The sequence below is a fragment of the Enhydra lutris genome, unplaced genomic scaffold (genome assembly GCF_002288905.1).
Source record: "Enhydra lutris kenyoni isolate GAN:26980312 unplaced genomic scaffold, ASM228890v2 scaffoldscaffold70, whole genome shotgun sequence".
In the NCBI taxonomy this organism is placed as follows: Eukaryota; Metazoa; Chordata; class Mammalia; order Carnivora; family Mustelidae; genus Enhydra; species Enhydra lutris.
Window position 1 is genome coordinate 5,899,621 of NW_019154154.1, and position 144,179 is coordinate 6,043,799.

Sequence of the window (144,179 nt, forward strand, 5' to 3'; positions counted from 1 at the left end):
GCGATCAGATTCTCAGTACAGTATTTACACACTGTGGGCACAAACACTGACTGATTTTCTCTCATTCATGAAGCTGTTTATTGGAGGCCAGATCAGATGGGAACAGTGTTTTCACTTGGCATTCTTTTTTTTTTTTTTTTCATCATCGGCCGAGGGATAGGATTGTCAGTGATGAGCTGACTCCTTCTACCAGTGCATCCTGGTAGGGTGTGTGCTAGTTAGTACTTAAGGTTGTTTTTTTTGTTGTTGCTATTTTTTAAGATTTTATTTATCTGACACAGAGAGAGAGAGAGATCACAAGTAGGCAGAGCATCTGGCAAAGGGAGAGGGAGAAGCAGGCTCCCCGCTGAGCAAAGAGCCTGATGTGGGACTCCATCCCAGTACCCTGAGATCATGACCTGAGGTGAAAGAAGGTTTTGCTCCTTCCTTTGTGTTTGCTGTTCCTGTTCACCACCCTGGCAGTGGCCCTTAGTTTCAGTCTCTTGTTGGTTGGTTCTGTCAAGGCTGGTCATGAGCTGGTTAGCACCCACTCCTCAGAAGCTTGCACCCAGCTTTTCTGAGTCCCTTCTCCAAGCTTCCAGATCCAAATTACCTCCATCTCTTCCGTTTCTTCCCTAGGGGTGGTGTTAGTTTTGTTTGGTTTTCATTTCTGTGTTACCATGGTTTTCCTTGTTCACCTTTTCAGTCCCACTGAGCCTGTTTAACTAATTCCTTATGTTACATTCTCTCTGGTAAGATATTTGGTGTGGGTTTTGCTTTTGTCCCCAAGATCCTGGCTGATCTAGGATAGAAGATTTGCTGATTGCAGTGTTAGGAAGAGAAGGGGTGTAAGAACAAAAGATAGGACAGCTGGCTGACGACTGGGATTTGATTGGCCTGACCGAGAAGCCACAGTCCAGTGCTCCTCTGACTTAGGTGCCTGACTAGTGCCTCTGAATCAGAACTCAGACTCAGAAACTTCTGCTCTGCCATTTACTAGCTGTTTCTTCAATAGTTCATTTAATCCCTTTAAATCTGAATTTCTTCATCTGTAAACAATGGGATAATAGAATCAGTGGCTTGTGGTCAGGACAGAATGAGAAGATGCTTAGGAAGTGCTTAGGGCCGTGGCTGGCACGTGAATAAACTCTCAATTAAGGGCTTCCCATTTCGATGCTGCCGCTGCTTGTGTGGTCACCCTGGGGAGTGCCTCCTGACGTCAGTGACTGCAGTTACTCAAGTCCTTTTGTTTTGAAAGGCATCCAGAGGAGCATTTCATAACCCATATTTTCAGTGTTGAAGCATAAGTGACCATCCCTTGTCCTTTTACCTGCAGGTAACTTACTGACTATGAAAAAGAGTGACTCACCTTTTTGAAGTTCAGTTTAAGGAGAAAGCTTCCTTTGATGGCTTGAGTTTAGAATGGTTAGTTGCTTTGCAGGGGAGTTGCAGCTCCCTTAGTAAAAAAAGCAGCTAGTGACTGTGTCCCAGGGCTGTGTCCCACAGATTAGATGTTGGAATGTACTATGGCCTTGAAGACATGATGCAGCAATGCTGAAGATGTCCTGATACCATTCTGATAAAAAGAGGATACTTCCAAGGCACTTAGGTGGCTCAGTCTGTTAAGCGTCTGGTTTTAGCTCAGGTCATGATCTCAGTGTCCTGGGATCAAGCCCCACATCTGGCTTTTTGCTCAGTGTGGGAAGTCTGTCCTTCTGCCTCTGACTCTCGCCCTGCTCATGCCTTCTCTCTCTCTCAAAAAAATAAATAAAATCTTAAAACAATACAAAAAACTTCCATAACCCCCTCACTCAGCGAAAAATCCCTCCATGGAGTTAATGTGGGACATCCCATTTGAATGATGGGTATGAATTTGTTCTATAACATTTGGATGCATAAATGTTGTATTTCCTCATTGTTGAAAGCTCAAATTGATCTAAACTTCTACTTGCCAAAGTGCATAGATGTCCAACACCAATTATTTTATTGGAGTGGAGATCTTCCTAAGGTATTATGTGAGTTCTGGATGCCTTACACAATCTGACATTTTGTGAAAATGTCCTTGTTCTTATTTGTATTGGTTGTCACTGACTCATTATAGTAATGATCCATTTTATCTTTTAAAAACAATGTATTTATTTTAGAGAGCATGGGGGGAGGGGCAGAGGGAGCCAGAAACTCAAGTAGACTCTACAATGAGCGTGGAGCCCAAGTTGGGGTTCAGTCCCATGACCCTGAGATCATGACCTGAGCCAAAACTAAGAGTCAGACTATGACTTGTGACTGCACCACCCAGGCACCCCAACATGATCCATTTTAAGTTTTTTTTTTTTTTTTTTTTTTTACAGAGAGGGATCACAAGTAGGCAGAGAGGCAGGCAGAGAGAGAGAGGGAAGCAGGCTCCCCACGGAGCAGAGAGCCCGATGCGGGGCTCGGTCCCAGGACCCTGAGATCATGACCTGAGCCGAAGGCAGAGGCTCAACCCACTGAGCCACCCAGGCGCCCCGCATTTTAAGTTTTAATTTTTAATTAAAAAAGAATTTTTTATTAACATATGATGTATTATTAGCCCCAGGGGTACAGGTCTGTGAATCGCCAGGTTTACACTTCACAGTATTCACCATAGCACATATTTTCCCCAATGTCCATAACCCAACCACCCTCTCCCTACCCCCCTCCCCCCGGCAACCCTCAGTTTGTTTTGTGAGATTAAGAGTCTCTTATGGTTTGTCTCCCTCCTGATCCCATCTTGTTTCATTTAAGGTGAGTTAGACATAGCCATCATTCATCAAGGTGCTGAGTAACAGTTTGGTTAGCCTTTCTAGGTACCACATAGTCTCATTTGGAAGATGTCTTTGGGCATACTGTTTGCCTTCTCATTCAAAGGAAGACTAACCAGGGCGCCTGGGTGGCTCAGTGGGTTGAGCCTCTGCCTTCAGCTCAGGTCATGGTCTCAGGGTCCTGGGATCAAGTCCCGCATCGGGCTCTGTGCTCGGCAGGGAGCCTGCTTCCTCCTCTCTCTCTCTCTGCCTGCCTCTCTGCCTGCTTGTGATCTCTCTCTGTCAAATAAATAAATAAAAATCTTAAAAAAAAAAAAAAGGAAGACTAACCTTCCTCTCTTCCCTTGACACCTGCTGCCCCTTTCAAGCCCAAAGTAAGACCCTAGAAGTCAGATCACAGAGACATAGCTATATTCTTATAATGGAACAAAATAACTGCTCATGATTTTGCTTCTTACAGCTATGAATAGAATTCAAATTATTAACTCAATAAAAATTGTGCCACAGTACTATATGCCAGAAACCATGCTCAAAAGACTTTTGCATTCACTGCCTTTAAACCTTGATAATTCTGCTTGGCACTGACCTTGTTCAAAAAATGATGAAACTGAGACTCCAAGAATGTAACTGTTATACCCAAGAACATCCCACTGGGGACGCCTGGGTGGCTCAGTTGGTTAAGCAGCTGCCTTCGGCTCAGGTCATGATCCCAGCATCCTGGGATCGAGTCCCACATTTGGCTCCTTGCTCATCAGGGAGCCTGCTTCTCCCTCTGCCTCTGCCTGCCATTCTGTCTGCCTGTGCTTGCTCTCTCTCCCTCTCTCTCTGACAAATAAATAAATAAAATCTTTAAAAAAAAAAAAAATCCCACTGGTGAATGTAGGGATCACATTAAAGGGTTGTTTTAAATATCTCAGACTTTAGTACATATTTCTTTATAGGAAACCTGAAAAAAAAAAAGATAGGTGATTTGCTGATTGACTCAGAATGAGTGAGAAAAGGTGTTTGGCTAGCCATTTGAAGGAGAGCTGTGTACATTGGAATTGAATTGATACTTTTGGAGTACTCAGCGTTAAGTGTTTTTGCATTTTGCCTTTAAGGAGTAAAATAAGGTGCATGTAAATATAGATGAGCTTGTGACTGTAGCTGAATGACGAGCCTGACATGAAGGTGGTCTCCTGCAGGAAGCATGCTTTTGTTAACATTAATGTCTCAATGGCATGCTTTTGATTTCTGGGCCAGACCATGTCTGTATGGTTACATTTTGGTATGTTGGCATTTGTACATTGTTGGCCTGGAGCTGTTAAATAAGAGAATGACTGGTTATGAGGATGTAAGTAACCACCTTGTGGTTTAGTGACCTTTTCTGTCTTTCCCCTTGGTACACAAACTGCAGTTTATTCTTTTAGAGCACCTGGCAGAGAGAAACATGGGCTCATAAGTAGGAAATGAATGTACATTTTTAAATGGAAGAAGAATTCATCTTACAAAAAAAAATTTCCACCATTGTGTGCCTTAAATAACGAGCTTCTTTAAAAGCATTTAGATTTATCCATACAACACATATTAACTGAAAGCTTACTATGTGTCAGGCACAGTTCTAAGTGCTTGGGTCCTGTTGTGGGACAAATTAAGATTCCTAAACTTGGGGATGTTACAGTGTTCTGAGGGAAATTAGGCCGTTGGTATTATGTAAAATGTGTGCATATATATATACACACACACACACAAAGAAGAAGTAAGATAAGTGTTGTGGATAAAGGAGAATTCGAAGGAGAATTCGATGAGGGACATTGGAAGTCAGGGGGAGGGACATTGAGTTATTAAATATAGTGGTCAGATTTACTTGAACTTAGGATAATGGATATTGCTGAAAGTTTGAATACAATTCAATGAAGAGTTTGTGTGATAGGTTTAATGCTAGGCCTAATTATTTGACCTGTAATTTCTGTAAAGTGAAAACCGATGATGGCAAAACAAATTGTTTCAAGTAAAGCTATGCCAGTCTTGTTTTTCTTCTGTCTATGACAATCCATGGAAATTAATGGGCATGGTTTCTCCACAGATATATTAGATGTAGAAATAAACATTAGTTTTTATAATATATTGTGATTTAGGCAGCTTCTGATTTAATACATTTAATTAATTTGAAAGATTTAGAATAAATTTACCAATATGCTGGCTGTAATGCTGTACATAGCACACCTAGAAATTAATTGTTCTTCCTAAATTAATGGTTGTTTCTTTATTTTTATTATTTCTCAAGTAGATTTCCTAGGGGCAGTTTTTCAAGAGACTAACACATACTTCCTTTTTAATGGTGAGTGGGAAAAATCTATTACATTCATATCTGGGCAAATGTAGGTAAGCAGCTGTGGGATTAAGTTTGCAAATTTAATTTGAATTCAATTTCTCAACTTTTCTCTCACCTGCATTGCCAAAAGGGACCCATTTTCAACAACCTTTGAAAAATCTCACAGTCAGTATTCAACTAGTGTTAGAATTGATTCATCAAATATATTTTTTGGAGCATTTCATCCTTTTCACAAAAGTTCTTATTTTTTGCATTAGAAAATTTTATGCAATTTTTGGGCAGTCATCAATCCATACAAATCAAATTAAAGTTCCATTCTAGCACTACCATTTTAAAGGATTTGGTTTCACACAACTGTTAATTTTTTAAGTTTCTTCTTCTTTATTTTTAATGGAAGTAGGAAGTATTTGTATTGACCACAAAAAAACTCTCTAAGAGAGTCCAAAAATGCTTTTGAAAATTGCTTTCTAGTTCTTCATTATTGTGTAAAGTTTGACTATTTGTGTGGGAAGAAGAGAAGAGAGCACTGAAATCAGAACTCTGCTCCTTACTTTGGTCCAAAAAGAACTCAAGCTGCCCTCAGCCCCAGCATATCCAATCTACCACACACTCCTACATAAGAAATCCTATTTGGAACATACACGTGTGTGTTCACACCCACTCGGCGCTCCCGCTCTAAGGGGTGTGAAAAGGGAAAAGGAACTGATGTCCACTGAGGAACTGCCTGGAGGCAGATGCTGTGCTCGCCCCAGTGTCGACAATGATCACAGTGACACAGTGATCTTTGCATACCGTCTTGTGACATGGCCACGTGTAATCCACTTTGAATCCTTTGAGGTGGGCGGCTGATATTATCCCCATCTTACAGGTGAGGAAAGAGAGGTATGGGGAGCCCAAGTCTGCCCAAAGAGAGGAGTTTTAACTAGTTTGGCTGGGTTTCCAATTGCACTTTCTCCCTGCAAGTGAAGGGAGATAGATGTGAATGCAGGTGTGGAAATGTTTCTTGCTCCTTCCTGTGTCCAGGAAATGCTCCCTGTGACTTAGAAAAAACATGCTGTTATTATCCTGTCATGACTCATTTACTGTCTCCTTTCTCTCACGTGGCACTTGGCATTCTCAGATAGTACAATATACATTTATTTGTTGAGGGACTTTTTTAATGGTGTCTGTACATATGTTTAATTTACTGCTAGTCGTCAGCCCCTAGAACAATACCTGGCCTATAGAAGGCGTTAAATAAATATTTCCCTGATGGACCTATGAATCCCCTCGACTCTTTCTATTTCAGACTGCTTAAGCCTGTGCTCTGCGTTGATGGCGATTTTAAGAATGAAAGGCTGACCCCCTGCCTGTCTGGGCTTGATTTCTTCACCATTGACCACCAACTTCACAGAAATAGACCCGTGGCTATGAAGCCTTATCAGGTTTACAACATGGTTTTTTAACTCTGAACTCCTTTTGACCACCACGAAATTCAGCTGGGATACCCTTGTGTATTGAAGACTGTTCTTACAGTCCCTGAAATGCTGAGGAAAGCCAGGTTGAAAAGTCCTCAGTTTGTCTATAAAACTAATCAGAAGACTCAGATGTATTCAGTTCTCCTCTCTGTGAAAATCAGTCATCTTGAGAATCAGAGAAAAGCAAACTGGCAAATTTATTTCAATAAAGACTGAATGTAGAGATCCAATGCAAACTATCTGATAGTGCCACAAAAAACCTTCAAAAGAATGCCACAGCATCAAAACCAGGTCTCTCTTTCTCTTCCTAGGAAATCTTGAACCTAATAGTAAGTTTGCTTTGAGAAAAGAAGAGAAAACATTAAAGGCATTTGTGTCCAAGGCTAGCTGGTATGCTTCTTGGGGCCCTTCTGGGTTAGAGTAGTGTAGTTCAGGGACCTAAGCTCGAGCGAGGTGTCTGCTTTGTCTTATTTTCTGCTGCTGAGATGATCTCCAAACTCTTGCCTTAAAACTTTGATCAGACGATACAAACCATTGATCTGTCAGCTGTGTCTGGCACCAGGCCTATTTTGTCTGACCTGGATGTGTTTTACATTTGTTGCCAACATTTCAAAATTGGGAATTTCACATTAAACTTCTATTTCCACGTCTCTTAAAATATCAGAAGACTCCATGCTGTTATGGCAGAACATTGGGCTAAAGTTGAACAGTGGGTGCCCCTTTGATAGGGCCTGGACTCCCCAGTTTTTCCCAATCCTGTCCACCCTCTAGGTACACCCACGCTTGCTTCCTCCCCTTAATTATTTGTCTGGTTCTGACATGGTTTAGGCAACGATTCAAGATGGGCTTTGAAAAACTAAAGTCTTGGTGGCTCCCTTGTGCCTTTGCTCTTTCCTGAAAGAGCTGTGAATCTGTGCAAATCCTGAGTTTCACTGGGGTGACCAAACTGGCCACAGCCCTTGGGAAAGGCTCAGAGAGGGGATCTAGGGACTGGCTTGTTTGTCTGTTTCTACTAAAATGGGAATATTTGGTTCATTGTCTGTGAGATCAAAGAAGATAGATTGTAGCCTTCTCCTCCTCTTTGAGCTTTTTCCCATCAGGAGGAGGCTCAGTGGAAACTCTCAGTAGACCTTCATCATGCTGTGCTAATAACTAGAGCCAGCAGCGGCTATCATGTCTCTGTGGCAGGCTAAGCACATCGACAGTCCTCTTTCTGCCCTCCCACTCCTTTTGATTTTCAACAGTCTTCTTTTGCAGTCCATTTTAGTTGGCTTTTATGTGACCCAGTGGATAGAAACCTTAATGTCAGCGCCATTAAATCAGTGCCTACAAAAAAAATCTGGAAATGCTAAACCCTGGCAGGAAGTATGTTCCAATTAGTACTGATAAAAGTACAGTGAGCTGAAAACAACAGTGACTTCAGCAAAGTAGGAAAGAGGGAGTGCAGCTCTTCCGGCTCACTTGGAAAATGCAAGGGAGCCCAAGAATTCATCTCCTTTGTTAATTTGCAACTATTTCTATAAGATACTTTTCCTTGTTTTTTTAATGTTTGGGTTTTTTTTTTTGTTTTTTTGTTTTGTTTTGTTTGGTTTTGGTTTTGGTTGTTGGGTTTTGTGTGTGGAGGGGGGCTTTGTGGGCTTTTTTTGTTTTTTGTTTTTTGTTTTTTAATTTAGTTCACCCGCTGAAATGGACTGTGAACGTTATGTTGCTAGAATGGAGCTTTTGGATTCTTGGGCTCTTATATTTGTGTGGCTGTGTGTGCATACCCTCGGCATGCAAGAGGGATTGGATTGTAATTGCTGTCTTCTAGCTGTATTTCTTTGAGATGCCATCAGGTTTGCATTCTAGGTCCACTGTACTGTCAGAGGAATTGTGGGCCTGTGTTAGGAAAACTCATACCAACTTCCATGAGCTTCAAGGAGATATAATTTGATGGGTTATGTTTAGACCAGATCTGAGCCTCATGTGGGTATAATAGCCTTGGAAAACTTCCATGTACTGGAAATGTATTGTTGTTAAGTGTGAAAAAAGCCATTAACTTTAAAATGCTGTTCTCCATTTTACCCAGCTAATGTCTGCTTATTCTTGAAGACTTTATTCAAGAAGCCTTTAGAGCTCCCGCCCCCTTCCTCATCTGAACTTGGGTGTGCCTTCTCTTTCCTCCCAGAACGTCATCTGTAATGCTCTAATGTGTTATCTTATGATCAATGCTCTGTGTCTACCATATTCCAGGCAGTGTCTCCTTTAAAGAGTGTCTGTTTTGTTCACTTTTTTGCCCTCAGTGCTTAGCACATAATAGGAGCTCAGTATATGATGAATGAATAAATGAGTGAAAGGATAATTAGATGAATGGGTAGATGAATAAATTCATTTTTTAATGATTGCTGAGTTAGTATCATTTCTGCATTTTATATATGACTGGACTAAAACACATCTTCTAATATATCTTTGCTTGTCACTTTGCTGTCATTTTAGGGATTTGCATATCCTGATTTTAGGTTCTAATATATGGTATGTTTTACGTCAACATAAACATGGACCATTTTGTTTCAAATTGCTAACTGAAGGGGTATGTGAAAAATAGGCAATGTGGGGTGCCTGGGAGGCTCAGTCAGTTAAACGTTTGCCTTCAGCTCAGGTCATGATCCCAGGGTCCTGGGATTGAACCCTGTATCTGGCTCCCTGCTCTGCTTGTGTCTCTCCCTCTGCTGTTCTCCCTGTTTGTACTCTCTCTCTTTCTCTCAAATCAATAAATTTTAAAAAAATCTAAAAAAAGAAAAATATGCAATGTGGAAAGAAGGGACTTGGCCCTAAAGGAAGTGAGGGTAAAATGGAAACATTTCCTAAAATATTGACAGCTTTGGCTACAACAGTATTGAGGAATCTTGGCAGAAGTTTTTACCTCTAGGCCACTTCTCCTGAAAGGAGAAAGATGCATATTTGCCAACTTCTTCACTGATCAGCAGTGTTTGCATAGGAGGTAACAAAGGCACCTCACTCCGTCTTTGAATCCCTGGGTTTCATCCACTTCATGGACAGCTTTTCTACTGCATTTTTTAAAATTTAAATTTGAATACCTTTGGAGGCGGCTTGACTCCTGGGGAACCAGACATTTGTGGTAGCTGTCCAAATCCTAACGATGCTTGCTCCTTCCCCTCACTCTCTGTGTGTTAGGTTTATTCTCACCACCTCTGCCGTGGAGGTTTAAGGATTGCCCAGGGTTGCAGAGTTCAAGCCTCTTGCCTTTCCCTTCGCTATGACCCCATCATTCTGTAGGCACCTTGCTGATTGCCATCTCTACCAAACAACAATGAATATATATTTTTAAAAACATAATTTGAAATGAGAGCTTTTGAGTGAAAACAAAAACAAAAACAAAAACAACTTCTGAAATCAAAGACCTTTTCTGTAAGGCATACATTTCTTGAACTGAAACTTTACAGAAAGCATGTTGCTGTAGTTGATAGCCTCATGCATCGGAGCTTTGTTTTCTGTGTTACTCTAAAAGCCAGGCAGGCAGCTTAAATGTAAGCCTTGAATGTGCTCAATGCAGGAGCCCTGGCTCTGGGGGCAGTACCTCTAAAAATAGTCCAGAAGGTAAAAAACCATGTTAGAAGTTTGCCTTGGCTTTTAGCACATAGAGGACACAAAGAGAGTACGGTAGTATAAATCTTCCTTTAAGCTTGTGCTATCAATGTGGAGTTTTAACTCAATTACACTGACATTACTAGATAAAATATGGACTCTAAACATACAATAATAGGAGGTAGAATTATTTCTGTTTAATAAACAATATGTTATAGTGTATATGGAGAAAACAACTGCTAAAGCTCATGGAAAAACCCTGTGATCTGCCATGACATATGTCAGATTATGGGTTTGGAAGGAATAGTAAGATTTCATTCATTCATTCATCTGTTATTCATAAAACATGTGATTCTTCCTCTGACTATTCAGTAATCCTTAATTATCCTAGCCAGATTAGGAATGCTGAAGGTTATGATTTCCAGAGAAGTTGTTTCTATTTTGTCTTTAATAACTCATCCAAAAAACCAAAAACCAAAATACCCCCACAAACCATGTGGTACCATGTCCTGACACTACAGAAAAATGGAGTGCATGCTTATTACCTTCTTTTGTTTGAAAGCCCTTCTTTATTTATTTGGAAAACCCATCACAGAAATCTTCCTCAGTGTTGCTTCTGAAAGCTGAGTTAAAAAAATTTTTTTTTAGCCTTACAGGTTCATGTTTTTTCACTACACCCTACCTCTGATATACATGTTTAATGAAAACTCGGGCAGACTATAAAATTTTCTTTTGTAAGAAAGAAAATTACCCTAGCCAATATCTACTGAACTCTACTCTACTTTCACTCTGACGAGCTCTCTAGATTACTCATTTTGAAAACCAATCCTCTGAACTAAATTTCTGATATCACCTCTGTGATATGTCACTTTGATAGATATGTTATCAAGACCATGTTGGGAAATGACTTTAAAGATCCATCTAGTCTAAGGGTTGTTTTTTGTTGTTGTTGTTGTTTTTTAAGATTTTATTTATTTATTTGACAGAGATCACAAGTAGGCAGAGAGGCAGACAGAGAGAGAGGAGGAAGCAGGCTCCCCGCTGAGCAGAGAGCCCGATGTGGGGCTCGATCCCAGGACCCTGAGATCATGACCTGAGCTGAAGGCAGAGGCTTAACCCACTGAGCCACCTAGGCGCCCCTAAGGGTTGTTGTTTTTTAACCTGGTATCTATTGGTGACTATCAGAGGAAACATGAAATCTTGGAAATTGTGAGCTAAAGGGTTTGTGTGTCTGTCTGGCAGAGGGTCTGTAACTTTTAGCAGATTCTCTCAAAGTTTGGTGACTCCTAAGAAGTTAAGAATAAAGAATATATCCCTTTGTTCTCTATTTTTAACTTGAGGGCTTTTACAGCTTGCCTGGGATCCATGTTAACTGCTTTTGGGGTTTTAATGTCATAGTGTGGCACACCTCACAGTGTACCACATGGCCAAAGCAAATTCTTACCTGTGATAGCTTAGCAGGGGAGCCTGCTATAGTCTTTTCACATGGCACTTGCAGTAGAATTACCTTGGACATCTTGAGCAAATCCACAGAAACGTATGTGAAATGTCCAGAATACATTTGGATATCATTTTAATAAATTTTATACATTTGAAAGTCCATTAGAATGGCAGGACAGAGATAGGAAGTGTAGGAAAAGGATGAGTATTCTGCCATGAGGACACAGGTCTTTAGATTTAAAAGGGGGAGAGGTTTATCTTAAGTGCCAAAGAAATATGTAATCCAATCAAAGTACATAGCCGCCTGAGTGACAGTTATAGACTCTAATCTGGTTTGAAATTTAGTACTGATGTGACTAAAATCCTAGGACCCTGGTATGTGACCACTGACTTTGGTTTGAAGAACCTCATAAATAAGGCTCAGGATGTGCCATCACTTTTCCCAACCTGAGTCTAGAGTCTACTGGTCGAGATCAATAGCAGTGTTTATTAACTAGAAAAGTAGTATTCATTCCTTCTAACCAGACACAGTTTTAGTTTAAATATAGAAACATTTTTAAAAGGGGGGCCTGTGTGGCTCACTCATGTGAGCATCGACACTTGCCTTTGGCTCAAGTCATGATCTCTGGGTCCTGAGTTTGAGCACTATGACTGGCTCCCTGGTCAGTGGGGAATCTGCTTACCTCCCTCTCTGCCTCACTCTCTCTCTCTCAAATAAATAAACCTTTTTTTTTTTTTTTTTGAAAAAGAAAAATATTTAAAAGAATCATAACATGTTTTCTTGTTAAGAAGAAACCTGTGTTTATTTGGTACTAAAGTTTTTGTAATATGTTAAGAAAATTTCATACGGTAGAGTAACAAATCAGTCTTACAATTCTAATTTAAAATGCATAATTGAGTAATTGATTTAGACTTGTGCTTTTAGGTTGAAATATTACTAAATTGATCTACAGTGTTGGAATATTTAAAACAACTTGATTTGCTATATTTATAAATTTAATTTATTTGATTTAAGAGATTTATTTAATTACTCAGGAAGGTTTTAAGTCAGACAATTGAAGTACTTAAAGGAAATCAAATATATTAAATTTATAAATGAATTTTAAAATGTTTGAAGAGCTTCAAATAACTGTTTATAAATGGAGCTAAATATTCCTCTAAGTCCCTTTAGAAGCAGTTGCTAAAATTTACTAGATTATAAATAGAATTAAATTTGTAAGCTGAAATGAGAAGCTTAAGGAAAAACTAGGCTTTTAAATTTGTAACTTGAGTAAATCAAATATTTATGTTTAAAACCAAAGTACCATCAGACTAATCTTTTCTGAGCGCAAAGGTCACCCTCAAGGACTCTAGAAACCTCATGTTTAATGCACACTTTTTGTTTTAAACATAGGATTGTTCTTCACTTCCACAGAGTAGTATGCATTCCTTTTTTTTCCTAGAATCATGCTGCACTCTAGATAGCTTTCCTTTCTCTTTTTTCTTTTTTAGAAATAATTCTCTATTTTAATCAGCTATGAAACAGATCCTCCCAGTGCAATTTTATCTTCCAGGTTTTTTCTAGAAGTTTTACTCCCCTTTAAGGAAGTTACATGCAGATTTATGAAAGTCACCTTAATTCCCTGTTAATACAGGAGATGGTCACAGATTACTAGACAATAGTAAGCTCTTCTCTGGTATTGCTCAATCTGGCATTGTACTTGCTTTTTTTTTTTTTTTTTTTTTTTTTTAAGATTTTATTTATTCATAAGAGAGAGAGAGGGAGGCAGAGGGAGAAGCAGGCTCCCCACGGAGCAGGAAGCCTGATGCAGGACTCGATTCTAGGTCCCCGGTATCATGACCTGAGCAGCTGCTTATCTGACTCAGCCACCCAGGTGCCCTGTGATGTTTTCTTTTTACCTTTTGACTTGTTTCCATTTCTGGTTGATAGATTTTTGCTAGCAAAAATCAGTGCCAGTGTGGTATTTGGGGAACAATAAAGAGTGGTGGGGATTGTGGCAATCTAAATAATGCATACTATGTGGCTGTTCGTTGCTAGGTGACTATTCCTGAGAATACTAACTTCTGATAAATTTTTGCAGGAGGTCAGAATTTTAAGGTGAAATCTGTCACATGAAAAAATATTGGCAACCAGTTTTTTAAAAAAAATTTGGGAAGTGGGGCAACATCTATATCTGAGACTGAATTAGCCTGCAGGTCACTTGTTTTAGAACTTTGATCTCTAAGAACGTGCTAGAAACAGGGTTATGATCTGGATGCAGTTGTCCCTTTGTCAGTCTCTGCCTGGAAAAGATGTAGACCAGTGGCATTCTAATGTCCCTGGGGTCAACTCATACCAAAACATTGGTAAATAGTGTTGTTTTTACTGAAGATTTTGAAGAACAGGGAGAGAAGAAACTTACTGTTTGTACACATACTTCCCCCACATTAAAAAATGGAGAGAATTCACTTTTCTCACGTTGTGGCTGGAACCAGCAACGCAGGCCAGTATCTGCGTGTTAGACGCTCATAGCCAATGTTTTCTGGTTCCCTGTTGTCCACCTCAAGGTGCTGGCACTCACCTCCTTTTTGACGTTTTTTTCCCTGCTGCAGCAGCTGCTACTGCTGCCCTTTCGCTAGCCCTTTGCCATATCGCTGCACCCTGGGCCTGACTTCCAGTGTCGGCACCTGCTCCTCATCCCCTCGACACCCCTCTGGATGCTAGAGCCTGCTCCAGAGCCCCACTGCCGTACACAGCAGGCCCTGAAGATTGGGCAACTGAGACCTTTCTTCTTTTCTCCTCCTCACCCCACACCTCATGCAGCAGCCCGTGATGGGAGCGGCGTGTGAAAACATAGGCTCCTCCTTCCTCAGGTGGGGTGTGAGGCTTCCCACATTCCTCCGTGGGGTTACACTCCTTTGCCTCTCCTGGTGACCTGTTGATAATAACCCCTCTCTTGCTGTTCTTCCCATCCCCCTGTCAGCATTTTTACTGGTATATCCCTGGATCGCCTCCCACTTACATGCTGATAGCCACCTCTGCATCTACTTCTGAGGGGCAACCTTAAACTATAAAATATCCCCAGACCAAATGCCATTCCAATAAAACCAACAAAACCATGGAATTTAGTTAGCCCTTAACAATCTGAAGGGAAAGCACGCGTTTTCCACACTGAATCCAGGAATCGGGCAGCACTAGCCTGGCCTCACTAATGGTACCTGGGTGTGAGAAATGGATGTTCTTCTCTCTGGAAATTTTGATTAAGCAGTTTGAATTTTAATAAATCATGCTGACCCCTAACTGTTTTCTGACCAAATCAATTCCTAGGAGCCCTATCCCAGCTTAAGGTAGAAGATGCGGATGGTGTGGGCGAGGAGAGGGTTCACTCTGTAGGCCCCTCCACGGATGTCTTCATGCGGCTTCAAGATGTGGCTGCACTTAATGGTGTTCCGCTTGCTCACTTCTGTTCGGAGGCCCAGTAGACTCTTGGGCCTAATGGGTGTTTACGAAGTGGTTCATTATTACTCCAAAGAAGGTTTTCTATTTGCCCTGAAATCACCTTACTGGTGACTCAACTGCCCCCAGGAAGTTTGCTTCAGGAAAGACATTTAAAATTTTTAACCACTGACCAGGGAGTGGCTTACTCACCCAAAGGATGCAATCTATTCATGCTGACATAGGCTGTCTAATACAAACATTATAAAGTATTCATAAGCCTCCCCTTTGCCTCAAAATAGAACCCACTTCTCCATTTGGATAAGGTATTAGAGCGCTAAATGCCTCCACAGTGAATCTGCTCACTTCTGGGTTCTAATTGTCTCTCTCTTCCTTGGAGGGTGACTCTGGGACGCTCTGCTTTTCTTAGCCATCTGTCCTTTTGCATTTGCTCTCGCCTCATCTCCCTTGTCTCACTTTTCCCTCCAGCCTTGTTTACAGTTCTTTTTCTGGAGGGGTGGTTGCGGAGTTGACTTCCCAGGGAAAAAAAATTAAATATTCATGAGAAAGATAGTGTGGGCTTATGGGATCTGGAAGAAGGCAAAACTGAATATATAGTAAATGAAAAAATTTAAACATGTTAATTTTAATACTTTCACAAGCACTGGCATGTCTGTAGCCCCTTACAAGATGTAGTCGTCTTAAAGCTGGATAGCCTGTGTTATAGCTATTTTAGTCATGCATATTTTTTTCCCCTCTGTCATTAAATTAGAATATGATTACCTCCCACAGCCAAAATAGCTCCCGAGGGTACTAAGTAATATAATTTATTTCATAAATAGGATCAAAACACCTTTATTAGATGGTAGTGACTAGGGAAAAAACAGCATTTTATTAACATTTTAGTATTGACTCTGTTTTATTACATTTAATCAGAATGGGATTTTGAAAGCGACCCAGAGATGTACTCTAAAGTTTTATCCATGCTTCAGCTACCTTGCTTGAAAGATGCTTCGTTTTGTTTTTTCTTTTAACTGTGGAACCCAGACTGTGAGAGGATTCTTCTGAAAACACAAGGGCTACATGTTTAGTTTGTCTGAGATCTGGGCTCCTAGTGCTTCTTTTCTCTTGGTAGGTTCAAATGAACAGGACCACAAAGAGCCAAATGTGCAGAGCCCAGGGTGGAGGACCCATGAGGATACGGACTTTCTTCCTGCCTCCCTGCTTTGCTTTACTTTCCATTTTCAATAAGTATTTATTTAACACCTGAGGATACAGCACTCAGCAAAACAAAATCCCTTCCCTTGTGGGTCGGGAGGGTAAGGGGAGATAGACAATGGAAGGAAATATGGGGGTTATGACAGGGCCGAGCCCCGCCCTCACCAGGCACAGACTTTCTGGAGGTCCGTTTTGAGCACAGGCTGTGTTGTGTTCACCTGCCATCTTAACCTCTGTGGTGTCAGGCGGTCACATTTGGACATTCTGTAATGGTTTTCCCTGGAGACGATAAAAATAGGATGTCAACTCGTTTCTAGTTGAGGCATAAAAGGAATTACTGTGAAATTTAGAAGAGACATTAAAGGTCATTTAAAGAAAAAAAAAAAGCTGGCTCTGCCACTTATTGGCAGGGTGAGCATGGTCAAGTGAGCTGACTTCTGCAGCTCTGTCTGTTCTGTAAAATGATGATAATAGCACCTGCCTCCTGAGGTTGTCATAAGGATTAAATGAGTTAATATTTGTCCTGTACCTGGAAGAGTTTGCCTGGCTGGCAGTAGGTGATGTACAAATGTTAGTTGTTTGGTCTGCTTTCCCGCCTGAGGCTTGGACCTTTTGTCTCTGTTGGGTTGGTTGGGCAGTTTCTGCTTAAACTGCACTGATGAAACCCTGAACCTTCCGGAGGGCCCTTTTGAACCTTGACTTTTGTTTTGCCTGTTAACCGCCCTCCTCCGTGTGAAGCCAGAGTCTCTCTTACATGGTTTCTGTCCCGTAGTCTTTCCCCGTGGGGATTGATTCAGTTATTCTGGTCCCCTTTCCACGTGATGCTCTCCTGATATTTGAAAAGAGTATGCACCTTTTGAGAGGATTTTTCACCAAGCTGAGTATCTCAGGCCCTATAATTTTCTCTCTAGAGACACGGTTTCCTAGTTCTAGTCCCATCCCCGGAGTACCGGAAGTATACATGCCAGCCGTCTTTCTGTCCGTGCAGCTATCCCAGGTGCTCTCCTCTATCTTCTCTTGTCTGTTATATGATCTCTTAGAGGATGGGAGCCCAGGTGCGCATAAATAACCTGCTGGATACTAGCAGTTCGGTACATGGGTAGTGAGATAGAGGAGATACTGCACTCGAACTGAAATTCTAGTGGTGGGGACAGACTATAGTCAGTTAAAGGAATGAGACCTTTCCCGATAAGGCGGGACGGGGAAAGCCTCTTTGAGGAGGTGATGCTGAGTTGAGATCTCAAGGATGAGAAGAAACCAACTATGTATCTGGGAAGGAGTGTGCCAAGTAGAGGGAAGAGCCTGTGCAAATATCCTGAGGTGGGGAGCGGCTTAGCCTTGTGATAAAGCAACAGACAGAAAGCCCATGTTGCTGGAGCGGAGGGAATGGGGGGAAGGAGAGAGTACAGTAAGGTGAGGGTCTAGGGCTCTGCTCATCAGAGGGTATCCTGGTAATAATAGCTCTCCTCTCTTACATCAGGAAAGTTTCAAAGATCCTCAGGGTTGGAAGGGACATTTCCCAAGCACCCAGTCTTTTTTCGCAACAGTTCTGGTACTCAACCTTCACGCAAGCCATGCTTAGGTTCTTGCAGTGCCATCTGAGGGAAATGTTTAAAAAACATAGCAGGTGCCCAAATGTAACTGTTGCAAAAAACAAAATCTTTTTAATGGCACCAGACTTCTAGTGCCTTGTTCTCTCACATTGCTGTTCCTATATACATACTATTTTCTCCACCTGGAATTCCTTCTTCCAAGTTGTGGGCTCCTGTGCACATTCTAGAAAACCCAACTTGAAGGCACCAGTACTTCTCAGAGGCCTTCCCCACCCTTTAAATGACCCTGTCCTACAAGAGTGAGAAGAACTCTCTGCTCCTTCAGTACCCAGTCACATTTTTAGATTAGCCATGTATCACTCTTGAAACTGGGCATTTACTTCCTCATCTCCCTCCATTAGTCTTGAGCCTCTTGTAAGAAGAAGCTTCAGTTTGTGCAACTAGCCCTAAAGATCAGTAGGGTGCTTGAAACTTAGTTGCCCGACAAGCACTTGCTGCATGATTCTTTAAAACATCCCCTTCAGGATTTGCCTAAGATGCTAGGTGTCAGTGGGAGCACAGTTTTCATTTTGGGCAATAGAATTCTTTGTTGTGTGGGGACATCTCTTGCCTTGCTCTCCTGCCCCTTCACTAAGTGACTCAGTGAATTTTCAGTTACTCCCTAGGGAACAGTAGTGGCCTCCAGTTGAGAACCACTGCTGGCCCATTAACTTATTCATTCGTGAGTTATTACTGTGTGCCAAGCCCTGTGATCAGTCCACGTGTTCAGGTATCCCTGGAGCGGGAATTCATCCCTTCTCCTTCCATCCGTCTTGAGTTGTCTCTGTAGGACAGTTCTTCCTCATCATATCAAAATGTGCCTCTGTAACATCTAAACACTGATTCTGGTATTATTGTCTAGTGCAATACAGAAAATATCCAATCTTTTTCTTTTGTGATAGCCTTTCAGCTGTTTGAAGACATTTTTATTACCCTCTGTGCACCTACAATTTCTCCGCTCTCTAAGAGGAGCATTACTGATTTTTTTTGACCATTCCCTATGACATGAGTTTGAGCGATCTCACTCTTTGTTACGGGGTAGGAGTGTGTCAGTGCACATTTACTTTGTCCCATTATAATATTTTTACTCTGCTTTCATGTTTGGCCTTTTCCTCATTGTTTACAACTCAAGCAGTGGTAGAACTACAAGGTTTTTGTGTAGGGTGTATTTTTAAACACATTAGGTCACATAGATGTAGCCATAGTAGTCTTTGTGCAGTGATTGCCTCTTTCTAGGCTTCTAATAAGTGGCAAAATGTTTAACGCCTACTGTGTCTGGAATGCTATGTTGAGCAACACAGAGAACAAAGAGAAATGTGAAACATTCCTGTTGTCAAAGAGCTAATGAACTCAGAGCACTTGACAAATAGAGAAAGTTGAAACCAGTGGTATGCCAGTAAATGTTGAACAGTTGTCTCAGTGGGCTGGGAGCGGAGAGAGAGCTCTGATTGGCGTTTGCTGATTCCTGTGGTGTAAATTCTCCCACCGTGACTGATTGCGTGCTACCCACACGATGTCACTGCATGTGGAGTTGGAAGGAGATGTGTGGTAATCCTCCATTTTATAGTACTTCCTCCCCACATACATCACAGACCTAAGTAACCTCAGGAACACAGATGATGGTAAAATGTGTTATAACCAGTTGGGAAGTGTTGTGCTTTGAGTGTAGTACCTTTGTTTTTAATACAACTTACTTAATTATACTTTTATGAAATTGAATTTTCAAAAATGGCTGTGTTTAACAACCCCCTCTCAGAATCCCTGAAAATTTAACACTTGGTTCTTACAAGCTGAAATGAACTGGCTTTAGCCCAGTACTGGGAATTCAGTTTATGACATAGTATGGTGCGCTATCAGACACATGTGCAAAATAAATGGTTTGGAAATTCAGATAAGAAAATAATCCATGCATTATATATTGAAGTAATCCAGGAAGATTTTCTTGGAGGAGGAGGTGGGGCTTGAAGAAGGCACAGGATTTGGGTCAAGGAGGAGAAGGGAGAGAACCATAATGGCTTTGTGGTGTAGATGAATATTAATGACGTCTTAGTGACAGTAATATAACAAACAGTAGTTCTTGAGGCCTACTCTGTTCCAGGCCTTGAACTAAGGACTGAAGTGTATAGCTCAATGTAATTGTCTTAGAAAACCAAGAAGCAGAGCGTACGGTAGTCCCCTTTTAAAATGAGGGAAGTGAGACTTAGCTCCAGAAATATGGCTAAAGTCACGCAGCTGGTAGCACTTATTTTGCTTCCTGTGCACATCTTGCCTGAGATTGATTTCAGACATGTTTAGTAGAGGGGACCATGCCTGTGAGCTTCCTCCGGCTTGTCAACTTGTCTGGAGACGCCAACGTTCATAGTTATGGAAGCCCACTTAGTGGTTTCAGGTCCTCTTTACACTTAAACTTTCCCATGCATCTTTCCCTGATGGACAGACCACCAAATGATGCTTTCTCGCAGATGGCACTGGTCTTTTGCGGGGGACATAGGGGACACATGGCGGAAGATAGAACATCCAGGTGACATTGGCTTCCTGAAAAGTGAAATTGGTCACGGAACTGCAAGTGCAGAGACAGGCCTAACCACAAGCCCATCTGGACTTGGGGATTCACATGATCCTTATTGCTCCATTTCTCCTCTGTGATGGCTCCATTTTAGGTAGGTCTCCCCTCAGCAGGGCCAGATGCCTGTCCATGGTTTGCACTTACATTCTCACCACTCAGGTAGAAATATAAAGGCAACTCTTGATTCACAGGCTGAAGAAGAGTTTTAGCCATTCCTCAGAGGGAGATGAAGATGCTATTAGCAGCAGTTGTAATGCATTTTGTGAAGAAGAGAAAGAAATACGGGATAGAGGAAGAAACAGTCATAGAGGAAAATATGACACAATGAACATAGAAATCAGAAACTGTATGGTAAAGACTAATGAACATGGATCATCCAAATCCCTTAATTACAACATACAGAGAATACACATTTATATCCAGTATATGGGACACATACAACAGTCACAGAACACAGAACCAGTAGAAGTAGGCAGACTCTGCCCAGGAGAGTCCTATATATTCAACGTTTTTGGAGCATCTACTTGCTACGGTGCCTGCTCATATCATAATTCTCTGTTTTTTTTTGGTCTTTATGTTTAGCTAGAGAACAATAACCTGCATATGTTTGAAGTGTAGGAGTTAGATTAGGCATAACATACACGCCTGTGAAACCATCACCACATCTAGAAAACGAAACATTTCCATCACCTCCAGAAGTTTTCTAGTGCGCATATGTCATGGTGCTTAGTGCCCGTGGTGCCCTTTATTCCCTTGCCAGGAGACCTCTCTGATTTGCTTTTTGTCATTAGAGATTACTGATTTGCATTTTCTAGAATTTTGTGTTAATTGGAGCATATAGTATATGCTCTTTTTTGTGTAACTTCTTTCACACAGTATTTTGAACTCCTTTTAAACTCCTTGTGCACAAAAGGTGTTATTTCTTTGTGGAATCCACATTGACACAGCATGTGGAATCTGTCATTATATTTAGTCAAATAGCATCTTCCTCCATTTATTATATCCACAAACTCTCTCTAAAGAAAATAGTTGGTATTTTACCCTTTCAAAATTTTTTGACTCTTGAAGCCATTGCTTAAAGCCAGTATAGGTTTAAGACAATGTAATTTTAGCAAACTGTAGCTAACCCTACTTTCTTTATGTAACTTGAACTTTGCGTAAAAAAATTTATTAAGAAGTATATCTTTAGAAATAGTTATCTCTTTTTGGTCTTTTGACTAAGATCAAGTGTAGTAGTAGGCAAGGCAGAATCTTCCTGAGTGTCTTCTCTCTGGAAAATTCTGGCCTCACAGCTAGAGATAAAGTGACATAGGGAGAGAAAATTTGCATTACTGTCGAATAGTATAATTATCTTTCCTTCTGGAATTGCTTATATCCACACATCAGCAATATTGAGCATTGTCATGAGGTTGGGTTTTTTTGGAAATAACTTCTTGATTACTGTGCGTCCCATAGTTCTGATGCTGTATTTTACTACTTCTAATCTTAATTGAATGCTTATGATTAAGTCAGTATTTTCTGGTGCACATGCCTGCACACAAAGCTTTAATTTGAAGGAGGAAATCGGATTATTTATCTTTGTTTTCTGGTTTCCAGCTTTCTGGCCTCAAGTCAAAGGCCTGCCCTTGAATGGAGTTCCTGGGTTTCTGAGGAAATTATCACTCAGTATTCTACCAGCAATGTCTCTGTTAACCTCAAAAATCAGTGGTAGTTTTGTTGTGACCAAGGTGTGGAGTGGAAGAGAAAGAGAAAGGAAGAGTGAAGTAAGTATTTTTCAAAAGACTTCAGGGTGATACTAGCACATTTCAAAGAACTCTAAGTTATAATAATCATTTACTATGTAGATTAAGTATTTGAGCTAAGTCATTTACTGGCATCCCGTGATTTAATGAGGATAAGCCGTGTCATCCCCACATTTACAGATGTGAGAATGGAGGTTCAAAGAATTAAATAATTTACCAAAGGTCATTGTGTAGGTCTAAGCAGAGCCTGGGTTTGAACCTGGGCCTTTGGGCCTTTGTGTCTGGAACACATTTTAATCACTACATTGTACTGACTTAACTAGGACCAAACCCTTATTGGCATAGCAGAAAATATGGAAGAAGCACGATTTGTATAGCCTTGGAAAGTTTTGCCGTTCTTGTCTCTAAAAAGCTTGTTTTATGCTGTACGGTGGATGATAATTTAACAATAAAACTGTGCCATGCCTGGGTGCTACACTGGACCCAGACACAGACTGGCTACACTGAAACATTCCTTGCAAGAAACTTCAACCCCCAGCAAGACTGGGCCTAAGCCGGGGCACCTGGGTGGCTCAGTGGGTTGGGCCTCCGCCTTTGGCTGGGTCATGATCTCAGGGTTCTGGGATCGAGCCCTGCATTGGTCTCCCTGCTCAGTGGGGAGCCTGCTCCCCATCCCCCGACTCTCTGCCTTCTTGTGATCCTCTGTCTGTCAAATAAATAAATAAAATCTTAAAAAAAAAAAAGATTGGGCATAAGCTTTAACAAATCCCATCGCTGCCTTTTCTTTTTAAGCTCCTGATGCCTTGATGCAACGCCCCTAGGATCTAAGTTTTAGAAATGGCCTTAAATGTCACAACATGGAGATCTTGTGTTGGTGATATGTGTCTACTTGACTTTGTGACTGCGGGTGCCAAGATAATTATCAGACATTACTCGGGGTGTATCTGTGAGGGTATTTCTGAATGATATTAATGTTTCAGAAGATAGACTGCTAACCTTTGGGCAGGAACTATATACCAACCCTGCAAATGTTGGGACTTGTCAGTCTCCGTAATAGTGTGAACCAGTTCTTTATAATAAATCCTTATATTACAGACACATGCACATACACTTACATGTTCTCTGTCTCTCATGCTGTACTGATTCTGTTTCTCTAGAGAACCCTGATAAAGACCCCTAATGAGATGCCTTCTGCATACCTCTGTGCCAAGTGATTGTTCAAGCCTGTATGTAATCACCAAGTGTTTTCTATTCTCCTGGGTCAGAGGGAGTCAGAGTATAACCTTTTCTTTCAGCACCAACAGTCTTGCTGGGTGTTTAGGGTTCCACTCTCCACCCTTTAATCCCTGGAGCTTACAACATCCAGGACCTCATAAGTTAGTAGTGGGAGAGAGTTTTCTCTTGGGCTGAGCAAAGTGGGGTCTGAGTGAGCTCTTCTCTGACTGGGCTGCACTGTGCCCACGAGTGGTGCTGTTGGGGTTCCTGAAGCGGGCAGCACATGGCACCCTGAGACACAGCGTGTTCACGTTGTTCCAGGGCAACTGGGACCATCTGCAAAGGCAGACTTGGTTCTTGCCTGCAGGTAAGGGATGCACAACTGTCCACAGATGTCTGTGTCTGTCATGAGCTTTTGCCTCAGAAGAGGGCTTTGTTGTCTAGTGTGGTGGGTGATATTTGTTTGTTTGTGTTTTACCCCCTCTCTTTCCCTGAAGATTCTGGGCTTTTGGAATGCAAATGTAAGAAAGGGCTCCATTTTTCTCTGTGTTCCTCCCTTCCCTGACCTGAGGCAGTGAGCAAAGGCATCTTGGCTAGGAAGGAAACATAGAAGAAAGGGTTAAAAGGAAAAAGGAAACTCTTGGGGATTGGGGAAGGGTGTCAATTAACATTTCAAAAATAGTATCTGTTAGGTGTGTTTCCAGGGACTGAGAAGTAACAAACTCCCTTCCCTCTTTTCAACCCCAGAGAGACCCACTCAGTTTTTGGACGGTGGTATTAGCATGAAGTTAGCTTTTCCAGCTCCTTTCTTCACTCATTTTTCAACTCTTTATACCTCTAAGACATCCGTTTGCATCTGCCTCATGTCCTGCTGGCTGGCTTTAAATGCACTTCATGCCGTTTTTAAGGTTTGTGACTGAGCCTGGGCACCCACCACCTGTGGTCAGACCAGAGCACTTGCATAGTTGCAGGTCTCTGTATTAATGATAAAAAATCCCCAGTCCCTAGAGTCTGAATAGCTGCAGGCTATCTTCCAGCAGCTTCACTGCCTCCCAGGAATCTCTCCTGGGCTGCCTGGGAGGGGTAAGTCGCATCCAGTAACACTGTCCACTTCAGGTAAGGTCTTGCAGAAGTCAAGAAGCTTAATTTTGTGCTGGGTCAGAGTTACTTCCTATAATGTCTTTCATTTCCATTCAGAAAGAATTTACACCATCCATAAAATCTCCCTGCCCCACTATTTTAGGGGGATACCTGCAAACTCTAGGCTCTGCTGGTTATTGTAAGTTCCTGTCAGAGGGTTCCATCCTCACTGGGGGAGAAAGGCAGTCAGTGTGAAGGCCTTTCTGAGCTGTGTCCCCTTGCCCTCGGCTCTCCAGCCTCCTGGAAACCCCATCCATTCATGGCTCTGTGGAGCCCATGACCGCCCTGTAATAATGGCTTCACCTGGCTACAGAGAGGTTTGCTGTGCACCGGCAGTGGAACCGTAGACCTGGCTTTGCCAGAGAGTGGAGAACATAAAGCTAGTTTCCCATATTTTCCTCACCCTTTATACCTTAGTTCTTTATCCCATATTTTTTTAGTTTTTTTCCCATATTTTCCTCACCCTTTATCCTAGGGTTCTCACATAAAAAAATCTGATTTTTCTGGAAGCATATAGACCCGGCAGATTATCTCTGTTAGTGTGAAAGAAGAGTAGGCCTCCTGTCTGCTTTGGAAGAATAATAGCTGACAAGAGATTGAACATGCAAAGGGACAGTGGCCAGACCACATATAACGATGGAATCGTGACCCACAGCCTCCTAGGCAGTTGGCTCTCTAAAGTCAGGACTTGGTCAGTGACTGCCAGATCTCCTGTTTTTGCCCCCACTTTCAATTCAAGATCGCCCAGAGACAGTCAAATGTGCTTCTCAAACGAATCAGTAAATATCTTCTTCTGGTTAGTTCGCCTCCAGCCTCCCCATGCCAGCAACCTCCAGCCAAATCTACCTGAAGCCTTCTCTTTTTCTCCTTCTAAACCTCTCTCACTCCCTGCCTATCTTTGCATCTCTGCTAAATGTAAGGGATGAAGTCTATCAACTCCTTGCTATAGCAAGCTTCTTTTTGTTCTAATCCACATGGTCTTTATGTTCATTGTCCTCATAACAACCCTACAAATAAAATATTGCTGCTGTCTCCATTGTCCTGATGAGACATAGATAGAGTTAAGTTATCTGCACAAGGTCACACCGCTGCGAAGTGATGGGCTGGGATTTGAATCTAGGTCTATTTCCCAAGCTTCTGTGTTGAAGCTTGTACCTTGTGCCGTCTCACTGGGATCCCTCACTTAGGAGCTGTGCATCGATATCTGCTTTAGGATCAGTAGGAGTTGACATCTGGTAGGAGATCATGTGGATTTTTTTATATATGTCTGCTTTGGTCCACAGGCCAGAGATAGCTAGCTGATCACCAGCCTGGTTCTCCGTCCCTGATGTAGACTTAGAAAGTGCCATTCACCGGGATTTACATTTATTTCCCAAGGCTCTTGTGTCTAACTTGAGATCATGTGGCTCTTTCTGGTTAATGGAATGTGAGCCTAAATCATGTGTGCAATTTTGGAAGAAGTTTGTAAGTGTCTGATCGATAATGCCCAGAAATTCATAAGTATCTGATAGATCATGCCCAGAAGTTCATAAGTGTCTGATCGGTCATGCCCAGTACTCTCTCACTGTTAGTTCTTGGAAATTCTGGGGCCATGTTACATGTTGCAGATGCAGGCACCAGAAGTTGGAAGGAAACAGAATCCTTGAGTTTGTAACTTATAGGAGTGCCACCGAGGAGGGCTGCCAGATCGGGGTATCCCCACTGGACTTGGCATAAATGAGAAATAAATGTTCGTTATGTGAAGTCATTGAGGTTTTGGTGTTCTTTCACCAGTTGGCCTACCCTGACTAATACACTTTTATTTAAATATACTTTTGGTGGAGGGTGGGGTTAGTTCATTTTCTACTAGCAATTAGATTTCACCTGGATAACTAAAATGTACATGGTGACATTTTAAAAAAAGTATTTGTAGACCTTTTAGCTTGTAGAGCTAGAAATGCAGGCACAGTAGACTGTTGTACGAGGAGCTGACACTGAATGCAACTGATTGCAGCCACACCGGGAGCAGGACAGACAAGGTAAATAAATTATGAATTCCGGGGGAAAGGAGCTTGCAATAGCTGCTGTTTCATTTCCCTCTTAACCCCCTGTGACTATAAACACGCTTATAGATATATTTTATTAATCATTGTTTTGATGTCTTTGGATTTTGCAAGTGACTATTGTAGCTAAGGGATTTCTGGACACCCCTCTAGCTAATCAGATTAGGGACATGAGTGCTGTGGTGACAAACCAGGGTATGCAGGGAAAGATGAATGGAAAAGCTCTCCCTTACTGGCACTTGTAACTAGCCGTTTGTCTACAATAACAGCTTTAGACCTCTTTCCAACTGTGCTGTCCTCACTTCCGTCTACGGGTGATCGACTTGAGTCTGAAAATGACCTGAGAGAAACTTAATAACTGGATATCTTTGAAGGGACATCATCGGAATAAAACACTTCAAAATTCACTCCATGCTGTTTGAAGATAAAGTATTGTTAGTACTGAGAGGGTTTACTGAAAGAACCGTAGCTACCAGAACCCTAAAGCACCTGTCCATTTTATAAAGAAGGCAAGGTTAGGCATGTATATCTTTAATGGTGCCAAGTCTCAAGAAGACAAGAAAGGCTTTACGTGAGCTCTAGACTTACCCATGTGAAGTGTGTGTGTTCATGAAAACTCATGGTTTATTTCTGTCCTCTTTTCACTGGGCATTAGTAACTACATTCTCAAACTTTGATTCTTTTTCAAGGACATTCTACCCTGAAATCTGACCCAATCCTGAATCACCCCTGCTCCCAGGGAACCTGGTGAGATCATTTTTCATTCTGATAGTCCTTCCTAGATTAAAATCTTACAATATTACCTTTTGCTATGGAAATCTCCCTTTTAGTTTTCTAGGCTTTTTTGCTCTGTCTTCTTTTACCACTTGTCTGTTTTGTTCACTCTTGTATCTCTAGTGCATCACACCCTGCCTGGCAGACAGAGTCTATTCAGTATTTGTGGAATATATACAAGTATGAGCAAGGTGACTGGAGATGACAGGAATGGGGGAAGTCTTAACATTAAACATAAGATGGGAATTGGGATAAAATGTGAAGGTTGGGGAAGTTGTAAATATGTGAAAAGGAGGAAGAATATTCCAGGTGGGGAAGGGAGCAACCATGGGCTAAATCTAGGAGTCAGGAAGGAGTTCAGTATGTTTTTAGAACAGTGAGTAGACAGTTGGGGAGACAGTGTGGTGAAATGGAAGGTGTGTTTCATGACTAAGTACTGCTTTCAAATGCCAAGCATGAATGTAAGTATGGAAAAGTCTTCATTCGAAGTTTCAGGACAGCCTCGTTTTAACTCAGAAGTTGTAAAATGTCTTTTATGGACTGGTTTTACAGGTTAAAGCCACACGCTTTAGTTTCTCTTAGCCTGTACAGTGCTTCTGCATTAAACTTTCTTTAATGCCACACACCTAAAACCAGAAAGTGAGACCGTTTGTTGGGTTCATGTTCCCAAGGGAAAGAGTAGACATTTGTTTGTCACTCAGCCTTTATCCTTTCCCAGCCCCAGGATGGAAGTTTTCCTGGGATGGATATGGTGACATCAGACCCAGTGTTGGTGTTTCCTTGTGGAACAGAGGTTTAGCTGGTTGGGTTCCCATGTATCTAGTGCTGGGGAGAGCTGGACAAGCTGAGCTGGATCTGGGATCCAGTCCAGTGGGTGTAAAGCCAGCTGTAGCAACTCTAATCTGTTTGGGGACTCACATGCTTTATGGTCCCATCTGCCTCCTGCCCACAAACTCCTGGTTGTCAGAGAAAAACAATCTCATCATTGGTCACTCTCCCATAAAGCTCTTACATCTAAAGCAAGGGTCTTCCTCTTCTGACTCATCTCCTTCTTGTATAGAAGCAGAGGGGTTAGGTGGTCTAACTACTTTCATCTCAGCTCTCTTGGCTCATTTAGGGAGACTAATCAGTCGGAACACTGAATCCCACCTGTTTTCCAGCAGCAATAATAACCGTCATTACTAATATGTATTTAATCATTACTAAGTGCTTAGAACCACACTAAACATGTTGTCTATGTTATTTAACTTTTTCTCCAAGAACCCAAGTATTTCTCCAATCCCCATTTTACAGATCAGGACATTATGGCCAAAGAATTTAGGGACCATCCCCAACATTATATAGCTAGAGAGTGACAACATTATCTATAGAATCCTAATGTATTTTGATCAAAAATATAGTCATTAGCTAATGTTGGCGTTGGCCTCCATTTTTAAAGGGAACACTTCTCATATTTAGGCTCAAATCTTCACAGTTTTCTGCCTGACCTCCAGATTAGATAATCACAAACCACACTTTAGGTGAGATCTTTGCAGGAATCATTCAGGTAGAACTAGGAACACTACCAGAACACAGTGATCTCAGTACCCACTCACCCATGGGCCTGGGCTTTGATCCCATTGTACCATTCACTAGCTGTTTTCTCATCTGTAAAAACTGGGATAATACTTGGTTCTCAAAGGGTATGAGTCTTCATTAGGGTACTGTGTGTAAACTACTTAGTAATGCACCTGGCCCATGTAGGAGCTCTGTAGATGCTAGTAAGAATTCCTTCCAGAAGGTACGCAGTGTGAACTGATAATGGTAGAGCCATTTTCCTAGTTCCAGGATGTGCCCTGCCTCACCTTCTTTTCTTTCAGAGAGTGTGTGTAGGAGGGCCCGGCGTTCTAGATGATGAAAGAGTGAAGAAGAGTGGACAGGTGCTTCTAACCTGTAGAGAAGACTGTAGAACTGATGAATTAAATGTATTGTCATATATTGGTGCAAGGAAATTAAAAATACAGTATATTTGGAAACCAAGATTAGAAGAAGTATACAGTGCTGAAAGGAGTCCTGTTTGAATCCTGATATTCTCTGGCAGTGGTCTTAAACTTTTAGGGTCATGGACCAATTGATAATTGTCGGAAACCAGGGAGCATCTGCCATCCAAATGCCCCCCCCCCATAGAATTATGCATATAGTTTTGGGTTTCACAGAAACATCCTCTAAAACTGGGAGTTTGCTCTCAGATGAAAAGCATCTGTCCTCTTTCAAAGGCCTAGGGGACCCTGACGATGCTTTTCCAACAGGAGCTTTCTTCAGTGATGATGACAAAATTGGAGGTTGAAGGTTGAAGAGGAATCTTGCTGATAGAACGGAGGAAAGGACACCACAGTGTAGAGGAATTCGTGGAGGAACTTAAAAAGGAGTGAAAGTGAGCAGCTTGCAGGAGGCCCTCTGGGGAGGAGCAGACAGGCTGGATTTAGATGAAGGGTTTTTTGACACCATGCTGAGGTGTTTTTGTTTTATCCTTGTTTGGCTTCCTCAGAGCATCCCAGGCCTGGGATGGGGTGCGTGGGGGGTGGGGGGTCTCCATGTTCAACTGGGGCAGCTACATTTTCTGATTTATAGAGAAGATACAGTTGGGATTAAGGTTTTATAACTTGAAATGTTGGGGAAAAAAATCTGTTATAGGCAATAGAGACCAAAGGGAAAAAAATTTTTTTTTTTTTTTTTTTAAGATTTAATTTATTTATTTGATCACAAGTAGGCAGAGAGGCAGGCGGAAAGAGAGGAGGAAGCAGGCTTCGGGCTAAGCAGAGAGCCCGATGTGGGGCTTGATCTCAGGACCTGGGATCATGACCTGAGCCGAAGGCAGAGGATTTAACCCACTGAGCAGCCACCCAGGCACCCCAAGACCAAAGAAAATTTTAAAGCAGGGAATGAATGTGAGCCAGTCTGTGTTTGGAAAGACAGTGCTGGCCATCAGGGCTCAAGGAGGACAACCAGTCAGGAGGATGGGACAAGTCTCACCTCTGGGTCTGTTCTGTCCAGTAGAGCTTTGTGCGGCAATGGGAATGTTTTCTGTTGTTGCCATCTGATAAGAAGACAGTAGCCACACGTGCCTGTTGCACACTTGAAATGGGGCTAGGGTGATGGAGGAACTGGATTTGTCCTTTTACTCCATTTTGAGTCATTTAAATTTAGATAGCTGTATGTGGCTAATGGCTACCACATTGGACAAATAAGTCTAAATCAGTGCTGTCCAGTCTCCTGAGAGGAATGTGACCCTGTCCACACCTTGAATTTAGTGCAGTGAGATCTATGTCAGACTTCAGACCTGTGGAGCCAAAAGATAGCAAATTTATGGCATTTTAAGCCACTGTTTGACAGTTTGTCATGGCAGCGAGTTCAAATGGTATTATTAAAGGGATTTTTGAACAAATATTATTTAAGACTAAGAGTCACCACCTAAAAAAGTCATGTTCCTTGTTTTGTTTTGTTTTGTTTTCATTTTGAAAGCTTATTCTTGTTCTGATATCTAATCTATGGTTATTACACAAAATTTGGAGAAAACACAGGACATTATAAAAAGGAAGAAAACAGGTGTCCATGTCTCACTTTCCAGTGGCAGATACTAACACAATTTAGATATATTCCCTCCTGGTTTTTCAGGCATATTTTAATGGTGGAGATAATAACAAGCTCAGAGTTATTAAATGATTAGTGTGCGCCAGGCCCTGTACTATATGCTTTATTAATACCAACTCATTTAATCCTCATTACAATCTATAAGATAAGTAGTCTTCCCATTGCACAGATGAAGCAACTGAGGCAAGAAGATACATTGCTTGTATATCTATTCTAGGACATGGCAGGGGAGTCAGTCTGTCTCAGGCACGAAGTTTCTCAGCATGGCTCAATCCTGTACTATACTGCTTACATTCTGAATGTATTATTTTTAAGCTTAATTTTTTCACTTTTCTCTTTAAAATAAAGATTTTCTCATGTTATTAATGACTCCTCAGTGCAAATGTGGGGAACACAAGTATCACCCTTTTGGAGCCACATTGATGCCAGAACAATTGTAAGGAGCTCCTTTATCATTAAAAAGAAGCGTGTTGGAATAGAAGTGCTTTTCCTTGAGGGTGAAATTAGCATGATGCTATATTATGAAAAGAGGCAAGAGGTGAGGGCAAGTGCCAGATAAATTTGTGAAGACATTTACTTGGAACCTGAGATTTTCCTTTAAAATAATGCGATATATTTAAATTTTCTTTTAAAATAATGTGATACATTATTGCATCTTCAGCAGCGCCCCTCTTCCCACATGCCTGTTTTTCATGTAATATAATGGAATGACTGAATGTTGTCAGTACATTGAGGCTTATCCTGAAAGCTTGTAAATGAGAGAAAGAAAATGTCCCTCAGTGTGTACAACTGCAAGGTTAGTATAAAATTGATCAGAGCAGAGATACGTGAAGCTAGCTTTAAAAAGCCATATAGGGCCCAGGCCTATAAGATGTTAACCAAAAAAGAAAGACGGAAGATGGAATGGTCTTAGTCCTGAAAGAACTAAGAAAGGAGTGCCTCTAGCAGCCACTGGGCGGAGTCCAAGGTGGTTCTGTGCTTGATCGGGGAGCTTAGCTAATGAACGCTGAGGAGGCTGCCCCCTTGGGAAGAGAGATGCTTCAGGTTAGTTTCTGTGAAACAGTTAACATCAGCTACGTCTCTTGGGGGTTTGGGGGGGCCGGGTGGGAGGTGGTTTGGGGTCTTTTTGCATATTCAAAAAAAATTTTTTTGACTGTGTTAGTCACCATACAGTACCTCATTAGTTTTTGATGTAGTGTTCCATGATTCATTGTTTGCATATGACACCCAGTGCTATAAAATTTGGCTTCTCATATAAGTCTGCCTGTAGGTAGAGGCTTCTGTGGTCGTGCCTCACAAGTGTTCTCGCCCTGCCATGATTCCATTTATCTTTGTCAATTAAAAAACGTAGGTGTTGCAGTTCTAGAAATGTTTCCTGAGTTTGTTTGATTAATTCAGTTATGCCCCTTAGCTATGGATCCATTCTGGGCAAGCTGACAACAATCAGATCTTTGAAAGAGCCCATGAAGCTAATGGTCAGTTCCTGAACCAGAGACAGACCAGGGAGCACGACTCTCCCACTTGCTTCACCTCCTTTGACATGATCATTGGCCAAGCAATGCCAGTGTGTATTTTTAAAAATACAATAGGAAAAATAAAGTTGTGATCTCAGTAATTACTACCACAGGATGGTAAGGTCAAATAAGAACAGTTTAATTAGAGAAAAACGTAGGTGCTGCTTCTGCTAATAATGACAAATAACATTAATTGGGACTTAAAAATATATCAAGCATTGCATTATGCACTTTAAACGAATCCCTTCATTTAATCCTGGCAACTGAGTGAGGAAGGCACATTATGATGTACAATTTACCATTGAGGAAATTGAGGGCTCTGGAGGTCAGATGCCTCACCCAGCCATCTGGTGAACTTAGAGCCAGGATGGTGGTCCAAACAGTACGAGTCTTTGGCCACACTCTTAAACGTAATGCTACGTGAAGGAGCTGAGCAGAGGCTCAGGGGAGATGCTAAGGAGGACCTGCGTTTCAGCTTCAGGAGTCCACGCCTCTGGTTCACAGTTACACTTGCTTCTTTTTGATCCAAGCATATCGTTACCTTTTCATACTGACCAGTCAGGGTTTGGCTCCACTCTTGGCTCACCACTGAAACAGGAGAGGAGAGAATCTAAGAAAACTAGATACGCATTGGAAGGGGCTGGGGCACAGTGATGAGGAAGAGGTCAAAGATGATAAATGTGTATGGAAAAGATTGTCAGATAAAAAGAATTAAGCTGTGAACGTTGACAGAAGAAAAGAGGGAAGGCCGGTTTGATGTCCAGTCATCATCTTTTTGAGGGAGGAAGAAAAGAGTGGATCAGATACCAGTTACTAGAAGAATCTTTGTTTCTGTCTGGAGAGGAGGTGAGGGGTAAGGGAAGCATACTCAGCTGGACATCAGTCTCCGTGTTCCCTGGTTTGTAACTGGAAGTCCTTGCTATTGCCTTTGAGCTCTGGAACTGTTTTATTGCTTTTATAAACTACTAGCTATCTTCTTTTAGGGAGAAATAACAGATGGTTGTGCTGCAACTGAGCTTTTTATCTGAATCTTCAAAACCTTTTTGTGCACAATTTATGAGGTTCAGTTCTTTGCAAATTCAGTGCTTTCTTGTAGCTTTTCCTTTTGAGATGAGCCACAAGAGCCTCATTTTCACTGGGCATTGCCTATTAGTGGCAAAACTCCTTTCTTATTTAATCAGCTTCTCCAAAGGAATAAGGCTGAGTCCAGATACGTTCTATTTATGAGGGTGAAGAGATTTTGGCGGTCTGACTAAAAATAACACACGGAATCTGCCACCTGGGTCTCCCTTCCATATTCATCTTGTATTTTTATGCATGTTGCTCATAGAGTTCAAACGAATAGGTCAGCCCCTGTGAGCATGGAAGAAATTTGACTGGGTCAAGTGTTTGTGGCTGGGCACCAGCCCTGCTGCCATGCTGGTCTCTGGTTGCATGTTTGTTTGGTGAGGCTGGTCTAACCCTGAATTCTGACCCTCTTGGACTCAAGGTACAGAGGATTCTTGCACTCAGTCTCTACTGAGTGGGGTGGGGGGGGCAAGGTAAGCTAGAACGGCCTATGGAAAAAACCTTAGGGAATGAAAGATTTTTTTCATAATTACTAAAAATCTGCAAGATAGTTGGATACACACTAGACTCAGAAAACAAACAACCAAACCAAACCCAGAATTAAGCATAGTCATAGTTCATTTTGTTCTACGGGCTTATTTCCCAAATCACTTGGAATTAATACTGTTCTGATTTATTATTCAAATCCCCGAGTCCACCAGAGGTACACTGAGCCAGCTTCGGTGCAACTTTGCACACTGCTGAGACTTCAGCACGCCAGCGTGGTGGAGGGGTCAGGAGCACAGGCTCTGGAGTCCGAGTCTGCCCCTAAATCCAGAGTCTGCTACTCACGAGCCACATGAATTTTGGCTAATGATTAAGATTCTTTAGGCCCTTCAGTTTCCCTCTACTGCAAAAGAGAAATTACAACTATTTTTCAGGGTGCTTATGAAGTTGAAATCATATACATACGCATATATATACCCACCTCTATGCATGTATATTGCATAATATACACTATATGTATGTATGTGTAAAGTGCTGGCGTATAGAACATGTACAGTAAGTGACATCTGTATTGGTCTTCAGTTGCAGACCTTGCCCCTCTGTTGTCTTTGGGAAGGAAGAAATACTAGTCTTGGTGTTACTTGCTGTTTGCTTTAATTATATTGGCTTAAGGGAGAAGGCTAAATCTTTGGTTTAAATCCACCCCCCCGCGGGCACCTCTCTTTTTCCACCCCCCCCCCCCCCCCCCCCCCCCGCGAAATTCTGTATACCGTATTTCTTTTCTGGAGATTCATGAAGGCTCTGAAAAGTCCTGCAATAAAGAAACCTATTAAGAATTTTATATGCTGAATATTCACAAAACTTACTTGATTGCTAAATCCATTTTTTCCAGTTAAACCTATTAATATCCTGTGGATTTACTATTCTGCAAACACACTTCAGGAGATTCTGATCAGGTAGGTAACCACAGTCTTGAATGTCGAAATGTGTATTTAAATCCTTGTTCTGCACTTCCTGGCTCTATGCCTCTGGCAAAGCACTGAACTTGGCTATGTCCCACTATTCGTTAAGACTTAGATACTATCAAGCCCAGGACCATCAGATAACTGGGTAAAAAACAAATGCTCATAATGGCTGCCATGCAGAGCAGGACTGGAACCAGGCAACAGGAAAAGCCAATTACTTATCCTGTCTTCATTTAAAATGAAGTTCTTTACTTGCCTCACACTATTCTTGGCCCTACTTATAATGCCCTGGCCATATAATAATAATATGTATACTATACTTTATTTGATGTGTCTCCACAAGTAGACTGAAAGGTCCTGGTGGGTCAGGACCTTCCACAGTAATCCTTACGTGTGCGGTACTCAGCCCACTACTGGCACAAAGTTAGTGCTTTCCAATAAATGCATCTTGGACTGGAATGTGCTTCCTCTAGAGATCCGCTTCTTTACTGCCTTCATGTTTCTGCTTACATATCATAAAGAGGGAGCCCTTTCCTATAAAATGGCGTCACCCTTACCACCACCACTCAATATTTATCCCTGTGTTGGGTAGTTTTTCTTCCTGGCACTTAGCATGATCTGACGTCTTTACTGTGCATCTCTCTTGACTTACACCTTGGTTGAGCGGAGTTGTGGTCTCTTGTTTCATTGCTGCATTTCCAGGGCCCAGCATGGTGCCAGGTACATAATATTGGCTAAATAAATAAATTATTTGATGAATAAATGTATTATTTTTTCTTTGTTGCCACTTTGGGCAAATGGCAAAAATGCAGCATACCATATCCACCAATATGATTAAGTAAGAAGGTGTATGTGTTGGCACTTAATACTCTGCTTTACTCATTGGTGGTGCTGCATAGATGTTTGTTAAAGAAATCTGAATCTCGCTGAATATGAAATGGAAAAAATGGTAACTCATGTGAGGGTTTTCTGGGTCTAATGCTAACTTCTGTGCCAGAGTTTTCTGATACCAAGAATCGAATGCTAGATGGTGTGGGGTCATTTACTGAGTGGTGCTTTCACAGGCAAAATATTAATGAAGCAACAGCCTTACTTTTTTTTTTTTTTAAACAGACTGTATATTCAATCAGAGACTGAGATAATTTTTTTTTTTTAATATTCTGGTTCTACATATTATAGGAGAATCAAGGGAACACCTAGGGTATTAGAGTCCCAGTGTCTGGGTTTGAATTCTGACCCTGACCTTTACTGATGGGGGGGTAATTTCAGACAAGTCACTTACTCTCTTTTTGAGCTTTTGCTTCTTTGTAGAAGATTATTGTAGATAGATGTATCTCAGATCTGATAAAAGAATCTCTTGTGCTCATTTTATAAAATAGTAAAAGGTGTTCTTTTTACTGCTGTTACTACCACCGTTGTTGCTGCCAATACCTCCACTAATACCAAGTAACATCTCCCGGGAATTTCTAAGCCAAGCTGTAAGGAAAAAAAGGCTATCACTATCTATTTCTCATAAACTTTTAGCAGATTTCAAAGTCCAAAGGGAATCGGGGACCTGGACAAATTGCATGAAATGATTATATGCAGTGATAGAACCCAGAAGTTTCTATCACCATCAGTAAGCTGTGTGTTGGGTTGTGTAACTCTGATCTCCACATCCCCTTAGACTTCTCTTTCCACCTCCAGGAGGTTCCACCACAGGCTGACAAATCATTAGGACAGTGTCCCTTAGCGAACAAGAACTTGTACATGAAGAAATGGAGATGATGCACATCATTGGTGTGTTAATAGGCCATTGTGGTTTCCTGTCAGTGTGTTTCTCAGAAGGTAAGCAACAGTTTACATCAGTCAGTCTCAGTCTCTTGAGCTGAGACTATGGCAAGAAAGAGTATTGTAGAGGTGTGACCTTAGTGCTCCTTGGGCAGGGGAGTCCATCAGATGTTGGGACCCTGGCCACAAGTCCAAGGAGTTGCTCCTAAAGGTGAATTGGGAATGTTTTAGGTTATTTAAATATTATACTGCAAGAAAGGTGTGTTTATGCTGTGTTATTCTGAGGCCTGGAAAAGAGCTAGTGGCTTCCCTTGGGTGTCCTTCGTTACCCAACTCCCTTTCTTTTACTATTTCTTCATTTCTTTTTGGAGATATTATAGCAAATTGTGTGTGTGTGTGTGTGTGTGTGTGTGTGTGTGTTCTCAATAGCACTGGAAAGAAAAGATAGCCCTCCTTAAAATAGAATTACTGGGAACATATCTCCTTAAAAGAAGCTGAGATAACAGATTTCATTAAAACTGTGCTTTAATGGAATTGAAGGGAACTCTATCATTAAGATGTGTTTGCAGAAGGTAAGTAGAAAGTGATTTTAATTATTCAATGTTTCTAAATATATCCACCTATTCCTCCCCAACCAAGTAATGCACATCTGTAGTTCCAGGAGAAACTAAATAGTATCATTGAAGGGTGACTGGAGATAGCCAAACTGACCACGATGGAGCAGAACCTCTTCCTAATTTACCAATGCAGAAACAAACAGAATTTTCTACATATTTAGTGGAATTATAATTGCTTCTCAGCCTTTTGGCTAAGATCAAGTATAGTGGAATTATATTTTGAAATATAACTATGCTTCATACTCCTGCTGAATTTGCCTTGTTTCCTTTCAGGCTGTAGTGAAGTTTTTTTGTTTTTGTTTTTAAAGATTTTATATATTTATTTGACACAGAGAGGTCACAAATAGGCAAATAGGCAGAGAGAGAGGGGGAAGCAGGCCCCCCACAGAGCAAGGAGCCCGATGCAGGGCTCGATCCTAGGACCCTGAAATCATGACCTGAGCCAAAGGCAGAGGCTTAACCCACTGAGCCACCCAGACGCCCCTTAAGCAGTAGTGAAGTTCTTGTGTTCCGTCTTGTAGGGTCGGTTTGCTACAATATGCAGAACGATAGAATAACAGTGTTCCAGTTTGGGGTTTCGTATTTGAATTTTCAATCTTGAGTCACAGGTATACCACCAAACAGTCTTGGGACTTTGCATTTTGGGTATCCTGCTTTCCAGGAAATCACGCCCAGGAGGTAGGAGATCTTACAGAGAAGCCAGGGCCAGCATGGTTTGGGGCAACAGGTTAGAAGAGCTGTAGGAAGTGCCTTGGTGGTTCTGGGCAGGCTCAGAGTGTTCCTGCTCCATCACAGTATGGATGGAGTGCAGGGCAGCAGAACGTTTGCCTTCGTGGCCTGCAGTGGGTGCAGGTGGGGGGTCCAAGAGCTTGGAGCTGGAGAAGCTTCACAGCTGGAACAAGAAAGATGATGGTAGACATCAAGTAGGAATATACATATCTTAGCAGATGGATGGCTGTAGCATCATCTTGGGAATTAGATCTCCTTAAAAAAAAAAAAAATGCCCTCAGGGCATCTCAGAGTCTCAGTTGGTTAAGCGTCTGGCTCTTGATTTCAGCTTAGGTCTTGATCTCAATGTCATGAATTCAAGCCCTGCATTGGGCTCCATGCTGGGTGTGGAGCCTACTTAAAAAAATAAACTAATTAAAAAGAATAAAAATTTAAAAAGATCTTCATCACATGAATGTGTGAGAATTGTAACATTATTTCGGAAATAATGGAAGATGATTAGGTAAGTTAATATGGTAGAACCTTGAGTGCTTAGCATGAGATTTTGACTTGATACATATAGCAAATAGGAATGATTAAAGCTTTTCTGGAAGGGAATGGGCAAGGCAAAAACACTATGTTGGAAGAATGCAGAAAACTGAGGTGGAACAAAGACATTTAGATATTTAAGGGTAAGGTCTGGGTCTTTACTCATTTTTTTTTTTTTTAAGATTTTATTTATTCATTTGTTCAGAGCACAAGCAAGGGGAGGGAGGGCCAGGCAGGGGGAGAGGGAGAAGCAGGTCCCCTGCAGAGCAGGGAGCCTGACTCAGGGGACTTGATCCCAGGACTCTGGGATCACGACCTAAACCCCTAGTGCTTCCAGGTACAAAGTCTGAAACACAGTGCTCAATAAATGTTTGTTGGATGAGAAAAAGAGAATAGCTCTCTTTTCTAATGGAAATCCAAGTGGATTCTGGCAGTTTAGGGTAGATATGAGGAAGGTGTTTGGTTTTTCGTTTTTGGCGGGATATCATTACCCCTTGAAATAGAAACTGCAGAACAATGTGCAGCATCTTGAGAGGTCTCTGTGGTTTAGGCTTGTTCTAGCCTCAGTGTCAGAGCTAACTTTGCCCACCTTTCAGCACTTACGTGTATCTGACTTAGCTCTGCTGTGTAGGTGAAGAGTGCTAAAAACCCACCACTAGCCATGGAAAGGCAGGGAGGAAACTGAATGCCTGTTGCTAAGGGAAAAGAGCCTGTCTACTTCTGCTGTGTAATTCCAGCAACATGACGCCATGGAAAAGGCACATCTATAAAGACTATAACCAAAAAAAATCAAGGTTTGTGGGGAGGAAGGAGGGTTAAATATTTGGGGCACAGGATTTTGAGGGCACTCAAATTATCTGTATAACACCGCGGTGGTGCTCTGTGATGATCCCTATTTGTCAAAACCCATAGAACTGTACAGCACAGAGTGAACTCCAGTGTACGCTGTAGACTTCATTTAATAATATGTCAATTGGCTCATCAGCTATAACAAATGTATTACATTAATGTAAAATATTAATAATAGGGAAAGCTGGGAGGGAGCAGAGGAGGTATAGGAGAATTCTCTGTACTTTCTGGTCAATTTTTCCATAAACCTAAGACTGCTCAAAAAAAATGGTCAGTTAGTTTTTTAAAACCCTGTACATCATCAAGACCTAGAGAAATGAGGATTCTTTTAATTTGGGGGAGCATTTTTTACTTTACTAAAATGTCAGAACTGGTATACCTCTCTTTCTTTCCTGGTTGGAAAGGACTGGGAGGAATTGGGCAAAGAACCATTATTCTCCTCTATCAGACAAAAATAAAAGTGAATTGTAGCAACCAGTTCCTTTCTGCATACTCCAAACTGAAAGATGCAGGAGAAAAAAAGATCCTTCTTTGACTTTTCTCCCTGGCAATTGATGGCTTATGTTCTTGGCAGTTAAAAGCAGCAGACATGTGAGCAGGCATATGGAAATCAAAGGGCAGAATGTGGTTGAGTCCAGTCCTCATTCAACATGTTACAAAAAGCAGGGTCCAGTATTCAAAAGGCAATGGCAGATCCCTTCCCCATAACGTTGACTGTACCTCCTACTCCAGCATTTCCCCGGGGTTTGTCTCAGGTTACCCTCATTTCTGGGCACATGTTGGCTCTCTTGGTGTCACCCTAGCCTGTATTAGGATGCCAAATGGTATTTCCAGTTTGTATTTAATTCTTATCCAGCTATTAAAGCAGACCTAGCCTTCTGTTGAATTTTGTTAACTTTGTTGGAAATTGAGCAGATGGATTTGAATTCCTAATTTTCTTCAAAAATGTGCCAAGCACTTGTTCCTTTGTTCCTTATTTTCCCCTTGACCAATTCCTTGTGGCTTTGCATTTTTCCTCTTTAAAGATGTCCCGCTGATTAGTCTTGTCTCTCTGTGTTTGAGGCATTTCACTGGTAGCTAAGTTCTCTACAATCCACTTCCCTTCTGTCTTGATATGTTAGCCACCTAGTTTCATATACCTAGTGTATATTTCCACTGAAATATTACCACTGAAGCCACTGAAAAATCATACTAAAATGCTAAAATAGAATTCTTGATTCTTGTGATTGCTTAAGAAAAGGAAAGAAAAAAACATTCGTTTACTGTTTTTTCATTGAGTACTGTGAACCAGTTAATTTACAAATTGTTCTTTAAGATAAATGATCTTTGTTTAATCTCCGTGAATGCCCCCCACCCACCCCTTCCTCAAGGCTTATAGTCCCCTTTTGCAGAATAGGGTAGTTGTGACTACAGAAATGGATTTGCCCAAGATCAGATGGCTGGTAAGCAGTCGAGTCAGAAGGCAAATTCAGATTTATTTTACTCTACTGTCTGTCTTTCTTTTCATTAAAAGAGCATTGCCTTTGTAGTCTGAAAGATTAAGATTTGAGTTTTTCTTTTGGGGAGTGGGGACATGCAGGACAGTTACATAAGTGACTTAAAGCCTGGTTTCTTTGTCTGTAAAATGGGAATGGGATGAACTTATTTTCAGTATTCCTCTGAGAATTCAAAGAGATAATGAAAGCAAGTTCCTTGCACCGAGCCGGTGTGCAGTAATTTGCAGAGTGTCAATTTTTTTTATATTAAAGCTATTATTTTTTATCGATGGTATCATTCACCTTGGGACAGAAAAGTAAACCGTGCAAAGTTGAGACCTATAAATTATGTGTGACTAGACCTGTGCCCTTGACCACACCATAGGAGCCCAATGACTGAAGCCAGCTCTTAACGTGTTGTCCTTTGCTGACGTCTGCAATCCCATTCCGCGGTCCAGAAAGTTATTTGTAGACGTGACTGTTTTGCTCCCTTTACTTAAAGGCTATGTTTTTCTGGTGTGCAGCTACCTATGCAATTGAATGCCAGACTTTCTTCCGTCAGCGCACCTGTCTGAAACCTTCCTGCTAGACTGAGGTGATCTATTTTCCATCCTTGGTGAGACTCTTTCTGAATGAAAGGTCGGACGTCCGCATCTGTAGCTCCTGCTCTCCTTCGCGGCTGCCTGTGCAAATAACAGCACTCCATTGCTTTGTTTTGCCATCTTCCTCCTGCCTCTCTTGCTGCTACTCAGATTTTAAAGCCTTACCTTGGCCGGGTGCTTAACTGGTCTTTGCCACAGGTTTTAGAACTTGACGTGCAGATCCCAGATTATCAAAATGGAACACAGAGAAATAATAATGAACAACACAAGCAATCATTGACCTTGCACTGTATAACAAATGGTATATATGTTATTTTAAATTAAATGTATCTTGAAAGTTTTTTGTTGCTCTAGTGTAGGGTTGCATTTCTTTCTGTTTTAAAACATCCATTTCAATGTTGGAAATTCTGCCTTGTTTCCAGGAAACAGAATCCGAGTTGGTGTAGAACAATTTACTAATACTAATATGGGTAGGGGGAGTGGGCTTATCGTTTTCTATATCTTGGTTCTTTGTTGCTGTCAATATACATGGAACCCATATCTGAATGTCTGCTCTGCATGAAACTTACATGGCATCAGGCACAAGTTAGCCAAACAGAAAAGGTCCAGGAGTGCAGGTGGGTGTGGAGTTTAGAGGGTGAAGAAGGAAAAACACAAGGATGCTGTACTTCAGCCCAGTGGGAAGCCAGCTTCAAGTTCTAATACAACCAGGAAGCTTTAGTTCCCACCAAAGAGCTAGCAAGTGATGATCTCCCTGCTAGCAACCCCTGTGGCACAAACAACACAGGGTAGCTGAGTAGAGAATGCCTAGACAGGGGGACGAGACAGAATGGCATTTTTCAAATGGGTTTGATGGAAAGCAAGGTCTCCTTAGTGATATAAATGACTTGTGTTGTTGATTTAAAGTGGGAACTTTTGTTCCTTGCAAACAGAGACAGAGGAATATTTTTGCAATTAGCAATCTGAGCTCTGATACAAAGAAACAACATCCTAGTAGGCTCTCTGGTGGGATGAGAACAGATTGGGAGTGCAAAAAACCAATAGCCATATGAACTAGACCAGGCAGATGCTATTTTTAGATACATTGGCCTAAAAGTTCAACCTCCTTTTACTAAGGAGGAGTTGGAAGTTGGTACCAGAGTCTTACTACATGGAAACTGAATTTTGCTGTATATTAGCTGTGTATAAGCTAATTATCATGAACAGCAAATAAAAGCCCCAAGTGGAAGTACTGCTCTGACTTTTGGGCTAGATGCCCGTTTGGACCAGGTGGTTCTGCCTGACCATGGCAGTCAAGGGCTCATAGAAGGCAATACCAGATACCTGGAAAGGTTTGTGGCATGGGGCTCCTCAGAGTGAACTTCTATTTTCTATACTATGTGTCACAATAGTGTTGTAAAGAATGTGAAAGACAGAATCTCTTCCTTGGAAGAGTTTATAATCTGGGGGAAGGGAGGACACATTAGAAAATAACAAATACACAAAATTATTTATATTTTATTATCAAAATACTACATGTGCATGGTATAAAGCAGGACAAACATGATGATAACAGAATAGACTACAATTTTAAAACAGAGTTCCCTGACCTGCTGGGTCCTCCTTCCAGTCTTATTACTACCCAGAGCCAACTTCTTTTAACTGCTTTTATTTTTAGTTCTTCTGATAGTTATGATCTCACCACTTAAAAAAAAAAAAATGTGTTCACTACTTTATTAATAAACATTATATATTATTTATTGCTCCCTATGGCAGTAAGATTTAGCATACCTCCCCACTTCTTCCTATCTAAATTTATAATTGTACTGTTGTGTTTATTTTTTTTACTGATGACTTTTATAATTAATTAAATCTGTATTTTTCTGTTCCATCAACTTTTTGTTCCTATTCCATCAGCTTTTGATGGAATCCTCTTTCTTTCATCATCTCTCCTTCAAGCCTCCTCCATCCCTTGCTCAACTCCATTGTCAGAGCCTAAATTTTACAGTGAAAGGCTGATGATTTTACTTTCTGTTCTGTGAGGATGTATTAGTTTCCCTTGCTTCATCTGCAAATTATTTAAATAGCAGTATAAACTTATTTACAGTGAAATGTAGTATTCACACCTGAGAAATCAGTAAAGGTAAAATAGATGGAGGACAATCCATGGAAGCATTAGGCATTAGGCATGAGTCTTGGAAAATGCAAAAGACGCACATGGGCAGGGAGATCAGAGGGGTAGAAGGGGCAAAAAAGCAGGATGTGTAAAATGAGTCTGGGGTGGTCAGGTGATAGACAAGTGACAAGGCTGTATGGAGAAAATTATTTCTTGGAGCAAAATGGTAGATAAAGTTGGAAAGGTAGTTTTGAACCAGATGGTTGGCTATGAGCCTCAGGCTGTCTGCTTCCCAAAAGTTGTAGCCTACACTTTCCCTGCCTCCACTTCCTGCTCGCTCTCTCTCTGCAACCTCTTTCAATCTGGTGTAAGCCCACACAGCTCTATTAAAATTGCTCTCAAAGACCACCAGAAACTTATCTAATAAGTTTAGTCCGAACCCACAGCCTCCTTTATGTCTGTGGGAACTGTTACAGTTGGCCATCAGCTGCTTCTTGGTACTTCCCGTTCGCTTTATCCTGTGGCATTGAATTCTTCATATTCTTCTATTCCTCTGACAGTTACTCCGTTACCTCTTTCAACACGTTTTCTTTAGGGGTTGTTGGGTTTCTGCATTTGACTCTTGTCTGTTTCTCTCTGTGGCTGTTCTGTCTACTTCTTTCTACCCCATGATTTGACTCCTGTGTCTCCAGCTTTGACTTTCTTCCCGTGTTCCAGATCAACCTCACATCTTAGTCTGAATAATCAATCAAAACTTTTTACACTCGGCATGTACAAGACTAACCATGTTTTCTTCCACAGTGGTTTTTCTTCCTGTTGTCTTTTTCCTCCATAGTTTTGCCGTTATCCTTTATATCAGCTGCCTTCAACCCCTTATGATAGCTCTTGAATTCAACCCCCCACCTAGCCTTCAGGCTCAGTCACAGGGTTCTGTTGATTTTCTGCATATGTCATTTCTCCCTACCTCACGTTCGCAGTGTTGCACTCCTGCCAGAACTCCCTTTTTGCCCTACCTGTGTTGAGGTAAATGTTTTCCTAAATATTTACTAATGTCTCCCCATTTCAACCAGCCCTTCTTAATAATGCCAGACTTGGACAGGTTGGATCATTTTATCCCTTGCTTAGAATCGTCATTGGTAGAATAAAGGCCTAATGCTTTTACCTGGCTTGGTCATTCCAGTTCATCTAGTCAGGCTTTCTAGCACTAACTTCCATGATTTGTTCTCATTACAATCTGTAATGACTCAGGCAGGTAGGCAGGCAGATTTCTGATTTCCCCCAACCTGCCTTTTTTGCTCCTCTGCCTGATTTCTGATTTGAACTCTTGATGTCTTTCACACAAAACTCATTTCAGTTGCTACTTATGTCACAGAAAGCCTTTCCTGTGTATGACCACTTACCTTCCTGTCTTTCCTTCCATTGGAGTAAAATGATTTCTTTTTCCTCCATTTTACCTTATATGACCAAAATCTTAGAATAAGATAGTGGCTTAATTTTATATCACCAACCCCCTTCTTGTATAGGTGGTAGTTTTTTATTTAACATAATTAGAGAGTGGTATTTTAATGAGAAAGGCATGCCTTTTGAGGTCAGAAAACTAGTCAAAGCATGATTCCTATTAACCATTTTATCTTTAGCAATTCACTGAATCTTTTCAGCTTCTGTAAAATGGGAATAAATTTGTATCTCCAGTTCTGTGAGAACTATGTTCTGTGAGTTGATTATCTTTGGAAACTGCAAGGTTCTATGTTTCTCTTCCTTTTCAAAGTGTTTATAGTTCTTTCCCTGAAACACTGTCCACCAGCCTGTTTTATTACTGTAAGATGGATGTGACCCACTAATTCTGTTTGACAGAAAAGATTATGAAGAAAGAATGATTTATATTTATCTAAACAGCCACCCTCCTGAAAGGATTCATATTCCTAACGAATAGGAGTATTAGTCAAGCACACTAAAGTACTTAGAACCACTGAGGCAAGCCCAGAAATCCCCAGCTGCCTCAATGTTCCTTTCAAACCCAGCAGTCTCCTGGCCTATTTAACCAGGGAGGTGGGACAGGTCTTTTCAGGGTCTCTAGGTGATAGGGTCTAGAGAAGGCCTCCAGGCTAGAAGTCCCCCCACCACCACCAGAGGGTGCTCTATGCAGTGTCAGTGAGCCATAGACATGGCACGACATGGCAGAGACTTTGGACCCCTAGGTTTCAATCTCTGCTTAATTTTTTTATGTTAGCCAAGCTACCCAGCATTTCAGGACATGAAAAATGGATAATATCTACTTTGCATAATTCTTAAGATTAAATGAGGTCATGTAAGTGGGAGCACCTAGCTCTAGTACTGGCATAGTTTTGAGTCTCTATGAGGTACCTCTTCCCTTCCTTCTTCCCATCTTCCCATCTCTGTGCTCCAACATTGAGTCTTGGTCTGGGTCAGCAGAGGCTTCCTATAAGGTGACTGTTGATCTGAGTGGGACAGTATCCTTTGACCCATCTCTGGGTCCCCCAAACCTCCTAGGGTTGTCACTCTAAATATAGCTTGTGGATGAACAAGGAAATGCAACCAGTCAGCAGCTCCTAGTGGCTTCACAAAAGCAGTTATTGGCAGGGAGCCCACAGTTAGAGAACGTGGAGACAAGAATAGTACTCAAGGCTAGTTTGGGGCTCTTTCTGCCAGTTTCTGCTGCCACTGCACATGTGGGCACGATCAGGGATTAACTCTTCCCCGCTTTCTGCTGCACAGCCATGGCCTTTATTAAGTAGGAGCTGAATTTCAGTTGCTTCTAGAAAAATTATTTTCTTATACTTAATAAAGTGGCATGTTTAACTTATCTTGTGTACCATACCTTTGTTTACCATTCCTGAATCACAAATATTGATTTCAGGCTTTTCAAGTTGATTACCAGGCTGACCTTGTGTGTCCACTCGAATGGGTTTTGTATAAATCACCACCAAACGGAAACTTAGGCCTCTTGAAAAAAGCACAGACTCTATTTGGCAGACACTTGCTCAGTTTTTCTTCTAGTTACTTTTAGGCATGATTATTGCCTTGCCATGTTTTCCCTGACCACTTAGCTTTATTATAGCTGATTGCTTAGACCTAAGATAGCAGATTTCATTTGGTCTGTTTTAGTGGCTAATTCATTAGTCTGCACTTTACAGAGCAGGGGAGGTATCTTTTCCCTTACTCTGATGGCTAGTGGCAGTTGATATAGGTCATTGGCTTTCTATATTCCTGTCCATTCTGTGCATCCCAAAACAATACATGCTTTCTGGAGGGCAACAAGAATAGAGCCACAGTGTTTGGAAAAAGAAATCTCTCCGTGAATCTTATGGAAAAGCATGCATCAGAAGCACATACACAAAAGATCGAGTGTTCTTTTCTTCGTTAAGGAGAGTTTGGTTCCAGATATTAGCTGGTTCCTCTTAAGTGAGCTTGAGGAACATGGAACTACACTGAGATCGAGATAGCTTGGAATCAAGCTTTTAGTTGAACAGGCAACTTCCATGTATCAGGAGCAAAGACAAGAAGAGGGTTTCATAAATGTTAATTATTATTAAGAACTTTGATTTAATGAGCATTTACTGTGTACCAAATGACTTATATACGTAATTCTACTTGACCCTCAAAAAAACCCTGTGAGGCAGGCATCATAAACCCTATTTCACAGATGAGAAAACTGAAGTGTAGACTAAGTTACTTGGCCAAGGTTATTATGACCAAGGTCATAAATTCAAAGCTCCATTGAAGTTATTGTAGAAGTCATTTTACTAGTTAAAAATATAAGAGTGTATTTTACTTAATTACCACTTCTTAGTCAATCACATTGATTTTAGCACTTACCACTCCGCCTTGGTCCCTGACCAGGTTCAGTACTGGACTTACCTCCAGAAAGGCTTTTCTTACCCTTAAGGCTGGTCTGCCAGCATATCCCCTCCACCATATACACCACGTCCCCCTGTACTTGAGCCTTTCCCACGTTGTGTTGAAATTGCCTGTGTGTGACAGCCCCTTTAGATTGTGACCACCTACAGGTGGGGTGGGAACTGCATCCTATTCATCTCTCTGTCCTAACACTGGGCACAAGGCCTAGGTTATAATAGCTATCCAGTAAATGTTTGTTTTAGTACACAAAGAGCCAGCCAGCTAAGTCTTACGGTGAATGAATTCCAGGTTATTTAAGTACCAAGGGGACCAATAGTAATTTAGTACAGAGTATTAGGAGATAGAAATTTCTCCTTGAATTTTGTGTAATTATATGGCCCTACAGATGTCAGTACAGAACAGAAAATGTCATTGAGTTTTTGGTGTTTTGTTTTGTTTTGTTTTTAAGATTATTTATTTATTTGTGACAGAGAGAACACGAGCAGAGGGAGTGGGAGAGGGAGAAGCAGACTCCCCACTGAGCAGGGAAGTAGACGTGGGGCTCCATCCCAGGATCCTGAGATCATGACCTGAGCTGAAGGCAGACGCTTAACTGACTGATCCCCCCAGGTGCCCCTATTGACTTTTCTTTTTTTAATGGATTTTTATGGCAATATATGAATGTGAAGTTCACATGTGTCATACCTTAGCTGACTGACACCTTCTCTATGGTAATGTTGCTCTATAGCACCAATCACGAAGCATTCTTTGTATGCTAGGAGACACGAGGACATATAGGGAATTACTGGTCCTGCTCAAGACGTGTACTAGGGTGCTGTCTTTGCCTGTCCTGGCTGCACTGACAGAGGACCATAGACCAGATGGCTTAAAAACAGCAGAAAGTTATTGCTCACAGTTCTGGAGGCTGGAAGTCTAAGATCAAGGTGCCAGCGTGGTTGATTTCCAGTGAGGGCCCACTTCTGGGTTGCAGGCTACCAACTTTTTCATATATCCTCACATGGCACAGGAGGCAGGGGAGTTATCTGGGCCTCCTTTATAGGGGCACTACATGAAGGCTTTATCCCTTATGACCTAATCATCTCCCAGAGTACCATCACCTTGGGGGTTAGGATTTCAATACATGAGGTTTGGAGGGACACAAGCATTCAGACTGTAGCAGTATTTTTCAAAGCACTATCTAAAATGACTAAAATCACTCGTGTTTGTCTGAAGGGGACAAAAATGTCTTTTTATGGGTTTACACAACTGTTCTTGGAATTAGGGGATTAAATATCATCATAAACCTTGCCAGATTCAGCTCTCTGTGGGTCTCTTCTTGTCAGGTGCAAAACTGTATGGAAGACATTGTTGGGCTGGGAATTGGACCCTTTTCGTGGTACTCTACCCCACACCCTTGGGAAGGTTTCAGTTCAACCGTTTATCATTTCAATATCTGCATCCTGTCTGTCACCTTGGTTTTAGAAGTAGATATGGAGGCTTCATGAAATGGAATATTGAGAAATCATTTATGAAAATGAAGTATGATTTTATTCTCAATATCATTTTGCCAGGTGCCTGCTACTGTGCTGTGGGAACAGAAACAGACACTAATCCATTCTTGATGTATATCTATCTGCAGAGGATTGGATTTAAAATGTTTCATTGTCAGCAAGGGATCCAGGGTTTGAAGTATGGATCCTGTGAGGGCAGTGTGTTTAGGATCAAGATCAACTACCTTGCTAAGAGGCCACAGGAGGAACGTCTCAACTTTCTTAATGGTCTCGAAGTAGAATCTACCACAGTCTATGTGTAGACAAGCACCATGTAAAATAGAGAACCTTCAGTGTTCATTGTCCTTTTTTTGCTGTCTTTACAGAGGTAGAATGGTTAGAGAGGAAGACCCTGTCCTATGGATGGGTCTGTCCAACTCCTACATGTCTACCTTCTGGCTCCATAGCTGGAGCTAGAGACATCTGTCCTTAAGGCTTTTTGGGAAAGTCTCCTACTATTCCATGCGTTTATACTCTTGACTCTCTTAGATTGTGAGTTCCATAAGGGTGACAGCCCATCCTTGATTGCTTCTATAATTTCCCTACCTATTATAATATATGAAGATAGGGAGGTGCTCAGTAAATGTGGTGACCAAATGAACAAGATATTTCGAAGCACATTATGAGTAGAGATGCAGTGTCAATATGACCTCTGTTCTGTAGTGAGGAACAGACAAGAAATTTTAGCTGTTTCTCCAAATGCTCTGATTTATAGTTGTTGTTTTGCCCTGTCTTGCCCTCCATTCCCTTCTCTTCCTAAAATTTCCCTTCCCTCCACTCCCCTTTCCTCCCCTTTCCTTTCCCTTGTCTTTGCTTGCCTTCCCTTGCCTTCCCTTGCCTTCCCTTCTTTCTATCTTTTCCTTTTTCAGAAAAGACATTTAAATTGATTGGGGAAGATTTCTTAAGGAGATGATGTAGAATTAGCAAGCTGCAGTAAAAAGACGCGGCTACCACGTGGTTTGCCTCTCAACCTTTTGGGTCTGTTTTGTTATTTGTAAAATGTGGATATGACATCTCTCTTTCCGAGTTGGTAGCAAGAATTAAAGATTTGGAAAGTGCCTGCAGTTATTAGTAATTGGCATCAAAGGAACTCAACAAATGGTATAAATTACATTGTTGCTGAAAAGCTTGGAATGGAAATTTACAACCCATTTTTCGCTGCTAAACTGGATACTATGTTAGTCATTCTACCAAAAACTCTTAGAAAATGGAGTACCACAAAAAGGCTTTAGTTCCCATCCCAAGAATATCTTCCATACACTTTTACAGCTAACACGAACAGACCCACACAGAGCACTCTGTATTTTTTGGCATGCAAGTAACTCAGTCTATAACGATCTAATGAACATTGTTCATTAAGTGTTTAAGAGTGTGTGTGTGTGTGTGTGTGTGTGTGTGTGTGTGTGTGTGTGTTTGATAAACCTATTTCTTTTTTGTAAATAAGTGTTTACAAGGTGAAGTATTTAAACCCCCAATATTGAGTGTCTGTGGGTGGATCTATGGTGAATGATGAATGTGAAAGTTACTGTGAAGTATCAACTGGATCCTTAGCCTGCAGTTAGAAACCAACAATTGATAGAGAACAAAGGCCTTACCTGTTTGACATGCTTTAGCCAAGGAAGGGTAAATATGACAATGAAAGCACTGAGCTCGGTTATTCAGAAGGAAAACAAATTTCTCAAGCCTCATTTTCTTGATTACCATTTTTCAGATGATGTGACTTTGACACAGGATATTTCTACTTGGTGCACATCCTAAAATATCTTGCACTAATATAGCCTTTCATTCCAATTTTTTAAAGATTTGATTCATCAGAAGGAAGTTTGTTGTAAGAGAAGGACATGGAATTCAGTCACAGGCAGACCTGAGTTTGAAATGTAGCTACACTGTTAACTGACAGTGGGATTTTGTGGTATATGAAAAAGTATTTGGGTTTTGTCCACTATCTCTTCCAACCCAAGGCTCCTAAAACCTTTGGAATTTACTGTCTTTTGTATGCTAATGAGGTAACTCCTGGGGGAGGAGTTACGGGATTGGAGGGCTAAAACTTTTACCCACAACTTTGACTTACTGGGTGGGGGCAGGGGCCAGAAGTTGGGTTCAGTTATCAATGGCCGGTGATATAATCAGCTGTGCACACATAATGAAACCTCCATAAAAATCCCTGGATGATGGGGTTCAGGGAGCTTCTGGGTTGAAAAGCACATTGATGAACTGGAAAGACCGCACACGGGGAGCAGGCATGGAAGCTCTGCCCACCCTGCCTGGCTCCCCACACTGTGTCCCAGGTATCCCTTCCACTCGTCCCCTGGGGTGTCCTTGAGTGCTATCTTTTTTTTTTTTTTTTTTTAGGATTTTATTTACTTTTTTGTCAGAGAGCATAAGCCTGGGGAGTAGCAGGCCAAGGGAGAAGCAGACTCCCTGCTGAGCCCACTGTGGGACTTGATCTTAGACCCTGGGATGGTGACCTGACAAATGATCAGACACTTAACCCACTGAGCTACCCAGGCGCCCCTTGAGTGGTATTCTTTAACTAGAGTGTTTTGCTGAGTTCTAGGAGTTGTGCTAGGGAATTATCAAACTCAGTGAATAAGTAAGGGGGACTCTTGAATTTGCAGTTGGCCTGGCAGAAATATGGGCAGCCTGAATCCCCCATTTGTTGCTGACTTTTAAAGTGGGGGCAGTCTTGTGGGACTGAACCCTTAAGCTCTGGGGTCTGTGCTAACTTCGAGTAGTTTGCATCAGAACCGAATTAATTGTTGGACACCTAACTGATGCGGGAGAATTAGGGAAGTGATCTGGAAAAAAATCACATGGCTTTGGTAAGAAGAAAAAAAGTACGTGGATCTTAAGGAGGTTTTCTTTACAATGAACTGTTTCGTAATCTGTCTAAAAAATGGAGGGAGGGATAAAACCTCAAAGGGTGATTAGGAGATAAATCTAAATGACATACAGGTTAATTCCCCTCCCTCATTTTTCTACTTAATTTTTAAAGGTATGCCAGCCATCTATGCAGTACTGTTCAGAATGGGATGAAGAACGTGGCAAATAAGTAAACTAATGATGCCTCTAAATTACCTAGTAAAGATATAGAAAGGAAAATACCAGGAGCTCTGCATGAAATGAAAAAATGTTGAGTTATCTTTTGAAGTATATTAATAGTTTAGTAACAAAGTCATCCAAATATTAAATACCTTCATAACCTGAAGGAAGAGCTCTCATCGTATTATCCCAGTCTTGTTAAACCTTGTTTTCCCTTTTCTAATGACTTAAATGAAATTGTGGAGGGCTTGCCTGGCAAATATATTGAGAAAGAGAATTCGTGTGGCTTGATCAGTGAGGATTACAAATAATTTTTCTTAGGCTTAGAGCTGTGGATAAGAATCAAATAGGTGGGGGGGTGCCTGGGTGGCTCTGTGAGTTAAGCCTCTGCCTTCGGCTCAGGTTATGATCCCAGGGTCCTGGGATCGAGCCCCCACATCGGGCTCTCTGCTCAGCGGGGAGCCTGCTTCCTCCTCTCTCTCTGCTGCCTCTCTTACTTGTGATCTCTGTCAAATAAATAAATAAAATCTTAAAAAAAAAAAAAAGAACCAAATAAGTGAATTTTCCCAGCAGAAATTTTAATGCATGTGTTGACACCACGGTTGGTTGTAGACTACTACTCTGGGGTGACCAGAGCCCATCCCTACTACTGTCTCATTGCAAGGACTATACACTAGGACAGGTTGCCCAGAATGGGGCAGTTCCATTCTCTACCAGAGAAGCAGTGGAGGAGGGGCAGGGGTGTGGAAGCTAGGCCAGGTTAGGAGGAGTTTCAGGGGCTGTCCTGTTTGACTGAGAGAACAGGTGTTGTAACTTTGTTGATTTATTTGAAGTTCTGTCACGTGCAAGGAGAGACAAGCTAATTCTGGTCACCCTAGAAAATAGATTTAGAACCAGTGTGTTTATAATATTGAGAGGTAAAATAGAGTTCCAATTAGGAAGGGCTTATAAGTAGAGGAATTCAAAAGTTGAGTAGGCCACCTTATAGAGTATAGAAAGGTCCTCCTTACTAAAAATTTCAGGCACTGGCTGCACAATACAGTGAAAAGGAGGTTTAAACAGATACACCTCCAATTCCCACTCAGTAAATCCTCTACATTATTTTTAAATATCAAAACCAAACAAATACATTCATAATTCCGGTAACTTGGACAGATCACATTTTTATCCTGTTTTAAGTCCCCTTCCAAAGAGAGGAGATGCTGAAATGTTATGGGGTTGAGTGTACCCCTCAAGACATGTGCATTCTTAGGTTTCTTGATTGACCTCTCCATTGAACTACCCACTACTTCTGATTCACCAAATCACAGTCCTCAAAAGTGCCCGTCAGTGAGTGATCATACCTAAAGAACTGTGCAGTGAAAAGTATGTTTTCTTGGGTATATTACACTGTTTTCAGTGTATACTTCTCTTATCATTTAGACTTTAAGAAGATTGAGGTGGGGGTTAGTATTTGTGGAGACAGACACTGCTAGATACCTGTCTATTAATATCTCCCGACTTCCTTGCTCTCAGAATCCAGATTGTATGCCCAGCTCCAGGAAAGAGAATCACTTTCCCAAGCTCCCTTGCAAGTAGGGGTGGTCAGGTGATACTGCTAATGACGTTTAACTGAAAGTCAGCCAGGGCCTTTTCTTTTTTCTTTTCTTTCTTCCTTTCTTTCTTTGACAGACAGAGATCACAAGTAGGCAGAGAGGCAGGCGGAGGGAGAGAGGGAAGCAGGCTCTCCGCTGAGCAGAGAGCCGGATGCGGGGCTTGATCCCAGGACCCCAGGATCATGACCTGAGCCGAAGGCAGAGGCTTTAACCCACTGAGCCACCCAGGCACCCCCAGCCAGGGCCTTTTCAAGGCCCATTCATGCCTTGAACATGGATTCAAGACTGGGGCAAATACAGCTGCCTTGAGACTATAAAGAGAAGGCTGAGAGAATTTTAGAGACATCAACCCGGTCATTGTTGAGCCACTGAACAAGCCTCAACAACTACCTTGCCCTGGACTTCTTGAGATTGATCGATTGATCCATCTATCTATATCTGCATTTGTGTTTTCTGCTACTTAGAATTGAAACTACTCTTAATTGGCCATTTGCCCATGTCTATTACTCACCAGTCAATAAGTAATACTAGAGCTTTTGTTGTGTACCATCCAAAATGCTAGTCACTGGATACAAAGGTGAATGAGACATGGGGATCCTTCCTTCAAAGAGACCTCAGCCTTAGTCCTGAAGTCCAAAAGAACCTTAGGCAGCAGCCAAGTAGGAAAAGTCAGATGCTCTGTTTCTTCTTTTCATTTCTTTTCCTGGAGTCTAGAAGTGTGAGATGTATCCACTGGAGTTATGGCAAGACAGCCATGTCAGGAAGAGTGGCCTAGGATGACCTGACACCTGACCTTGGGCCTTCACATGCTTCTCTGAGGCAGTGGTGCTAACATTGTGGTGGCTTCTGTATTTGGTGATTTAGCCATTGAGAGAGAAGAGGTGTGAGAAGTGTTTACATTGCTGCAGTGGGAATATTAAATAGCATTAATTTTCTGAGTACTTTATTTAGCTTTATTTGTTTAAAAGGTATATCACCACTGTAAACTGTGAATAGGATATTTAGAGATTTCTGTTTAAAAACCATATGAATGCTCTCTGTAAGATGTGTTTTTGAAGTGACAGTTTATTCCCAAATACCTTTATGATCCTATATTGGTATTTTCAGGGGAGATGATACATGTATTCTTTGCAAAAACTATATATATATATATATATATATATATATATATATATATACTATATGCTTAAATAACCTCTGTAAAATAAAAATTCTGAGAGAATTCCAAAAAAGGAAATGTACCTAGCCATCATCTAATGCCACTGAATATTGGGATTCAGTATGATCTTCTTCCTACTTTCCTGACTTTATTCTAGTTTTATTTTAATTAGGAGGTATTATTTTTATTTCCAAAAAGAATGAGTATAGGGAATTATGTACTGAGCCATGACAAATGAACTGACAGAAACAGCACAACCATTTTTAATGTGTTCATATAAATAGATCTATATAATTATCATTAAGCATCATAAGCAGATACTGATAAAAAGAACAGTTCTATTTACTCAAATTGAAGTTGGATTTTATTACAATATACAGCATAATAAGTTAGATCACATTCTAAAGAGGAGATAATGACAACACTAAAGCCATTATTTTTCTCATCTCTACATGATGTTGTCTCAGGATTAATACCTGTTTATTAAGTACATGGTGTTACATAAGAGTGCAGATACCTTGGAATGTTGAAAGGGAGAAGATACTATATTCTCACTTATCCTTTTCATGTAATAGACGATTGTAGAATCTTCTGTATAGAGTCTTTTCCCTGAATGAGGGTATTTGAATCTTGAATCCATAAAGCCACCATTGAGAAGATCATGTGGTCATATACTTTAGAATTTGAAGTGATGCGGAAATAGAGACTTAGAGATAAAGGTATCTTACTCAGTTATTTCTTTAACAGTCATTCTCTTCTTACTTGAGGTGCAAAGATGATTAGCGATGGTTCCTGCATACCTGGCATTTAGTGCTCGGGAGTGGCTCCACTGGAGAAGAAGCAGGCCAGCTTGGTTCATGGGAAAACAAGGGAGGAAGTGGGGGGCCGTGTTAAGGCTGAAAGTATCAGGCAGGTGGGGTCATGGGTGACCTTCACTTGAGTAGATTTGTCAGAAGGTTGGCGACAGAAATCAGCTCGTGGAGGAGAGGCAAGGTGAGAGAAAGCAAGTGTTGGATTGGGTAATTTTCTCCTTCAAGGATGAATAGGGGTGCTGGGACCAGAATTCAAGTTTACTGCCTATTCGATTATTACTCATTCTATTAGAGCATGCTGAGAGTTCAGCGAGGGCAGAATTCCATCGAAGTCAAAACTTTAGTAATATCCCGCTTCTTATTCCTCAGCAGGATGGCATGTTGGACCTTTGTAACCCCTTGTTAGAGCTCACTGACCCTGTTACCTGACCTGGACCAGGCTCCAGTGCAGCGGGCTCCTGTTCTGTGGCATGGAAGGGCTCAGTGTACGAAGGGACTCTGGTTTTATGTACATAATGTGTTTATGGGCATAGTCATCTCCTTATAACCCCAACTAGAATTTTATTTTCTTTAAAAACCAGAGACGTCTTTGCTGCCCCTACCAGTGCAGGACCCACTTGCTAGTGGCATGGCAGTGCCCCACTCTCTCTCTGGTGTACTTTGGAGAGTTTCGCTAATTAGCCACTGACCAGGCAAGGCTAGTCACTTCCATGAAAGCTCTGCTGCTCCATTTCTGTCAAATTGTCCATCTCTCTAAAGTCCAGATTCCCTGATTACTTCACAGTTCCTTTACTCTTGTCCCTCCCAATATTGGCACTCCTTTGGATCCTTTCCATTGTGCACACAGAAACATTCTTTTGCTTTGTTAACAGTTACCCGACACATTGAACTGTTTATCAAAGTGCTCTCCAGCCAGAATGGAAAACCTTCATCTTCCTTAGGATATTGTTTTCCCAAATCACTTTTCATTGAAGACCGATCTTCCCCTAACCTCTACATTTTTGTGTGACCAGGAAAGAGGCTTGCCATTCTCCCAGATTCCCAAAGAATTCCCAGCCCATTAACCATCTTTCCTCATTTATAACTCCTCCTGCTTTGAAAGTCAAGCCTCCGGATTCTGAACCCTCACCCCTTCTCCTTCACCGTGACCCACCAGCTTGCTCTCTCTTCCATGAAAACCTGGAGGCACGAGGACAGAGTTTTCCTCTTTTTGGCGCTAACTCCCCGAGTGCGTCCCTCACTACTGAATAAACCCAGCGCACGAAAGCGTTCATTTCAGTTGGCCTCTTCGGCATTTTTCATTCCCATTTTGAGCAGAACTGTGAAGAGGGAAGCCAATTCTGGGCAAGCAGTATGTGCTTTCAAAAGGAAGCAGTATGCCGAGTGGCAGCTCCCAGGTCACTTTCTCTCTAAAACAGCTCTGGGGCTCCAGAGAAACAGGAGACTTTTTAAATAACTCCAGCGCTATTGAGGCAGGATCTTAAACTCCTGGACCACAATGAGAAAAAGAAGCTGTTTGTCTCAGGTTGCCCCCAGGGCGCAGGTAGACCTCTCTAGTATGACAGCAGGTTTTAAAGAGCCAGAATATTCCAGCTAATCAGGGAATAGCTTGTTGGCAAGTGGAAAAAAAAAAAAAATCTTTCAATAATAATGTTATTAATAAAGAAAAGCCAGAGAGTTCCAGGAGGCTCTGATAATACCAGAGCACAAATAAGTTACAGTTTTTGGTGAAAGGAACTCAAAATAGTTTCCTCCCTGCTTTCCTCTGCTTGTGAGTCTGCCTTTTTTTCTCTGGCAGCTTAGCTTTATCTGTGTTGTGTCAGTTAGATTTGACCTGTGAGGGAAGATCTTTGCTTTTCATTTCTGCCAGCTGCACGAGTTTCTTGCTGGGCAATGCTTTTGCCTCATCCCTTTGAATGGTTGACCAAAGAGATAAGTGCTGGGGGTGAAGGAGGGAACCGTCTTATTCAGAAACCAGAATAATTCCAAGAGTCCATTGAATGAAGAGGCTGGTCTAAGAGTCTGCCTTGGACCTTCCCTATCTTGGCTCTTATTAGGGACTGGGGGGCAGAGGGGGGTTGGGGGAAGAGAGGAGGGTACTAAGGACTGAGGCTGGGCAGGGCGGACAGGAAGCAAGGAAGAGACAGAATTTTTTTCTCTTGAATTTGAATTTATCTCACAGGTACATGGCCTAATTGCAGAAAAAAGCAGTTATTTAAAATGTCCTAAGCAGACCATCTTGAACTCTGAGTTCTAATTTTAGCTCTGGTTTAATTCATGAATGCTACAGCCAGAAAGAGACTTAGGGATCCTCACAGAGCTGAGGCTGTCCATTTTATAGATGAACAGATTGAGGCCCCAAGAGAATATATCAACTTGCTCAAGGCAGTGTAGGCATGCTCTTAACTGTACCCTCTCTGAATCATTTTCCCTCCAAAAACAAACTCAAATTTCCTAAGATCCATCCTTCTTAACTGTTAAAATTCTTTTATCTTTACTAAAACCCTTAAAAATTTTATAGACTAATTTTTCTGAGAAGTCAGTGTACTGATCTCTCATTTCGCATTACTCTTATTAAATAAGGGGCATGGGTTTCTGGGGACAGTTAATACTCAGAAGGTGTGTATGACTTATTCAAGATAAAAAGGAATTGAGAACAAAAGCTGGAAGTGACTTAGATACCAAATCTATATTTAACAGAAGAAGTGACTTTCCAGAGTGTACCCAGCAGGGAAGAGGCTTTAGATGTGGGGAATCACTATTATTAATCATACTGTCATGTAGGTCATTGAAGGTGATGACCTATTTGACTCCAGAGAACCCTGAGCCAGTTTATTTCCTAATCCCAGTCTTCCTGCTTCCTGGTCAGATTAAGGCTCAAGTGCACCATTCATCTTTCTGCTTTTAAATGATTTCACTGATCTGACTTAATATTTCTATTCACCACCTTGTAGTACATGAACAAACAAACAGATAAAGGAAAGGCCAGTCTCTCACCCATCTCTGTTGCTCGTGATGTCAGTCCCTTCTTCTCTTCTGTCTTCTGTTATACAGGAAACAGGGTCTCTGACAACCATTTACTCTTGGCTGGACTTGGCCAAGAATGAGTGCAGGAGACAGAACATGACTTTGTACTTTTGTTGACAAGTCCTTGATGGATTATATTTCTTTAATCTTTCTATTTGACTCCATATCTTAACAGCGGACCTTAAAAGCCAATATTTTGGTGTCTTTGTTTTATGATTCCTCTTAACGTCACCTTGGTCCAAATGGAGAATGTCATGGGATTAAAACCAGTGGGGGGTAAGATAAAAACATCAATTGCACGACCTGAAAGAACTCTGGTAGTTTTAGATAGAAAGCAACAAGTAGAAAGTAGGAAAAACTTGCTGTGGAAAAAATAACAACAACAATCCCAGAAAAGTTATATAATGATTTGATATTTGTGAAATGGTAGCTGTGGGAATGGGCATTCTGCTGGAAGAGAAGGTTATTGGCTAGCAAATAGGAGTGATGGATAATTCTTTATTTTTCACTTTAATTGTCATTTCCTCTAGCATACAAGTCAGGGTACTAATACGCTGGTGGTGGTTTCTGTTGAGAGAATAGGTTGGGTTTTTTCCTACCTCATTCTGGTATGAAAAGGTCACTTCCTACCATTAGAGGTGAGACTATTTAAATGGCATTCTCTTATTTTCAGTAGTATATCTATGATCTTTCCAAATGATTCATGAAAAGTAAAACATTAACGTTATGGGATGTAGATTTTTCTTTCTTTCCTTTTTAAGGAGTTTTAAGGAGCAGTGGCTCCCGATTCTGTAGTGTGACTTTGGGTGGATAATTACTACAGAATACTGCAGACCTTTCTTCTCCCCGTAGGGTGATTGATTTTAACCTTTCTCCTCTGCCAAACCTTTGTTCTATGCATGACATTTCAACCCCTACCACTTCCTATGTTCTATTTTGCTAAAGAAAATTGCATTTTCTATTTCTGGATAAAGCATGGTTGTTTGTGTCAGTCAATTTAACACAATACACCAGTTCTTATTTGTGCAGAGGAAGCACTAATAAGATTCTAGCAGGAGATGGGTCCTGAGCCCATGACCAAGCCTCCTGTTGGGCCCGGAAGACGGAAGCCACAATAATCCATTACTGACGCAGCTACTTAATGGTGATATAGCACCTTTTTGCCTCAGAGACCTCCAGGTAGGATGAAGTCCTGTTTCCTGCCCTGTGCACTCCTGCAAATGATCCGTGAACATAAAAGAAAATGGTTGTGTGGTTGTGGAGAGTCTGACCTACCTTCTGATCCCTGCTTTGCCATTTGCCAGCTCTGAACCGTTAAACGTATTACGTATCCTTTCTGAGCCTCATCGAAAGCTTTCTGTTCCTCATCAAAAATGGGGATACAGAGATCGTTTCTACTTTGCAGGGTTGGTGGGGGAATGAGCACAAAGCTCTTAACACAGTGCTTATTCCCTGGGAGGTACTCAGTGAGTAGCTATTAGAATGCGGTCGCTCCTATAGGGAAGTACATATTGTGTTTTGATGAAGTCAGCTGTTGTTCTTACGAGTTGTCTTTTGGTTAAAAACATTGTTATAGACCTCCCAGCCTTTGGTTCCATAGAATAGATCAGCTGTGGGAAAAGTTTAAAATATTCAATTTCACTGCCATTTATGCCGTAATTCATTCGGCATTTCATGAATTCCTGCCGGATGCCCTGCGCTATTCTAGACACCTAAGTCGAGAAGTAAAAACGAAGCACCAAGAGGCAGCCTGATGGAAAGGAGAGGGCACAGGGCCTGGTGTAGGCAGATGTGGCTCCATGTTCTGGCTCCATAGCTACTATGTGATTTCAGCAGGTGGCTTAACTTCTCTGAGCCTAGTTTCTGGATCTCTAAAATGTGGATAATAACACACACCTCACAGGACTGTGATAATACATATAAAGCAGTTATAATTGGGGATGGTGCTCAGAGTGTTTCCTAACCAGCATGGTTTGGGTATCGACGCGTTGGAAAGCACCAGCTGTAGAAAACCTGTAAGCTGGTCCGTTAGCAGCTTATCTGTGGGTATGAGCCCTGCTCTAAGTCCTGCTACAACGGGCCAAGAATGTGGTAGGGAAGAGCCCAGGTTTTAGTTTAAGGGTTGGGAATTGTATTGTTTATGTTTTTTGTTTTCTGTATAATTTGATGTTTTGACACCTTAAAACCTTTCTGGCTTTCTTATTGACTAGCCCTTCAGGGACTAGTCAAGTCTTAGAGATGGCAAAGGGTTCAGCCTCTGGGAGCATGCTTCTGAACAGCAAACTAAGCAGTCCAGAGCCATACCTTCTTTATCTGGCGTGTATACTCCAGGAGGCCATAGCCCTCTGCCCTAACCATCTCAGAGCCTCTTACCAGGAGGCTAGGCACCACCTTGATAGCCTCAAGCCAGAGGAGATGATTCAAACTAGCCAATCCTTAAATGTTTATCCTACCCTGCTTTGTGTTACTCGAGGAAGCCCCAACAAAGGCTCTGTCCTAGACGTTCCTCTGCCCGTCTAAATCCTGGCATGTCCCCCATGACCCTGTGTGGATTGCAGTGCCTCCTGTTTCTAGGACCCTTGAGTGTAAGACGTCTTGTTTTCCTGCGGCTCCCCTGTGTCTCCTCTTATGGCCACACTTCCATCACATAGAGCACAGCGCACAGGAGTTGACAGGGAGACAGGGTGATGGTTGCTGTGTTGTATGAAACATGCTCTGAGGAGACTCCATACAAGGACAGAGAGCCCAGTGTAGGGAGCCTCCCAGGTCTCGCTCGGGAGGATCCAGGAGTGATTAGGAAGGAATAGAACATCTGAACCAAGTCTTGAAGGATGCACCTGAGAGTGCGCGGGGGTGAGATAGCCCCACATGGAGGGAAAAGCACGCACCACAGCCCGACCATGCACACGGGTATGACGGGTTTCAGCATGTGTAGGGAATGGCGGGCTGGGAGAAGGCCTTGGGTGCTGGGCAAAGGGTAAAACTAGAATGCACGTTCAGGCTGGCCCTTGAAGGACCTTCCAAGCCATGCTGTTCGCTCTGAGAAGCAGTTGGAAGGAGGGAAACCCAGAATAGAGAAAACCCAGGGAGAAGTATGGCTTGGTTGGTCAGTAAGAGCTCAGAGGACCTTATCAGAGAGGGGTGTCCCAGGCACAGAGATCTGTTGCCATGGAATAGATGGAACTACGTCAGTGCCTTGGTGCAGAGGTGAGAGGAGGAAGCCGCTGAAGACAACTCCTGGGTTAGGGTGACGGGTGCGTGCAGGGATCCCAGAAGAGGGACGGGTTTTAGGGTGTAGTGCATCTCTGTTGTTTGTGCAACTGCATCGTTTCCCTGCCTACCAGGTCAAGTAAGGCTTGCTTCTTCTTTCTTCCGGTGTGGTAGTTTTTTTTTTGTTTTTTTGTTTTTTTTTTTTTTGGGTCTCACAGCTGTAAATATTTCATGCCAGTGACCATGTTTCTGTTTTATTTTGGGAATGGCACTTTAACTGGTTTTTCATTTTAAACGACTCAGGAACTGAAGGGCCATTTTTGTCTTCAGGGATATGTTTGGTGCTGAAGATGGTAGACAGTTGGGTGTGGGTGAGGACAGATAGCGCCTGAGGTCTTGCAGCTTAGAAGTAACATCTTGTCGTTTGAGGATAACACTGCCAAAGGTGCGTGGGTGTATCTTTGAAGAAACAAAACAAAAAAAGCATGACCAGCAATCTGATCTGTGCTAGGTGTCTATAAAAATCATTATTGTAGTTACTGCTTTAACTCTTATGGAACTGCCTTACTGGCCTCATTGATGGCCCCGTTGTTCAAAGTGAACTGCCCCCCATTGAGTTCAGGGGGTGGTTGGCCAGCCTGTCGGTTGAATTTTTTTTCTTTTTCTTCTTCTTCTTCTTTTTTTTTTTTTTGTTTGTTTGTTTGTTTTTTGGCACTGTCCTGTTACACCGATTTGTTTAGAATTTTGCTTTTGTGCTTCCTCTGCCCACCATCTTGGCAGTAGCTGATGCTCACCCACCCCCAGGACGATGGAGCACAGCGGGCTGCTGGTCCCCGTGTTCCAGCAGGTACACTTCAGAGCCAGGACGGCTGCAGGGAAGCCAGCCCTTCCCATCTCCGTGTGGCTCTGTGGTGCTGTGATTTTATCAGATGATGCCTTTATTACTATAACAGGGCCCTCTCCAACATTTTGATTCTAAAGAGGTTTGCAATGTCTGGAATTTTCCAGACAGCATGCTTTTCAGGTGTCTTAAGTTTCCAGTTTTTTTTTTTTTTTTTAAAGATTTTATTTATCTATTTGACAGGCAGAGATCACAAGTAGGCAGAGAGGCAGACAGATAGAGAGAGAGGTGGAAGCAGGCTCCCTGCTGAGAAGAGAGCCCGATGTGGGGCTCCATCCCAGGACCCTGGGATCATGACCTGAGCTGAAAGCAGAGGCCTTAACCCACTGAGCCACCCAGGTGCCCCAAGTTTCCAGTTTTTTAAAAAACCTACTGAAAACAGGCTCTTTTCATCCATCACATCATTTATTACTGCAACAATGACTGTGGCTACATGCCTGAGCTCTTACATGGCTTAGGCACCATGCTGAGCACTTTACCTGGATCATCTGAGCTCCTCTTCATAACAGCGCCATGAAGCAGGACACGGGCGCTTTCCGTTGTCAGATGAGGACACTGTCACTGACTGGTTCAGGCCCACTCAACTCTGAGCGGTGAAGAGTCCAGCCGTGACCCATGCACTCCCAGTTATCCCATTCTATAGCCCTGCAAGATAAATACAGATGCTACCAATCTTAAAATGAGACTGACGCTTAGAAAGGCATAGAATCTAGGACCCAGGTTCCTCTGACTTTAAGGCCACCTTGCCTTCCAAGTTGCCAGGTGCCTCTGGTCAGACCTTGTGAACAAAGCATTACTTAGAGTGAATTATTTTATTCCCACCCAACCCTGAATCCTGGGATCTTCAGAGTGAGCTCATGAAGGTGGTACTGCTTTATGGTGTGGTAGCACGTCTGGTCTCACACCTGACTGTGCCATTCTTCTCACCATGGAGGGTAAAAACTACATAAAGTGAGAACATTTGCATCATAAATTATTAACTGTTAAATCCCAGAGTCAGTTTCTGGCAACATTGCTGACTCTTCGCTGTGTACCAAGCGCCATGAAGGCTGAGATGTGGGAAGATTTCTACCTCTTTTCTTTGGAGTTGACAGTCCTCAGAGAAACACAGGACAGCTCTTTATTTTTGTATTTATGCAAATTATATATACATATACAATGTTAAAACATAAAAACAACATATGGTTTAGAAGAATTTTCTTCAGTGCTTCAGGCATATCCCGATACAGAAATAGCATGGCTGCTAATAACACAGGTTCCGAAGTGGGTGGAGATCACAGTGTCAGCCACGCGCAGGGTAGGAGAAGCAAGGGGCTCTTTTAGGGACGGGTGCCACTGCTGTACTCCCATTCCAGTTTGCCAGCTTCATTTATAATAAACAGCTGCATGTTAAAGATGGTTCATTGGTGTTAAGGGGAGAAACCTAGAAAGAGGAAAACTCCCTTGGAGGATCCAGCCTGTCCTTTTGGGTTGAAACCAGCCAAAAGCACCAATCTGTTTCATAGAGCAGATTTGACACACTGGGCAGAATTGGAGGCTCACACTTCTGAATCAGAAACACAGGACAGCATAGAACTAGCTCCTAATGAGCCTAATCACCTCTCTTGCTAATCAGGCAGAAAGGATAAAGCATTAAAGGAAACTGAAGAGGGAAGATAAGAAGGAAGAAAGGAACAGAGTTCTCAGGCTCTGTCTACGCACCAGGGTTGTGGTTTCCTACTGTCTTCTCAGCAACGAGGTGGAGCAGATACTGTGCTTCATTCCGTGTTGTAGGTGGGAAAATCTGGGTTTCAGAGTTTACGGGATTTGCCCAAGATCATGCAGCCAAAGGGTAGTCTACCAGAATCTGTGTCCAGCTTTTTCTGATGCAAGGGAAAGCTGGTTCTTTTTCTAGCCTAGCGAAAAGCTTTCCTGAAAGACTCCACATCACTGCCAAATGGCATTTGCAGTCTTGGATACACCCTGCATTGATATTTGGCAGAAACCGTGGAAACCAAAGGTGAGCAGTATGGCCCTAGTACGGCTGGCGATTCTTGAGTTCTCTGTCCTCCCAGGCTGCTGGGCCATAACCGGGATCCGTGCTTTCCACACGAGGCTTCATTTGTTCTTTGCACCACGATGCAGTCCTGGGACCTACAGTGCAGGAGGCAGTTAATTTCCCCAATATTCTCTAATGTTTGGCATGGACTGAATGCAGCCAGAGAGACGAAGCCAGGATCGTATCAAGGACTTATGCCGGTGTCTGTACGGAGGGATGTGCAGTTGCCATAGCAGCAATCAGTCTGCCAAATAACTGGTAACATAAACTGATTCAAAGGCAAAGACTGATTTGGGTCAGGGGATGGCACTCCATCAAAGACAACTTTTCTGTGACTTCTGATGATTTTTTTAGCTTTTGTGGATGGCCCTAGAAATGCAAGAGGAGTGAGTGCGTGTGCGTATGCAAGAGGAGTGTGTGCCTCTCAAGTGGTGACCACTGTGCTGTTCCCAGGCAGTTAGAAGGGGACATTCCATGCAGCATGCTGTAACACTGCTTTTGTGCTGCATGGCATTTCCCAGAACCTGAGGACCAGTGACCGAAATAATCGCGTCCTTTTGTTGAGTTCCCTCCACGTCCTGGGATGCTTCTCTTTCTTGGTCTTTCTCAAAAGGACAGGATGTTTCTTCTTGACCACCTGCATGGAAAGGATTGCAGGGTTCTGATTCTGTTTTGTATATTTTGCAATGCGCTAATTATTTTTAATCCAACATGGAAACGAGGTCTTATGGCAAGCGGACTTGGCATTCCCAGAGATAGCATGGACCAGGCTAAGTGATTCAGGTTATCTTTGCAAAAGGGGAGGGGGGGTGAATAAAAGCTGTTTTTTTCTTTTCCTTTGGTTTTTAAACAGTGCTAGATCATCTCTTGTCTCCATTTTGATCTAGCTTTTGGGTAAACTTGGCTAGGGAGAAAGCATTTCTGGTCTATACGAAGAGGTAGCTTGTTGTAAAGCAGAAAGCACTGGGTCGATTGTCTGTGTTGTCTTATGGGCCTTGCTGCTTTCTAGCTCTGATTTTGGGCATTTCATTTCTGTCTTTTTGGCCTCAGTTGTCAACAGTATAAAACAGGGACAGCTACGGTGATGGTGTTGATGGTGATGGTGACGGTGATACCACTTAACTCTCAGTTGCCTAGAATACTTTTTGGAGGGAAACAGAGTAAAAAATGCCTCACAAGCTAAAGAAGTAAAATGCCTGCAGATTACTTTGCATCAGGGTGTCTATTCCCTCATTTAAGCCTCTTGATTTTTTATTTTGGCTATTTTGCTTAGAAGCTCTGAATTAAATGTTTCACGGAGTGCCTGGAGTGTGGCTATGGTTTAGTAACCATTAGTTTCCTGTTGAAACAAACCCTGAAAATGTTAGATAATCCTTTGCCTTTAGATCTTGTTTTTAGTCACTAGACTCTGTGCTGCTAAGGAGTTTTGGGCCTAGGAGCCTGAAAGAAGGAGAGTCAGGCTCCCCTTTATATTTTCTGTTCCCTCTTTCCGATTCTGTGGCTGAAAGTCAGGAGGTGAGGCAGGGCTGTGGGCTGCGTTCCCGTCTGGAACCACAACTTGCCAGAGTGCTCAGCCACAGAGCGGGGTCAGGAAAGCTGGAAATGAACTGTGTGCACTGTGCAATTTGACTCAGCCGTGCCAGCTGGAACACATCTCTAGGAGCTGAGCAGGTGAGTTCATTTGGGAGATGCTACTGTTTTTCAGCCTCTCAGTGGAAAGGACGGCGATTTCTGGGGAAAATGTAGTCTTCAAGCCAGCTTTTCTTGCGTGGCCTGTCAGTGGGTTGTAAACATCATACAGGCAGGGCTGGGCTGCATTTTGAGCTTGTGACCTGGGGGTGAAAGTTCTGCCCATCCCTTCCAATCATTCTTCCCCACGAGGTGGTATTTTTGCATTGACCTAGAGCCTGTCTACTGGTTTTTCTGTGCATGGCACTGCTGTAATTTGTGGATTCGAAGTAAGTGCTCAATTTTTTTTCCCGTGTGTGGACATTGATTTTTCTTTTTAAACCTGGAAGGCAAAGGGAACCTGTGCCTGCTATCTGAATATCTATAATTAGGCTACTTGTGCAAATCTTCCAATTGACTTTAATAGATTGGATCCAGTTCTGCAACTGTTGGAGGGGAAAAGAGATTTCCTTACCTCCCTAGTTATCTTTGGTACTCTGTCTAAATTCAGACAGATTCCCCAAGTTCAAGATACTACAGCAGGCAAGCATTGCTGGAGCCTGAAAGCAGGATTTAATCATAGCACAGGTAAATTATCTCTTCTGTGAGAAAATCAGAGCAGTAAATGAAACGTGAGTCTCCTTCCCTAGGAGGTCATGTATGTTGCCGCACCACACCAACCCGCTCCTCTGCTTATAGTTAGAGTCCAGGCTGACTTTCAAGCCTGCCTTTTTTTTTTTTTTTGTCTTCGTCTTTATATTCCACTGAGCTTTGTTTACTTCAGCTTCTCAGCGTTCTACCAATTAAGCTCAAAATTGCCAGTTAAGACAAAATACATATGAAAGAGAGGAGGCGGTGAGGAAGTGGACAAAAGCAATGGAGAATAAAGTTGAAAATTGCTCCTTTCTTCCTCTCCGCATCATTCTCCTGGCACTCTTGTTCATATAGGAGAGATGGAAGTGTGCATGATAGAGAACCAGTAACTTACCCGGGTTGAATCCCTGGGTGGTCTTGAGTACTGTAGCGTCCCCCTTATCTGTGGTTTCACTGTCTACCATTCAGCTTCCATGGTTTTGCTTTTCTTGGTTTGAGCTGACCCCTTCCCCCCAACCCCCGCCCCGCCCCACCCCGCAGCTATGGTCAGGAAGCAGCCAGTCCTTCTCCGGAGATACCACCAGGAGGTCCGTTGTAGCCTAATGCTATCATGGTGCCCACATCATTGCCCACACCGGCACTTTATCATCTCACATCAGGACAAGAAGAAGGGTGTGTGCAGGACAAGATGTTTTGAGAGACTGCATTCACATCACCTTTATTACAGTATTTTGTTGGAACTGTTTTGTTTTGTTTTGCTAGCTGTTAATCTCTTACTGTGCCTAATTTATAAATTTGGCTTTATCATAGGTAGGTACATATAGGAAATAACATGGTGAATATAAGTTGCCCTACTAGCCTCGGTTTGGGGCATCATCTGGGATTCTTGGGAGGTGTATCCCGTGGATATGGCGGGAGGGGGGCTTTTGTAAAACTATGTGGGAGGCAAAGTTTGTTATGTGAGCCCATCCTCTTTACATCTTATGTTGGTGCTGCTCAAGTTCCAAGGCATACTTAGGTTCCTCCACATGCAACATAATTGGATACTGTTTAGAGAGGTTTGGAGAGGTTTATTCTGACCACTGTTCTGAGAGCTTCCGATGGGTCATCCCCTCATTATCTTATCAAAACCCTAAAAGGAAAACTCATGCCATCTTCATTTACAGATGAATACGCTGAAGCAACAGGAAAGTATAGTACTTATCTGAAGGTCATACAGTCACTATGTGGGAATAGGATTCAAATCCAGACAGTCTGACCTAGGAGCATTTTCACATTACTTGCTGATTATTAATGTAGTCTGTGTTCATGGTGGAGGACCTGGAAAATATTTTAAAAACCTAGAGAAGAAAATAAAGCCATTCACACCTTCAGCTACTCTGACAAAACCACAGTTACACCATTTTGTTGCATTTCTTTCCATTGTTTCATCTAAATGTCCAAGTGTACATTATATATATTGTGAGATCATGCTTTAGATACATAGTATCTCTCTTTTTTTTTTGCAGTCAACATTCTAGTGAACATTTTCCCATGCTATTTTTTTTAAAAAGATTTTAAAAAATTTATTTATATGAGAGAGTGTGAGCAGGGGGAGCAGCAGAAGGAGAGGGAGAAGCAGACTCCCCACTGAGGAGAGAGCCTGACATAGGGCTCCATCCCACGACCTTGAGATCATGACCTGAGTGTGAAGTCAGATGCTTAAGTGACTGAGCACCCAGGCGCCTCTCTGGTGCTATTGTTATAAGTTCTTCTCGTGGAAGTAATCCTGTGTAATTAACCATTTTCCTACTGTTGGACATGTAGGGTATTTCTTTTTTTTTTTTTTTAAAGATTTTATTTATTTATTTGACAGAGAGAAATCACAAGTAGGCAGAGAGGCAGGCAGAGAGAGAGGAGGAAGCAGGCTCCCTGCTGAGCAGAAAGCCCGATGTGGGGCTCGAACCCAGGACCTGGGATCATGACCTGAGCCGAAGGCAGCGGCCCAACCCACTGAGCCACCCAGGCGCCCCAGACATGTAGGGTATTTCTAATAGTTTCATTTTAATGGTGGAATAAAGGCCTGTTTTGCTTAAGGGGGAAAATGAATCTTTTTAAAGTATGAAGTCAGGAAGGAGTGGCATTGTAGGGGTCAAAAAGTCCTTTGATCCAGATTTATTTTCCTTTTTTTCCAAATTGTCATTTTCACAATTTACATTTTCTAAAGCTTAGATTCCTCAAGTCTGCTTTCCTTTTACGAATATACTTAAAGACCAGTGTCTATAGTTCAGCTTAAGATGGACTAACAGTCTGTGTGGCAGGTCTTATTCAAAGGCTGCAGTGGGCTTCTCTTGATGGCATATTTCTTAGTTTTCTGGAAAATCTTTAGTGTTCCACTCTGTCCAGTTACATGTGTTGTACACCCCAGGGAGCTCCTTATTTTCAACTCAATCATACACCTCTTATTTGATACCTCTGTGTCTGTGTGTGTGTGTGTGGTGTGTGTGTGTATGTTGCACTGGATATTTGACTGGCCAAGGGGAATGAACCCCGTCACACACAATTCTCATTGAGGACCTGTGAATCTAGCCAAGGATGAGAATGAAGAGCAAGGATTATGACATTCATGGTTCAGTGCTATGATACATATGGTTAATGGTCATAAAGGGTTATGGGAACCCAGCTCAAGAAGTATGCTTCCCAGGGAGAACAGATTTCAGCAAAAGCTATGAATAAACAAGATGTCTTTAAGCTTAATCTGGAAAAATGATTATGAATTTTGGAGGCAGATAAGGTAGAGGGACGATTATTCTTAAGGCCCAGGGATTTGGTCAGGATACACATACAATGCAGAATGGGTGAGCAGAGGATGCATAGTGGTTAAAGAGGGAGGAGGAATGAATCACAGAGAGTAAGGTACCAGCTCGAGAAGTTTTGATAGTGTTCTGTAGATGTTGGTACATGAATGAGGCATTTAAGCGAAAGACGTGATCTCAGCCCTCAGGAACTCACGAGCTTGGGATGGGCATGTCATGTACCCACTGTGCTACCCTTATTCATCTTCCCTTCTGTCTTCTGCCTTCTTGCTATTTTATAACCTGGCTCCTTTTAAACTCCCTGGCCTCTGGAAGGTCATTAAAAAACTTGACCATATCCGAACATGAAGTTTCTTAACTCAGTATGTAGAGTGGAATCATTTTGGGCACCTGCAGCCTTGTAGCCTACTCTGACTCAGTTTCCTTTCTGCCTCGGGTATTTATCACTTAAGTTTGATCAACTGCCTTAAAAACCACACCCAACGCTCAGTCCCTTAATGCACTTGCTCCCTCCCATGTTAATCTGAAGCAGACCCGGGCAGAGGCAAGTGGAGGAGTGGGGTGTCTGTGGCCCAGGCAGTTGTTCATGGTCCCAGGCTTCCCTAGGAATTCAATTCATGTTTCATTGGCCGAAACTCAGTCTCAACGCCAAACCTCATCTCACGGAGGCTGGGAATGTGGAGAGGGAAGGTGGCCCCTAGAAAAAATGAAATGTGGTTTGGTGAACATCCACTTACAGTGCACAGGAATAGGATTGTAGTTATGAAAATCTTTTGCTTCTAAGGGAGGCATCTCCAGAGCTACAAGTCAGACTTTCTGGTTTGGGGATAGCCCATGCTCACAGCTATTTAATAATTTATGAAATTGAGCTAATTCCATTTGGGCTGATAGTCTAGCATATGTGCCCAGATTTTCTATTTCTGCTTTTTTATCTGGAATTTATTTTTCATTCTTGTCCCTACTTGGTAAAGCTCTTACAGAGTAAAACTATTTATACCTTCTTCTTTTCCTCTAATGGAGAAGTGGTGATTGTGAATCAGCCTGCAAGTTGTAAAGGCAAAATTGAATATTCTATCAAAATAGTTTTCTCTATTAATTTTAGTGCCATCTCAGACGGTAAATCAGACACTGCTGAAAGACTGAGAAACCATAAGACAGTGTGCTTCGACTACATTTATAAAAGAAGAAACTGCAAAAATGATCTTCAGTATGATTTTATTTATCTTTATAAAAGTGTGACTCTGTTGTGCTTTTTATTCTAATCTCCATATATAAAATTTGCTGTTTTCACCCTGTCCCCCACCAAACGGATCAGTCTGTCCTATAAGGCATATTCTCTTCTGTTCTGTCACCTCCACACCTGCCTTATTTAATTCTATGCGATCAGGAATGTGTTATGGAGAACATAATTAGCTGCCAGCAGACAAGCCATGAGCCTGTGCACACGCACACGTGTGTGTGTGTGTGTGTGTGTGTGTGTGTAAGATGGAAGAGATGCTTCTGGGTAAGGAAATACATCTTAGTTTCAAATTACACAGGAACTGCTGTAAGCCCCAAGGATAGGATAGAACACAAAATGTGTTTTGGTAATATTGTTCACAATTAATAGGTATTTTTTCAGTTTCTTCCTTTATTCCCTCCACCCTCCCACCCTCTCCTTCCTTGACAGTCCATCCACCACTCTAGGACATTCAGAGGAAGAGATCAGGCTCTGTGCAGCCCCCTGGCCACTAGGTTAACTTCCTCAATAACTTCCCCAACTTTAAATCTGAACTCAAATGACCCTGCCTTGAGGAAGGCTTCCTTAACCGGTGAGGTGAGTGAGACCCCTGCAGTCTGCCTCCTTAGCAGGAATGTTCCCTGCCCAGCACCGATCATGCTACATTGCATTGTAGCACTCTTACAATTATCTTCTCGGAAATGATCCACTTTAATCCTGGCATCTAGCACTATTCCTGGCACATGGTTGACACTTGACCAATGTCTGAATTACTGCATGAATGAATAAGTGAGTGAATGAATGGTGTAAACAGGAGAGCCTTTAGAAACTGGAGCACCTGGATTTCTCCAACTCTTCTGGTTCATAACTTCAGCTTTGTGGGCAATTTATTATCTTTTCATGACCCAAAACAAAGATGGTAAGTCCTACTTTATTGTTGTTCTGAGGATTGATTAAGCAGGACAGTGTACATATAGGAGGATTCCTATCCCACAGGTGCAGATGCAGTGTCAGTTCCGTCATCCGTGGAGAGCAGTGGGGGACTTGGGACAGGGCAGTGACATAATGAATGTTGTGCTTTGTGAAAGATGAATCTGATGATGGGTGCAGAAGAAGCGAGGAAGGGAGTAGAGAAACTGCAGTGCTATTCTTGGTGGGAGATGACGGGTCTGAACTCGCGTGGAGTTGTCATCCCAGATGCCATCTCTGGGTAGAGTGGTTCACTCTTTAAGTGGCCTAGGACCATGACAGCTACTCAGTGGGATGCCTCACTGAGCTCTTTGCCGTTTTGCCAACAGGTGCTGACTTGGGTTAGTCAGGCTCCTGACCAGGTGAGGAGCAGTGACTCACTGAGAGACCCTCTTAAACAATTAGTTTATTTTAAGGATATCCTTCAAGCAGAACAGGAAGGCTGTGGGGATCCAAGATAGTTCTTCTCTCTTTCTTGAAGCTTATCGCTTCACTGTCATGGTATGTCTGCCTCTCTCTGTAGACTTGCTCTTATATTTCTCCCTAGTGACTTTCTAAACTCCTTGAGTCCCTATCCCACAGGGCAGCTTTGTGTTTGTCGTAGTCACCATAACCCCATGTAGAATGTGTTTTGTGCTAGACCAACTCATGGGTCCTCAGTGTGGCTGGGAAGGAACATCCTTTGGGTCTTTTCTCTCCCTGACAATGAAGGCCACCGGGGTACACTAACTAGAAGGGGACTTGGGGATGGCAGATAGCATGACTGGCTTGCCCAGATGGAGTAGTTGAGAAGGCAACACAACTTCTCTAATGCTATTGGAAAAACTGATCCTATCTGTTAGCATAAACACTGGTCTGGTGTAATGGCAGGGACCCAGTGACATAAGCAAGGAAAGGAAGATGGCTTCAGGATCATCTGAAAGAACAGGTAATAGAAGGTGGTCAGACAGAAGACTCCATGAAAAACGCATTTAGTAATTTAAGAAATAATTACTGGTGCCTTCCATGTGCCACGCACTGTCCAGGTACTAAAGGTACAGTGGTGAACAAGGCAGAGTCCCTGCCCTCGTGAAGCTTACCCTCTAGTGCAAGAAGATAATGAAAAGGCAAGCAAATAAATATGATGTATTTTCAGGTGGAGATCAGATAGGCCTATGAAGAACAACGTAGTGGCATAAGGGGCCCCTGGATATGGTGGGGTCACTCCCCCATTTACTCTTCCTCATGAGCACAAAGATAGACTGTATTTTCCAACCTCCCTTGCACTCCACCTGTGACTATCTGACTGGTTCTAACCATTGAAATCTGGGAAGAAGTGATGTGTGCCCCTTATGGACCTGACCCATAAAAACCTCTCACTTGTGGTCCTCTGTGCTCTTCCCATTTTGGCTGGTTTAGAAAAAGACAGCACCTCAGGCAACCCTAGGTCTTTGTTAAAAACAGTGGAGCCAGAGGAATGGAATACCTGAATCACTGCATGGAGGAGAGCTTCCCTGCTGGAACTCCTCCTGTATTCGCTGTTACATGAGTGAGAAATCGACATGAATTTTGTTAAGCCAGTGGTTCCCATAAGCAGTAGTGTCAGCATCACCTGAGATGTTGGTATAAATGTAAATTCTCGGGTCATACCCCAGACATACTGAATCAGAAACTTGAACCTATCTGTGTTGTAACAAGTCCTCCGAAGGATTCTGATGCATGCCAAAGTTTAGAACTATTCTAAACCATGGAGCTCCTGGGGTTTATGTGTTGCATGAGCTAGCATCATCTTAACTAATAGAGTAATTCAAGTGGTGGGATGGGGTTAGCAGTTTAAAATGGAGTGATCATGGAAAGCAGTTCTGTGGGCATGACAATTAAGGGAAGGAGGAGCCACAAGAAGATGTAGGGAAGATCATTTTAAGCACTGGAAAGCAATTGCAGTGAACTTAAGGAGGGAACAAGTCTGGTGTAGTTGCAGAACAAAAAGGAGATTGATATGGTCAGAGAAGAATGATTATGGGAAAAGCAGGAGGTGAAATCAGGCTGGAAAGCTGGGGCCAGATCACATTGGGTCTAAGAGGCCATGGACAGCTTTAGATCTCTTCTAAGTGTAATGTGATTTATTTATTCAACCAACTTTTTTTTTATTACAGTAAAATATATACAACATCAAGTTTACCATTTTGAACCATTTTAAGTGTATGATTTAATATAAGCATTAAGTGCATCAACAGTACTATGCGAACCATCATCACTGTTCGTTTCCAGAAGTTTTTCATCATCCCAACCAGAAATTGTACCCATTAAACAATAATTGCCTCTTATCTGTTCCTTTCCAACCTCTGGTAACCTCTCTCCTACTTTCAGTCTATACGAATTTGCCTATTCTCAGCTCCTCATATAAGTAGAATTGCGTAGTATTTGTCCTTTGTGTCTGGCTTATTTCACTTAACATTAGTGTTCCAAGGTTCATCCATGTTGTAGGATGTGTCAGAAATTCCTTCCTCTTCAAGGCTGAATAATACTCTATTGTAGGGCTGTGTCATGTTCTGTTTATCCATTCTTCTCATGATGGAGACTTCGGTCCCTCCCCCGCTGCCATCTTCGACTCTTGTGAATAACACCGCTCTGAACATCAGTACAGAGTTACCCGCATGAGATTCTGCTTTCATTTCTTCTGAGCCAACAAAATTTGTTAGCTCTCTATGGTCATGTCCCGAGAGTGAGGAGATGCATAGGGTCTGACCTGGGCAAGGCACTCATTCCAGTTAGTAGGAGTCAAGTAAAGATGAGTTGGGACCTATTGGAGTGGTAAGGGATTTTCACGCCGCACACCTAGGAGGATCGCCAGCCAGTGTGTAGGATATTTCCTAGAGGAGGCAGTGCTGACTTGGTCTGAAAGAAAAAAATAGAAAGAGGTAAAGAAGAGAGGGAGGGGTGTTCTAGGTAGAGGGCAGAGCATAGAAGCAGAGGCACAAGTGTGTGATCCGATGGAGAAACCCAAGCTGGCTCACGGTGGATGAGGCACTGAGGGTAACATGGGGGAGGCGGTAGGAGGTGAGGCTAAGGAGATAAGCCAGGCAAGAGATGTTAAGGAGTCTGACACTAATCCCTTAGGGCAGTGGTTCTTAATCTCAGCTGCACTTGAGAATTGCTCAACAGCTTTCAGAAACCTCCAGGGTGGAGCCTGAATTCCACCCCCATACATTCTGGCTTAATTGGTCTGGGCTGGGGCCAGGACACTGGCATTTCTGACATTTCCCCAGGTAATTCCAGTGTGCAGCCAGGGTTGAGAGGTATTGCCTCAGGCAAGGGGAAAGCTTTTGGAAGGTTTTAAGCAAGAGAATAACAAGATCAGGTTCTTTCTTAACCACCTGCACATATTTCACTGTAAAGTGAATTTTATGGTTGATGAGGCCTCCTTGGGGAAAGACGCCCTTCTCTGTTCTCTGAGACTCAGTTTGTTCCACTAAACTTCACTGAAATGAAGATACTCCTCACATACCTCAAGAGCCATTGTAAAGATTGCATTTCATCCCCGCTCAGAGCAGATGGGGAGTCTCAGTCCTCTGGTCAAAGGTGACAGTGACTGAAGAACCGTAGGCAGGGGCCCTTGATCTGCAGGGTCCCTGGCGGCCACGGCCACAGCCACGGCACTGCGTTCACCTGAGAAAGACGGAAGCAGCCTTCCGTCGGCGTGGCCGAGGCTTCTGAGCAGAGCGCTGGCCGGGGGTCGGCGTCTTCTCTGGCCTTGGCACTCTGCTGGGATCAGTCAGAGTCTCGTTTCCTTAACGGGAGACTTCCTGATGAGCAGGATGAATTTACAGTTTGTTTGACTGGAATGAAAAGTAAAAGCTGAGGCAGCTGTGCGTGATAAGGATGAAGGACAGTGAGTGAGGCGGCACCTGCCTGCTGACTTCATCGCGGGCTCCCTGCTGTGGCGGCGGTCGTGTGGTGTTTGCTTGTTTCCATCTCGTTCTGGAGCACAGATCCCATAGCAGAGCCCTTCACCTGCTCCCTTCCACTGCTTCCCAGGAGCGGCGTGCATGACTGGGTTCAAATAACAAAGAATAAGAAACCTGATTCTGAGTTGTAGCTTTTCTGAGGGAACAACAGCCCTTAATTTTGGTGAGTGGGAGTGGGGGTGTCTTTTTTTCTTCGCCTTTACCCCCCTGCAGGCCTGAAACGTGTCTGTGGTCATTTTGCTCTTTGAGCCCATTAGGTGGACTAGGAAAAAGTGCGTTCGGTTGCCTGAGAGCAGTTAGAATTGACTGAGCTAGGAAGGGAGAGGAATGAGGATGACCTGAGGGGTTGAGACTGAGGGAGGAATGCAGGGGCGCGGTGGGTCTGTGTGTGTTTCACTTCTCCGAATGCAAGTTAAGAGAAAGATCTGGCCGCTGTCCTACGTGTGGGACCCCATTATATGTTAAAGTCGCTCCCAGAGGGGTGAAATCTCAGGCCTCTCTTACCCCATTGATAGTAGAGCCAAGCTTGATGTGAGGTGGGCCCCCAGAAACCCCAGCACCTTCGGAAGCATCTGCCAAAGTCTTGCTTGCGTATCCTTGACATTCTGCATTCTGGGGTCACACGGACAGTTGAAATCTGCTCTCTTCATTTCTGTAAGCAGTTAAGTAGCTGATGTCAGTTTGGTGGGGGGTGCTTCTAGATCCAGTGGCCTAAATGTTAAAGGGTGCAGTGTTTTTGTTCTCTCCAGATTGGAAACCTCCCCTTGTTAGCTGGATTTATTTTTAGATTTGGTACCATTCTTTCCCAAGAAGCTGGTTCTCCGTTATTTTAAAATGACACTGCAGGGGGCACCTGGGTGGCTCAGTGGGTTAAGCCTCTGCCTTCAGCTCCGGTCATGATCTCAGAGGGGAGCCTGCTTCCTCTCTCTCTCTGCCTGCTTCTGCCTACTTGTGATCTCTCTCTCTGTCAAATAAATAAATAAAATCTTAAAAAAAAAAAAAAGACACTGTGGGGTTAATAGTGCCTTCAGGGCATGTGTTTGAGCCTGTGGCTGTCTCTGGGACAGTCCTGGAGCCTTGGCCCGGGAGGGGGCCCTGTGATTCCTAACCTCAGTAACAGGGCCTGGCCATGCATGCGTGCTCAGAGGACGGGCCATCTGGGCCCTGCCTTGTGCCAACTCATAAAGTACCGCTCTTGACAAATTAAAGGTGAGGAAGCCTCGGGCTTCCTAGCTCCTTGTGAACGTGGAAAGCGGTCCCTTTGAAGTCGGGTGAAGGTGAGGAAATAAGAGAAAGTGTACCTGACGCGCTCATCAGTTCCTTCATTGTACCCTTGTGAGGGAGGTATTTGTATCCGTATTTTACAGATGAAGAAATGAAAGCTTCCTATGACTGAGTAACCTGCCCAAGATCTAGGCTCGACCGGTGGCACCCAGAATGCAAAGCCAGGTGGGAGTGCTGGGCTCTTTGCCTGTGTTTCTTGAACTGTCAGCTATTGACATTTTGATAAGGCAATTCTTTATCTGCTCTGGGCCTTGTAAGGTGTCTAGCAGGATCCCTGGCTTGTAGTCTGGGTAACAGTAGTACCCCATCCCCCCACCCCAGAAGTAGCAACCAAAATGGTCCCTAGACATTGCCATTTGCGGGAAGTTGGTGGGCAAAATCATCCCATTCGCCAGGTTGAGAACCACTGTCCTATGTTAATACGTGTGTTTTCTTAATTCTTAAAACAACCCTATACATCAGGTACTATTTCCTCCTTGTTTTTCGGATAAATGTTCAGAACCTACAGAATGTGAGTTGACCAAGGTTACACAGCTAGAATGAGTCGGTTGGGAACACACAGCATCTGAGTCTCTTCTTTCTCCCTAGGTACAGAGTCGGGGATTCCGTATTAAGACCAGGCTAGTGTAACACCAAAGTCTTTTGTTCTTTGCCACTTTACCAGGCATTTGGAAAGTTTAGTGTTTGTAGAAATAAACCAGAGATCTTGTTAAAATTCATATGCATGATAGATTCAAATCCAGTAGACCTGTGGAGGGGGGAGGCGCAGGAATGTGTATTATAAAACACACCCACAGCGATTTGGGAGTGCTGTGGCTCAGAGAACCTGAATTGAGATACACTGAACACTGTACTTGGCTGTGTTTGAAGTGACCCTAAGATAAAAACTGATGAGAAAGAATGGAGATGATGAGTGGAAGGGGTTTGGAATGAGACCTGATGTGTAAGTACTTGGCAGAATCCGGTTTAATTGCCAGACTTGGATGGTGATGAATGTGTGGAGTACCAAGTGACCGGCGGTGCCGGCTGGGATAAGGGATATCTTCTAGACCTTGAGAGGATACGTCCAATGCTTTAAATCCTATCCACCCCCCTAATGTTGAATCCCAAGGTTGAGTGGGCTGCCTGGTTTGGAAGCAGTGCATCCTGAAATTCTAAAAACGGTTACAGTTAAACAAAAACAGCTGTGTCAATTTCCAATTTCCGCTCTATTCAGATTCACACTCTGCCTCCTCTCTTCTCTCAGAAGCTCTGGGAGGGACACAGGCACGCGCGCACACATACACACTCACACACATACACACTCACACACATGTCCACACACGCACGCACACACACACTGTTGCCTTTCTCTCACTCACACTTGACTTCATTTCTCCATGGAGAGGGAACGTTTCTAGTTTTCCAAAAAGGAATCACAGTCAAGAGAAGCCACAAGAGCCCAGACTACAATAAAATGCTACAATATGCTTTCAAGCTGGAGCAACTAAAAAGCTGGGAAGGGAAGGCAGCAGCATAATGCCTATTTTTATCTTCAACTATAATCTACCCACTTGTGGTTTCATAGCTGTCAGGAGGCAGAAAAGGACACGTAATCAGCCCACCGTTCTCTGCTCACATCCTCCATCCGTGTGACACAGATGTGGTTGTGTGCGCACATACACACATATTTTAAAACAACTGTCAGAGGGTTCGATTGAACTCACACCTGAGGCCAAGTTTTTTTTTTGTTTGTTTGTTTTTAAGAACCTGTCCTTTTGTCCATTATTTCTGGCAACCGGAAAGTGAAAAGCAGGCGATTAAAACCCATTCTCTAGATGTCAAGGAATAATGGTTACTACTGGATGGCCAGAAGGAACAGCGGGCACCTCTTTAGTCATGATCAAACTTGGCCAGACTGGGTCACGGGCATGGCCTAACCTCCTGGACACTACTCACTGAGTCTGGAGATCGCCTCTCTCCAGGGAGGCAGTGAACACAGACAGGTGGAAATGGTAGCCTAGGAATCAAGAGGCTGCCATGTCCAAGCTCTGTGACCTCTAGCACGTCACTCACCTTTCTGGGACCTTAGCATCTTCGTCTGAATGGAGGAGTGTTTGTACCTGTACCTGTATGGTGGGTGGTTAAAAGAAGTCAGTAATGAATGCAAACACCCAGGTGTTATCATGTGGCAGAGGCTAAGGAAATGCTGCCTACTGGTAGTGTTATTTTGCTATTTCTGTTTTGTTTGTATTACTGCCTTAATAGTAGTCGAAAAGGAAGTAGTATTTGGGGGTTGATCTCTGCATCTGATCCCTAGTCTTTGTTATTTTCAGTGGTTACTCTCCTGTATTACTTGCATAGGGTATTGGTGACATTACTCAGCATTCCTACAGCGTCATCACAGACAAGTCCCAGGAGTGACCTCCTTTATGGTATGATGGTAAAATATTTTTGAAAGTCTGATGCCCTAGCATTTCCCTTTATTTCCTGGCAGATAAGGGACTTAAAAATCTTCATGGGGAAGCTCCTTCCCCCTTAGGCTTCCTCCTTTGCTGTTGCTGTGACATCTCAGTGTAAATGGAGGAGCTGGGAGTAAGTTTGGTGATAATTCCTCAGAGCGCCGTGACACCAGGAATTACACGGAGCTGGATCTCAGTGCCATCCTGCCTTTTATTGACCACGTGAACTTGGTGATTGTTGTTGAATCTTTTGAGGGTTCAGTGTCGTCATCTGTGAAATAATATCTTTATTGGGTCCTAATAAGGTTCCAAGTGTGAAAACACTCTCTAAACTCCATGGTTCCAGGTAACCTCTAGTTGGGCCTACTGGTAGTATTAAGGATGGCTGGGGGATGGGCCCACCTGTGCGAAAGGTGAAGTTGTGAGCATCATCTTAGCTCATTTGGGCCCCAAGCCAGTTTCTGCAAGTGAAGTGCTGTGATTTTCAAGTGTGGTTTTCGGCCTGAGCTGTACCTACAGCCTGGGTGTGCGGAGCCCGCCCCACACGCCACACAGTCAGTTCTTTGTCCGAAAGCTCGTGAATGCAGCCACCCCTGCCCAGAAGAGCAGCTGTTGGGCGCGTCTAGCTCACTGAGTGGGACACACAGGTACCGCTGCTGCGATTAAGTGTTTGCAAGATGACAGATTGCCTCAATGAAGTGTCCATGTGCTTCTCCATTAGAATGCCTCAGGTTCGAGGTGGGGGCAGGGGGGAAACAAACACCAAAAAGCATTCACAGATTGGCAAGTGCACCATTTGGGGGTGTTTAACACTTCAGCACATGCTCCGTGACTGTGCATTCAAGGCAACATGTCAGAAGAAATTAGTCTGCAGCAGGCCACATATGTCAGCCAGCCGGTATGGGCACGTGCCCGACACCCAGGCTCGGGACTCCGAAGAAAAGGCTGCTTACGTTAAAACGCCCTTGCGTTGAGCGTGTTGGCAAGATTGTCTGGCCTCTCCTGCTCCGGTCAGGCATGGCTGAGGAGGAGCACGAGTGTGGGTAAGGGAGAAGTGGGCAGTGCCAAGGAAAAGAAATGGAATCCTGTGTCCTTTACTCAGAGTTAGGCAGAGGGAGAGGTGCACCGCGCACACTAGCACACTTAAGACAACAGAGCTGCCAAGTGGGTGGAATGGATTTCTGAATTTACACTAGGACGGTCAAAGCTCAGACAGGTCCTGTGGCTAAAAAGTCCTCTGAGAGTCCCCCCAAAAGAGGTCTTCGAATCTGGAGTGTACTGACACTCCTTCCCTTTTTTGGAGTGTGTGCCTGTAAAAGGGATGGGGTTGATTTCCTTTTTGGACACACATACCAGCACTCACGGACTTGACTCTCATCCTCATCCTCATCTGACAGGTGCTACTCTGTGATTGGTGTTCACGTTCAGACCTTGTTGGGTTCTGTCCGCGAACGTTCTTCCTTCTTCTGAAGAGTCAATACGGTTACAGCATCTTGCAGGTGGATTTGGCAAGTGGTCACAAGTGGTCAAGAGAATGATTAGGATTCTGTTGTGAAATTTTGGCTGGGAGATGAGCTAAGGTCAAGGACAGTGGTGGTGTAGAGGGAAGGGCACACATGAGAAAGAAGGAAAAAGATGCAGTAAGCACTATAATAAGAGAGGGGAGGGGAGGAGCGTTTAAGTGGTGTTGACAGTAGAGCAGCTTCCTCACTGAATATAGGAGGAAGAGGAACGCTTTCCTTGAGGGCATGCGGGGTTGGGTTGGAAAGGGCTCAGGCAGAATGTGCTCCATTTAAGACTACAGGCATGCTGCTGTAGGCTCAGAAGTCAGGAGCGAGTTCAGAGCTGTTCTTAGGGTTTGCAGTTGGTCAGTAAGCGATCAGAGGGAGCATGTGTGATGCATAGTGTTCTGTCAGCCAGACTGGGCAAAGGGATGCTCAGATTGCTAGTAAAGCATTATTTCTGGGTTCCTTTCTGAAGGTGTTTCCAGTTGAGATTAGCATTTGAATCAGTAGACTTAGATGCTCACCCATGTGGGTGGGCATCATCTAATCTGTTGAGGGCCTGAATGGAATAAGAAGGTGGGGAAAGGGTGAATCCGCCCTCTCTTACTCTCTCCCTCCCTCTTTCTTCCTGACCTGGGGCTTCCATCTTCTCCTGCCACAGGCATTGGAGCCCCTGGTTTTCTGACCTTCAGATTCCAGGACTTAAACACCAGCTGCTTGTACTCCACCCCACACTGTCCCCCTATCCAGGTTCTTAGGCTCATAGCCTCAGACTGGGAGTAACATATTAGCAATCCTGTTTTCAGACCCTCAGACTCTGACGGCATTACACCACCGGCTTTCCTGGGTCTCCGGCTTGCAGACGGCAGAACGTGCGGCTTCTCAGCCTCTGTCATCACATGAGACACGTCCTATAAAAAAATCTTCTCTTATCTATATCTGTATCTATCCCGTTGGTTCTGTTTCTCTGGAGAACCCTGACTAATACACCACGAGAGCAGATAAGATGGGGAGAGCAAATGGTGAAGAGAAAAGAACACTGAAACTTAATGCTGTTTAGAGGGTGTGAAGAAGAGGAGAGATGTTAGTGACTCCTGAGTAGCATCACTCCTGTTTCAAGCACATTGTTGCAGACCGCCAGATTGAAATTGACGTAAATGTGTAAGAAGAGGAAGAGGAACGGGATCATATTGTTTAGGCCAATCATCTCCTCCAGGCTTGGTCTTATGAAAATCATCAAAGAAAGTGGGCTGATACTTAGTGACAAATCAGTTGCTGATAGGCCTGTGTGCACAGTGCACCTCTCTGCCACACAGTCAGCTGACATGGGCTACACTGGCTGAACTCTGCTTTTTTTTTTTTTTTTTTAATTTTATTTATTTATTTTAGAGCCAGTGAGAGAGAGAGCAGGAGAGCCCACATGTGGGAGCAAGGGGAGGAGCAGAGGGAGAGGGACCAGCAGACTCCCTGCTGAGCACAGAGCCCAGTGCAGGGCTCAATCCCATAACCCCGACATCATGACCTGAGCCAAAAGCACGAGTCAGATACTTAACCAACTGAGCCACCTAGGTGCCCCCGAACTCTGCTTTGGAGGATAAATTTGGGAGAGAAAAATTCAAGCAAATATTCCATCCTACTTTGCCTAGCTCCTCACTGGCCTCAGTGTGTGGAAGATAGGAAGGGAGGGTGTGGTGTTGGGCATCAGGAGCAAGGTGTCAGCCATGGCAGCCAGTCCTCCGCTTTGGCTCACTGGCACCAAGGCAGCAGCTCAATTAGAGTTCTTCCTTATGCTGAATTAATGGCCTCTTCCTTGGATGGGGATGTCATTTGCCTAAACTGTGTGGATTGTGTGTGTTATCAGGGGCTGGTGCTAAAGGAGCTCAGACAGGGGAAGACAAAGGCAGAGTGAGACCTCAGTAGCCGTGCATGCTTGGGCAAGTGACTTCAGTTCTCTGCGCCTTACTTTCCTCCATGTAAAATGAACGCTTTGGAGTGGTTTCCTCATTTGTCCCCATGGAGATGTCAGAAAATATGTGTGAGGCTTAGTAGAGCATGTTCATACATGCACGCATACAGACCTCTTCATACAACCGTTTCACAAATATCCCGTTCTCGCTAATGTGAAGTTACCTAAACAAGGTCTCAATATGGCGCTCGTCTCTTTATTTGCTGAGTCACAAAAGATCTTACCTCCATCTGTTCCCCAGATTTTCCCAGGGTCCCCCAGTCTTGCAACACTTGTAGGAAGCAGTTTTCCTCCTTATTTGTTGCCTCTTTCCAAGGAGAATTGAAACTCTGATGTGGCCCTTAAGGCTGCCTGCCATCAATGTGGACATCTGGGCAAGTAATGAGATTCATGCTGGAGTCCTGGAAGTACCAGGCCGAAGGCTCCCGCTTTCCCAGGGCCTTGCTTGAGTCCCCAGAGACCTAAGCGTACCCCTCCACAGCTTCTCTCTGTGGACGTGGCCCTATTAACCATCCCACATCATTTCCAACCTCTGACCCCTTCACACACTCTCTTTCAGCCACCCTGGCCTCCTTGCTTTTCCTTGACCGTGCAAGCATACTCCCACCTCAGGGCCTTGGGACTTCCTGTGTATTCTGCACAGAGGGCAGATGGCTACTCTTGTCCAGTATCACATAGCAGTGCCTTCATTTCTCTTAGGTCTCTGCTTACATGACACTTCCTTAGAGAAACCTTTGCTGAAGACCCCATATGAAATACCAACCTAAGTATCTTTTCTTCATACCTGCCTTTATTTTCATCCTGGTATACCTGGTGTTGTTCTATTTGGTTATTGGCTATCTCTGCATGCTAGAATGTGAGCTCCAGGGGTTCAGGGATATTGTTCATCGCTCAGTGCCTGGAACGGTACCTGGCCCAGGGCAGGTGGGTAATTCACGTTTTTCGAATGAATGAAAGTCTAAATGAGCACATAGGGTGCATGTATGGCTCCAAGGCTTGTCTTTCTTGGTGATACGCTCTTTTCACCTCTTTCGTGTCATAGCTGAGAAAGAAAAGAGTCCCATTTTCATGGAGTTTATATTCTGGTGGTAGAGGCACTACATTCTTGGGGCACTTGGAGGGCACAGTCTGGTTAAGCGTTTGACTCTTGATTTCGGCTCAGGTCATGATCTCAGGGCCATGAGATCGAGCCCCACATGGGGCTCCGCGCTCAGCATGGAGTCTGCTTAAAATTCTTCCTCTCCCTCTGCATTCCCCCCACCCCCCAATTAAATAAGTAAATCTTTTTTTAAAAACCTGTACATTCTTTAATTTCGATCTCGGTAAGTGCTTTAAAGAAAATAAAGCAGAGAAACAGGAAGGCGTGGCTGAGTTGGAATGATGGAAATTCTCTTACAGGGTGAGGAAAGTCCTCTGGACAGGTGAGGAACTGAGGGGATGGGTGTAAAGCTGGTGAGTAGGAATAGGTTTAGTGTATTTGAGCAGCCCCAAGCCAGTGTGGCTGGAGCTTAGTGCATGGGAAGGAAGGCACTAGGCGCCTGGGTAGGGGGCTGGAGGTCCAGTCATTTAGGATCTTACAGACCATGGTAAGGAGGTTAGACTTTGTTATAAGGGTCATGAGAAGTCATCCCTGGAACTTGGTTGGCAGGTCAGAGGTGGTTCCCACTCCAGGATGCACAGCATTTACCTTGCCTTTAAGTCCACTGAACTTGCCATGGCTGTTGGATTTGGTCACATAATGAAGAGCCCCACCCTCTGGAGAATTTCCTTTCTGAGGGTACATGATGTCCTTTTCCATCATCTGCTTTTGGTTACAACAAGACAATCCATCATTGAGTTTTTAAATAAGTATTGTTGACATGCACCTGGGAAGAGTCGAGGGCCCAATCCTCATTCTCTCCTTAATACCAGTAGCTAAGGAAAGAGGTGATACTTCAGTGTCTATACGGCAGACCGTGCCCTTGAACTGCTAAAAATGTTAGTTCCTGCTCCTATAAAATGTCCTTAGTCTTTTTGGCTCTCTCTGGCTCTCTCAGCTCTAAATGTCTGTATGTCTCCTGCTTTTCTGGTAGCAGACCCTTTTTGCTTCCTGCATTGGGTTTCTGGTTTAGGATCGCACATATTTATCTACTGGTTCAGCAGATTTCCATGATTGCAAGCCACTGACAAGAACTTACTGGCGCAGGAATTCTAGAGACGTGCAGTTCATGGACTCTCGGGTCTGGAGACATCCTTAAAGATTTCCACCTTTAAATGCTGTTTCAAGTAGGAACATGTTATTGGGGTAACTGGGTGGCAAGCTATTACCATTGTGCTTCCCTCTTACAATCTTGCTAGGCCTCAATGTTCCTGCTCTTCCTGGTGGGTCATCTGGATCCATTGCCTTACAGCCAACTGCCCAGTGGAACGTGGTGCTGAGGTGGCCTGGCATTCATCCAGAACAGCGGCATCTCTTTCAGAATCTACAGGGGGAAAAGAACCATTTTAGAGAAAATAGTTTCCTTAAAATCATCTCCCAAAATTCATTCTTAAACTCTGATGCCTGCGACCACTTGTCTGGTGGGAAGCACTAGCAGATGACCAAAGAAATGAACAAACAGCAAATGAATATTAATGGGAAAATCCTGAAACAGTTGATCATGCCTGGTTTGACAGCTTGTTTCTTTGTGGACATGTGGGCTCCCAGTTCCACAAATAGAATTTTTCTCCTAGTAGAATTGTGCGTGCTTCAGCTGATGGAGCTCTCACTACGGTGATATTTTAAGGTGGTTGGCAGAGCAGGGCGTTTTGCAAAGAGCATTCTTTATTCCGGGTTCTCCTCTTTCATAACTTTGAGAACCATTCTGTTTAAGGGATCAGCTGAGGTCTGTCTCTTAGGAAGTCCCCAAATCAGATTCTGCCTCTCAGCCACCAGAACTTTAGAGTGTTTTTGCCAGTTTGTACAAGGCTATGTGGAGGTGTGGCTGCTTCACCGTGTCCAGAGGTGGAAGTGCATGTTCATCTACTCATGTATTCAGCAAACGTGGCCTCCCCTGTGTTGTGCTGAGTTGTCTATTGTCAGCTTGAAATCTCCTCCATGCACTCCTGAGGTCTTCTGGAGGAGAAACTAGGAACTGTACGTCTCAGAATCCCCTTCCCTATGTGGTTCCCAGTTGGAGTCTGCCAGTGAGAACTACCCAGGCGAGATTTAGGAGATTTAGAGAAAAAGAGGCCAGGTAGGCAGTTTAGGCAGATGCACGGACAGGTTGCAGACTCAAGCCTTACAGAAGCTTCTGGTAAGCTCCTGTGAGTTACCTGCTTTGTGCTCTAGCCAGTGGAGATAGTGTGACTATTTCTGAGTCCTTGATTGAGTGTCGCCAGCTGATCAAGGCAGCAGGGGCTTCCTGGAGGTTCTTGACTTTTGCAGTAGCTTCTTGGGAACCACCTGTTTTCACCGCTGTAGCAGAGATCTTCAGCAATGCTTATTGGTTCTTTGGCGGCCATTGCAATGATTGTGCAAGCTTCTGAGTACCCGTATTCAAACCCTTCCTATTTGGAACCCTCAGAGGTTGGAAGTTTAGAAACTGGAGTGTGGGGTTTGTCCTGTCAGCCATTTGGACTGCTGCTGACCTCCACGATCCCACAGGATATCATCAGAGGGGTCAGATCCATCCTTGGACCAGCCTAAGAACCCCTTTGACAGCACCATCTTTGTGAAAGATAGTTTCTCTCTATCACGTATATCTCGAAGGACTGGAGAAGACACTAATCTGCTCAGATTTGACATCTTTGGACTTATCAGACCCTCCTTGAACCTGTTTACATTTTCAGTGTTACCAGCATTTGGGAAATAGTTCCACTTGCCTTCTTTTATTTTTCCTTATAACTATCGGCTTTCATGTCAAACTTGGCTGGTATCAGTCTAACAGTTCTTTTGAGACTCTGAGTTAAATAGATGAAACATGGGCAAACCAGACTTTCCTAAGAATATCCTTTTGCCCAGTATCTGGGTTAATTGTGGGACTTATACCCTGCTGTAACAGACGTCCACTGCTGCCTCCAAGTTCACTCAACATATACTTGATCCTTTAAAAATACTGTCATTTTAGCTCTTTCACAGAGAAAAAGCAGCATAGAAGTTCAAACAAAATACATTTTAAAGTAGATGGAAGCAGACTGAGGGGTTAGTTCTATCGCTTGAATACTTAATGGATGTAGGTAGGCTCAGAGCCAGCTGGGTCCATCTCTGCCACCAATGAATTCTGCTGAGTGGACCAAGGTCTCTGGTGAATCAGCGTCAGGATGGGCACTGGTATTGGCATTTACATCTGGGGTCCATGCTCTGTGGCTAACAAACCCCTCTCCTGATCAACACACTCTCGACATGTTAAAACATTCCACTGAGTTGTATAGTCATAGTCAAGTCATGTTTTACTCGATATTTAGGGCCAGTGTTCCACTGTTGGATCACTTTTACGGCTCTACCAGTTTTTAAAATGTCGAAAAGCTTTCTTCCTAGTGGGTCGTCACTGCTCTGAGTCTTTATTGTGACAGACTTGAGCTGCATCCTGTGTTGGCCGCTTCCGGCACCATGACTGTGGGCACTTGAATCTCCTTGGGTCTTAGTGCATTCGTTTCAAAATGGGGATAATTCCTAGGGCATTTGTGAGAAGTAAATGAGGTAAACATAGATGCAAAATACATTATGCCAGATTGATAGCTAAAACCAAAACCACAAAATAAGCAGATTACTCTTTAAATTTCATATCCTAGGCAGTGTGAAGATGTGGCTGAGCAGGTGCTCCCAGCCAGTGGCATTTTTATATTGTGATATTTTTCTGTTAGTTTCGGTGATGGCCTTTTTTTTTTTTTTTTTAAATGCATTACCATACTGACTGAGGGCCTTCATGTGTTATGAAGGTCATGTCCCAGGAGAAAGGAAATGAGATCCAGTGATTTCCCTTACCACTTCGAGGAAGAAATGGCCATGGAGAATGGACTTTTTATTCCTATTCTGTGGCCTGGGACACCACTTCCTTGGAAATTGTCCTAGGCTTCCTCAGTTTCCCAAGTGCGGCCGAATCCTTGCCAGTTCCACGGAGACACCCAGTAAGGCAGGTGTGAGTTGACCAAGTTTCCCTCTGTGCAAGCTCTCCCTCCAGTCACAAAGCCCTTCCCCATTCCCATAGGCTGTCTTCTGTGGCTGTCTCTGGAACTCAGCAGGGAGAAGCGATGCCCTTTTAATAGTGAAGGTTGCATCATGTGGTCTTCTGAGTGCCTCTTGAACAATAAAGCTCATTTCCTCTACTTTCATGTGTAGAATATATGATTCTTATCTTTAAAGTCCAGGTGACAGGTAAGAGTAGCCTCAAAGGCCAGTACAGGTTGCTTGGTAGAGGCTGCCCATTTATTGTGCTCTCTTTGGATTCTAAGGCTACAATTAAGTCCGTGATAGATTAACAGTATCTGTAATGGGTACAGGAAGGGATAAGCACAGTGTACCTATAATGCAGTTTCCTACCCTATTTTATAGTCTCTTTGATTCTTGTTCAGACGGAAACTTTTTTTTTTTTAAGGTACAAAATGGCAGACTGAATGAATTGGAGGAGCTTTTCTTAAGAAAGTGATAGAATACAAACTAAAGAGATTGCCATTCCTAAATGGAATATTTTATGATTCCAGATTAGAGGGTGTATTGTCGTATGTGCAAGAGGAGTTTTCTGGTGCTTATGTCGACAGGCAATGGAAAGAAAAAATATGTGTTTAAATGTACATAATCAGTATGCCCTAGTTTTACCTCTATCTGCTTAAGTAGGGTATATATATGTGTAAAATTTTCAGTCTTTTTTTTTTTTTTTTTAAACTTTCCTTGGGGGTGTTTACATGGTGTTCTCTCCCACAATGGGATGCATTAATTTCTTCCTTTCCTTGCGTAAGCTGATGTGCTGGGAAGCCACTTAATGGTATCTTGCTGCTATAGGCATTCATGGGAGAAGTTGGATGTTGGTAGCAAGGATGCTACCAAAAGTGTAAGTCTTCCAGGACCGGTGGAAATGCTCTTCAGCAGGGAGATGGCCCCCACCTTCTGTCTGTGTCATATTTTGTATCCTGGGCATTAAGGCAACACCGAACTTAATGAACCCACAACTTCTGCTTCTGCATGCCGACCCTATCATATGGGAGACTGATCACCCAGGGGACTGGGTGAGGTCTAGATGCCAGGCTAGGCTTCTGTCTTTTGGGTGTGCCCACCGTATTTCTTGCAAAACTATTTGTGCAAATTTCCAGTTGATGGGTCTGTCTCCAAGGGACATTAGCACAGTTAGAGTTCTTTGATGTTTTAGATTATAAATATTTTGTGATTTCAGGTTTTCTTTACAATTCCTCACAGCCATTTCACTTTCAAGTAAAATGTGGTTTTTACATAGCATACTGGAGTATCTGGACTAGCTGGGGTGTGGAGGAAAGGTTTGACATTTAGATCAGTCTTCTTGCAGATTTCATTATAGTCCCTTTTGTTAATTTGTACCATTTGTTAATTTTTTATTCATTCATGTATTCAACATTTATTGAGCTGCTCTGATGTCCCAGAGAATAATATTGAGTCCTGAACTGATAAATATGAATACTACAATCTTTGCCTTCAGAAGGCTTTCACAATTTTGCAGAGAGTGGGAGATAAACGTGAACCTGAAATTCTGTCGATGAGTGAAAAAAATGAAACATGAAAGTGTTTATGTCTAGAGAATAGCCCTAGGGAGGAAAAGATTAATCTCAGGCAGATGAGGGGGAATAAATGACTTTAACTTTGCCACCCAGCCCTGGACACCAGTCTCTCTGGGCTGGTGTTGACTTCACCCAGCTCACAGAGGCATCATTAGCAAGCATTGGACCGCCAGTGTGGTTTAAAAGCTAAAACAAATTTAACAACAGCCTGAGCTGGAGGAAATCTTAACTGAAAACTGCAAAGGAATAGCTGCCTTGGCATAAGCTGTGGAATCTTGAAAGGGAGCAGGTTTTGAGGCCAAGATTTATGTTCAACAGCTAATGCTTTAGAGACAGAGTTATATGTAGAAAAGCTGACTCTGTGATTGTCCCTTATGGATACAAATAAGAGGCACATCTGTAATCCATGCTTTTTTTAATTTATTTTGTTTCGATCCTGACCTATTCTAAAAGGTGAGCATCAGGCTAGTCCAGAGTACCAAAGGTCTGTCTGCTTACCCCGTTGCAGGACGAAATATGGGAAGAGAGGAACAAGGACCATGAAAGTCGGTTATCACCTCACCCCTAACTGTAGGGGTCGGTTAGCTGTAAATGTCAATAGTCCTAATGAGGACTATGGAGTAATTTGTTAAATAACTGAGTGAGCATGCCAGTCAGAAGCTGCTGGATGAGCGTGCAGCATCAATTAGAGACAAAGGAAATCGCTCACTTTTCTCTGCATCGAGTGGGCCCTTGGAGGCTCAGAAGTAGCTGGTCCAGAAAAAGCAGTGAAAGCAGAAGAAGGAGTGGGGGTAGATGAGACAACTCAGCCTCCTGGAAGTCTGAGGGGCGGTAAAGAAAGAGACCCCTCAGTCACGCTGGGAAAGCACACAAGACCTGAGCTGAGGGTGGAAAGAAAGGCCCGAGGTCCCCAGGGAACTTGACAGAGCACATCTGACAGCCAGACTGAGTGACCAGCCTCACCATCTGCTCCCACACGTCTCCCCCCAACAATGGGGACTTCTGCAGACCTTCTGCCCCCACCCCTCCCCCACCTGCAGCATGCATTTAAATGAGGCCCTGCAACTGGGGGTGGGGGAGTCACTCCCATTGTGATCTCTTACACCAAGGGAGCCAGCCTAGGGCCCAGAATGGGAGGCCTGAGGGGAGAGGTTAAAATCTCAGCTGCCCAGAGAGATGATTACGGAGCTGCTCCCAAATTAAGCTGCTTCACTGCTGGTACTTGGGCATGTGTTGGGATAATTGTGCTTGAATACTTAATGCTTGATTGACTTGGCTGTTTTGTGTTTGACCATATTTTGAAATGCGATCTCACTGTTGGGGTAGGCAATTAGCATCGAGCCCACGGGGTTGGAAAGAGTGAAACTGAGTTGCTTCTATGGTGATTTCTGCTTCTTTCCTGGATTCAGCACAGAAAGCTGAGTGTTCTGCTGGGGCTCATTTGCCTATATTTGGATCATCTGGAATTTTTGATCTTAAAGAGGAAGTCTCTTAATCCTGAACTTCAGTGTGGCTGCCAACTTTGATCTTTTGCGCCTTTAGTTACAGCCCAGTTTTGCTTCCATTCCAAGTGACCTTTGTTCCAGTTCAGCAGTGGAAGAATAGAATAGGAGAGGAGAGGTCAGGGCTCAGGAAAGGGAGATTCTTGCCGGCTATTAGAAAGGCGAAGACAGAATGTGAATGATAAGTTATGACACAGGATCCAGAATTTCTAGATGGCAGTCAGCTGAGTGGCTTTGGTGCCCTGTCTTGTTCAGTTCAGTGGGTATGTCTTAATCATCGTTGTATCCCCAGTGTACAGCACAAAGCCTGGCTTTTAGTAAGCATTCGGTATTTATATTTGTGAAACAGGTATGTTAAAGCTAGCACAGTTTTTAGGAAAACAGAAAAGGGCAATTAGCCAGTTTTTCAAAAATCTGTTACCATTTTCAAATAGCAATCTTGAGCACCACTCGCACTGTGTCTCATATTATTGGGATAAAGTGTTCCAGTTAAGAATTCTAAAAGGAAAAAAAAAAAAAAAAGAATTCTAAAAGGCAGACAGTGTATCTCACAGACTCAAGATCACTTTTGGGATATTTGAAACTACTGACTTCTTATTGTAAAGGAAGGCCAGGTTTCTATACATTTAATCCCATTAAAAGCAGCATCAGCAGATAATGATTTTTTTAAAAAAGAAGAAGAAAGTTAACTATGGAATAGTCAGATAATGTGTCTCACTAATTCCACTAACTAATTCCACTAATCCACTAACCTTTAGAGGAAGGTGTCCATTCTGTAAATGAATGCATCACAACCCATTTGTTGAGTTTTATGAAAAAAATAAGAACCAACGACTAATTAAATGTATTACAAAACCTAAGTATCGGGTCTTTATAGGACAACTCCCTGAGTACAGAAATTCATGGGCTAGGTCTAAGGTCAAATGTTGATATATGCATGTGGTCCCAATCTCTGTATAGCCTTGGACCTCTGAGGACTAGGTATTAGTGAAATGAAAGGAGTCACTGACTTTGGCTCAAGGGTGTGAAGTTCAAAATACCTGGGATATGCATACTCAATTTATTTGTAAATCAACCATGAGCATCCCTCAATCAAGGCAGGACTCCTATGTTGGTCTTATTGTTATTACTGTTTTCAATTAAAAATGAAGAACGATTCTTGGGTTTGCATTTGCTCCATGTTCTTAACCCATGAAAGACTTTTTCCTGTCCTGAATGTTTAATCAACTCTTTCAAAATTAGTTATTGACACTTTTGTTTTTGTTTCCTCATCTGTAAAATGGGGATTTTAATAATACCAACTTCATGGAATTGTTGTGAAGACTAAATAATGTATGGGAAATGCTTACATTATGTCTGTGGCCTAGTGTTTACATATATTTGCAGTGATAATATTTGCAATTATTTAATTTGAGCACCTTCTTGTTTGTCAAGGATACAGTCTCATTCATATTTCTTTTCTGTTTAAGTATGTGTGAGTCTGCTTAAGAAGACTGTAGACTTCTCCAAAAGATAGTGCAGACAAATTTATTATAGTAAATACTTTTGTAAGGTCACATAATGAAGTATAATAATTCTCAGTCACTGCCCTAAATTTGAAATTCTAATTATACAATTATCATAAATTCCTAGCAGCTGGGGGGTCTGGGTTAAGTATTAATAAGGCTAAGTATTTTAGTGCCTCACGTAAGGCAGAATAGAGTAGTGAATAAGCAAGTGGGTTTGAATCTTGTCTCTTTCAGTTATTAACCTCTTTGAGCCTTGAGATTCTTGTCTTTTAATGGAGTAATAACACCTACTGCACGAAACTGGTGAAAAGATTGAATAAGATAATATGTGTAAAGGACTTAGCAGAGCGTTTGGCCTATATAGAGAGGACCCGATAAGTGAATAAGTGATGACGATGGTGTTGATGATGATGATGATGATAGCAGCTGTGATCATTACCTTAGGACATAGAAACTGGAAGGTGGACCTTTTTTTACTCCTAATGGGGAAACAGCATTCAAGAGAAGCTTACTCGGGACAATCTGGCATCTTAGCGGATATGCTGTGGTTTATTGCCAGGAAGCCAGAGGGCATGGATTGGAATTCTCAAAATGAATGCCAGTCTTCCAGTCCCTCCTGGAAGGCTCTGTGGAGCTAAGGATGGCTTTGTGGCTATAGTAGCAAAAGGTGATCTCCTATGCCTATACTCTGCCCCCAGTAATCACGGCTATAATCAGAATAAAGGCACCATTTATTGCCTTCCTTTTACATGCAAGGACTTTATTAACATTATTTTTAATCACTGTAGAAAATGCAATCTGCAAGCTAAGTAAATTATCCCAATTTATAATTGTAAAAAAAGCCATCTAGCCAGTGGGTAGCAGAACCAAGGATTCCAGAGGGGTCTTCTGACTGCTAAGCCTGAGATTTCACCATTGTTTTCTGACACACATTACCACCTTAACGCCATCTCAAACTTTACCCTTAACAAAGGTCTCTAAAAACAGATATAAAGAAACATTTTTGAGAATATATTTTTTTTTCTCAACTTGAGTTGTGTTTCTCTTCCTCCCCTACAGAGTACAAAATTATCAGAATCCACACATATACACACTTGTGAAACTATGGTGCGAGTCACTACTCTGAGTGGTGTTACATGTAGTTTGGCTGCAAGAAAATGAAACTGCATCAGGAAATGGTTCCTAAGACCAGTATTTTTATTTTTTTGTATAAAAGCAGTTGCCAGCAAAAGAGTGAATCCAAAAAAAAAAAAAAAAAAAAGTCTCCCAATCACAGATAGTAAATATGTATAATATTAGTTTAGGGTTCCAAAGAGGTTGCTCAGGGTTGGTCACACAACAGGTCAGTAATGGAATCAAATTGAAATTCACCCTTTGGATATTCTTTCCAGACCTTTTTCTTGACTCCTCAACAGCTTCTCAGGTTTGGGGTTATAGCACAAAGAACAACAGAGCAACTTTTTAAGAAAAACGGATTGTGGGGGAAAGTGGTTAACACACTCCAGGAATGTTTAACTGAAGAGGGTGTCTAATTTTTGAGCCCTTTTAGAGGTTGCCCATATCCCCAGATCTGTGTATCATGTGCATAAACAGTGTATTTAGCCCCAGGCCACCGCTCAACCCTGAGCATCTGCTACACTGGATATGTTGCAAGGACCAGTGCAGGGACAGGTGGAGGTGTAGCGAGATGTCCCTGGTGGCCACCCTCTTTTTCTCTCTTGGTCCTCTCACTCCTTTTGATAAACCTACTAGCCCTCTGGCAGACTCTGAAATCCTGTTGGTATGTTTTGTTACTGAACAGTTTTTACTGACGTGAGAACTATATTTTACAAAAGTCTATAAAAACTTACCTGCTAAGAGTAATCACCTATATTTGTAAGCTTATTCCACTGTATAAAGTATCCACAAATGCATTATTTTATTTTTCTTGTTCACTCTGCCAGGTGGACCAAATATGGGGGTTATCCACATTTTACTACCATTATAAAAACAGGGCTGGAGAAGTGTTTTAAAAGACTTGCCCAGAGTCACATTAGCTACTCATCAGTGGAGTCACATCAAACTTAGATCTTCTGAGAACCAACAGGGCATTCATCACTGAGATGTATTTCCTTAGAGAGTATTTTCACTTCTAGAGAAGAAGCCTGAGAAGATTGAAAAGTGCTTCATGTAAAGACTCTGGTCATGGAATTTCAGACTTCATGGCAGACATTAGGCAGAGACAGACTGGGGGGCGGGGGGTGGTCACCTCTTGCTTCATACCAGGGAAGCCTAAAACTTTAATGAAGGAAGGTCATCGGAAGCATTCCCTCCCTAAAGTCTTATCCCACAATAAACATCTGAGAAATGTCTGTCTTTAGAAAGAACAAAATACATTTTTGTTGGTGTCAGGGTTAAACAAAAATCAATGTCAAGCCAAAAATACTCAGTATTTCTTCCACTTACCACGTTCTAGAGCCTCTTTATTAGAGGATTTAAAGTTCTGAGATAGATGTTAACCACCTGAATACATACAATAAAATTTATGGGAAATTTCATAAGCAACTAACATGAAACACTGACATTAACTACTGGTCGTATGTTGTGCATCTGTTGGTTCACAAACTCAAGAATTTCCTGGGTGAAATCTGTAACTGGCCCTGGTTCACAGAGGGCATGGAGATACTAAAGAAAAAGGCGGCCACTCCAGATTGGTAGGTGGCAGTTTTAATAAGCAAGGGAACTTAAATGGAAGTCTTGTCTTCAGCAGCCACAGATCAGTAGATCTTTACATCTGCCCTCCATAATCTTAAAAGTTTATATAGAGACCTTAACTGTGGTCAGCCCTTAGGGTCTCAGTAATACCTTACTCTCCCTAAGGCTGTGTCCTTGGAACAGCTCCTAGTGGGGGAGTGGTGGGTGGATCGCACATTCCAAGGACAGGGGACGAGGGGTGAGGAACCTTCAGTTGTCAGGGTCCAGCTCTGAGGTCAACCATCAGTAATGTCCTTTCAGTGACCTCTTCCAACAACATCTTGTTGGCTGTGGATCCCTTAGAAGATTTGGTTGCATAACATTTCTTAGATTCTTTGGAAAATGAGGGCCAGCACTATAAATACTCTCAAGCGGTTGTGATACCATGGTCATTACGGAGTAAACAACTTGTATACCTTGAGGAGGGAAAGGTGACATAACCATAATTGCCAGTTATATAAAGTTAATAATGTAAGAGATAACGTTGTTAATAATTGTTTTCGTTTTTCATTTGGCTCAAGAGACTTTGTAATTGCTTGTAGAAGCATTTTTATGAAGCCTGCTTTAAAATTCTTGTCAGATAATTCTAATACAGATTACTCTCAGTGTTGGTGGCTGACGATTGTCTTTACTCATTTAAGTTGTGATTTTCCTGGTTCTTGGTATGATGAATGGTTTTTTTAATGTACCCTGGCCATTTTGTATATTATTTTATGAGACTTTGGATCCTATTTAATCTCTTTTTCTTTTTCTGGTAGGTAGTCTCCCTGTTGAGATGTAGCTTGAGGGCTGGATGGGTGTATATGTCTAGCTTCCTGATGGGCTCTGCCAGTACCAGAAGTAGAAGGATGACTCACACTGCTTCCTTGCAGGAGTGTAGGGTAGGAGTTCAGCTCCCCATTTAGTTCTACTGACACCTTCCTGGAGAAAGCAGGGCATCAGTGTGTGCTACCTCTTTTGCCTCTCTGTGATATGGTAACATTGTACACTGCTGTCACTGGGAGGTAGAGGGGTTGTGGTGGGCAGCTGGCTGACTCACCTGCTTTTGCTGCAGAGTGGGGCAGACACTGGGCATCCTTGACTTCAACGGAAGGGAAGGGGGGATAAGTGGTGAGTGCTAACTAACCACTGTGCTAACTAACCTCCCCCCACCCCATACTTCCTATCACCGCTTCATGGATGCCAGTTGGGCATAGAGGTTCAGCTCTCCATCGGGGTCCACAGACACAGGGGTGGTGCGGTAGTAGATTCACTACCCAGTAGGGATGGGGGCCTTTGCAGGTCACTGGACCTCACTGGGGAATCTGTGTGTGCCCAGTTACCGATGTGGTGGGGAGAGTAGGGTGGAGGTGGAAGATCAGCTCCCTATTCAGCCCTCCTAAAACCACGGGGGTGGGAGAAACGCAGTTTTTCTTTTCCAGTTTCCTACAGGGAGGCAGTATTACCAAAGAGGTTTTCTGCTGATAGGCTACTGTTTTCCTAGTCTTTTGGCTAGGGAAAAATAGGCTTTTCTTAGAGTTTTTTGGGGGTGTGTGTGGGGGGGTAGTTTTTGTTTTATTTTGTTTTGTTTTTGGTCTGTGCATGTTGATGGTTGGTGGTTTCTAGTTAGGCTTCTAAGGCACCGTGTCTGGAATATATGGGGGAGGGGTGGTGCCATGTGGTTCCTCAAGGCCTGAGATTCCCAGGCAGGCTGTCTTCCTCCCGCCTTTCAGAGGCTTTCAGCTTGTTTGTGCTGTTAGGTTCATGAATTCTTACCTGCGGAAGAGAGGACCTCTGCCTGTTTAAAAGGGAGAACTGGGGCTACTCCATCTTAGAACTAGAGGTCCTGGAACTATTTTTAAAGAATTCTATGACATTCAGTTTGGTCACAATATTTGCATGACCTTGCCATAGGAGTCCTGTGTGTATGTGGGGTGGGGGCAGCGCTCACAAATGCAAATTTGAATGACTGAAATTTTCCTTCTTCCAATACTCATTATATTTTGCCTTCCTTTCACACACACACACACACACACACACACACACACACGCACACACACACATTTTGCGTTGTTGTTATCAATCTATCGTGCAAGTTTACCTGCACTTTTGCCCCAACTCCAAGGTCATTCTAAATCTTGCCCTGTGATTCCATGCCTTTGGTTGGATGTGAAAGTCAAGGGTATTAACTCGTATCACCAAGTAATCCCAAGTATCTACCCGTTATTTTACATCTGTTTGAGCGTGTGGTCTGGTATTGTAATTTGTCTTAGTGGCTTTGCAGGGAGCTTTAGCTCAACTCTTGACTATTCATCTTTGTATCTGTAGCACCTGGTCTCAGCTGCTGAGACTGTAGCTGAGACTTCACAGGTTCTCAGTGACTAGTTGTTGAATACAGTGCCCATGTAAGCACATCATCCATTCACCCCTGTCCCTCCATGGAAACCTTTCTTTGCACATCCTAATTTGCAGCTTCTTAATGTATTTGAGAGTGAAAAGTATGGCCTATGTGATGTTAAATTGTCCCACTGTGTAACCTTGGGTAGTTCAATACTTCAGTTATCTCTTGCTGTGTAATAATTGCAGTGTAATAAGCTTAGTAGCTTAAAACAACAACGATTTTGCAATTTGAGTAGGGCTTGATGGAGACAGCTTATCTCTGTTCCATGTGCCATTGGCTGGAGTGTTTTGACTTACTCTGGAGAATATACTTCCAAGATGGTGCAGTCACATAACTAGCAAGTGAATGCTGACTGTTTGCAGGGAACTCAACCGAAACTGCTAACCAGAGGTCTTGATTGTTCTCCATGTGGTTACTTCAGCTTCCTTATAACATGGTGGCTGGATTTCAAGAGGTAGGAGCTGCCAGTCCTAATTAGTCCGTGGTTTGAAAGGTTCATAATATTTCTTTCTTTGCATTTTATTGGACAAATCAGTCTTAGACCCAGCATAGAGTCAAGGGGGGAGGGAATAGAAACTCTACTACTTTATAGGAGGTGTAGCTTGCATGTAGAGGGAGGAGCTGAATTATTTGGGGCCATCTTTGGAGAATAACTTTAATTCTCAGCCTTCATCTTTATGTGTAGAATGTCAAATGGACAGAAGAAAACATACATCAGAGAGTTGCTATGAAAATTTTAAGAGAAAATGTATGTGTCAAGTTTAGAATGATTACCAGCACATAGTAAGTAGTGAATACGTTTTAGTTACTTGAGCTGATTTTTCTTGATAGGAGAATGGAGAATTGCAACAAAACAGTAAGGTAGCGAAGAGCATACCTTTCCTCCATGGGAATTATGACCTCTTCTCATAAGGTCCAGTTAGACGATTTTAATATTTCCTTGACAACTTCAGTTAATGCATTCTCTTTCATCTGCTGCTTCCTTTTAAACAACTGGTAGAGATTAAAAAAAAAGAGAGAGAGACCTCAAATCAGTAGCCATCAAGTGAAAGGAATAACCCACAGTTTTGTTGTCTAATGACTTTTGGTGTCTTTGTTGGAACCCTTTTTATTTTTACACTCACTTGTGGGTATTTTTTTCTTGATATCATTTTTCATTTCCTCTACATGGCACTTTGAAAAAGTAGTTCTCTCGAGATGTAATGAAGGATACTGGAATGACAAGCCCTGGGAAGCTACTCTTGGTCCTCTCTTTGGAAGCACTCATGTGCAGATTTAATCCTTCAGAAAAGTTATATATCATCAGAGGTCATAAGCTGGATAAAATACTAAGTATAACCAGATCACTTCCAAGTCAAGTCATCTCTGCATTTTAGCAATTCCAGCAAAGTAAATTCTTGTTACTACAGGTAGGGATTAATGCGATGTGCTAATATAATTACATAAATTCATTATTTTAGCAGTTGAAATGTTATCCAGGTCAAAGTGCCTGGTGCCTTTGTACCTATCTTGATTTTATATAAAAAGAGCTATCAAGTTTGTGCTAGATTCTTTTTTTTTTTTTTAAGATTTTATTTATTTATCTGACAGATCACAAGTAGGCAGAGAGGCAGGCAGAGAGAGGAAGGGAAGCAGGCCCCCTGCCGAGCAGACAGCCCAATGTGGGGCTCTATCCGAGGACCCCGGGATGACAACCTGAGCTGAAGGCAGAGGCTTTAACCCACTGAGCCACCCAGGCGCCCCTGTGCTAGGTTCTAATAGCACTGCTAACCTCATTCTTTTGATTCTGTATGTGTCCATACCTGTAATTTTTCCAAGTGATTAAGATCACAAGTTATTCCTTCTACAGTTGACATATGTGATTATTCATCTCTTTAGTTCTTTTAACAGCCACAGTTTATTAATGATCATTTACCATGCAGTAATAAACTCTGTATCATTTAGTCCTTCCGGAATTTTCTGATCCTTGATTACAGTGTAACATATTGCCTGATTAATTGCTCATCATTGGTGTTTTCAGCTTCTGTGTACACTAGTTAAGGTTATTTCTTCCCTTTTTGGCTTTACTATTCCCTGAAGACTTTCATTGTCAACAGCCTTATTAGTTGTCTTCAACTTCTCTCACTTCCTTCTTGTATTTCCTAATAGCACAGAACATATACTGACTCCTTGCAAATGGCTACCATTTACTCTTGTTCCAGTCTAGCATAGTGGTTCTTAGATTTTCATGTGCCTTAGGAGCACCTGGAGGGCTTCTTAAAACACAGATTGCTGGATTCCTTTCCCAGAGTAGGTCTGGTGTGGCCAGAGATTTTGTTTTTCTAACAAGTTAACAAGTTCCCAGGGCTGCCCATGCTGCCTGTCCAGGACCAAGCTTTGAGAACCACTAGCATAGCAGGTTAGCATGGTGGTTATGAGCCTAGGTTCTAGGTTCAGCTGATATGGGTTCAGACCATAGCTCTGCCACTTAACTTTCCCAACCATGTGACCTTGAAAGCTAAGGTTTTACAGCTTAAACTTTAATTTCTACATTAGTAAAATCAGAAGAGGGCCAAATTCTAGACTACTTGTAAGGATGAGATGAATTAATCCATATAAAGCACTTAGTATAGCAGTAAGATGTCAATGCTCAGTAAACGTAAGTATTGGTATTTTTTTTAAGTGTGAGAATTAATGTTCAAGCTTAATTATCAAAGTTAAGAAAATGTGCCTCTTTTCACAAACTGGCCATTTTTCTTTGGCTCTTGATTTTCTATACTGCTGAGTTAGAAATGCTATTTTTTTTTTTTTTTTTTAAGATTGGCCATGTGGACAGAAAGATGCAGTAGAGAGATCATGAGATTTGGAATCAGGAAAACGCCTGGGTTCTAGTCTAGACTCTGCTATTCCTGGCTTTGTGACTCACAGCAATTTGCTTCATCTCTCCGATCCAAGTTTCCTGTAAATATCTTCTAAAGTAGTGACATAAATGGTAAGGATTGTTATATGGTTCAAATGAGCTAGAGTATTTGGTAGATTTTTTTTTTATTTTAATGTTCCATACAAGTAGTTGTTATTGTTATTTTTGTTGAGCATAAGCGTCTAGAGCAGTGTTTTATTCACTTATTCATTACTGTTGTGAGAAATCATGCTTCTGTGGAGGGACAATTATGGGGAAAAAAACTTGTCCATTAGCGTTATTTTGAGGTGGTAGAAACTCTAACCAAGAATTGCTGAACACTTGCTTAGATGTGTGGATGTGTTATTTTCTTTCCTCCCCCTCCCCCAAGATTTATTTATTTATTTATTTGGCAGAGAGAGAGAGAGAGAGAGAGAGACGCAGTGAGAGAGGGAACACAGCTGGGGGGTGGTGGAAGAGGGAAAAGCGGGTTTTCTGCTAAGCAGGGAGCCTGATGTGGGGGCTCGATACCAGGAGCCAGGGATCACCACTTGAGCTAAAGGCAGACGTTTAACAACTGAGCCACCCAGGCTCCCCTGGATGTGTTATTTTCTATTCATGATCTAATTAGATGTCCTTCTTACTGACTGAAATGCTGGCTCATCTTCCAGACTTTTTACCTGGAAGGAATTAACATCCAAATGGCCATATTTTAAAATGATGCTGAGGGAAAGAGAAACAATTATGTTATATCTGATAATGATTGGAAAAAAGCACACTTAAGAAAACTTTGTTCTCATAGTATGAGTTGCCGAGTTTTTATAGTAGATTTTATACAAAAATCAGGGACTTCTTTTTAGTTGATACTACAGGATTCTTTCAGAAGAGGAAAGAAGTTCCTTTTAATCAAAAGTCTTAAATGTATGAAGATACCAAAATGAACCACTCATGTTTTATGCTTTTGGTGCATTTTTCTCTTGAAAGAAGCAGAATGACATACAAAAAGTCACTACCTACGTCCCAAAGAAGGCTGAGTCGGAGAGCTGAGGGAGAGAGATTGTTTCTGGCTGGGGGATCAGCACCCTCCTGTTCTCAGGCCACATGCTGAGCCACAGTAAGCCAGTGGTGTGTCTGCGTATCATAAGGAGCCTGAAAAGGACTCTGTGAGCCCAATTTATTGACCTTCACAAAGGATTATATTTAAACCATCTCATATAGATGAGACTCTATCCTCCATTGGGGGAAGAAATCCTTCCTTTGAAGGAGATTCCATAACCTTCCTTATTAACTCGTTTCAGTATTTACCATCCTTTGCTTTCTGCAGAGAAACCTATTTCAGCTGCCACAGGAACATCAGGATTTATCCACTCTGGATTTGCTGAACACAGACATCTTTATGTAGCCAACCATCATCATATCTCCGGGGCCCCCATGTCACTGCTTCATCAGTTGATTACACAATTAAATAGTTCTGGGAGTCAGGATATCATCATGAGCAAGACCACTGAGAGTCAGGCAGTTCTGGATTAGAGTCTTGGCTCCTTCCCTCTCTTGTTCCTATAACCTTGGGAAAAGTTACATAAAACCTGTGAGCCTCAGTTTTCTTACCCATACAATGAGGGTTATAAACATATAACATACCTACCTCTTAGGGGTATTGTGAAGGGAGAAATGAATGTTTTAAGTCAAGCAACATGAAATCATTAATATATGACCATTTAGACCAACAAAATAGCAATTTTACATGGTTCATACTAATAAATGACTTAGCAAAAGGACCTGAATTCTAACAAAGATTTAACATTAATAACAATTTTTAGAAATAAGAGAAAAAACTTTAATATATTATCATTAACATAATACATTTAATGTTAATATAGTATATAGGTAACATATGTTATAATAACATCATCATCATCATCATCATCATTATTATTATTATTATATTATCATCATTATTGTGATGGTGTGCAGTATCCAGTCTAGGTGCTAGAGGATATTCCTGCAAACAAGCCATTATGCAATGGTGAGAACACTGATTTTTGGAGCTGTGTGTGATGGCATAAACATGTGGAAGGTAGAATGTCCAGGCCAGTCTGCAGAGATCAGGGAATGTGCCTGAAAGGCAGTAGTGTTTGAACTGGGTTTTCTAGGGTCAGTTGGAGACTTCTGGATAGACAAACTGATGGAGGAATATCAAGCAGAGGAAGGAGCATGAGCCTAACCCACAGAGGTAGGAAGGGATATGGGACCTTTGGTGGCCTGCAGTGATTCTGTGCAGCAAGAGCATAAACTTGGACTTGGGTATGGAAGGAATTGAGAGTAGAGAGGAGAAAGAAATGGCTTGAAAGAAAGGTAGTTTTTTTTTTTTTTTTTAAGATTTTTATTAGAGAGAGGGAAAGCACAGAGGGAGAATGAGAAGGAGAGGTAGAAGAAGCAGGCTCCCTGCTGAGCAGGGAGGCCCCTGTGGGACTTGATTCCAGGATCCTGGGATCATGACCTGAGGCAAAGGCAGACACTTAACTGACTGAGCCACCCAGGTGCCATAAGAAAGGTAGGTTTTACTGGGGAAGTGCCATGACTGGCTTTTTGGGTTTGGAAGGTTCTTCTGGAGGTTTTGTAAAGCATGACGGGCATGGAGCAAGTGGGGACACAGAGGGATGTGGAGCGAAGCTATTGAGAACCAATGTCAGCTGAACTCAGGGCAATAGCAGCGTACTTGAGAGCAGTTGATGGAAATGACAGATTTATGGTTTCAAAGTCCTAGTGATGGCTGGGCTCAGACAAGAGGTTGATGTACGTGGACTCATGGGTATGTGGCTTGGGCCCTGGTGGATGGTCCACTGTTCCCTGAGGTACAGGAGATTGGAGGAATGGGAGGAGGAAGCTGGGGCATGCAGACAGGGTGAGAGAGCTGAGGAAATAATGAGTTGGGTTTGGGCAACCTTGCTGTGGTCTAAGTGTTTGTGTCTCCCCAAAATTCATATGCTGAAGCCCTAATCCCCATGTGATGGTACTTAGAAGTGGGAGCTTTGGGGAGGGAATCGAGTGTAGATGAGGCCACGAATATAGAGCCCTCGTGATGTGATTGTACCCCTCCAAGGAAGAGGATACCAGATCTGCCCCTCTGCCTGCGAGGACCCCGCAAGGAGGCATTGCGTGCAAGAGGACCTCACGTCTCTAGAACCATAAGAAATGTGTGTGTTTAGAGCTAGACGTGGCAACATTTATAGAGTGGCAAACACAGCTTCTGCCCTCCTTTTGTTATGGAGAGAAATAAGGGGTCTGCTTTTCTGACCACCAAGATAAGAATGTATGGGAATCATCTCTGCTTTTCCAGGTGAGAATAGTTCTGGCCGTTGTCAAGTGGTTGAAGGTGTTTTGTAATGACCTTGTAAAGCTTCGATTTTAGAATATTCCCTGCCTTTGGGAGAATCTCCTGAGTCAGGCTTATTAAGAACCTAAGGGGCTTGAGCAGATCTGGGAGAGTTAGCCATTGGAAGACTTGCCCATTCCTAGAATTCACGTTGATCAGTAATATTGGTTCTGAAAATAGCTGAGAGCTAAAAATATCTTTCAGAGAGAGAAAAATTTATAAGCCCATCAAGAAGGGAAAACACGAGAAAAGGAAAATGCCACGTTTTTCTTGAGCTTTTTAATGGCATCAGCTAATATAAATCACGGATGAGTGTGGGAATAGGAAAAAGCAAAAGGCATGGCTGCTTGAGTCTTTTCAAAGAACAATCTCCCTGAGTCATAGTGACTGATTACTATGTGTAATGAAAGATAGGAATGTCAGTGATGATGGAGTTTCCAAGCCTGCCTAAGTGGGGGAAATGTTGGTGTTATTGATGAAGGAGAGGAATTTAGCATGCTGAGCCCAGTGTGGATGGAAGGAAAAGGACAAGCTCAGTTTGGCAAATGTTCATTTGAGGGAAGAAAACGGAACAGCCAAGCAAGAACGTTAAGCAGGAATCAAAGACAACACAGCAGGGGCTGGAGTGAGAGAACAAGGTGGAAGGTAGAGAATGGGGTGTCATTTGTATGGACATTATCCAAGAAGCAGACAGACCATTTGTAGCACAAGAAAGAACTCCACACCCAGGTTGAAATTTCAGAAATGCTCAGCATTCAGAGTTAGGGGACAGGAAGAAGAAGCAAAGGCAGTGGTGAAGGCAGAGATCAAGCAAGGAGGTAGAATGACTTATCATGGAAGTGGGTAGAGACCATGTCAAGGTTTCAAGACAGGTGATCAATATATTCTTGAGCTTCTTTTTAAGAAATATGTTGGTAAAGGAGGAGCAATAAGATGGTAGCTAGAGCTAACACCAAAATCATACTGAGATTTTCTTTCAACGTGAAGGAGAAAAACACAGGTTGGGTTGAAGTCTATGGGGAGGGAAAGTTTGAAGATGCCAGGGAGAGGAAATAAATATAACAACCGTATCTCTCAGATGGGATCTAGCTTTAGAGAAAAAAGGAGACACAGATTCCCTTGAGCTGGAAAGGACAGAGGGTTAGTAAAAATGAAGGTTGAAATATTTTTTTTTTTAAATCACAGTGTTAGCGGGGGCACCTGGGAGGCTCAGTAGTTGAAGTGCCTTAACGCTTGATTTCAGCTCAGGTCATGATCTCAGCGTCATGGGATCAAGCCCAGCATTGGGCTCCATACTGTGGGGAGTCTGCTTGAGAGTCTCTCTCTCTCCTTCTGCCCCTCCCCCCTCAAATAAATAAATAAATCCTTAAAAAATAAATAAATGGAGATGTTAGGTTAAAGAAGAAAATCTTTGGAGTTGCTCACTAAAAATGAAATGGGGAGTTATTTATCAAGTAAGAATGCAGATCTCAGAAGAATCAAGAGATTTTAAAGTAGCTGTTGGTAGACATTTGAAGTTATCATCCCCAAAATGAGGAAAGAACTTAGAGCTAAGTGGTGAATGCTGAATTTGAGTAGCAATCACAAAATATTTGTTCAGTTCCTTCTATGTGCCAGGCACATGTACTTGAAGCCAGAATTCAGGTTTACCTCTCTCATTAGCAATACTCTGGGACCAAGGCTCAGGGATACAGAGAGTCGAGGGAGAGGATTTTTTAGAGCAGAGGAGAGGACCACACTGAAGAACATGCCAAGCAGGCAGCCAGAGTACTATGCCATTCAGAAAGCACTGTTCCCGATTCTGATAGTTCTTATTTTATGCTGACTGAACTTACCACCTTCAGCATTCCTCAGAAATTACATCTGGGTATTCATAAACTTGAGTCAGTAAAAAGGAATAGTTCTCAGAAAGGGGGAAGAGAATTCTTGGAAAAATAAATACATGGATAATTTTTATGTTTTTTTAGAGATTTTATTTATTCACTCATGAAAGACAGAGTGAGAGAGAGGCAGAGACAGGGAGAAGCAGGCTCTCCTCTGAGCAGGGACCCCGATGGGGAACTCCATCTCAGGATTCCAGGATCACGACCTGAGCTGAAGGCAGAGCCACCCGGGTGCCCTAAGTGAATAAATTTTAATAGGTAGCTTTGATCTCCTCAGCAGTTTTATTATGATTTACTAGGTATGGGTTTCTTTGCATTTATCCAAAACATTCATGAATTGCAGAATGGTTAAGTAAGTTGTACATGGTGTTTACACAGTGGGATACTATGCAGCAAGGAAAATGAACCCATTGTAGTTACACACAATGTAGTATAAATTGTATACATTGTGTGTGTACACAACAGCATGGATGAAGCTCACAAACAATGTTGAGGGAAGGGCGCCTGCATGGCTTAGTCAGTTGGGCCACTGCCTTCGGCTCAGGTCATGGTCCCAGAGTCCCGGGATCGAGTCTCGCATTGGGCTCCCAGCTCTGTGGGGAGTCTGCTTCTCCCTCAGACCTTCTCCCCTCTCATGCTCTCTCTCACTTTCTCTCTCTCTCAAATAAATAAATAAAATCTTAAAAAAAAAAAGAATGTTGAGGGAAAGAAGACTTACACAAAAGAATTTATACACATTTTCTTTTTCATTTATTAGAAAGTTAAGCTGTGTTGTTAGAAGTCAGGGAAGCTTCACTTTTGACTCAGGCGAGAGAGTACCGGGGGCTGGTAATGTTCTGTATTTGATCGAGGTGGTTTCCCTCGGGTGTGTGTCCTTGTGCTAATTCATTAAGCCGTATACTTATAAGTTGTGTGCTTTCTTTGGTGTTTTACACTTAAATAAAAAGCTTTTCCTACAAAAATGCTTGTTACCAATGGGAAAGAAAAAGAAACCCATTTGAGTTTAGTTTGAAGAAAGCAAGTTGAGCATCTATTGAATATCACTGGTATGACAGTCCATCCCTTATGTTACAGACTAAGAAACCAATATCTAGATCTATTAAATACCTGATTCTGGGTCTCAGAGAGAATTAGTAAAAGAGTTAGAATTGAAGGCTGTTCTTGAATTCCAAATCAAAACCCAGAGCTTTCCACCAGCCCATCATAGTATAAACATAATATGCATAAACTCTTCTAGCTCTGGGACCAAAGACTGCTTTCATCCATTCATTCATGTGACATCTATCATGAGCCAGCCTTTGTGCTAGGCTTGGGGGTCTGGTGGCTTTCGCCCTGCAGCCCAGTGAGGACTGTAATGCAAGATATAAACAGACGCTGAGGAACACATGTAGGGAGCTGCGAGATCCTAGGTGGATCCAGGTGCCATCCTAGGGGTGTATCTGTATGCATACTAGATACTTCGAGAGGCATATGTTCGGTGGTGAGGTGGGTGAACTGGTGTAATACTTTGGAATTACAATTTTGGAACTGAAACCTTGGACCTACCACTTAACTGCTAGGCAGTACGACCAAGCTAGATGACTTCAGGTTGGTCACATAATCTCTCTGTGCTTCAGTTCTCTCAGCTGTCTAATGGGGTTCAGTTACGGGAGTTGGTATATGTAAATGCTTACGAAGGTGCTGGGCACAGACAGCGTGTACCAAGGAGGAAAGGGAGCTCAGTGGGGAAAGTCCGCCCTAGCGGATAGGAGTGTTTTATTATTGACATTGTTTGGAATTGCCAACATATGGTAGTCAGAAAAAGCAGACTCGTTTTTTGGCTTTATCATTGTTTTTAAAATCTCTATCAACCGTGCAACTCCTTATTGCTTGGATCCGAAGCAGCTCCTCCCACTATCCCACCCTCTACCGTATGTTATGGAAGGCCACAGAGGAATTCCCCAGAATGGGGTGGGGTGGAGGCTAACTTGGGGAGGAGGCCTTCCTGACAGAGGAACCCCGCTTCAAAGGCAAGCAGGTAAAGAGATGGTGTTCATTAGGACTATCAGTTAATACTCAAGCCAGGAAGAGGACAGGACTTTCCTGGGGAGAGTAGTCCCATCATTGGAAAGGAAAGAAAATCATTGTGAATCTTTGACAGGTGTCATTGAAGGCCACTCACAATTTCACATGAGATCCTTCTGCCTTCAGTTCAACATTTTCCTCACTCCTTGGCATTGTACGTGGTTGCCTTTTGAGAGTCAAGGATGGCTTGAAGATATTCGCCTTTGAGAGTGTAATTCTGCCAACAAGCTATTTCTGTGCAGTGCTTCTTATCATACCAATGTGAGAGCCTACTTTGATGATAAGAATAATCAACTGCTTTGTCTTCTAGAGGGTTCTTAATGCCAACAGTCTGCACTTCTCTCAGAGTGCAATTAAATAAAGGGAAGGACAAAGCCCAGTTAAATAATTCATAAAAGCACAACCACAGAAAGAAAAACTGAGCTTGGTTTTTTTGTCAGTCAGTTACTGGGCCACTACCAAGGTAAGGGACTCCCTTACGCTGAGACTGTCACACTGTCATAGGAGTCCACATCAGAAATATAAGACATCTTACTGAAGAGTCCCAGGAGGACTGGCTTCATCTGGGCTGCTATCACAAAATACCAAGGACTATAATAAATAAGGAATCACTTCATACGTGTTAAAATGGCTGTGATCAGTTAGAGAAGAGATAAATACTAGGGAGAATGTGGAGACAAACAAGGCCTTGTGCACTGTTGGCGAGGATGTAAATTGGTGTGGCCACTGTGGAAAACAGTAGAGACATTTCTCAAGAAATTAAAATGAGACATACTGCGTGATCTGGCAATTCCACTTCTGGGTATACATCCAACGGAAATGAAAACAGGATTTAGAAGAGATACCTGCACTCCAGGTTGTCTGCAGCATTATTCATTATAGCCAAAATAGGGAAACAGCCCAATATATGAAAATATTATGTAGCCATGAGAAAGAAGTACCTTCTGCCATTTGTGAGAATGTGGATGGACCTTGAAGGCATTATGCTAAATGAAATAAATTGGAGAGGTAAAGACAAATACTGTGTGATATCACTTCTATGTGGAAGCTAAAAAAAGCTGAACTTATAGAAACAGACACTAGAATTGTATTACCAGGGACTGGGGTGGGGGAAGAGGGGAGATGTTGGCCAAAAAAGTACAAACTTCCAGTTATATGATGAATAAGTTCTGGAATCTAAGGTACAGCATAGTGATTATAGGTAATAATACTCTATTATTTACTTGAAAGTTGCTAAAATAGTAGATCTTAAATATTCTCATGACAAAAAAGAAATGATAATTAGGTGACATGATGCAGGTGTTAGTGAACGCTATGGTGGTGATTATTTTGCAATATAGAAGCATATCAAATCAACACATCATACACCACAAACTTACACAATGCTGGATGTCAATTATATCTCAGTAAAGGTGGAAAAAGATGTAGGATTTTGATAAAATTGGTTATTATTTTGACATATTGATACGAGAAGTTGCAGAGAGCACTGTTATTCCAAATAACTGGTACAGAGCTCCCGAATCAACTGGAACTTTTCATAACATCTAGAACATCTGGAAAGGAAGCACACTCCCATTTGCATAATGTCATCTCTTTCTTTCTGAAAAGCACCCCTGTTCTCCAGGGATATTATTGGAGGTGGGATATTATTGCATATCCTATATTGGAGGTGGGCTATTACTGCAGTAGGGGCTACTATTTGAGGATATCATGAAATCTTGGCAAGCGTGAGAAGAGATTTTTGTCTTTAAAAGGTTGTGTCAAAATATCTTTTCTGGTCTGGGCTTTGACCATTGTCTTGCCATCTTCTCTGGTCCTGGCAGGCACTGTGATGCGTCCCCACCTTCCTGAGGCTTTATGAGTCCAACAGCTCTCAGTCCTTATCTTTGTTACCTCCGTCCCCAGGGAGGCCACAACAGTGTTTTGTTTTTGTGGTAGAGATTCTTAGAACACTTAATCTTTGGAACAACCTCAACGCCATGGGTATTACTAAGACCGGTTTTCACACTGAAGGAACAGACTCAGACTTTACACAACTTGGCCTGGGTCTTGCTGCCAGGAAATGATGGACTTGGGATTTAAACCTCCATCAATCAGCTACCAAAGCTTATACATGCTGTTAGGTGGCAGCATTCAGCTGTATCCCTATTTGGGGAGATTGAGTTCTCTGTTTCTAATCTGTTATTGATTAGCTTAAATTGTTGGAAAACTATTTCAGATACTGAACTAAAATCTGTTTCTTTTTATTTCTGTATAAAATTGCCCTATAAGAGCTATCCAGAATGTCCACTTTTTTTTTTTTTCCTCCTGACAGTCACTTTCAAATACTTGAACGAAACTCTCAAATATAGTTAGGGACGGATTCATAAAGAGGTGGAGCCTGAAGAAGAGCCATAGCATTTGAATTGATGGAAATGAAAGAAACAGACATTATAGGTAATCAAATGAGATAACAATAGAATGATTTGTTGAGGGCTTGTTGTGTCCAGTATTATGCTAGTCGCTGGCTATATGTTATCCCAAGTCATCCTCAGGCTGATTGTGCCGAAGGTGGATGCTATAGTGATTTTATAGATGCAAAAGTGTACTCAAGAGATGTGCAGTAATCTGGGGCACCTGGGTGGCTCAGTTAGTTAAGCGGCTGCCTTGGGCTCAGGTCATGATCCCTGGGTCCTAAGATCAAGCCCCACATCCAGCTCCTTCCTTGCTCAGCAAGGAGCCTGCTTCTCCCTCTCCCCGCTTCTCCCCTCCTGCTTGTTCTCTCTCTCTCTCTCTCTCTCTCTCTCTTTGTTTAAACATAAATCTTTAAAAAAAAAGAGATGTGTGGGAATCCACTTCACCCAGGTATTAAGTGACAGAGATTTGGAACTGGACATATGTGATTCCAAAAGATATGTTTTCCTCACTAGCCTCGGCCTGGGTCTTGGCTATGTACATTAAATTACAAAAACAGTGTAATCTGTTTATAAGTCTGAGTTCAGTGGAGTACAAGCCTGGGAAGGCATTCTTTTTTTTCAGTCACCACCTTAAATACGCTCTGCCAATTTGCTCCATTCTTGTCCTGTGTTAACATTTTAAGAGGATTCCATTGCATTCCATTTTAGGCCTTTTTAGTCAGGACAAAGCCCAGCTCATGTAAGTCTCAGATTCCGATCTCATTTCTTTCCTTTTGTCCAGCTGAGACCCAACATCCTAAGCCAGGTAACCTGCAGCGAAGAAGTACATGGTGAACTCATTTATTCTTTTCCCCTGCCTCTTTCACAGGCATTTCAGGCAGGAAGCAGAGAAATGGTGGCCAAGTGACCATTAATTGATGACATTGGAATCATCTTTGACAGTGCTGCTTCTCTAGGTAAATCTGATCAGCTACCGATGCTGTCAGTAAGGCCAGCATCCACCAACGGGCTGGATTTTGGGAAAGGAAGGACAAAGGGGAAGCAAAATTAAGGTTTGGATGACAGGAAAGATGACATTTATGGAGATGGTCAAGCTGGAAGAAAGTGAGGATAGGCATAATCCAAAGGGCGTGGTTCTACATGATGACTTAAATTGGAAAGAGAGTTTTCTCTCCCTTTATGGAACTGGTGTGTTCCATCTGTTCTAAAATGAGCCCAACTGCTCGTGTTAACTGCTATTAGAAAATCAAGGATGTATCCCCACAATGAAAAGAAGAAAATTCTCAATAGACTTAATTAAAAACTTTTGGTGAAGATGGAGTTGAATTGGTGGCCAGCTTCCTAGCCCCTGTGGGATTGTTGTCCCACTTAGTGGTTTGCTTCTCCTTGCTGTGATTTTTCAACTCCTTGGTCTCCCTTTGTCTGTCAGTCCAAATCCTACTCCCTTTGGGATAGAATGTAGTGTGGTGTCTATTATTGGAGAAATGACTGCACAATCCTAAAGCACCCCAAATTTTCTGGCTGGTTGTAGAAGATGTCACATTTGCATTCAGGTTTTTTTACATGTTTGCTGCCTACCATTTCTTACCTTTGGAACATCTCTAAAAATAACAACCTACTGAGAGCACCCATGAGGGTAACTGTGACCTGTATCCCTTTATCTTTCCATGAACAAAACTCCTCCAAGAAAATGGTCTGTCGACATGGCATCTTCTATTTCATCTGACTTTTAGTTGTCCTGAAGATTTGACATTCTCTGTGTCTGTATAACATTTATTGGTCTATTATGAGAGAGCTCTCTTTTTGAACCAGTTATAAGAAAACCCAATTTGGCAAATGGTAAGTTATGTCCCTACCTCTGCCCTGTGAGTGATTTGATGTCAGGCACCACAGGAAGTTGCGGAGGTTTGGAATGTGAGCATGAACAGAAGACACCAGGAGATCGAAGAACTTAGGAACACCTTGGGAAAGAGAAGAGGCATAAGGAGGGAGGAAAGAGCTACTGGCAAAGATGAAATTACTTTAGAAATATTTCTGCACTGGTTTCTATGCGGGAAACCTATAATACCAATCCCATTGAAAAGACTGGGTCAATAGAGTTACCTCCTGAACTCTAATTTATAGCACCAACATTTTCTCTAACTTTGTTACAGCTGAAAGCAGGAGTCATGTTGATACAAAACACTATTACAGCTCTTCTTGAAAAGAAGAAAAAGATTTTCACAAATGCTTCCCTTCTCATTTATTGTCACTACCATTTTCCCCCAGACTACTCTCATTCTCGGCCCACGTAGGAAATCAGAAGATAATCTAAAATTAAATGATGATGGCTCAGAGCTTAAAGCACTTAAAAAGAGAAGGGGGGCCACTGCATCACATCTTGACAAGGCTGGGAATGAGGGCTGGAAGATTGCCGAGGAAGCCCACAAGAGTTGTTGACCAGTGGGCCTTTGTACTTCTTGTGACCAGAGAGGACCTGTGAGACATTCTCCTTCCTCATGCCCTGGGATGGTGTTTGAGGTCAGAAAAGCTACGGGAGAGTTGAGAAAGAATGCAAAGTGGGTATACACAGAGCACTAGTGAGTTAGGAAAACCAAGCTGAACACTTGATTTACTAGTTACCATGTTGTAATATAAACCTACTCAGCATTTCTTTCTGTTCCTAAAATGACATCCTCATAGAATATGAAAACCAAATTATATATATGCACACACATTTATCTTTTACATATATATACCTATATATTTGTGTGATACAGATATATATACACACACACACACACAACCTGTGTGTTGCGCACTCCACATGCACATAATTCGTAATCAGTACAGGGGTTAACATGAAACACTTCCTTTAGTAATGATATTAACTATTTTTATTATAGGATATAAAGCCAGCTCTTCAGCTTACTTTAGCTTTAGTCCCACTTGCCCATATGTGATGATATGCAAATCACAAAAAGGGCCCTCCCGTTTAGCATCTTCCATTTTTTGTCAAGGTTCTCTGACTGTTAGAATGTTAGAAGTTAAAAAAAAAAAAAAAAGCATAGGTGTCAGAATCTGACAAATCAGAATTCAGATGTATGCTCTGCCACTCACGAGCCATAAAAACTGGGACAAGTTACCTTTCTGGGTCTCAGAGTCCACATCTGGATAATGGCATTATTTATTATTTCAACAACATGGCTGGGAAATTTAATGAGGTGAAAAGTATGTAACAGTGCTGAGCAGATTGCCTGGCATGTAAGATACACTAAATCAGGGGCTGGCAAACTTATGCCCAAGACCAGATAGTAAATATTTTAGGCTTTGCAGGCCTAACTACTCAAGTTAGTCATCATAGCATGAAAGCAGCCAGAGAGAATATGTAGAAGAATGAGTATGGCTGTGTTCCAATAAAACTTTATTTAAAAAAGACATGTGGGTCACCTGGGCCCTGTGATGCGTAGTTTGCAAATCCAAGCTCTGTTTCTTCCTCTTTTCCCAGTTTGAGATACAGGTTTTTCATGTGTGTAATGTTGGAAATAGCACCCACCAAAACCTTGGTTTATTTATCGAGCATCTGTTGTGTACAAAGGACCGAGTAAAGTGTGATGAAGAACAGAGTGAATAAAATTTGCTTTTACCCTTCAAGGGCTTTAAGAGTAACAGAAAGTGTTTAACTTATCTAAGTTTGCTCCTCCTTCTTAGCCAGGAAATGGTTTAAGAGTATTTATTTCATGGAGTTATTATGAAAATGAAATAAAACATCATCTTTAAGTGTAGATGCAGTAGCAACCATCGTGGAAAATGGTCATGGGACTGAACCTTTCTGCTACAAAGAACTAGAAAGCTGGACAAAGTGTATGAATAAACTGTTTTCTCATGTTGGGCAACAGAGAGCACAGGACTGTGATACTTGAGATCAGGAAGACACCATATTTCACTACAGCTTTCTGCCTGAGACCACCATTCAAACTTCAGCACAAGTAAGTGAAGCCCAATGGAAAACATGTTGAGCCTAATTTTCTTTTTTTCTCAAGTATGTTTCTTTTTCAGGTAGTGGTTTCACTGGGTGGAGGCAGGAGAGAATAGAGTTTGGATGCTGATGTTGCAGGAAGTTTACAGGTCAGGTTACTGAGGAACAGACAGAGACACACATAAGATGGCTTCAGAAAGCTGCATCAGGGTCCCTTGGAGGGTTTGGGTGACTAGAAAGCTGTGTCACAGGACTCATAGATCAAGATTCAGGAAGATTAGGCCAAAAATAGCTATTGGATAACGAACTGAACAAAATTGAGGAGGTTGCTTAGGAGAGGAAGATGGGGTTACAACCGTCCAACATGGAGGGGCCTCATGAACACCCTAGACATTCGATTGAGATCTCAGAAAATGTATATCTTAAGAGTAAGGTTACCCTAGCTCTAGAAGAAGGGCTACTCTAGAATCATCATTAAAAAGCTTAAAACCAAGCCTTGATAAGATAAAGCTGATCTCTCAATAAATTAAGTGCCTGCCAGAGCAAAACAAAATTAATTAGTCTTAAAATTGAGACTTATATAACAGCATTGAATCCACAATTGAGTATATATAATATGTTTGAAGACATGTGAGGGAGTAGGAAAATGTGGCACTTAACCAGGAGAAAAGTGAGTCAATAGCAACAAACTCAGAAATAACACAGAGCTTGAAATTAGCAGACTTGTTGCTCTTTTTCTTGGCCATACCCACCTCCCAGGCTCGCGTCCCTGACCCCTAGCAACCACTAATCTATTCCCTATGATTTTGTCATTGCAAGAATATAATAAGTGAAAGTATGCAATCGTCAAGTCTTTGGGGATTGGCTTTTCTCACTCAATTCACCTAATTCCTTAGAGAATCATTCAAGCTGTTGCATGTATTGACCGTTTGTTCCTTTTATTACTGAGTAGTATTCTATGATGTGGATGTGTCATTGTTTATTTCACTGTTCATCTGCTGAAGGACCTCTGGATTATCTCTCCATTTTGGCTATTACAAATAAGTCTTCTGTGAACATTTGTGTACAGGGTTTTTTGTATGGACATAAGTTTTCATTTCTCTGGGAAAAATGCCCAACAGTACAACTGCTGGGTTCTATGGGAGTTTCATGTTTAGTTTTATAAGAAACAGTCAAATTCTTTTCCAGAGGAGCTTTATCATTTTATAATCTTACTAACAATGTATGAGTGATCCAGTTTTTCTGCATCTTTGCCAGCATTAAATGTTGTCACTATTTTTTTATTTCAGCCATTCTAATAAATTATGTGAGATGCATTTTAAACATGAAGGTGTAGATGGGTTAAAAGAGGGGAAAGAAAATCATTGACCATAGTAAAGATGCAGTAATTGTGTCAAGGATAGGCAACGTAGAGTTCAAGGAAAAGAGTATTACGAGATATAAAGAGGAAGATTTAATAAGGATATAAATAATGAATTATCATTCATTAAGAAGACAAAACAGTCTTAAATGTGAGTGCATCTATAACAGAGCCTCAAAACATATAAATCAAAAAGTGATAGGACTGAAGGCAAAAATAGACATATCCATTATCAGAGTTGGACATTTTAACACTTCTGCTCTCAGTAATTGATTTGACAAATAGACTGAAAGCTATAAAGATAGAGATTTAAACACTGCTATCAGCCAACTTGACCTAATAGATAATTATAGCACACTATTCAACAGTTGTAGGACACTTTCTTTTCAAGGGTACATGGAATATTTATCAAAGGAGACTGCTGGACAATCAAAGTGTGTTTATAAATTTAACATTATTGACATCTTATAGAGTGTATTTTCTGCCCATAAAGGATTATGTTAGACATCAGTAACAAAATACACAGTTCTTAAATATTTGGAATAAGAAACACTTCTAAATAATATATTGACCAAATAAAAAGAATTACAAAGGTAATTAAGAAATACTTCACTAAATGGTAATAAAAACAAAGTATCAAAGTTTGTGAGGTGCAGGTAAAACGTTCAGATGGAAAGTTATGATGGCAGATCTTATATTAAAGGGAAAAGTGGTTTGTGTTTGTTTTTGTTTTCTAAGATTTTATTTGTTAGAGAAGAGCATAAGCAGGGGAAGCAGCAGAGGGGGAGGGAAAAGCAGACTCCCTGCTGAGCAGTGATCCTGGGGATCATGACCCAAGCTGAAGGCAGATGCTTAACTGACTGGCCATCCAGGTGCCCCAGAAAAATGCTTTTAAATCAGCCATGCGTATTTGCACCTTAGATAGAAAAAGGCAAAGGAAACTATACCCAAAGTGCACAGAAGAAAGAAAATAATAGAAATTAATGAAACAGAAGATGAGCAGATAATAGAAAAATCAGTGAAACAAAAAATTGATTATCAGAAAAGACTAAAATTGAGAATTTTTCTCAACTGGGGTTCTGCAAGAGAATTAGACTTAAAGAATATTATTGGACCGTTTTCTCTTTTCTTCTAAGTAAGTTGCATAGCCAATTCTATTTTAGATAAACAGAAAAAAGTATTTCTTTTTATATAACAGTTGCTTTAGAGCATTAGGGCTTAATTCTTTTGTGGAATCCTAGTTGAGAACAGTTGCCCCCTGGCTAGTAATAAAAATTGTATTCATTTTTTTTGTTCTTTGTTTTAGAATGTTTATTTTCTTATTTTAAAGGAGAGAGCTGGGGGAGGGGCAAAGGGAGAGAAGGGACAAAATTTCAAGTGAATTCCCCACTGAGTGTGGAACCTGAAACCAGGCTCAATCCTTTGACCCTGAGATTATGACCTGAGCTGAAATCAAGAGTTGGATGCTTAACCGGTTAAACCACTCCTGCACTGATAAAAATTTTAAAAGAAAATAGAAATTGGAAATTACCAATATCAGAAATATAGAAGGGGCCATCACTACAGATGCTATGGACATTAAAAATTAGTAAGGAAATACTGTATGCCATTAAATGAGAAAATAATAACAGTTCAACTGTGTTGAATTTAAGTAAGTTAAATATGTAATTTAAAACCTTCCTGTATTCCAGATGCAAGTTATTTAACTGGAAAACTTTAACTTGCATTTAAGAAAGAAATATTTCCAGTTTTACAAAAACTTGTTCAGAAAAAGGAATTAGAAATGCTACTCAACTTTATGAGGTACACATAGCTTTAATGTCATAGTCCAGTATCATTCATTAACATATGTATGTGTGTGTGTGTGTGTGTGTGTATGTACGTGTGTGTGTGTATGCAGAAATTTTGACAAAATATTAGAAATCAAATCTGGATATATATAGTCAGATAGCATATATGACAAAGTGGGATTTATCTCACAAATGAATGCAAGGTTGTTTAAACATTTTTAAATCAGTGATTTAAATCAATTTAATAAAATTAATGAAATCAAAGCAATATATCACATTAACAGATTAAAGAAGAATTATTATGTGATTCTCTAAAATGCAGAAAAAAGCAAAATTCAACACCCATTTGTGATAAAAACTTTCAGCATGTCGGAATAGTAGAGGGTCTCTCAGTCTAAAATATTTAATGGTGAAGGACTGATTGCTTTCCCTTTGATTCTGGAGCAAGACAAAAAAGGTTACTCCTATTCTGTTAAACCTTGTGCTCAAAGTAATGGCTAGTGTAATAATGCAAAAATTAAAAAACATATAAAAGGAAAAATGTCAATATAAATGTATACATAAAAAATTTGGGGGGATTTATCAAAAAAGATCCTAGAACCAACATTTGACTTTAGCAAGGCTACAGAATAGAGGGTTGATATAGAGAAATTAATTGCATTATATGTAATAGCAATACATAATTTGAAGATTGAATTTAAAAACCGACTGCTTGCAACAGCATCAAAATATTAAGTTACAAGATGTAAGTATGTGCAAGAACTTCTGACTGAAAACTAAAAAAGTTACTGAGCAAAACTGAAGATCTACATAAGGGAATAAATAAACTATATTCATGGATTGGAAGATTAAGTATGTTAATGTAAATTTAATGTAAGGTGTAAAATTCCCTAAATTCTTCCTAGAGATTTTCAGTGTAATCTCAAAATCCCAACGCTTTTTTTCTTCTAAAAATTGGCAAGCTGATTCTAAGATTATTTGGAAATACAAAGGACCTAGAAAAGGAAAGAAAGAAAGGAAAGGAGGGAGGGTGGAGGGGGAAAGAAGGATCTTAAAGAGGAGAAACAAGTTAAAAGGTATATACTACCTGATTTCAGAACCTATCATGAAGTTAAACTAATGAAGAAAGTGTGATGGTGGCTAACAATAGATCTTTAATGTTTATATATATTTTTATTTTTTTTTTTTTAAGATTTTATTTATTTATTTGACAGGGACACACAGCAAGAGAGGGAACACAAGCAGGGGGAGTCGGAGAGGGACAAACAGGCTTCCCACAGAGCAGGGAGCCAGATGTGGGACTCGACCCCAGGGTCTGGGGGATCGTGACCTGAGCCAAAGGCAGAGGCTCAACGACTGAGCCACTCAGGCACCCCCTAGATCTTTCAGGTTTATGAAACAGAATAGAGAGTTTAGAAATAGACAAAAGTTATAAAATCAGTGTGATTTTTGACATGAGGAAAATATATAAATGGCCAATAAACACTTAAAAAATTACACATTATTAGTCATCGGGAATGCAAATTTGTATGAAAATATCATTATACTTCTGAAATGGCTTAAATTTAAAAAGGCTGACAACACTAAATGTTGGCTAGGATGTTACGCAATTAGAATTCTCTTCCATTGCTGGCAGGAGTACGAAATGGTACAACCGATTTGGAAACTGACTGTTTCTTGTAAATTGAAACGTGCTTTGACCTTATAACCAAAGAATTCCACTTCTAAGTATTTAATCAAGACAAATGAAAACATATGTCCACAAAAGACTTTTATACACATATTCATTGCTGCTCTATTAATGCCCCAAACTGAAGGAATCCAAATGGGCACCAATAAGACAGTGAAAAAATTATATCATAGCCATCAAAGGAAACTGTCCTTAGCAGTTTAAAGGAGGTATTTGAAGCTTAGTGGGATGGATGCCTGCTTAGTTAGCTTTCTCTTGCTTGGGTTGAGGGGGTTTGGGCTGAGATGCACTATTGTGAGTGTTCAGGAATGATGGTAAGAAAGGAGGGGCATCCTAGAGTGCTGCGCGTCAGGTCCTTCAGGAGTCAGTGATCACATTCCTTGAGTTATTTTCTGTAATAGAGTTGTTTTCTTCTTTACTGGTGGGTGAATTTCTTGAGGGTAATAATGGCCTTATTCATCTTCTTATCTTTCCTCCCTGAAGTTTATCATAAAGTGAGGTAGCATTTGATGAAAAGATGCAGAAAGAGGGAGCAAATTTGCCTCTGGAGGTTTTATTATCACTACTTCTGCTGAGATACAAAGTTTTGTTATTAAAAACAACAACAACAACAGTTACAAAGTGAATTTTTAAAGAACTTTCCTCTCAAGAGAAGGGGACATAAAACAAGCCCAATATAAAAATGGAAAAAACCCTTGACTAAAAGTGACATTTAAAAACCAGATTGAAAAGCTAAGAGAGAAAAAGGAGAGGGAAATCAGATACCCAAGCTTTCTGAACTTAGAAAGGAAAAAAGCAGAAGAGATAGATCAAAAAATCAAAACTCCATTAAGGGAAACAAATGGGAAGTAAAGGGAATAGAGTGTCCCTGCAAGATACAGAAGCATTTTGATTGAGCTGTTGAAGAGGAAGGTTGCAAGAAAACAGGGAGAGGTCATAAAAAAATAGAGGGAGGTTACCCGAAAACGGCCCACGGTACTGGGCAGCGAAGCTGGGATTGACATTTGCTTTGATCTCGCCGTCCGCTTAATGATCTGCTGTCTAGATTATGCACCTCTTGATACTTACCCATAAACTGTGATAAGCAGCTTAGAATAATGCCTGCCTATGAAGGATCCATGCTCCAACTCAGAGACGGTGCATTTTTCTAGCCACTGTCATGTCCCGTCAGACTCTTTAACACTGACCTTGAGACCACATGGCTTCACTGTTGAGTGTGTTCCCTTCAAAACATGGTGTAGGGGCACCTGGGTGGCTCAGTGGGTTAAAGCCTTTGCCTTCGGCTCAGGTCATGATCCCAGGGTCCTGGGATCGAGCCCGCATCAGGCTCTCTGCTCGGCGGGGAGTCGGCTTCCTTTCCTCTCTCTCTGCCTGCCTCTCTGCCTACTTGTGATCTCTGTCTGTCAAATAAATAAATAAAATCTTTAAAAAAAAACAAAACATGGTGTAAATTCTGGTGTCTTCCACATCTGAGGGGATCAGTGTGAGGTGTATTCTTTTGAGTATATAAGAACGAACAGGAAGAAGGAAAGTAAAGTAATTACTACTTTGATAGCAGAATGTATGGCCATCTTCCTTGAATATTATCTGGCATTTGAAGGCCTCAAACTATTTACTGTGGTCTGAGGGGCAAGCTGCCTCTCTTCCAGTGTCACCTTCTACAAAATCAAAATCGATTTAGATTTTGTTTTTAAATATAATATTCAAAGAGAGTTGATAGTTTTGAATGAAGGATGGTACATTAACAAAATGCTTTCAGAATGAGGTTGTCCTGAATCATATATGAAACATGCAAATATTTCAACAGAAGCAAAAATCACCTGAACCTGGACAAATCATTGAGGGTTTGGTTGATCTGTAAACAAAACTTTGGGTGAAGAAAATCTGGAAGAAAAGAGGCAATTATTTTATGCTTTGGGAATTTGGTCATTAGTTTCATATTTGCTGCTATAAAAAAAAAAAACTATCACAGATGTAGTGGCTTCAAAACCCACCAGCATATTATCTTATAGTTCTGTAGGTCAGAAGTCTAGCATGAGTCTCACAGGGTTAAAATCAAGGCATCTGCAGGGCACTGCTCCTTTCTGAAGGCTGGAGGAAGAACTCATTCCCTTGCCTTTTCAGCATCTACAGACTGCTCACACTCCTTAGGTCTTGGCCCCTTCTGCCTCCTTCTTCCAAGTGGGCAATGGTAGGTGGAGCCCTTCTTGCCTCCCATCTCTTTGACTTCCCCTTCCGTCTCCTTTGACTGCTTGTAAGAACCCTTGTGATTACATTGGGCCCACCTGGATCATCTATTTTCAAGTCAGTTGATGAGCAGTCTTCATTCCAGCTGCGACCTTAATTTCCCTTGTGATGTAACATAACATACTGGGAATTAGGGTGGGGACATCTCTGGAGGATTATTATTCTGCTTGCCACGGCTGGTTTGTGATTTCTGCCTCTGACACAGCATGCTATATGATAGCAGTCCCTCCTGAACTTGGACAGTCCCCGCTACATTTGCTCTAAAAATATACACGTTCCAGCCCATGTACAGAATCGACCCTGGAGCCTTATAGGAAAACATTTGAAGCTATTAAAATAGGCAAAGTGTTTGTGAGCCTCGTTTTTAAATTTTTGGGTCTTTTACACACCAAAACTAAGTTATGAAAACTTGATAATCCTGCTAAGAGACTTCCAATAAATTGTTTAGTAATTATGTTTACAGTTAGTGCAAGTAAGGGTCCGGGTGCTATGTCCTGTCATCAAAGAATCTTTAGACCTTATAAAACAGTGAACCAGTCATCCATCTACCCATTCTTCGACGCTGCTAAATTCTATTGCATGTTCAGTATGGGCAAGCCCTATGCTGGGCCACAGGTGATTACGGTGGTCCCTGTACCCAGAAGCTATTACAGATGCAGATTCCATTTCTACCTGAGCTCCAGCATATCGCCAAGTGTTTCCTCCCTTCTCACTTCTCACTTCTAAAAATCATTTGCTGCTGAAATTAATAGCTCTGCATTGCCTTTGCACAACCCAATCAAGGTAGCCGGAAATCTGTTCACATATGAATTTTAGGAAGGAGACATTCTGTTTCAGCATATATGGATTTAATTTGCCACAACAGTGATTGGATATACTCTTTGAGCCCTTATGGCCACTTGAAGGTACTGACTATTGCCAACAGTTCTCTGCAAGACGCCTTTGATCCATCAACTCCTAAGAAGAAAAAACAGAAAAACTATTGTTAACATGATGAACCAGCCTTGTAATAAAAGAAATTCAAGCAACATTTTACCAAATGGTGCCCTCCATAAAAAGAGCATTTTTTTTTCTTTCTGTCACAGGCAGCAAAAAAGCATTTGTTTGAATGACCATTTCCTTCTCTTGCTTTTGTAGGGCAGCCAAAGCCATTTTAGGATGGTGAGAGACACGCCGCCAGCACATTTGGAAATGCGTCTCTGGTGGACAGGAAACAGTATGAGTCACACTCGAAGTTCTCTGTTGTTCGGAAGGGGTGAAACCGCTTTGACTTCAGGAGGACTGAAGGTGTTAGTAGCTGCTTGGCATTTTGACTGTGTTTTCTGAGACGAATATGTATGTACGACTGCCTGGGGAGAAACCACACACAACAGAGCCTGAAGCTACTAACACCAGGTGATATATTGCCCTTACCATTAGTCATATGGTATGCAGTGTAAACAGAGTGAAGCAATTTGCTACTTTCCTGGGTTCCATTATGTATATGTGTTTATTTAATCAGGACTAAATGATATTACGTGAAGTTCCCCTTGCCCTCCTGAGGAATCCAGATTCAACACTTTCAGCGCTGTTCAGTGCTGGAGAGCGAAGAAAGTGTAACCATAGTGATGGAATGGAAATGATTTTCTTTGTTCAGAGGCTTCAATATCCAACAGACATTACAGTTTTCAAGGTCAAAAATATATTAGGATGAGATAAAAATTAAAGAAAAATGTGCTGGCTTAGCTACAAAAGCTAATTTAGTTTATGCATTATAAATTATGTTAAAATGACTAAAATGAGATTTCTCAGCAAGAACTAAATGTGTGGTTTCACAAAACTAATTTCCAAAGATGAACATGATTACAGAATTTAGCTTTAAAAGCTTTTCAGGCCATCAGAAAAAACAGCAAAGCTATCAATTATCAGACTTTAGTGGTGCCTCTGTCAGAAATATAATGGTATTTTTAGCATTCTGCTCAGCGTTTACTAAATTAAGAATGTCTACAAACAAATCAATTAATTGGGACATTATTTAATTAAGTAAAACATGTGATCTGCCAAAGAACCTTAAGCAGACGATTATAACAAACAGCCCAGTAGCCTTCTCCTATTGAGGGAGATAGCAGACCAGCAGTAAAAGATGGAAACTACAGGAAATGAAATGTTGATCAAACAAGCAAACATAGCCTCATGCTTTTCTGATTCATACTGCATACTTATGTAATTTTAAAAAGTGCTTGTTTTGAAAATCTGTGATTTCCTGGGAGAAGGTCACTGCTATCTGTCACTCATTCCATTGCTATTAGGTGGATGTGTGCAATATGTGAGGTGGATATATTTTTTTTTGGTAGCAATGCATATATAAACATAAAATAATCTATATTCTCATACATGGCACACTTAAGTCCCTGGGTGCCAGGAAGTTACTGGGTTCCTGTTTTTTGCTTTCCGTAAACAGTTCAGATCCAGTGAAAGGTTTTTTGGACCCCACTATCAGCCAGACACTTTCCCACAACCATCCCATTCTACCTTTCAGCAGTTCTGTGAGTTAGGTATCAAGACCTCAGTTTTAAAGATTTTATTTATTTATTTGACAGACAGAGATCACAAGTAAGCAGAAAGGCAGGCAGAGAGAGAGGAGGAAGCAAGCTCCCTGCCGAGTAGAGAGCCCGATGCGGGGCTCCATCCCAGGACCCTGGGATCATGACCTGAGCCTTTAAGGCAGAGGCTTTAACCCACTGAGCCACCCAGGCGCCCCTCAAGACCTCGGTTTTAAAAGGGAGTCTGAGGTTCCAGGAGGTGAAGTACTTTCCCAGTACTCAAACACCTGGTAATTTCAGAGCTAGGATTTAGATCTATGATACTGATACTGAGTCCTGAACACTTCCCATTATTCCAGTATGGACTCACCCGGATTGAAATGCGGTTGCACAAGAAGATGCCACCATGTTGGCCAACAGAGTCCTTAAAATAATACTGTCTCCAAAGAGAGTAAGCAGTGATTTGGTTGGGGAAGGAGTAGGTGAGCTGTGGGTTACTGTTTGGGCAAATCAGAGTATCTAATTGCCTAATTCCATGAGGCAACATGGGAAAGGTAAGACTGCCCATTCACCTACAAACAACCCAGAGTACTGTTCTATCGTTACTTGAAGTAATTGCAAGTATGGACCAAGAGGAAGTTAAATGAAGTAAGTTGGAGAGCAGCGACGTGATACCAGGAGCAGATGTGCAAATAGCGATGTTGTGACCTGTTAGAAATATTAAGGTCGAATTCCTCCCTTTTTGTTGGTGAACATTATCTTCTGGCACATATCAGAATAATGAGCTTGCATATTGGGGAATATTCTCATGAACTCTATCAAACACTTTAAAATAATTTTCAGAACTCATTTGATCTGAGCCAGTATTATTGGTCCTACCCAGGTGATTGTCCCCATTCAGGCCACTCGGTCTTCTGGTGCCCTTTGTTCTTTCTTTGTTCCCTTTTCTCCTCTCAGATCCGGGTGTGTTCCTGTTATGATTATGCATCTGAACTTTCTTCTCCTGCTGGGTTTATCTTTCTGAAAATTTCTTGCACAAGACATGAATGTAAGTCTGCAAATCAGGGACACCTGATAATCTGCGAGTGATCAGGAAACCAGGAGAACATGAAAGTGCTTTCAAATTCTTGTCTCCCCTAAATATTAATTTTTAAGTCAAAGCTTTGTTACCTGTTAGTCTCCGCATTTTTATTACTAAGTAAATAGATTAAACTTTTAATGAAATGCCATGTGAGAAATTGACAACTTTCCACTCAGTGCCAAGAATAAAAGAACTTACTATGTCTGTCATCAAACTGGAGAGAAAGCATCTTATTGCTCAGCCCATCCCTGATGACTGAGGCGGGTATTGGCTGTCCTGGCTGGAGCTGTAGGAAGGAGCCCAGACGGACTTCACTCTCTGCTCAGGAGAGACAGTGTGTGACCAAAATGCTTTGCTCTAATTAGGGTAATTTTGTATGCGATGGGGAGAAACAACCCCTTAAATATCAGTGTGGGATTCAATAGCAAAATATGTCTAGACATTTGAAGCCTTCCATACTGAAAGAAGTTATTGAAAAATGATTCATTTTTACATCCTCCACCTGCTGCCTGATTCTTCATAATATTGATTTGTGAGAGAAAGAACTTTCCCAAATGATAGTACTGAGATGGGTTGCTAATAAGATACATAATTTTAAGCACTCAGCCATATTGAGCATCAACTATGTGTTAGATGCTGTTCAGAAAAATCAGAGTAACTGTCTTTATTGTCTCAATTCAATTTTCATAACATTTTCTTTTGTCCTTCATACTATTCAGAGTTAAGGATCACTTAAACATGGATGATGTTTGATTTTTTTTTTTTTCGGAGCAGGAAATTATAACCTTGAAAATGTGCTTTTCATGTAAGGATAGATATTTATTATTATAAAATTAAAGTTCTTTTTCTGTTTTCTCACTAATCTTGATACTTTAGAGACAGTGTTTTAGATATTCTTCTGTATCCATTGGTTGTTTTTTTGTCGTTGTTTTTTGTTTTTTACTTGTAATTACAAGAATAAGGTCTAATAGTGTTTAAAAAAAAATACTTAGTTTTTCTTACCCATCAAGGACTCAGAATGTAGTTGGCTACTCTTGTTCGTGCAGCTTGATGTCAGGGGCAGCATCTCTGTGATTTTCTTTACCTTTTCCTGATCATCACAAGATGGTTGCTGCTGCTCCAGACATCAAGCCTATATTCATGTAGAAAGTAGAAGGGCACGTGTAGTGCTAGAGATCTATGCTTCTTTTATCCTACAGCAAAACTTTCCAGATACTCCAGGAAACTTCATCTTACACAAATTATTTGGCTAAAACTCAGGCATCTGGCCATTCCTGGCTTCAAAGAATCTGAGACAGTGAGTAGTTTGGTCTTTGGGAATGGGTCTCAGTTTACCTATCCAATAGTGCCTTACATCTCTTGCAAACCAATTTATATTTTAACAAGTAGGATTGATGCTGTGACCGAGGGAAATAAGCTGTAACTTGAGGCTTTATTGTATCAGAAAAGAAAATGGACTTAAAATCATATCATCTGGGTTTAAATCTCAACTCTGTTGTTCCCATGTTATGATCCTAAGCAAGCTACTTACTTCTACAAGCATCAGTTTCCTCGTCTATAAAAGGAGAAAAGAATTCCTCTCTGGAGGTATGCTGAGGATGAAATGAATAAGATGTCTTGGAGTATCAAGTACAGATTTGAACAGACAGAAATTCACAAATTCACGTATTCATTATTTCTTTCATTCATATAATCAGCTGGCCAAAATAAATTGTATTTCAGAAAAGCAATCAAGAAGAGGTCACCACTGGTCAGGTTTGTGTCCGTGAGACCAAAGATGCAGTAGTTGCTCATTTCAGGGTCTTGTTCCTGAGGTGGGGTGTGTGTGTGTGGGTTTACTTCTGCGTCTAGATGGTGATGAGGCAGGGAAGGAGGGAAGAAGAAAATGAAATTTTATTGACCATCGCCTGCATGTCTCTCTTAACCTCACATTGTTTTTTACCTGATGAAGCAGATACTCCTTTTCTCCCATGTTAAACCAAGCTATTAAGCTACAAGCAGAATGGCTTTGACCTCTCATCTTTCTAAGTTGCACGTATTACACCATTTTTCCATGTTATTCAGCCTTTTATTTCCCTGGGAACCCATCATCAGTTCCTGGAGGCTGGGCGGAAACACAAAGACAGTTTTGTTAAATACTGCTCAGGGTCGCACACCAAATCTTTCCTTGCTTTCAACCTCCAACTGATATTCCACAAATAGGTTGGTACCCAATTATTTCTCTCCTGAGAGTGTATTTCTTTCCTATCTTGACTTCTTCCATCCAGTTCCTATCATAGAGAAAGATAGCCATTTCTCAAGACTAATTTGGAATCTGAACTTCAGGAACTATTGTCCACTTCTTCAAGTGCTGCCACCTCTCTGAAGTTCACTGTGCAATCTTTGCTGGTCTCTCCAGATGTAGCCAATATGGCATATCTAGATTTGCTGTGGGTTTATTCCTCAGACCTGTGATCTGGAAACCTTGCCACATACAGGTTATAGAACACTGTCATGGACAGTCATTTCTAAATATGAACATGTGAACATAAATATGGCTTCTGGACAAGGAAATCTCTTTTGTCCTCTGCTCTTCCCTCTATCCATCTCTTTCTTCCTCCATCCTTGATTGTCTCTGCTTTTCTCCTCCCTCTTTGCCTCTGCCTCTCTTGCATATCTGAATAATCTGCAGGAGAGAGGCACTCTGAGAGATTAATGGTAATCTGTATGTATCACACTGATGTATTACAGACTGCAAAATGATTCCCTCCTGAAGAATGGTACATGCAATCAAACCCGTCATTAAGTTGTTGCCAGACACAATCTGATCAGCTTCTGTAAAAGATCAAAATAGTCATGATGATTAAAGCTAAATACAATTCCTGGCTTTCCTCTAGAGGGAGCTGGTGGTCAGGCTCAAGAAAACCAACTGTGAGATTGGTCAAAAACTGGTGAGAAAGCTCTAAATGTCGGCAGCATCACAAGGCTCGGTGGAGTTGAGCAATTCATCCTAAACCCGTGGAATTAAAAAAATACCAGAAATTCCTGGGAAAATACCAGAGACACAACTGCTATGCACATCATCTAGATGCTATGTGTTCATGCTACAGTGCTGACATCTTGATTTTGGTCCTGGAAATACTTAAAAATTTCATGAATTTTCAACCACCCATTTATTTATCTATCTACCTCCCATTAAAATTTGCTGAGCTTATATTATGTACCAGATGTTGTTTCAGGTATTGGGAATGCAGAATTAAATGGGTATTGTCCCTAACCTCAAGGAACTCACAATCTAATAGAGAAAATACATGTAGAAGCCAGATAGTCACACTTAGAGCAGAAGTATTAATTTGAAGATATATATGTGACATGATAGTAGGGAAGAAAGCATACATGATAGTAGGGAAGATTAGCATGAGGAATTGACCAGCCTACCTAGAGCCATCTCAGAAAACCAGCGGACAGGTTGACAAGGCAAGAAAGAGGGCCACTGTGAAACTCTTGGGTCAGGAGCTCCACAGCACCAACCATATAACTTCTTTGCCTGATAGGCAAGGCTCACTATTCCATAGTTGGCTGTCAATTCCAACTGATGGTTCCCAGAACATTTCTTGTTGTTTTATATGTTCGTGTCATTGCATACACTGTTTCTCCCACTTGATATCCTTCCTTCTTTCATTTGCCCTCCAATCCACCTGATTTCTAGAATGTACCACCCTAGAATTTGGGATTGACTTCATTCTTCATTGGGTGTCAGCTCAGTTGTTACCTATTCAGGGATTCCCTTCGCACTCGGTGTAAAGTGGCAACTCCATCCGCATTCACCATCACATCATTCTTTTTTTTTATTTTCATCATGGCACTTTTCTTATATTTTCGGAATCTGAATTTCTAGTTCATTTATTTCTTTCCTATATGTGTAGACCTTGATTAACAAGTAAATGACATGACACAGGAACTTGAACAGTCTCAGTCACTGCTGTATTTTATGGTCTAGAATCAAGTCTGGTGTGTAACAGGTGCTTACTAAATATTTGTTGAATTGATGAAATAATTAATGAGCAGACCATTTTTTTCCACTAGGGTACATGCCTCTTGGGAGAAGGGCTCATCACTTTTTTCCTGCGTGTTCTACATACTTAGCATACTCTCTCACACATAGTAGATGCTCAATAAATATTTGTTGCCTGGATGAATGGGGGCCAAGGGAGTTCTTTCCATCATCAGTCAATTCGGTCATTTCCTCCCAATACAATTAAATTAAAGATTATTTGACACTACTTGGCACACAATTTATGACTCCTGCTAGAAAATCAAATCAGTACATAGAGAATCATTTTGGGCAAATCCATTTTGAGGAGACTTTTTATTGTTAGTAACTTTATCAAACAATTTCACCTTTGTATCAGAGAGAGGTCATTTAGTATCAGATTTCCTGGTGGAGGAAGCTTCACTGTTCCGACCTCCTTTCTCCAAAGGCTCAAGGGGAGAATGGGTGGTGAGGAAGTCATTTTCTCTCTAAAACAACACCAAGGTCTGAAACCTTCACTTGAATGGAAAGTAGTAAACAAATTTTGTTCTCTGGCACTATTATCTCCTCAGAAAGAAATTTTCTGACCACCCTGTTTAAAGTGGGTACCCCCTGCCACTGGCTCAGCTCCTTGTTTTTCCCCCATAATAGTATTGCTAATGTTTCATTATGACTTACCTTCTTCTCCACATATCCCCAAAGCCTGCTGTTTTGTAATCTTTGTGATGGCAGGTATATATCTTCTTTCCACTCCTGCAATGCCAGCCCCTAGCACAATGTTGGATACACAGAAGTCAATAAACATTGGTTGAAGAAGTAAGTAATGCTCCAGTATAAGGCACACCCATTAGTAACATTTACCCTCAGGCCACAGTACACATATAAATCATATAAATGTGGTAGTTTGTGATTTATGCATAATCTCCTGTGCATAGATGTAACTCCACATCTTTTTTCACTGATTTAGCAATTTGGTGTCTTGAGTCATCATAATAGCAAATCATTTGGGTATGAGGTACAGTTTATGAAGGAATGTAGGGATAGCATGGTTCTTTAAGACTGAGTATCTCTTTGGGAAGGTGTGTGTAACAGGCTCTGAAAATTATGTATGTTGATAACTTGTGGCTTACTGTTTGGGATTTCTTGGTCACCCAAACTCTTCGTGCATTCTTCTCTCTCTTTCTCAGCATATGGTTCATGGCTCAGTAGTGTAGGCATCCTCTGAAAACTTGTTAGAAATGCAGATTCAATCCTGTTGAATTAGAATCCATATTTTAATGTGATCTTAGGTGATGTGTGGAGTATGTTCAAGTCTGAGAAGCATTCCTTGATGATTAGATTAACTTCCTGCTTTCTCCCTGTTATTGCCACTAAATTAGCTTTCCCCTCTCCAACCACTCTCTTCTGCCTCAGTGCTCATGAATAACTGAGTTTCTTAGTATCTTAAAGGTCTTAGTTCTCTGGACAGCAGTAAGTCCTCTGTGATGCCTTTGAGGCTTCCAGGTACACAAGAACTCACCTGAATGTGTACCAGACCTTTTATGAGCCCTTACATTAGAGCTTTGGTCCTGTAAAGTATAATTAAAGAGAAAAATGGTAACACCAATAATAACACATGTGTTAATATTTCCATGATTTTTTTCCCTCTTTTCAGAGCACTTAATTTGTGATAATCGTTGTGTTCCCTAAAAACTCAGGGAAGGGGGTAGAATTGGTGTTATTATGCCTGTTTTGCAGGTGAAGAACTGAGGCTCATTGTGATGAGTCTAGCTCCCAGACAGCATACCTGGCACATCTTTTGACTCCCATTCTCCTCACGCTGCACAAACCAAGTCAAGTAAAAAATGAACAGGGGGCATGTGATGATGCCCTCATGACAAAACATGGTAGCCGTTTAAAGATTTATCAAGTCATTGGGAGGGGCCGAGTCTAAGCTTTAAGGCCCCAAGAGTATATCTTCATGCCTTGAGAGCTTTTCATGCTAAAATGTTTTATGAAACAGAAGAAAATCAAATGAGAAAAATAAAATATCTCAAATGAGAGATACCATCAGAAAGCCCCTGAAAGCAGTGTCACCAACATCGTGACAGGTTTGCTTGGGTTAAAGTCATCAGTTGCTGTGTTCTGCTGTTGTCTTTGAAAATGTTCAAGGAGAGCCAACTTTGCGTTTGCATCTCTTCAGGTTATGGACTTGAATGAGTTTTAGTTCAGATGGGATTGGTTTGGAATGAGGTGTTTTATGCCAGCTTTGGAATAAATCCTCAGGTATAGTTCTAAGGCGGCTGTAGGCTGACTATTGAGTGGAAACCAAGACATTTTAAATTCCTACTCAGAATAAGCACAAGATGAATTGTTCTTATTTTTAAAAATCTTCCCTTTCTCAAGGAGAGATCGATTGGGCACCTTTGGAAAGGACTAAATGTTCTTATGTTTTCTTCAGAACTTTGGCTACTTTTTTGTGTTGGGATGTAATGAAGCTCTTCCCATGTATGGGAAGGGGCACATGATTGACTGCTCGGGGTGATGCAGAGATTCTCTTGGCTGTGAAAAAACAGGAGCCGAATGACAAACTGGGCCCTGGCTTAGCTGGCAGATATTCCTTACTGAGCTTTCTCTGCTCTGGATACCCTGATGCGACTACCTACAGTCTTCCTATTCCCAGGCCGGATCTTACTGCCTGCGTCGCCAAAAAACCTGCACACTCTTCATTTCCAAGTGCTTTGGCCCCTTTTTGGGTCCCTTCCTTTGGCTCTCTCAGCAGTGTCCCTAATTTACTCTTTAGAGTTCCAGAACTAATGAAGCATTTCTTTCCTTTCAGTTCTTTTTTAAACACTCATTTCATTTCCTTATCCATTTCCCCTTCCTTTTGCTTTACCTCTTCTAACTCCTCCTCCTTCTTCTTTGTGACAGTCCTCTACTTCTTTTGTTTTCTCCGATCCATTTTTCATTTGAGATGAAGACCAGTCTTTTCCAGTGAAATCACAGAAGTGCCAGGATATTAATTGAGACTCTGAAGCAATCACTGGAGAGCGTTATACTAGAGAGCAGCGTAGTTATATCGGTGACATCTAGAGGTTGGATACCATCTGTCTGAAACCTGGACCAGCCCACCTCTGAACCAGGTGCCTAGCACGTGACCATAGAGTCCCATTGCCTCTGTTCTGTTCATGACAAGAATCCTGTACCTTCTCATCTTGTTGCTACACTGGTTCAGCATTTTTACTTAGCTGCAATTGTGCAATTACCTACGTTTTATAACTTTCCCCCACTGTTTTTGATTTCACCATGATAATAGATTTTGTTTCTGTGATTTTTGATAATTTGGGATTTACTGTTTAGTTTCCTTAGTTCCCTCTGTGGATAATATAGTTAGGTCCTGACCCTGTGACCCAATCCTGGAGCAGTTTGATGGGGTTTTCATTCCTCCTACCTCAGCCTTCAAAAAGTTCTCATTTGACAGACCCAGGCCTTAAACTTCTGTTTCATAATTAAATACAGCCAGTAATCCATGTTCAAGAAATCCTGATTGATGCAATGAAGGACAGGGCTACCCCAGACATAATGAATCTGATTTTCTTATAAATTCTCCACCTCTTTATCTCTGTTAAATATGTATTAAGATTGATATAAATGAAGAAGGCAATAGGGAAGATATAGCTTGTTTTCTCCAATAGGTGTATTCCTAAAAGCATGTATAAATAGAAATCCTATGCAAGAATTCCTATTGATATATCTTAGGAGATATTTAAAGAAACATCAGGATAAAACTTTTGCAAAGTGTTTAAAAAAATAGTTTTTGTAGTCTTTATCAGTCAGGATAGGCTGGTTTATGCTGCAGTAACAAATAACTCCCTAGTCATAACAAACATATTTATTCCTTATACTTTTTGTCTAAAATAGGTCAGTCAGGAAGCTCTGGAAGTTTGATGGAAACTCATGCAATATGAGAAAGACTTGACCAGCTATGGCTAGCTTTGAAAGTGGAAGGCGGCCAGGAGCCAAGGAATGTGGGCAACCTTAGAAGCTGAGAAGGTAAGAAAATGGATTATCCCCTTGGGCCTCTAGAAGGGAGCACAGTCCTGCCAAAACTTTGATTCTAGCCTAGAAAGAGCCTTTTAAGACTCTAAGAACTAGAAAAGTAAATCTGTATTATTTTAAGCCATCAAGTTTGTAGTAATTTGTCACAGAAGCAACAGGAAATGAGTACACATGATAAATCTACTCAGAGCTTTTATCACTAACTTTTAATGCTATTGCTATATCCTTAATTTAGTTTTATCTGCAAGGCAGAGTTTTAATCAGCCTTTGTTGTTCAAAACTCTTTCTTAATTACATATTTTACAGTTTTAAGTATGAGGAGTAGTCGTTTCTACACTACTAGCCCTTGAATTAGAGGACTCTCTAATTTCCTTTTTATTCTAGTTCATAAACCAACCAGTTCATTTTTTAGCTTATCTTTACCATAAGCTTATCTCACTGTGTCATATAGAGCTGATAGCGGTCAGCATGTTACTAACATTCTGTTTTCCAGGTCACTCCCCTAGTTGTCCAATTTTATCAGTATGGAGTATGCCTTCTACGACACTGCACATGACATTTTACCAAATATTCTGCATAACATGGATTACCATTCTTCCAGCTCCATGGACAGTTTTCTCACCACACCTTCTAATTAATGCTATATTTTTGTTATAGTGGGAGTTCATTTCTCTGTATTAATTTCTGTTGATTAGAAGCTGTATCCAGTCTACTCATGATGGAGATTATGGGAGAGGTTACTCTATGCAATAAATAATCCTAAAATCTTGGTGGCTTAAAGAAGGAAGGTTTAGTTCCCATTCACACTGTGTCTCTTCTAGGGGCTCTGCTACCTTGTACCATCTCCAGATTCTAACTCAAGGGCACAGAGAAAGAAAATCTCAAGATATATTTGTAATGAAAACAGCAAATATTTGGTGAACAGAAACAATGACTACCCCATCTTTTCCTGACATTTGTAAATTCAGGTTTATTATAGTAGGCCACAAGTATACTCAGAAATGGGAGCCATACCCTGAGAAAAGCTGACTCTGCAGAAGTATGTTTTTTGCGTATTTGCAATGGAATTGTATTTATAAATGTGATTATTCTGATTTCATATTTTTTTATTTTTTAATTTATTTTTTTCTGACTTCATATTTTAAAAGCCTATTAGTTTACAAGACTATTTTAGGGTGTAAGGAATACTTAAAAAAAGACTGACATAATACCTCAACTTGACACTTCAGTATATATCCAGAAAGAAATCCAAAATACCAGCAAAGTAAAAATATGTAATTCAGTGTTATTTTATAGTGAGAAATTTGCAACACCCTATAGCCTTTTTTAAAGTACAGTATATATACTCACTATAATATTATGTGGCAATTATACAAACAATGTAAACATAAATATTAAATGCTAGAAATTGCTCCCAACCTGACATTAATTTAAGAAGTAGAATATAATACTGCACATATAGTTTGAACTTCAACTTTTATGAATATGTGCAGAGAAAAATGAGAGAAAAATATGAATACTAATAGTGGCTGTATATAAGTGATGGGATTATGGTTGGTTATGATTGATTTTTTCCATTTTTATTTTCCAAATTTTTTTTTAAGATTTTATTTATTTATTTGACAGAGATCACAAGTAGGCAGAGAGGCAGACAGAGAGAGAGAGGGGGAAGCAGGCTCCCCACTGAGCAGAGAGCCAGATATGGGGCTCGATCCCAGGACCCTGCCTTCTGCTGAAGGCAGAGGCTTAACCCACTGAGCCACCCAGGCACCCCTATTTTCCAAATTTTCTACAGTAACAACATTCACATTTATGTCCAAACCAGTAAACAAAAAAGAATAAAAATGTATTCCTTTCTAAAAAGTATTTATGATGCCTTTTATCAAGGCCTGTCAATAAAACTGTTGAAATGGAGAACAAAAATTAAAACCGTGTTTGGCAGGCAAAGTTATAATCATGTCCCTCCAAAATCCCAATTACCTGGTATTTAACTAAACACTCATTGAAGTAGGCTGTGAGGATATTTTGAAGGTGGAATTAAAGTTCTGAATCCACTGACTTCTAAATGGAACAAGTATCCTGGGTTATCCTCATGGGCTCGGCATAATCACATGAGCCCTTAAAAAGAGAAGTGGCAGGGAGAAGAGTCAGAGAGATGTGGTGGTCAGAGATACTTGAAGCACGAGAAGGACGCCCACCCAGCCATGGATGGCTTCCAAGTCAGAGGAAGGGGACCATGCCTCAAGGAATGCCAGGTAAGGGATTCAGTAGCTGAGAATAGCCCCTCACAGTTAGCAAAGGAACTGGATAAGCATTAAATGGAGAAATCAGAAAAACCAAGAAGTAAGTCCATGGGAAATAAGATAATTATAAAAGTAAAATCAGCAGGATGCCTGGGTGGCTCAGTCAGTTGAGGGTTGGCCTTTGGCTCAGGTCAAGATCTCAGAGTCCTGGGATCGAGTCCTGCATTGGGCTCCTTGCTCAGCGGGGAGCCTTCTTCTCTCTCTCCCTCTGCCTGCCATTCTCCCTGCTTGTGTGCTTTCCCTCTCTCTGACAAATAAATAAAATCTTAAAAAAAAAAAAAAAGTAAAATCAGCAATTAATTAGGGAATATAAAGCAGTAGAATTTATTAATGATTTTGAAATCTGATCCTTTTGGGGGAGAAATCCATCTTTTAAACAGTTTAATGCATACATAGCATTTTCAGTTAAAAAAATGAGACAAAAAGAGTGAATGCAAAACTCAGATCAAGTAAGCACATAAAAACACAATGTCAACCATTTTCAGAGAAATTATGAATTATCAAAATGATCATAGAAGAGGTAGCAAACTTAAGTTCCTAAAAAGCCATTAACAAACAGGAGAAAAAAAAATTTGGCCACAGTTTTATGAACAAATAGAAATTCTAACTTTTAAGGACCATATAGTTCCCATGTTTTTGTACTATGTTAGAAGATAGAAAAATTTTGCTGTTTGCTTATTCTTTGTCACTAATAATTCAATTTGATAAAGGTGCTCTCTTCCCACATAAGCATACTGAACTATACATAATTTCACTCATGAATAAACACAAAAGACCTAGCTAAAACACTAGCAAATCATATACAGATATATATAAAAGAATAATAAATTATGACCAAATGGAATTGATTATAAGAATATAAGAAATACAATGTTGTCTGAAAAAAGAAGAGTGACCCCAGAATTGTGACCCTGAAAACAAATCTGAAAATATACAAGGATTTGGTATACAATAAAGTGATAAAAGAAAACAGAAGGAGTGCATGGAGTTATTCAAGGAATAGTGACTACTAGTGGTAAACTATTTGGCAAAATAGAAGTGTTGATCCTTATCTCATGATTTATGTCAAAATGAGATAAAAGTTAAATAATAATAAGAGGAGAGAGAGGGAGTAAGAAAGATAAATGATGGATAAACAGATAAAGTAACTGGAGGAAGGTGCAGGAAGGGATGGATATCTAGCAATAATTTAGAAATGGAGAGCCCCAGTGGCTCAGTTGGTTAAGCGTCTGCCTTCTGCTCAGGTCATGATCCCAGGGTCCTGGGATTGAGCCCTGCATCAGCTCCCAGCTCGGTGGGGAGCCTGCTTCTCCCTCTCCTTCCCATTCATGTTCTTGCTCCCTATTTCTGTCTCTCTCTCTCAAATAAATAAACACAAATCTTAAAAAAGAAAAAAAAAAAGAACATAGAAATAACTGAAGATAATGTGGGCAGATTATTTCTCTGAGAGATAGGGAAGGACTTTCTAAGCATAAAAGCAATGGGAAAAAGCACAAACCTATCCATTGCGTGCCTGGGTAGCCCAGTGGGTTAAATGTCTGCTTTCGGTTCAGGTTATGATCTCAGGGTCCTGGGACCAAGTCCTGTGTTAGGCTCCCTGTTCATCGGTGAGGCTTCTTCTCCCTCTGCTTACCACTCCCCCTGCTTGTGCGCTCTCTCTTTCTCTCTGTCAAATAAATTTAGAAATCTTTAAAAAAAAGAAAAAAATACCCATTGATTTAATTCTATATATATTACACATATATGTAAACCATCTATATAACCCATCAGTGTCCGTGTCAAGCAACAAACCATTTTTAAAAAGGTGCCACAAATAAGAGACTGGGTTAATGTCCTTGATGTATAAAATATATTCAAATGGAAAAATATATGAATTAAAGAAGAGATACAGGGGCACCTGGGTGGCTCAGTGGGTTAAGCCTCTGCCTTCAGCTCGGGTCATGATCTCAAGGTCCTGTGATCAAACCCCGCATTGGGCTCTCTGCTCAGCAGGGAGCCTGCTTCCTCTCCTTCTCTCTCTGCATGCCTCTCTGCCTGCTTGTGCTCTCTGTCTGTCAAATAAATAAGTAAAAATCTTAAAAAAAAAAAAAAAAGATACAATTGATAAAGTGTGTGAGGATTCTCTTGGTAGCTTTTGTACTAAGCAGAAAAGCTATGGTCTAGGCAAGAATGTCCTGGAACCACAATATCAAACCTAAAACAAGAAAGAATTCATTTCATGAGCAAAACAAAAGAAAAACACTCATTACAAAATGTTTTTTTTGGAGTGAAATTATATTTATTATTTTTTACTTAAGGAATTCTCAGGTGAAAAATACAGATAAAATCTGAGTAATAAAAAGGAAGAATTTGAGATGATAGACTAAAAAATAAAGCATGATTTAGATGCATTTCTAAATTATTACATAATTCTTGCATCAGTACACCTGATGTAGGTAAAGCCCAAATTATTTTGTAGAACAATCTCTGGTTACTGGTTCAAGGTGCAGCCGGAAACCTAGAGAATCCAAGTGCCAAGAAGGCCAGAGGGGTGCTGCTGAGAGCGCTGTGCTGGCAACCCTCTCTGTTCACTTGATATCGCTGAGTTACCCCGGGCTGGTGATTTAATATCTGCATATTCATGTTTATTCATTTGAAAAACAGACAACTATGGTTGTTGAGAGAATCAAATTATATAACCCATTCAGAATGCTTAGCATGGTTCTTGACAGAAATTACTCAATAAATGGTTACTATTATCATTCTAGCCACATCGGACACAATTCATTGGGTGATGTAATGTGGTCCTTTCTGAATAGTTACGGAAAAGAGGCAAAGTGAAACTAGCTGAGATGCTTTGGGACCCAGTTCGCACTATCAAATGAAGCCCTACCTTGGCTGAGTCATGTCTGTAAGCCATCTTTAGTTTCCTTCCCTTTAAAATAGGGTTATTACCTGCTTTTCCTCTCTCTGAGAGCATGCTAAAGTGCTTTGGAAAGAGAGTGGAATTTACCACTACTAACAAGTCACTGCCACTTAAATGGCCAGGGTCCCTCTTCTTCTTGTTTTACTCATGCCATTTCCCACCCTGTGAAGGGAACTCATGCAGTGATCTCAGAAAAGTTTGGCTTGGTGTCTCCATCGTGTGTGGTCTAGTGCAAGGTACCATACCAGGCTGAGGGAGATAGGCTATGAGACAAGAACCCTGCCTTCAAGCAGAAAGATTGGTTTGCTAGCAGAGTTGATAGAGAAGAAAGACCAGAGTTGGGGAGACCAATCTGGACTATTTTGCAATAAAACAGGTAGGAAATAACGAGGCTTTGCACTGGGATGGTGGCAAAGGGAAGTGGTTGAGCCCCTTGGGTCATAGTCTGAGCATGGGGGTCTGGCTGGTGAGAGTTTAGCCTCCATGGCTATCCATGGCCATCTTTGCTGCTGAAGCTTAGTGTGTTCTCGTCCAGTCACTTCCTGTCACCTCCAAATCCTGGGACACAGATGCTGTTAACAGTGATGATGATAGTAATGATACTAATTAATATTTATGGAGTGCCAACCATGTGCCAAGCAAAAGTATTAGTTTACTCACGTTGGCTCCTCAGAGACATCTGATAAAATCGGTGCTGTTATTATCTCTGTTTTTCAGACAAGCAGAGGCAGAGAAATGTTAAATAATTTACTTAAGAATATACTGTAGTAAGTAGTGCTTCCTAGACTTAAACCTTAGGCAGTCTGACTCCAGAGTCCAAATGCTTACCCGCTGTTACATAATGATAATAACCATGATGGTATTAGAACAAATATTGTGGGTTTTCCCTGTTATGCCCTGTGCTGAAGGCCATACTTGAACTCTCCACTTGATTGATCAAATATTGACAGCCCGATCCCACGAATTCTTTTCAGCAAGGCATCCACTCTTGTGTTGAAGAACGAAACCAGGCCAGTGCCGCTGACTGCAGCTACAGTTCCTTTGAGTGTATGGTCCACATCCAGGCCATGGAGCATTCAGGGGTGGAAATGGGTCTTGCAGAAAAGCACATTTCTATTTTCTAAAGTTCTGCCTGCTGCCAGAAGCACTCCAGGTCTCATTCATTGACTCCATCCAGAAGGAAGCTTGCCAGTACCTTGACCCGTATTGTGACATCCCTAAATCAAGGTAATACCCTTACGTCAGGGCAGAGAGGCTTCCAGGCCACCAGTTTGCTAAGATGAGGCCCTGGAGTGTGTCACGTAACTTACCGTTATTAGTAGTAATTCCCTCTCAAAAGCATTGTTTCTCTTCATTTTCCCTTTTCAATTTTTTTCCCCCTGAATTTTGGCTACCCCTCTCTCTTGGGCAGGTTAATGAATTTCTGTGGGCCTTAGTTTCCTCATGTATAAAATGAGGATAATAGTTGTGGGGATTAAATGAGATAGTCCATGCATTACGGTACTTACCACAGCATTTGACCCACATAGTAAGTACCCCGTAAATGTGAGCTGACATCATCTTCATTTTCAACAGCCCCGCCCCATGGGGAAAGATGTGTCATATACTCTGGCATAAGTGAAAAGTAATAGTAAGTATAAAGATTTTCCCAAAGAGCTGCATTATATTAAAATACAGAGAAAGATGGGGTTCTGGTTCCCCATCTCACACTTCACGGTTACGAATAATTCAGGAATACAGGCTGGTAGGAAACTAATTAGCCTTCTGAAACATAACCTAAAATGTTACAGAAAAAATGCTGCATGTATCCATGCCAAAGGCTCAAGGGGGAGCTCTCATTATTGAGATATTAAGTCATTTCAACTTTGCCCACCCCCAACATTGTCACTTTTGTTTTAGAGAAGAAAGAAGGTTGAATCTTGTGTGGCTGGGGACTTGGAGGATGATGAAGGGACAGGGAGAGTTTTCTAGGAGACCTTCCACCATGTAGTCTAAGAATGCCAATAGAAAGGAAACTCCCAGGGCCAGAAGGAACGGAAGTTGCTGGTGGTTTAGGAGCAGAATCCCAGAGCCCTCGGTGCACTGATGATGAGAACGCTGATGAGGAAGGTGGTTGGAGGTAGCAGTTAGAACCTTTGGACCCTGGCTCCCGAAGTGTGTGAAGGGGAAATCTTTGCTGGAGCAAGATAGGAAGAGCGAGAGGAAGCCACAATGCCTGTCACTGTTTCACCTTTGGAGTCCTGGTGCCCGTGGAGGGGTTCCCTTGACTGTAGAGACTGAGAAGTCCAGCGGTGGGTGGTAGCTGAGCCTGCCTAGCGCCTTTAGACCCTCACATTCTCCCCTGAGGTCATGCAGCCAGAGGCAGGGACAAATGTAGCTATTACCTCAACTTTTTCATGGCCTCTTCTGTAATCTACTGATTCTGACCCATTTTGCTCTCTTGATTCTGAGTGCTTTCCATTCTCCGCTTTTAGCTACATTATTCTGGTCAGTTTAATGACTTTTCTTTGCTCTTGGACCCAGAGCTTTGCTTTTGACTATGGATTGGCACCTCCTCAGTTCACGTAGGCCTTTGTTCACCCCGGTTCCCAGGGGACCTGGTGACTTTGGGTGAGTTACTGCTTGATACACTCCAGGGCTTGTTCTGGCCCTGCAGGAAGGACCAGGACAGGTGGAAACTGTTCTTGTATTTCAGACAGAAAACAGAGAAGGGGAGGAAGGGCATCAAGAAGTTCATGCCAGAGCACTGCTTTTCTTTAATCATTTGCTGCAAATGGATCCCCCCTCCCCCCGCCCACATAACAATTGCTCCAATTCTTTTCACATCTATATGGTTGGTCATCTGTATATTTGAATTACTTTAGTGGCAAAAAAAATTCAAATGAACAAACCCAATAAAGTAAAGACTTCCTAAACTGGGCTGAGAAGTATTTTGAAAAATGAATACAAATGATTTCACTATATATTTTATATATATATGTATATATATATATATATATATATATATAATTTTTTTGTTGTTGTTAATACATAATACGCTCAGCCTGGAATAATTTTTAGCTTCCCAGGGAACATAGAGTTTGATTAAAGAAAAATATATGCGTTTATGAATCCAAAAGGAACACAAGTTAAATGTGGTAAATGCAGACATTCTTACGAAAGAGGAACAAAGAAAACAGAAGTCAAATGAGAAAATAGTCCCAGATATTAACATATGAAGAAATAAAAAAGAGGCTTTTTCAATTCCAACTTTTCTTGAAAAGTTTTTTGGAGTTAAGAGCAAACGAAAAATCCTGAGCTCATTTATGTGACTTGATTACCTTTTCAAATGTAAAACAAAGAAAATCCTTGAGAGTAGAGAAGATACTGGGAAATGGGAAATGTTTCCATGCAGCATTTTCTATTTTCAAGAGAAAATCTCAGGCGTGGAAAGAAGTACGTAAGCGTGGATCAATGGCTCTGATATTTACCTTTCTTTGTGGAAAAGATTACAGCAATCTCCAATATCCGATTCGTTGTCTAGATGACACTCTGGTTGCCAGTGCTGAGACAGCAGCATGTAACCCTATGCAGGAGTGACTTTCTAAAGATAGAAAAGGCCAAAAAACCCCTACACAACAACAACAGCAAAAACACACCAAAACACCCCTCTTGTACTCTAAAAAATATCCCCGGCCTTGTCCTCATGAAAACAACATGAAGATTATTGCACAGGAGCAAAAGTGTCCCTTGACTGCGCTCGAATATAAGAAATGTAGAAATTGAGCTAAAAGATTAGATTGCCTAATAAAACAGTTGATAAACATAATCCAGTTGGGATATATACAAAGAATGGACTATGACAAGCCTAGAAGATTGTTTAATATAATGTCAAAAGCTACCAATATAAAAGATTCCAATTTACTCCTGTCTCCAGATGCTGGAAAAGCTTTTGACAGTTAATTGGAAGCTTTTATTTTTGACACTGAAAAGCACGGACTTGCCACAAGAATTCATTTCATGGGCAGAAACATTATCTGATCATCCAAAGGCCAAAATTAAGGCTAATGTGTATAATTGGAGACCTTTTCTTCCTTCCTTCCTTTCTTTTTTTTCTTCTGTTTTTGACAAGGAAGCAGCCATAGGCCATCCACATTTTCCTCTATTATTTGGTTCATCAATAGAATCTCTGGCAGGCAAGATGAAGGAATAAAAATGGGGTACTTAAGGCCCACAATTTTATTGTGAGTAGATAATGTGGCTCAATTCTGGGTTGCATGTAGGCTTGTGAAATCCACTTCTGGGGAGTCAAGTGGGAGGCTGAATCCCCTCTCCTCGTGGAGGGGCCTATTTGGTTTAGCTCAAGAGGTATTTTCCTCTTAGGAACAAGATCTTTATTGCTAAATAAAGATGTGTGTTACAGACGGTTCCTTCTTTGTCCTTGGAAGCAGTAATCTCTTCCAATGTTAGCCTATTTCTCCAGTTTCTTGCTCAGTTGTTTTTTGTTTTTTTTTTTTCCTGGAATAATTTCTATGCAACAGAAGAGCAGAACTTCCAGTAATCACCATATATTTTTGTAATTTTCTTTTTCTTCCCTAATCAAATATATAAAGAATTTAGATTATCTGATGAAGAAATAGATACATGAGAACTATGCATGTTTGTATAGAAACAAAAGATACAGATGTTTGACAAATCACAAAGGAAGTATGGTAGAGAATTGCTGTAAAGCTAGTTGCATCTAACTGTAAAAAATAGTGGGAGGTATGGGGTATTGTGCATATTATCCTCGCTTTTTAAACAGGTTTGTTGAGCTATAATTCATATATAATACAATTTGCTAATTTAAAGTGGACACTCCAAAAAAATAAAGTGTACAACCCAATGGTTATGGTATAATAGCATTGTGAAACTGTCAGTATAACCACTTGTAGAATATTTTATCATCTCTAAGAGAAATCCCATGGGCAATAATAGTCACTCCGTACTTCTTCCCAACTGTGAAAGCCCTAGGCAAACACTAATCCACTTTGTGTTTCTATGTATTTGCTCCTTCTGGACATGTCATATACATGGAATCATACACTATATGGCTTTCTGTGTCTGGCTTCTATTCTTTAGCATAACGTTTTCAAGATTGTTGTCTGTCGTAACATAAATCATAACTTCATTTTTATGGATGAATAACTTTTAATTGAATGAATATACCACAGTTCAGCCATTCATCAGTTGAGAGACATTTGAGTTTCCACCTTTTGACTATTATGAATAATGCTACTGTGAACATTTGTGTAAGTTCTTATGTGAACATGTTTCCATTTCTCTAGGATTTATACCCAAGAGTACAATTCTTAGGTCATTTGGAAACTCTGTTTAACCAGACTATTTTTCAAAAAGACTGTACAATGTTCAGTTTCTACCAGCAGAGTATGAGGTTTATGCTTTTTTCAGATCCTCATCAATGCTTGTATTTATCCCTATGATTATAGCCGTCCTAGTGGGTGTGACATGATATTTCATTGTGGTTTTGGTTTGCATTAATATCAAGGCTAATGAAGTTAAGAATCTTTTTAGTGGCTTATTGGTCATTTATATATCTGTTTGAAAAATGTCTATTCTTACCTTTGCCCATTTTTAAGTTTGATTGTCTCCTTACCACTGAGTTTTAAGAGTCCTTTATATATTCTAGATACAAGTCTCTT

At 41.6% G+C, this 144,179-nt stretch overlaps 1 long non-coding RNA gene across 1 annotated transcript; it reads left to right on the plus strand.

The window, feature by feature from the left end:
• Nucleotides 1-21,943: 21,943 nt before the first annotated feature.
• Nucleotides 21,944-110,625, plus strand: LOC111159864. Its single transcript, XR_002641436.1, has 5 exons — nt 21,944-22,109; nt 34,850-34,913; nt 36,609-36,749; nt 100,794-100,966; nt 110,511-110,625. It is a non-coding gene; the product is annotated as an uncharacterized LOC111159864 (long non-coding RNA).
• Nucleotides 110,626-144,179: the final 33,554 nt, after the last annotated feature.